Here is a 144,179-nt window from a genome sequence, read left to right as displayed (position 1 = left end):
CTATACTTGAAGTGGGTGTAGGGAGATGTCCTTCCCTTATTCATTCCACATACATAGAGTGTCTCTATCTCCTGGTGTGGAGTCTCTACTCCCATTTATTGCGGGGAGCTGAAGAAACATATCTGGTTTCTATCTGGTTTCTAGGCACAGTTAAATTTGCAGTACCACATCCAGTATTTTAGATTTAAGCACTGGGTGGTTGGAGTAATGTGCCCTAAACTTTAGACATCTTGAGGGTTTTTTCTGTTAGATATGAGAATCTAGTGGGTACCGGTCTTCAGCTGTATAGGTTTATCCCTTATCCTTGCAGAAAGGCAATATTACTGGGTATGGGGCACTCTTCTCTCATCACCCAGTGAGGTATGCCACTTCTGTTTAGCAAAATATTGGAACATCGTTTATATTACTTGAGCTCGTGGAGGTAGGAAGAGAATACAGTGCAGCTAAGAACGTAATTTTCTGTACATTTGAAGAAAGGCTCCTGCTTTTTCCACTACTACTACATAGAAAGTATGTGGTATACTTTCTGTATGCTAGTCCGTATTTGATCCCATTGCTTAGGGGACACTTTCCTCTCCCACCCAACTGCGCGTGAGGTTTGTTTGCCATGACCAGCTGAATATGCAAATATCTGCCTGTGGCTTGGTGGACATGCTAATGGTCTTTCCTCTTTTCAGGGTGAGGAATCTTCTGGCTTATATGGGCTCCACTTGCTAGCTGAATGCCAGGATATCTCTCTTTCTTCCCTCCTGTGGGAGGTTGACTTGATCTGTTGTGGGCTTATTAACGATTTAAGGCACAGTCCTATTGATTGTGCCCTCGATGACTGGAAACATACTCACCCCTCACACAAACTCAGAGGCTTCCAATTATCCAATGCAGGGCAAGAGGAGCAGTGGAAGCAATCTTCTCCGCGTCCTCCCACTTCCATTTTTCACTAGATGGGCTTTTTTGCCCATCTAGCAATGGTGCTTGGAAGTGGGAGGAAAGGAGGATGGAAGAACGTTAGGGTAGCTTATATTCTGACCTCTCCACCCCTCCCTGCCCACTGAAACTCTGCTTTTTCTCACTCTCTGTGGTCGTTTTTCCAACCTCGGTAGGCAGGCAGCACGGTTCTTTCTACACCGGCTGAAGAGGGGAGCAGAACTCTTGACTCCACCATCCAAGGTTCACGTGCTGTCTCCAACCTTGGAGGGGGAAATCCCCAGTGTCCTATGGCAGTGTTTTTGGTGAGAGCAAATTTTAATCTGAGATTAAGAAATCAGGTCGTTAGGCTGCTTTTCACTCTGTTACATCGCTGTTTCTTTTGGAAATGCAAAAGAAAGAGCCTCCCCTTTGCTAACAGTGAGAGATACCTTCTGTTGGTAAAGGCTTGTGCTTCCTTCAATATTGAAAAAAGCCAACTTTATTGAGGGTTCGTATAGAAGGCTCCTTGCCAATATTGGTATTGTCTCTCTTCATCCTTTATCCGGTGGAAGGTGACCATATCCGGTGGAAGCTGGACATCAGGAAAATCTTCCTGACTGGTAGAGCAGTACGACAATGGAATCAGTTGCCTGGTGAGGTTGTGAGCTCTCCCACACTAGAGGCCTTCAAGAGGCAGCTGGACAACCCTCTGTCAGGGATGGTTTAGGGTGGATTCCTGCATTGAGCAGGGGGGTGGACTCGATGGCCTTGTAGGCCCCTTCCAACTCTGCTATTCTGTGATTCTGTATTGAGATAGAATAGTCTCAGGATGCTATAAATGAATTTATTGCCGAAAAATGCATATAGGGAGCTATCTCTTCTGTTGAGGGCTCCTCTCTTAAGCGGTTGCATTAGAATGAGGTTCTTCTCCCTGTATTTAGCCAGGTATTTAGCCAGGTAATTCACTTCCTGACTTGAATGACATCCCTGTATTTAGCCAGGTAATTCACTTCCTGATGTGAATGACACCTCTAGGATGAAATGGCAAAGTGGGGAACCCTGACTCAAAAAGCTGTGTACCTTCCTGAATAAGAACATGCCATGCTGGATCAGACCGAACGTCCATCTAGTCCAGCACTCTGTTCACACAGTGGCCAACCAGCTGTCGACCAGGGACCAACAAAGCAGGATGTGGTGCAACGGCACCCTCCCACCCATCTTCCCCAGCAACTGGTGCACACAGGCTTACTGCCTCGGATACTGGATGTAGCACATAGCTATCAGGACTAGTAGCCATTCATAGACTTCTCCAGGAATTTATCCCAACCCCTTTTAAAGCCATCCAAATTGGTTGCCATCTTATGGTAGTGAGTTCCATCATTTAACTATGCACTTTGTGAAGAAGTACTTCCTTTTATTTGTCCTGAATCTCCTACCAATCAGCTTCATTGGATGACCCCTTTGGGTTCTAGGGAGAAAAATGTCTTCCTATCATAGAATCATAGAATAGCACAGTTGGAAGGGGCCTACAAGGCTATCGAGTCCAACCCCCCGCTCAATGCAGGAATCCACCCTAAAGCATCCCTGACAGATGGTTGTCCAGCTGCCTCTTGAAGGGCTCTAGTGTGCGAGAGCCCACCACCTCCCTAGGTAACTGATTCCATTGTCGTACTGCTCTAACAGTCAGGAAGTTTTTCCTGATGTTCACGTGGAATCTGGCTTCCTTTAACTTGAGCCCGTTATTCCGTGTCCTGCACTCTAGGAGGATCGAGAAGAGATCCTGGTCCTCCTCTGTGTGACAACCTTTTAAGTATTTGAAGAGTGCTATCATGTCTCCCCTTCATCTTCTGTTCTCCAGCCTAAACATGCCCAGTTCTTTCAGTCTCTCTTCATACACTTCATAGACACCATGCATAGGTTTGTACACCTCTATCATGTCTCCCTTTAGCCTCCTTTTTTCCTTATCAGGGCTGTCCATGTTTTGGTTTGGATTTGAACCTGGCCCTGACAGTCATCTTATTGAATACGCCTGAACAAGAAAAGCAGAGTGTTTGAATATGTTGATGTGCTTCTGTGATCCGTCCTGGAACTTTAAAGAGTCAGGAATTTTCAGTTTTACAAGCAGATTTAAATTTATTTTGATTATACAGGTGAATTTTCTGAAAGGGTGGTTGTTGTAAAAGTCTTTAAAGTATGAAACCAGCGTGGTGTTTTCTGAACTTTTTTCAGAGTGAGAGTGCACCTTTAACCTGTGCAGCTTAGCAAAGAAAAGCTGATTGCCTCTGGAATACTAGATGTTCAGCATCTTAAGTTATTTGTACAGAAGAGGTTTTTGCCCCGAGGAGTGCTTTCTATTTTTGGTGCTGATGGAAGTTAGCTTTCAAATTCTTGATTAGAATCATTAGTTGACACCAGAATGGATTTTTACAAAACCATCTTAGCTTTTAGCATTGTTCTATGTGGACCAAATTGTAGTGTATTTCATCCAGTATGTAACTGATTCCCAGGCTTATTAGCAGACAAGTTTTGTGCTGAACAAGCTTAAAAGCAAGGGATGGATGACATTTTTGCCTCTATTGGGGTGCGTTGAAATCCACCGAATGTAGCCAACCAGGTCTGGAAATGCTTCCGTTCCTACATTTTTAACTCCACCCACTTTTCCAGAAGACCTCAGGTGGAGATATATTGAAATATATGCAGTTGCTGCGGCTTTTCATTAAAATCTGAGTGCGGCTTTATTAAACTTATTGCCAATTAAAATGGCCCCTTTTGATGAAGTGTGGCACAGATATGGCCTAGTATAGGTCAGTATGTCTACTTATTAGCCTTTCATTGAGGCTGTGCTTTTCTTTTTAAAGAAAGCCTTCCTTCAATGTAAACATTTCCAAAGCAGATTACAAATTTGAAATAAAGTTATAAGAACGCAAGAATAAAACAGTGGGTAAAACGCAGCTCTAAATATATATAATATATAGAGAGAGTGTTAAAACAACCGGTGCCGAATTTAGCTTACGTGAGTTAGACGCCTGGAAGGAATTGCTAGGCGTCACTTCAAGCTTGTGCTTGACTCTCTCTAAACTCTGCCATCAAATCCAAAATTTTATGACTCTAATTCTGTGCTCGGTAATCATGCAGAGTAATCATGCGTAGATTCACTTATTCATGCTTTGTTCCAAGCATGAGCATGTCAGATCTGGTCTGGAGACGCAGCAGCACAGGGCTGGGGTAGCTGAGTGTAGAAGAAGCAGGTGAGGGGCAACAGATGTTGTAAAGGCACATGTAGCATATAGCACATGTAGCACTCTTGCTCAGCTTCGTCCATTTTCTATCACTGCCCCTTATGTCTGGAATTCTCTTCCAGAACGTTTGTGGACCACAAGTTCAATTGCAGTTTTTAAAGCTCAGCTGAAAACTTTTCTTTTTTCTAAAGCTTTTAGAACTTGATTTTGACCTTACTTTTATATTGTTAATTTTACTCTCCTCTGTGCCTGTTTGGTGCATTCCCTTCCCTTCCTTATTGTTTTATTACGATTTTATTAGATTGTAAGCCTATGCGGCAGGGTCTTGCTATTTACTGTGTATAATCTGTACAGCACCATGTACATTGATGGTGCTATATAAATAAAGAAGAAGAAGAAGAAGAAGAAGAAGAAAAAGAAGAAGTTGGCCAACACTTTTCAGAACTCCTTTCTGCAGCCATGTAGAGTCTTCATACGCAGAGACCAGGGCCAGTGTCAAGGGCACCTGCTGAAGGTTACACCCCTGTAGGGCACACGGGAGTCCACCACGGAGTTCCTCTTCACCTGCTTCTTATCCTGTGCCTTTGCTTTGGCCCAGGTAACGGTGAGGCGGAACAATGGAGGCCGCTGCGTATTTGGCAGCACTGGCTGAGATTCCCAGAAAAACTCAGCTCTGCAAGACGAGAGATTAGATTCCCTGTGGAATGCACATTCTTGGGCTTAGAGATTGGCTTCTGTTTGTGCCACTTCTATTTCCTTCCCCCTGTTCAACTGATGTTAGTTGTTCTTGCATTTAATTACAAAAATGGCATGCTGGGCTCTCAGCAAGCGTGCCCAAATTATTTGCCAGTGTAGATCATAAAGTGTGAAAAATAGGGTGAGTGAGAAGTGCCTTGTGGAGTTGAGTCAAGACAGTTTTCATCCCTCCTAGAGATGCTGTTCACACTATCTGGGAGGTAGGGAGATGACACAGCAATCGTCTTTGCATCTGCTTATTATAGTGCAAATTCAGTAAGCAGCTCTTGGAGCTGCAATGGTTAGACGTGCACCTTCTAAATAAAACTCACGGCTTGAGGGGTTTTATATTTAGTTGGGTTTCTCGCCTCTTCCGCTCCAAAGTGATACATTAAAACACAAAGCATGTCAAATCAGATATTTTAATATTTGCATACTGTTGTTGGAACTTTGTGTGGAAGAAAGTTAATATTCCATACTTGCGTAACCTTAAAGGAGGCTTATTTTAAAACAAGGATTTTGACTTTTAGTTGGTGGGTCAGGACCAAAAAGTGGATCATACTCAGACCTAAGGCGAGTCACAGATTAAACACTGTTTTTTTTTAAAAAAAGATAGAAATTGTAAGAGAAATAGACCAAATAATAGACCAAAATGTGCAAAAGAAGGCTGAGAATGTTTGCTGTTCATAGTTGTGAAGAAGAGGGGAACTTTGCAGTCCAGTTTCTCAGTCCTGTCTGATGTGCTACACTTAATTAAATGTCCCCTCTTGGACAATTTTTAAGGTTGTCCTCCTTTTAAGTCTAGTCACCCAAGTTCTTAAGAATATGGTGAAAAGTTAAATTTGGATCCTGTGTTGTAGATTGGTGGTAATGGCAGTTCCTTGCTCTGAAGGAGCTGCACACTATGGGTCTGATGGTATCGTCTCCCTTGGCACTTAAGCAAGATAACAGTTCTTGGACATGGTAGCTACTGGGAGGGGGTGTGGAATTGGTCTGAGGGGTGCTTAACTTCATAGTCGACCTGCCTGAAAATCAAAACTTATCAGCATGAAATTATAATAGGCTCTAAGGTGCCATTGAAAGCCAAAGTGCTCTTGACATTTGGTGTCTTGTCAAGAAAGAACACACATATTTGTTGGTCGAAGCGAATATTTGTACACCAAAAGTATAGAAATTGGCAGCTGTCCCGGATGTTACTCTTAGTTGTTTTTTTAAAAAGCATGGGACCTTGCAATAATGGGAGGAAAAATAAACAGTATTCAGATAAGAGAGGGAAAATTGTTTGGCTAAAAATATTATATCAGGTGACCATTTATTGATCTTAGGAAGCATTCTAGGCATGAATATGGGTTTGTAAATATAGCCTGTAAGTGGGGGAAGTGGTTTTGTTGGTATTTGACTTCCTAAAATATGTTGGATATTCTGAATATCTACACTTGGAAGATTTTTTTAAAAAGGTGTTATAAAAATGTAATCAATCAATCAATAAATTAAATTGCAAATTTAAAAAGACCTTAATTTCTAGCCTTTCTGGACCTTTGAGCTTGGAGCGGGTAACAAAATAAAATGCTCAACTAGCATAAGTTTAAGGATGACTACTCCTCTCCTACTACTGCTCCCAGCTGTTAAAAACCAGTCCAAGCAAGTATGCTTTGCAAGTGCTTCCAGTACATGGTTGAGCTTGAACTCTGATATTCTAGGTATCTGAGACATTTGGTTGGCTCCTGTTTGAACAGCTGGGTGGCTGGAGGCTTCTTCCCCACCTCAGTTTTAAGTCAAGGCAATGCCCTTAAGATGGGAAATGTTCCACTTTGAAGAGAAGTTTGGTGTTCCTTGAATCTCACCCTGGCTTGGTATTTCCATCTCAAGCATGATTCGATAACCTCACTGCCCCCACCCTACACCCTTATGGCAAGAAGGAAGCCAGGCTCTGGTAATGGGGGATCCCAAAGCTGGAGCTACAAGCAAAAGCAAACAAATACATCTCTGCCTCCCCCTCTTCGGCTCCAAGCTGAAGATGAGAGGTGGAGCTGTGTGGGTGTTCCTCTGAATCAGAGGAGCGTTCTGAACCCCCAAGTACCCTTGGGGGCATGGTGGCAGAGCAATTCTGAGTTGAGGTGGGGTGCCTCTGAGCCCTACAGGCGCTTGGAGCATGTGGCGGGTGCGGAGGCCCGGCAAGAGCCTGCTCCACCTTGTTTCCTTTCCTCTCCTCTCTCTCTCTCTCTCTCTCTCAAGAGAGAGAGATGACCCCTCTCTCAAAATACTAGAACCCAATGGGGTCATCCCATGAAACTGATTGATGGGAGATCCAGGACAAATAAAAGGAAGTACTTCTTCACACAGCACATAGTTAAATTATGGAACTCACTACCACAAGAAGTAGTGATGGCCACCAATCTGGATGGCTTTAAAAGGGGGTTGGATAAATTCCTGGAGGCGAAGGCTATCAATGGCTACTAGCCCTGATGGTTGTGTGCTATCTGTAAACCACCCAGAGAGCCCTGGCTATGGGAGCAGTATATAAGCGCAATAAATAAATAAAAATCTCCAGTATGCGAGGCAGTAAGCCTGGGTGCACCAGTTGCTGGGGAACATGGGTGGGAGGGTGCTGTTGCACCATGTCTTGCTTGTTCATCCTTGGCCGATGGCTGGTTGGCCACTGTGCAAACAGAGTGCTGGACTACGTGGACCCTTAGTCTGATCCAGCATAGCACTTCACATGTTCTCATGTCCTTCTCCGCTGCCACTCCCAAGTTCAGAGAGGATCAGGTTTTCCCCTGCACCCATGCTGCATTTGACCATGAGAGCAAGGACAATTCTCTGCCCCCTTTGGGCGGTGTGTGCCTTGGTGATGAATTATCGGATGGCCCGGAAGGCCAGTCAAATTTTGTTGACTGACTGCTGGTCTCAAATATGTAAAGCTCTACTATACAGCTCAAGACCCAGGTGTGTGAAGGACCACTTGCTCCCGCAAGAATTTGCCCGTTTGAGATCATTTTCATTCTTGCTCTCCAATAGGAGGAGAAAAGTGGTTGGGAAAAGGACCTTCTTGGTGGCAACACCCAGATCTTGAAATGTTCTTTTTCAGGGCTGCCCACCAATTGGGCCATTTCCTGGTCAATGACTTGGGGGCCCTGTCTTTATGCTGGTGCCTCTCCTTTGCACCGGTTGCTCCTGGTATCTGCTGGAAACACAGACTTGGTTGCTGTATTTCCTTATAATATCACCTCTGCGCACATGTGAATGAATGTGCCTTTCTATGAAGCATCAAAGCAGCGGAAAGATTTACAAGCAGTGGGAAAGAAGGACAGTAGAGCCCCAGCTTGAGTTATAGGAACTCAATGCATCTATTGTGGCCTACAGGCAACCTATTAAGCCAGGTAAGGGGACTGTTCGACCCTTCACAAGTTGTTGGACTACAAATCCCATCATCCCTCACCACTGGCTACTCTGCTTGGAGCTCATGGGAGTTGCAGTTCAACAACATGTTATCTACCCCTGTATTAAGCAGTGATGCCTTAGATCATACTTTGGAGCCATGTTCTAGAGTAGCCTTGCTGGCTGGGAATGATGGGCATTGCAGTCTGACACATCTGGAGGGCACTAGGTTGGGGAAAGTGGTTCTAGATACAGTGTGCAGATGTTGATTTGGCTTTACAGTCTGATTCTATGTGTGTTTATATGAAAGTAAGCCTTACTGTTCAGCAGGTTGATTGTAACCAAGAGGCCTTCAAGAGGCAGCTGGACAACCATCTGTCGGGGATGCTTTAGGGTGGATTCCTGCATTGAGCAGGGGGTTGGACTTGATGGCCTTGTAGGCCCCTTCCAACTCTGCTATTCTATGATCCTATAGGGCTGGGCTTTTGGCTGAATTAGGTTTTGTTTTGGACGGTTGTAATGCTGATTCCTTCCTCTTCTGGGGGTTTAGAGAAAGCATTCCCCATTACTTGAAGCGAATGTGGATTCATTTTGCCAATGAGTATCAACTGGATCATCTCCTGCCTCTTGGATTTCGGGATGAAAGTGTGAATTGAATCATTAATATTAGGTAACCATTCCCACCTTTTTATGTTGTGGAAGGGTCAAGTTTTCTTATGTAGGAAAACTGCCTATAAAGACGGGGTCACAGAAGATAGTAGTGGTTATAACGTTTATTGCGCTATAAAAAGTGGCCCAGGTGGGAGAAGGAATGTGATATCTGTGCTTGAGATGGGAGATGAGTTTAATTTTTGCATCTCGAAATTTTAGCCTCCCACTTTGCCACTTGCCTATGGTGAGAAATATTTCCTTCCTGCTAGTGATTACTTAATATGCGTCCTCGCAGCGGCCTTGTAAAATAGGGCAGTGTTGTCCCCCATGTTGTAGATGCAGGGCTGAGGGGGGGCGGGTGGTGGTGGTTATTTATATGTTGACCTTTAATTATTAGTTACTTTTATATCCTGCTTTTCCTACAAGAAACCTCCCCATCTCCATTTTATCCTCACAACAACCCTGTGGGGGAGGTTAGGCTGAGTGACTGACCTAAAGTCATTTGATGAACTTTATGTTAGGGTGGGGACTAGAACTCGGGCCTTCCCAGTCCCAATCCAAAAACTTTAACCACTACACCACACTGCCTTTCAGCATGGCCTTTAACAAAACAGGTTAAAAACCAGTTAAAGACAAATGCAATAATGAAAATCTAAGGTTGCCTAGTGAATTTATGACAGAGGCAAGATTTGAGTTGGAGATTAATCTCGAATCTGCTAATCTCTTAAACTCTACATCACGCCAGCTTTAGATAAGGTCAGTGCTTTGCAACTAGATGCCTCCAGGGTGGGGTGGGGGCAAGTTGTAGGAGGTAGTTCCATAGTCTAAGATGCAGTTCTGTCTTTGAACTGCAAAGTTCCCTCCTGAAGAAACATATTGAGCCTTGGGGCACAGATAAGCTGAGCAGAATGGGCTGTTTTTAAAGCATGCCATTAGTTGATTAGCTCTTTTTAGTTTCCATAAAACAACCTTCCCTTAACTGGGTGCTCTCCAAATGTGTTGGTCAAGAACTCCCATCTTCTACCAGCCAGGCTGCCCATCTGGATGGGGAGATAGAGGTTGTAATCCACATCTGCAAGGCACCCTGTTGACGCAACCATACGCATATGCAACCATAGTATTTATTTTATTTATTACATTTTTATACCGCCCAATAGCTGAAGCTCTCTGGGCGGTTCACAAAAATTAAAACCATGAAAAGCATAATAAAACAACCAACAGTCTAAAAACACAAATGCAAAATACAATATAAAAAGCACAACCAGGATAAAACCACACAGCAGAAATTGATATAGATTAAAATATGGAATTAAAACAGCAACGTTTTAATAAGTTTAGTAGGCATGGTGCAGTCATTTATAGCTCTTGCCAGTGTGTCTCGGAGCTTGGCTTGGGAGCCATTCTTCGGGAATCAAGTCAAGACTTTGCATCTTTCCTGCTTGCAGAGAATTCCCCACCTAACTGAGCTGCATAAAGATTTCCCAAGCCAGCACAAAGGTCTCTAGATGCTGCTGAGGAAGGGAACCTACCGTATTTCTTCAATTCTAAGACGCCATTGATTATAAGACGCACACTAATTTCAGTACCACCAACAGAAAAAAAAGCTTTGATTCTAAGAAATAATAAATGCACCCGCGATTCTAAGACGCACTCCGTTTTTAGAGATGTTTATATGGGGGGAAAAGTGCATCTTAGAATCGAAGAAGTACGGTATATCAGAGATGCCTCCCAGGGATCTTCTTCTGTCTCATCCTTTCGCTTGGGAGCACAGGCTTTCTGGATTCCAGGATCACATGTTCCTATGGACTTTCCAGTTACTCCACCACTCTGCTCCAACTCCTCTTTAGTCTGGGGCATCCAGTTTTTTGGTGTGTGTTTTTACAGTCTCCCACGAAACGCTCTCTGATGTTATGCCAGCAGTCTGACTTTGCTTCTGAGCTGGCTTCTTTCCACTGGCAAGGTAAATATGTGGGAAGGTAAAGAAGAGAGGTCTCCCAAGTCACACATCTTCAGTAAGTCTACACAAGTGATGCTTAACTTTGGAAGGGATTGTCAGATGTATGGGAATTGTTGAACACCCGTTAAAGGATTGAAAAAAAAAATCTAGCGGCTTGGTTGTCTTGAATGACTAAAACTTCAGTGCTAGTGACTAGGAATTCTAAGTATTTCTTTAGCCCTGGTTTACCTCTAGGGATATTGGCTCCCTAGAGTAGTGTTACAGGAATTAGAATTAAAGACTCAAGGAAGAAATTGCTGCCTTGCTGGGAAGTACAGGGAGTTGTTTTGTTAACCGAATGTTCCTGCCCAATAGAGTAACAGTCAAGCCCCTGATGCCGGTTACAAAGGTTGGCACAGTATTTGTTAGGTTTTTTTCTGAGTCCTGTCATGTGTTTAATTTTTCCAAGAACAGTGTTTGAAAACAGGCTATTTTGAAAATTATTTCAGCTCCTTTGCTACTTTGTGTATGCGTACATCCCTCCCTTCCTCACCAGTCAATTTCAAGATAGGGACCTGGTTCACAGGATCAAAACAAGCCAAATCTGTCATTTGTGGCTTAAATAAGTGATGGTGGCTTGTTTTATTCTTAGCACATGCCAGGCGCCATTTTCCTAGTTACCCACCCAGGCATGGCTTGTTGTGTTGTCTGAACCTGTGGGCGTGACATGGATTGTTTGAGGGAGAAACAACCCTCAAATAACCATACAACAGGCCATGGGTCATTTGGACGACCCGACACGCTGCACCCAGGTAATTAGGGGCATGGTGCCTGGCACACACTGGAGGTTAAAACAAGTCACCAGGTGTTATTTAATCCATTGTTGTGTCTTTAATCATGTGAACTGGTGTTTCAACTCCAATTAAATTACCTGATTCTCATGGCTCACTGTGGGTTATTTAACCTGTGACAAGCCGTGGCCATTTTGCTTATTCACATAACCCTCAGTTTGTTGAAGGTTATGCCAGGGTTGTTTAACACTCACATAACTACTGATAGATGGGTTTAGATGACACTGCATCCCCATTTGGGGTTGAATGTTCAAAATGGTGCCCAGCATGTGTAGTGGGCAGAAACAGCTTCCAAACGCCCTGATCTTCAGTTTTAAATTAGGCTTAACTGTCTGTGTGTGTGTGTGTGTGTATATGTGTGTGTGTGTATGTGTATGTATGAGGGTGAGGTTTCCAAAAAAAAAATGCTTCTGGACACACTGGACCACACAGTTCTGTCATATTTTCCACAAAGCTAGGCTTTCATATTCTGTATTTGAGGGAGCTCAAAGAATCTGATACCTTTCATTAAAGCAGTTTTAAGATGTGAGCATTAATCCTTTCCGTTCTGCAGTGCTGTGGAGTCTTCCCCCATTCAATAGGATGTGAAGCCTTTTATTTATAGGGGAAATTTTGCTAGGCACATAGGAAGCTGCCTTATACTGAGTCTTGTCAACACTGACTGGCAGTGACCAGGTGTTCCAGGTAGGAATTTTTTCTTGCCCTACCTGGAGAAGCCAGGGATTGAACCGGGGACCTACTGCATGCAAAGAATGTGCTCTGTCACCCCGAGCTACGGCCCCTCCATCCTGACTCACATGATTGCAAAACAGGAAAACTAGAAAATGTAAATCAGTCACAAACCATGTTATTGTGGTTCTCAAAGGCTGCCCACAGTGATGGCCGAAACATCCAGAGAATGTAAGTTTCCTGTAATCTTTCACAGTCACTCTATTTGTGAGTCTGGCATTGGTTTCCTAGACCTATAGAAAAATGCTGTGCATGTGGTAAGTAATAATGGAGCTACTTCACATCTCGTGTGCCGTTTATTAAGGAACTTGCCAAAGCTCCTGGTGAGACCATCCAGCCTACTATGTGACGTCTGCAGAACATTGGATCAACTAGCCACAGAGTGGAGAAGGTCACATAGGCCAGAGGTGGGCAAAAAGTATATCTGCAGATGTTTGGGGATGGCAAGGGCTTCTGGGAGTTGAAGTCCAAGACATCTGGAGATCTCACTTCTGCCAACCCCCTGGCATTGGCGATGGAAAAGGATGCTGAAGTGTTGAGGGAAACGCGGAAAGTACGAAGGTAGTTGCGAAAATAGAAACATATTCCAAGTTCTCAGCATTATATCTTTAAGTGGTTTTGAAGCCTGCATGAAATGAAACATTAAACTTCTTTAGGCCCCAGTATTATACTTCTAGGTGCCTAAGAAATGAGGTTGGCACCTCCCTCTTCATTGAATCATAGGATAGTAGAGTTGGAAGGGGCCTCTAAGGCCATCGAGTCCAACCCCCTGTTCAATGCAGGAGTCTACCCTAAAGCATACCTGACAGGTGGTTGTCCAGCTGCCTCTTGAAGGCCTCTAGTGTGGGAGAGCCCACAACTTCCCTAGGTAACTGATTCCATTGTACCGCTCTAACAGTCAGGAAGTTTTTCCTAATGTCCAGCCGGAATCCTGGGCTTCCTGTAATTTGAGCCCATTGTTCCGTGTCCCGCACTCTGGGAGGATTGTCACATGAGGGATAGGGATTTTTGACATCAGCCTTTTTGATTGGCAGGCAGTAAGAGATTCCTAAATTATTTATGGCTGGCCCAATATCAGGAGCCTGGCCTTTGTCTTGTGCAAGGACTTTGTGCTACAAAGGAGACAGGTTGGGCAGCCACCATGCAAGGAGTTTGAGCAGCATCCAGGAAACCGTGTGGATCTGTGCTGTTTTGTTGCTCGCACTGTGTTCACCTGAATGGTTATTTCTTGAAAGACAAATCAGGTGGTTGGAAGGGTGAGCTCTGGAGTTGGGACCGATATAAGATGCCTTTTACTAATGTGCTGCTTTTTAATGTATTAGCTTTATATGTTTTAATCAATTATGTGTATTTTATGGTGTTTTGCATTTGTGTTGTATCCCGCCTCGATAATTATTATTATTGTGATGATGTTTGTGATTTTTCCCATCTTCTCTGTAGCTTGTGTGCTACATGAAGCTTGTGGGGTAGTTCAACAGATCAATCATGACATTAAAAGAACCTCTAGAGTGCATTTGAGCTAGCGGGATGGTAAGAGTGTCCTTCTGCTTTCTCCGCAATCCACTTTGACAGCCACAGGATATGAGGGAGGGAAGGAAAAAAGCAGAGTCTGGATGAGAGGCTTTAAAGGAGAGAGAAGAGGGTTGGATAAATTCCTGGAGGCAAAGGTTGTGTGCTTTCTCCAGTATTCGAGGCAGTAAGCCTGTGTGCACCAGTTGCTGGGGAACATGGGTGGGAGGGTGCTGTTGCATCATGTCCTGCTTGTTCATCCCTGGCTGATGGCTGGTTGGCCACTGTGAACAGAGTGCTGGACTAGATGGACCCTTGGTCTGATCCAGCATCAGGGCACTTCTCATGTTCTTAAGTGTGGCCACCACTGCAGTGGTGGCTGGGCAAGGCGAGCAATGGTGGCACATCCTATGAGGAAAGGCTTAGAGCAGCCTTTCTCAACCTGGGGCGCTCCAGATGTGTTGGACTACAACTCCCAGAATGCCCCAGCCAGTGGCTGGGGCATTCTGGGAGATGCAGTCCAACACATCTGGAGTGCCCCAGGTTGAGAACCACTGGCTTAGAGAGAACTGGTTCTTACATGCTGGGCAGGGAAAGGGAGGGGACATTGACCCCCTAGAGACGTGCAAGAGGAGAGAATTATTCACTATGAACCCTTGCGAGAGTCCTGGTTTTATTTTGAAGGATCCGGTTTTGTGCTGCACCTCCACAGTAAAATGTTGAGTCCGTTTTAAGTAAATGGGAGAGACATATTAAACATATTAAACATCTTTAAACATATTAAATTGAGGTGACGGTTTAGCTCTCCCTGGTTTAGCTAGAGAAACTGCATTGTGAGAAGTCTGTGGGTGGAAGCCTGCTTTTTAGGAAGTGCTGGGATGACATTGGTAGGGTTACTAATACTGAGGAGCAGAACAGCTTCATTGAAAATGTTTTGTGTTCTTTGTTTTTGTGGAGTTACTGAGTTGTCCGTTGTGAGAACATATTCTCCCACCCCAACTACACACCCCATTGTGTTCTCATGGGCGTAGATATGCAAGTGCAAACTGAGGCAGGGCACACTTCTGGGTTCTACAAAGAAATAGACAGGATGACGTTGGGCTGAAGAACGCTGTAGAATCTCCTCCATAGGATTTAAAGCTTTTTGCCAATTTCAGTCCTGTTGTGCTGAATTTGAGGCAACAGTGTGATGTGCCTGCAAAAAAAGCAAATGCTATTTTGGGCTGCATTAATAGAAGTATAGTTCCCAAATCGCGCAAAGTACTGATTGCCCTCTATTCCGCACTGGTTAGGCCACATCTTGAGTATTGTGTCTAGTTCTGGGAACCACACTTCAAGAAGGACGCAGACAAGCTGGAGCGTGTTCAGAGGAGAGCAACCAGGATGATCAGGGGTCTGGAAACAAAGCCCTGTGAGGAGAGACTGAAAGAACTGGGCAGGTTTAGGCTGGAGAAGAGAAGATGGAGGGGAGACATGAGAGCACTTTTCAAGTTGTCACCCAGAGGAGGGCCAGGATCTCTTTTCGATCCTCCAAGAGTGCAGGACACGGAATAACGGGCTCAAGTTACAGGAAGCCAGATTCCAGCTGGACATCAGGAAAAACTTCCTGACTGTTAGAGCAGTATGACAATGGAACCAGTTACCTAGGGAGGTTGCGGGCTCTCCCACACTAGAGGCCTTCAAGAGGCAGCTGGACAACCATCTGTCAGGGATGCTTTAAGGTAGGTGTCTGCGATGAGCAGGGAGATGGACTCAATGGCCTTATAGGCCCCTTCCATCTCTGCTATTCTATGTTTCTTTGTTTTAGATATGGAATAGGAAAGGGGTCTTCCTCCCATTTCTTCAGTTCTTTGATTCTGCACCCTTGTAAGCTAGGAACAGGAGGCAGAGCGATTGGCCACAACAAACAGAATTCAACCCCCTATTTCCAGATTGCAGGCAGTATCAAAAGGAGACAGTGAGTCACTGTGCCAGTTCTGACTTTACAGGACTGGCAGCAGTGCTGTCGGGAAGCCACTTGACGTTTGGAAATAGCTAAGCCCCCAAGCACAGTTAGCTTTCTCCTTTGACTCAAAGGAGAAGAGGTCATTGCTCTTTGCGGAGAATGTGAAGATGCAGCTTAGACATGCCATTAGAACCATGGGAGAGAAGGCTTTCTTTCTCAGCGGGAATTCTGTGCAGGTTCACAGTCCAGCTGGGTGATGATGGCGCTTCTAGCGAACCAGGAACCGGGAGACTAAGGAGAGCAAAGGATGATGTCACTTTAACTGATCATGCATCAGAACTAAAATAAACGTTATCTGAGGGTTAATGTTGAGGATTTGGAGTTAAACCACTTGCAGGTTTTAACCATCTTTCCCCTCTCTCAGAATCATTCTATATTTATAGGAGCTGAGCATTTCCTTTGGAGTTGATTTGCAACTGGTTTCATTGATTGGGGGAATGAGGAAATCCGAGATTATCGAAATTGCTTCTCAACTTCTGAGTGTTCAGCAGTTTGGAGAGAGGCTGTGGAGTCCAAAAGTGCTGATGGAGATGGAATAGATTGGCCAGGATCTAGAAATGATTCAGCTGCCATCTTAACTTTACAGAATCCTGTATAGATGAGACAGTGGATGCTTAAGAAAAGGTGTGCAGAACCGTTTGTTTCTCGGTCATGGAAAATTTAAATTAGGATGGTTGCCTTCAGTTCCCGAGATTAGATGCATTGTGCCTTTTTTGTGTTTGTGTAGCATAAGGGCTTTTATGGGCTCAAAACTTGAAATAGATTAGTCTTTCAAGCGTTGCCTTGAATGAATCTTGCTCACAGGAAGATCTGTTCCTCTGCTTTGTTTTGACCAATCAGTGCCAGCATTTAACTGGGCATGTTTAGCCTGGAGAAGAGAAGATTGAGGGGAGACATGAGAGCACTCTTCAAATACTTAAAAGGTTGTCACACAGAGGAGGGCCAGGATCTCTTCTCGATCCTCCCAGAGTGCAGGACACGGAATAACGGGCTCAAGTTAAAGGAAGCCAGATTCCGGCTGGACATCAGGAAAAACTTCATGACTGTTAGAGCAGTATGACAATGGAATCAGTTACCTAGGGAGGCTGTGGGCTCTCCCACACTAGAGGCCTTCAAGAGGCAGCTGGACAACCATCTGTCAGGGATGCTTTCGGGTGGATTCCTGCATTGTGCAGGGAGTTGGACTTTATGGCCTTTTAGACCCCTTCCAACTCTACTATTATATGATTCTGCAGGCAGAATGGATTGGTTTAAGTAAATCAGTTTTAAGTCAAGCTTCTCATTTCTACTTTCAAATACTTCATAGGCAAAAGATATATTAATTGCTCAGTGTCGTTAAAACAGGCTTTTGCTACTGAGCCTTGTTATAAGATTTTTTAATAATACTTAGTTTTTGTTCAGCAGATTTTTTTTTGCCTGCCTTCTACTTTCACAAATTGCCTCAAGACATAATCAAAAATGAGTAACAAAACTCCCACCTAGTCTTTACTGAGGGAAAGTGGTCTGTAAGTTGGGGGAGGAAGTGAGCAGGCCCCCTGTGCTGTAGCTGCCTTTTTTGCTCCAGAGTAGGAAAGGTCAGTGGGTGTGTGTGTGTGTGTGTGTGTGTGTGTGTGTGTGTGTGTGTGTGTGTGTTCCAGTGCCAGTTTGGCCCTGTGTGTCCAAGGCAAAGAGCAGATGCCAGCTCATCTCTGGACTTCTTACTACCCTTAAAGGTTTCGGAAGCAAGATGTATGTGAAGGAAATTCTAGCCAGGTAGGCCTGAAGCTGTGTTGGCTGTACCCCACCCCGATAATATCACACTGGGGTTGCTGCAGATGTGCACTGCATCCCCCGTACCCTGACGTTACCTGGTGCCAGATTTCGCTTTGCAGTTATAGGATTAAAGCTGCATTAGTTGCCATTTCTGCCCTATTGCTACTACAGTCCAAACCAGAAGGAGAAAAATGTAACCCTCTTCATAATAGTGCTTCACATACATTACCTTGCCAATCCTTAAAATAACCCAGTAAGGTAGGTCAATGTTGGCATCATTGCAGATGGGAGAGATTGTAAGGCTTGCCTAGGTCAGCTTGGTGAATTTATGGCAGGTGAGATTAGAAACATAGACTTCCCGATTTTTAGCTCGTGACAAAACTGTCCGCTCAATACAGCAGTCATGGAAGGCAGGGAGATGAACTACCCCGCCCCAGCTGCTATTTGCCTCAGGAAGGAAGCTGCTATTGCATTTTAAAAAAGCGGTGGGGTGGGGAAGCAAATTCTCATTTAACATATTGTGTAGTTTTGCTCTTGATCCCATTACTGATTGTAGTAAAGTCTGTGCACGTAAGGAGAGATCACCCTCAAATCTAAAGAGGCAACGGTTCAGTGAGATCACGTAAGGTCAAACCTCACCGAATTACAAGTTGTCTCCATATGCCTATTTTAGGGGTAAATGTGCATTTTTATCCCCGCATGGGGTAGGTTTGCATGCCTTTGCTACGAGATACAAAGGAAAGAATGCTCTGCAAACATCTCTATTTGTGTACCATCTGTCTGCATTCAGCCACATGACGTGGGAGAGATTCCACTGTAGGCCTCTTGGTTCCTTTCAGTAGTATGAATCACCGACTTTCTTTTCACAGAACAAGATCGTCCCCTTTGTAGATAGACAAAATAGATGGAGCTTTAGAATTCTTCGCTGGTATTTAATTTTCCAAGTGTTGATAGCAGCAAGCAAATCAAGGTGTCTTTCCTCCCGCTCGGTCTTGGGTGTACCTGGGCTTTGGCATGTCTACGGATTTGCCTAAAATCGTAATCCCATCTGATGGTTCTGATTAATTGATTCCCTGCTAGAAAGGCTGACCAAGGAAGTGTGCTGCTCCTTACAGTGCTACAGCTGGTCTTCGGTGTCCAACCTGAGATGCTTTTAAAAGACCAGGCTTCTCAAATATACATCAGCCTTCCTTAACTTGGTGCCCTGCAGATGTGTTGGACTGCAAGTACCATTATCTCACAGCCTGCATGGGGATGGTCCAAGCATGGGAGGGAGTTAATGGGCATGTCTACGGATAGGGTCCGTAGTTTGGGGGTGCTCTCGGATCCAGAACTGTCACTTGAGGCACAAGTGAACTCAGTGGCAAAGAGCACCTTTTATCAGTTTAGGCTGATGTACCAACTACGCCCTTCTCTGGACAGAGATAGCCTAGCTGGATTACTGCAATGCGTTATACGTGGGGCTGCCTTTGAAAACGGTCCGGAAGCTTCAACTGGTACAAAACAGGGCAGCACGTTTACTAACAGGGACTGGCCAACGAGACCACATTACACCAGTCCTTTTACAACTTCATTGGCTTCCAGTCCAGGTCCGGGCCCGATTCAAAGTGCTGGTATTAACGTTTAAAGCCCTAAACGGCTTGAGGCCAGGCTATCTGAAGGAACGCCTCCTCCCATATGTCCCTGCCCAGCCCTTAAGATCATCCTCAGGGGTCCTTCTCCACGAGCCCCTGCCAAAGGAAGTGAGGCAGGTGGCTAACAGGAGGAGGGCCTTTTCTGCTGTGGCGCCCCGGCTGTGGAATGAGCTCCCTAAGGAGGTTCGCTTGGCACCTACATTATATGCTTTTAGACCATTATGTCTAAAATATGACATAATGGTCTATGTGAAGACCTTTTTTATTCTCCCGGTATTTTAACAGTCTATAAATTAATTTTAACTTGATGTTTCAAATTTGTATTTTTGCATTGCTGCTGTTTTTATCTCGGTTGTGCTTTTATATTGTATTTTATATTATGGTTTTATACTGTTGTTTTATACTTTGAATTGTCTTAATTTCGTAAACCGCCCAGAGAGCTTCGGCTATTGGGCGGTATAGAAATGCAATAAATAAATAATGTCTAGACCTGCCAATATCCCGGGGATCGCCCCTGTGCATCCACATGACGTGCAGGGGATCCCGGGAGCAAGGAGGGATGATCCCTCCCTTTCCCCGGGATATTGGCATACCGAGACCGCGGGACGTGTGGCCGGGCATCCCATTTTTGTCCCGCCTCCTCACGAGTAACCGTGAGGAGCAGGGAACCAGGTATGGGGCACAGAGCTCTTCAGGAGCTCCGTGCCCTTTGGGAGTGGGAGATTTTTTTAAAAAATAAAAAACTCACCCTTTTCATAGGAGCGCTCCTGTGCTCATTTCCGATAAAACAAAAACAAAATGGCGGCCGTGGCATCCTCTTCCTCCCGGGGCGTCGTGCGCCGTGTGTAGACTGAGGGGGAGGATCTCACAATCATATCGCAAGATCATCCCCCTCCAAATTAAGTTAATTTGGTAGCCAAATAAATTTATTTAGGAATTTATATGCTTCCTTTCAAAACCGAGTCTTCATAACGTAGTTTACAATGTCTAAAAACATTTAATTTAAAATAGCATTAACATAAGAGCCATGCTTTATCAGACCAAGAGTCCATCTCGTCCAGCATCCTGTTCACCCAATGCCCAACCAGTTTATTTTATTTATTTATGTATTGCATTTTTATACCGCCCAATAGCCGAAGCTCTCTGGGCGGTTCACAAAAATTAAAACCGTTAAGAACATAATAAAACATCCAACAATCTAAAAACCCAAACACAACCCACAAGTAGGACATGCGTGCAACAACACCGTCCCGCCCGTGCTCTGGTGTACATAAGCATACTGGTAGCCATTGATGTCCTCCTCCACCAGGAATTTCTGTAACCTGCTTTTAAAGCCTTCCAAATTGGTGGCCATCACTACATCTTCTGGTAGCAAATTCCGTAGTTTTAACTGTGCACTGTGCGAAGCAGGACTTCCTTTTCTCTGTCCTGAAACCACTTCTAGTCAGACCGATAAAACCACATTACAATTTTAAACAAAGAAAGTCCAGCTCATCATTTCAGTAAACAGGAGATTAAAATGAAAGTGTCTTTAAAGCCTGCTAAAAAGAGAAGTTGGCATTAGGAGATGGACGCAAGGTGATTTGCTCTAGTCACGGGCACTCTGGGTGCTGTAATGGCTCTGGCATTGATCTGACACTGAAAAAGACATTGCTCAAACTGGCGGATAAGGAAGTTGCTATTATCAGAAGGGTATTTGGACCGAACTCACACCTGGGCAAAGTGCTCTACAGCTATGAAATGTCCTCCTTTTCCTCCCCCCCTGCTGGTCTTATCTATTTCAGTAGGAAGAGCTGAGCTGGGCAGTCTAGATTAAGTGGCTTAACACGCTGACTCTTTTCTTTCTTTCTTCCTTTCTTTTTGTTTTAACAGTTGGGAAATTCAGAGTTCTGCACGAAGCCGACTCCTTTGGTTTGCACTGAGATTGGAAACGGCAAAAACGACAAATCCTTCACCTAGCTCGGCCTGCCAATTTGTCCGATATGTCGGGACCTGTGCCAAGCAGGGCCAGAGTTTACACAGACGTAAATACGCACAGACCACGAGAATACTGGGATTATGAGTCACATGTTGTTGAATGGGGGTAAGTGTCCAGCCTGGTTTACTGGCCATGTGCAGCCTATAATAGTTTGGGGGAAGGGGTGGGTGGGGCTCAGAGTGCCTACGACAATCGCAGAATGCAGTGATCCAGTGCACGCTGACGCTATTCATCGCACACTCTGCTGTGGAGGGCCTGGGGACTCTTTTTCAAAACATTTTATTTATTGCATTTTTATACCGCCCAATAGCCTTGTGAACTCTCTGGGCGGTTCACAAAAATTAAAACCATAATAAAACAACCAACAGGTTAAAAGCACAAATTCAAAATGCAGTATAAAAAGCACAACCAGGATAAAAACCATGCAGCAAAATTGATATAAGATTAAAATACAGAGTTAAAACAGTAAGATTTAAATTTAAGTTAAAATTAAATGTTAAAATACTGAGAAAATAAAAAGGTCTTCAGCTGGCGACGAAAGCAGTACAGTGTAGGCGCCAGGCGGACCTCTCTGGGGGGCTCATTCTAGAGCCGGGGTGCCACAGTGGAGAAAGCCCTCCTCCTAGTAGCCACCTGCCTCACTTCCTTTGGCAGGGGCTCACGGAGAAGGGCCCCTGTAGATGATCTTAAGGTCCGGGCAGGTACATATGGGAGGAGGCGTTCCTTCAAATAACCTGGCCCCAAACCGTTTAGGGCTTTAAATGTCAATACCAGCACTTTGAATCAGGCCCGGACCTGGATTGGCAGCCAATGAAGCTGTAAAAGGACTGGCGTGATGTGGTCTCATCGGCCAGTCCCTGTTAGTAACTGTGCTGCCCTGTTTTGTACCAGCTGAAATTTCCAGACCATTTTCAAAGGCAGCCCCACGTATAACGCATTGCAGTAATCCAAATGAGAGGAGATCAGAGCATGGATCACTGTAGCTAGGCTATGTCTGTCCAGATAAGGGCGTAGTTGGTATATCAACCTAAGCTGATAAAACATTCAGCAAGTCCCTAGGGCAGGAACCTTAGAAAACAGTTTGGGGAAGGACCCATAGCTCAGTGGTAAAACTCCTATTTTTCATGCAGTTGGCCTCGGTTTCGTTTCCTGGCGTCTCCATTAAAAGGATCTCTGTAGCAGTGCTAGAAAAGCTCTTGGCTTGAGATCTTGCAGAGCTACTGTCCATCAGAATAGCCAGCCCTGCTCTAGACTAGCCAGCGCTGTGACTCGGCTCCCAACTTGCCTTGTTGTTATTGGAACCTTTTATTAACTGGTTACTATCAGTGTACTTGGGACTGTATAGAATTGCATAAGCAGGGGAAAAAGTACAGATCCCAGCTCTGAGAAGCTTCCAATTTCTTATTTCAGCAGTTGGGGAGATGGCATAGGGAGTGCAGTGGTATTAAGGGATGAAAGGTCAAATAAGCAATCCTGTGCATGTTTAGGACTGGGGGGGAATCTTACAACTCCCATGGCTGACTGGGGAACACTGGGAGTTATAGGACTTTTTTCTGCCTAAACATCCATAGGATTGCGCCCTTAAATTGCCCTTTAAAATCCTGTGTGGCTGGAGAAACGGCTCCTTCACTGTAAGCCACCTTGTGTCCTCCAGATGTTTTGTACTGCAACCCCATAATCCCTTACCATTGGCCATGATGGCTAGGTTGGTGGGAGTTATAGATCAAAACATCTGGAGGGCACCAGGTTGCTTACCTCTGGTGTAAACGATACCAAACCTGTTCTTGAAGGAGAGGGACTTGAGTTCTTCAGGCGACATTCTTACGTACCTTTGCAGGAAACCCGTCGGCTGGTTGTGGGATAACTGTTCGGCCCCCAGAGACTGCTTTTCGAATGGTGCTGTCAGTTCTTTCCCACCGCCTAAATGCCTTGGATTGGCTTTGTTTTTACAGCAATCAAGACGACTACCAACTAGTCCGGAAATTGGGCCGGGGCAAATATAGTGAAGTCTTTGAAGCCATCAACATTACAAATAATGAAAAAGTAGTTGTGAAGATCCTGAAGGTAAGTGTCTAGTGCCCCTGGTGGCTAGCGCACAACGAGGGATTCTGGCATCACATGTCCAAGTCACTTCCGCCCCCTTCAGACTTGGCATTGTGCATGGAGAAGGGCAAGGATGAGATTGCTGGCCATGCCCCCTCCATCGCATGCTTGCTGCCCACCCCCACAGCCTTCCACCTGGGCTATTGCTACTCGTGTGCTACTCACCTGATTGCACATGGTTCTTTTTTTTTTTTTTTTTAACATTTTTATACCGCCCAATAGCCGAAGCTCTCTGGGCGGTTCACAAAAAACCATAATAAAACAACCAACAGGTTAAAAGCACAAATACAAAATACAATATAAAAAGCACAACCAGGATAAAACCACGCAGCACAATTGATATAAGGTTAAAATACAGAGTTAAAACAGTATAATTTAAATTTGAGTTAAAATTAAGTGTTAAAATACTGAGTGAATAAAAAGGTCTTCAGCTGGCGACGAAAGGAGTACAGTGTAGGAGCCAGGCGGACCTCTCTGGGGAGCTCATTCCACAACCGGGGTGCCACAGCGGAGAAAGCCCTCCTCCTCCTAGTAGGCACCTGCGTCACTTCCTTTGGCAGGGGCTCACGGAGAAGGGCCCCTGTAGATGATCTTAAGGTCCAGGCAGGTACATATGGGAGGAGGCGTTCCTTCAGATAGCCTGGCCCCAAACCGTTTAGGGCTTTGAATGTCAATACCAGCACTTTGAATCGGGCCCGGACCTGGACTGGCAGCCAATGAAGTTGTAAAAGGACTGGCGTAATGTGACCTCGCCAGCCAGTTCTTAATGGTGCAGAGAACCTATACAGGTAGAGAAGATGCCTTGCAGCAGAAGTTAGCTCTCCCACATGTAGGGAGAGGCAACAGGATTCTAAGAACACAAGGAGTGCCATGCTGGATCAAACCAAGGTCTGTCTAGTTTAGTATACTGTTCACACTGTGGCCAACCACTTCTCGACCTAGAACCCACAAGCAGGACACAAGTGCAACATCACCCCCTGGCCCATGTTCCCCAGCATGTGTACGTAGTCCTACTGCCTCTGATACTGGAGGAACCTTGAGGTTTTCGTTCCAGTTTGGGGCTCAATGACAGCAAGCGAGTAAGGAGAAGCGGACACCATTTGACACACCGTTCGCCTGTGTGTGCTGAGAATGAGACAAAAAGTGGTGGGCTGAAACCTCAAAGAAATAAGTTAAACTGTGGTGTAAGAACTGCGGGAGCAGTGGCGTGATGGAATAAGGGAGAGCATGGACTCTCCTTTGAGATCTTCCAAGTATAGATAGACCAAGCATGGCATAAAGTCTGAAGGCGTTATTTTGTTTATTTATTTGTAACATTTGTATACTGCTGATTATATTAGAATCTCTCAGTGGTTCACAACACTTCCAGTACCACTATTCATTGGTGGGAGGGGGGTTGTGCCAGAGTATAGGCAGCCTTGATGGGGGCAGCGCTATTATTATTACTATTATTATAATTATATTTATATCCCGCCTTTTGACCAATACTGGGCCTCAAAGCGGCCTTACAAAGTTTAAAACATACATTGTAAAACATAGGAAAAGAAATGTTAAAAAAATGTTTTAAAATACACAACAAAATTATAAGTAATTAACATAGATGGAGGACCAGATTATTTTCTAAAGGCCTGCTGGAACAAAAAGGTTTTAGCCTGCTTCTGAAAGCCTATCAAGGAGGGAGCCAGCCTAGCTTCCCTGGGAAGAGAGTTCCAGAGCACCGGAGCAGCCACCGAGAAGGCCCTCTCCCATGTTCCCACCAAGCGCGCCTGTGAAGATGGTGGGACTGAAAGAAGGGCTCCTCCAGAAGATCTCAAAGCACGGGCAGGCTCACAAGGGAGAATACGGTCTTTCAAATAACCTGAACCTCAGCTGTATAAGGCTTTAGAGGTCATAACCAGTTGCATATTATATTAGTTGCATACTTCAGAAGTGAAGGACTACACCATGACTATCTAAAGGAGGAAGTGGGGAGCTATAAGACTATTAAATGGCCAGGGTCTAAAATTACCTAGCTGCACCACTGGAACTTCTGGCTGATTTGTTCAAGCACATCTCAACATATGAAGTATGCAATATGGATTGCTGAAGCTTTGCATGGATTTGATTTGCAATGAAGATTTCCTGAAACTAGTTAAGTGACCACCTACCTGCTAGCCCTGATAGTTCTTTTTCTAGGACACATGTTGAAGGTTTGTGAGCCTGTGATGTATCAGGCGTGCCTGTGATGGTGGCGGGACTGAAAGAAGGGCTTCTCCAGAAGATCTCAGAGCACGGGCAGGCTCATAAGGGAGAAGACGTTCTTTCAAATAACCTGGACCCGAGCCATAGAGGGCTTTATAGGTCATAACCAGCACTTTGAATTGTGCCCGGAAACAGACTGGAAGCCAGTGGAGCTGTTTTAACGGGGGTTGTCTGCTCCCTGTAACCAGCCCCGGTCAACAATTATGTTGAAAAGTTGCCTAGCGTTTCCTTTTTTCTTTTCTTTTTAGGCTTGGGTTTTTCTCCAGGCTGAGGCAGATGGTGAAACAGGTGTCCTGGCTTAATTTCCCCCAGACATGACAGCAAGAAGCTTGACATGCACCCCTTGGCTGGCTGAACCTCTGCATCAGCCTTCCTTAGCCTGGAGGGTCCCCCCCCCCAGATGTGCTTGACTCCAACTCATTCCCATCCAGGAATAATCACTCCTACTGGAAAGGGTAGAGAAGTGTTAGAAATAGGCAGGCAAAACAACCTGGTGATGAACCAAGTTTTTATGAAGAGGCTATTTGGGCTCCCAGTTTTTTTAAAAAAAGAGCTTGCGTTTCATACGTCTCACAAATTGTTAATTATAGGGTGACCCTATGAAAAGGAGGACGGGGCTCCTGTATCGTTAACAGTTGTATTGAAAAGGGAATTTCAGCAGGTGTCATTTGTATGCATGCAGCACCTGGTGAAATTCCCTCTTCATCACAACAGTTAAAGCTGCAGGTGCCCTGCCCTCTTTTAAATCTGGTCACTCTAGTATAGCTCCTGCAGCTTTAACTGTTGTGATGAAGAGGGAATTTCACCAGGTGCTGCATGCATACAAGACACCTGCTGAAATTCCCTTTTCAATGCAACTGTTAAAGATAAAGGAGCCCTGTTCTCCTTTCCATAGGGTCACCCTAGAGTTGCTGCTGTATAGATCTGAGCGAAATAAAGAACACAGGCAGACATGTGCGCACCCCACATAGACATCTCTGCTTCATGGCTGAGCAGGGACTAGAACTAGGGTGACCATAGGAGGACAAGGCTCCTGTTATCTTTAACAGTTGTATTGAAAAGGGAATTTCAGCAGGTGTCATTTGTATATATGGAGAACCTGGTGAAATTTCCTCTTCATCACAACAGTTAAAGCTGCAGGAGCCCTGCCTTCTTTTAAATCTGTTCACTTTAGTATAGCTCCTGCAGCTTTATCTGTTGCGGTGAAGAGGGAATTTCACCAGGTTCTCCATATATACAAATGACACCTGCTGAAATTCCCTTTTCTATGCAATTGTTAAAGATACAGGAGCCCCGTCCTCCTTTCCATAGGACCACCCTAGTTAATTATGAGTGATAGGATAATTAATGGCCAAGTTCTAAATAGCCCCTGTAGATGCTCCCAAGGCAGCCTTCCTCAACCTAGGGCGCTCCAGATGTGTTGGACTGCATCTCCCAGAATGCCCCAGCCAGGCTGGGGCATTCTGGGAGTTGTAGTCCAACACATCTGGAGCGCCCCAGGTTGAGGAAGGCTGTCCCAAGGGCTCAGACATGCCCAGTAGGTTTTGCCTTGTTTTTCTCTCAAATTGCAGACGATGCCATATTGAAAAATATTATTGAGTTTAGAAGTGTGTCGCCATGTGGTGTTGGTGGGGAAACAACTGTTGTTTTTTTATGAGAAGCAAACCCAAAGCTCCCTAGGGCCAAGAAAATAGTTGCACCATTCTTTGTAGCCCGGCCAGTGGAATGGTTAGAAAGCAGGAGAAAGGGACAAGACGGCATTTCTTCACCCACTGTATAACACTATCCACAGGATGTTGCAATGGCTGCTAGGCCATTTAGAAAGGGCTTGGTAAATTCCTAGAGGGTAGTCTTATTATTGACTATTAGGGACTATTTGTGAACCGCCCAGAGAGCTTCGGCTGTTGGGCGGTATAAAAATGCAATAAATAATAAATAGCCAGAACTACTAAAAGTGCGTCCTCCAAAGAGGATAATCTAAAAGCTGAATGCTTGTACTAAATGAGATGGCTGTCTTGTTCTACCTGTGAGCTTTCGGAGTTGTGTCAGTCATCCATCACACTGGACCCAGTGTGGTGTAGTGGCTAAAGTGTTGGACTGAGGCTCGGGAGATCCGGGTTCTAATCCCCGCTCGGCCATGGAAATCCACTGGGTGACTTTGGGCCAGTCACAGACCCTCAGCCCAACCCTACCTCACAGGGTTGTTTTTGTGAGGATAAAAATGGGGAGGAGGAGGATTATGTACACCGCCTTGGGTTCCTTGGAGGAAAAAAGGCGGGATATAAATGCAACAAATAAATAAATAAATCCCTCTTGCGGTTGAGGTGCTTAAATGACAGCACTGAGAGTTGTGCAAAATGTCGAACTAGAGTTTTTAATAACGTTCAGCCAATAAAAAGAGTCCGTGAGAAGAAACAGTGTGCAGCTGCAGTATTATTATTATTTTTCTGTTGGCTTTGCTTGGACTTGAAATGTTGCCTTTGGTGAACTGGCAATTTCCCTTTCTATCAGCCTGTGAAAAAGAAGAAAATCAAGCGTGAAATCAAAATCTTGGAGAACTTGCGAGGTGGCCCCAACATCATCACTCTTGCAGATATAGTGAAAGACCCTGTGGTGAGTAGTTCTAGGGTTCTGGTACAGCTCCACCATTATGGGGGTGGGAGAGAAACCTGTCCTACTTAGCTTGCAGTTCGGTTGGGCAAATTCATGGAAAAGAGAGCTGTCAGTGTCCGAGTTCTGGTAGCGAAGTGGAACCTGCTTGTACAAAGAGAGTCTACCTTTGAGTAGCAGATGCTGGAGGCAAACAAGTGATGATTGCATCAGCTTCCCAGAGACAACCTGAGAATGCTAGACGAGGCTAGTCCAGCAACACACCTGTCTTCCGTTCTTATGGAATGCCGGGCGAGAGGTATGGCAGGTACAAAATAGGCAGGAGCTCCTTGGGCACCTTCACACATGCCATTGGCCTGGTTCAGACGACACTCTGGGCTTTGTGGTTAGCTTAACCATGTTCAGCTGTGGTTAACGCTAACCACAGGCAGAATGCTGGCAGACAACACTTTTAACCCTTTCGTGGTGAAGTTTTCCTTAACCACACGCTAACCACAAAGTGGTTAGTGGAGCACCTGATTCCTCCAACTGATCCACCCTGGATGATGATGGTCATGATCATGATCATGATGAATATTTTTATCCTGTACCTCAGCCAGAAAGGCTCCCGGAGTGGCTTACAATTGATCAGTAAAGAAGACAGTCCCTGCCCCCAGGCTTACATTCTAAAAAAGACATGGCACACAAGGAAAAGGGGATGGGGAGGGCAGAGGGAGAAAATAAAAAGAAATTAAGGAGACTGTTTAGGCTGGTGGGAAGGCCCTGCTCCGTCCTCTCATCTCCCAATGGAGGGGCAGATCAACAGCTCCTCCTTCTTCCTCACAGGGTCAAGATGACAGTTAGCCCTGTGGGGGGGTGGAGGTGTCCTACTGAAGCAGGCTCTGATGGTCTCTGCCTGCTCCTGTCTCCCTTGCTTCTTCTTCCACACAGGGTCAAGATGACAGTTAGTCCTGTGGGGGGTGGGGGGTGGGGGGGGGGGTCCAACTGAAGCATGTATCCCAGCAGCCCTGGTGCTAGGAGCCCTGGCAGTTACGGCCGACATTTTAGTGCAGGCGCCATTGAAATCAGCAATTACATGCCTGCATCGCCCCGTTTAGTGAGTGGCTCCTTTGCTTTCTGCATGGCCATGCCTGCTAGACCTCTGCAGTCATCACAGGGGAGGCGGAAGCCTTCCAGGATGGGTGCACTAGCTGCGTCATCAGGCAGCGCCGCCGCAGTCATCAGAACCTGTGGGGCGTAATGGCGCTTCAACGAGGTAGGAGAAACGGATGCTTCGTATGGGGAAATTGCAAGCGGGGATTTAAAAAACTCTACTGTAAGAACGCTCTGTTAAGAAGAGCAAAAACCGCTCCAAAAAACTAATGCGAAACTCAAAATGGCGGCCACAGCAAGCTTATCAATCGGCGGTCCAGAGCAGCCATAGAGCCTGCTGGCTAGAGCGGCCCCGCCTAGTTAGTCCACTCTGTACCGGAAGCTCTATGCCTTAAACCCTTAACCAGGCCCCCTTAACTACAGACGACACTTTTAGCTATGGTTAGTGCCGCTAACCATGTTGCACAACATGGTTAGTGACCCCAACCTCAATGTGATTAACAGGGCAGATGGTTAGGGAAAACGTGTGTCAGACGACACCGTTAACCATGGTTAAGCATTCCGTTAACTATTTTGTGGTTAAGCAGCATGGTTTAGTGTGTCGTCTGAACGGGGCCTCTGTTACAGAAGGTGCTTGGTGCTTGGCACCAAGAATACAAATAAACATTTGAACTGCATACCACGCTATTTCCAGTAACGTGGGCTGTTTTGATAACGCACTCCAGAATGAAGAATCTGCAGCTTAGGTTCCTCGCTCAGGATGTTGTCTCTAAAGTGCCTGAGCTACATGTGACTCTGCTCTTAGGGGTCAAAAATCTGCAGGCGTGGGCAGACTTGTGAATTGCCAAGAACTTCCCATCTGACTGAATGGAGGAGTAGCAAATTCTCAGCTGTAGGAGGGGGAGAAGGCACAGAGTTTACACATACAAGCTGCCTTTGTTTCAAATGACATAACGAGAGAACTTCTAGCGCTTTAAATAAATAAGACACGTTGGCATTTTGGGCATCTGTTGATCACGGGATGCGGCAATAATGCCACGCAGTCTCACTCCCAAATTTCCCTTCTTTTTTTTTTTAATCCTCTTTTTGTATTGCTTAATCAGATCAGGGCTTTCAGTCAGGTTAGCCGCTCTTGGAGGAATCGCCTCCTGCTCCTACTTGCAACTTCTTCTAGATTTTGTAGAAATGTGTGCTAATCCATTCAGTAAAGCTACTGTTAGTTAAATACTGTGAAAGCATCCAGGAGAGGTTTGGGAGTGGTGAAAACGGATCTAGGTCGGCTATTAGTCTGTAAGGAGCAGAGAGAGAGAGAGAGAATCATAGAATAGTAGAGTTGGAAGCGGCCTATAAGACCATCGAGTCCAACTCCCTGCTCAATGCAGGAATCCATTTTAAAGCATATCTGACAGATGGTTGTCTAGTTGTCTCTTGAAGGCCTCTAGTGTGGGAGAGCCCACAACCTCCCTAGGTCACTGATTCCATTGTCGTACTGCTCTAACAGTCAGGAATTTTTTCCTGATGTCCAGCCGGAATCTGGCTTCCTTTAACTTGAGCCCGTTATTCCGTGTCCTGCACTCTGGGAGGATCGAGAAGAGATCCTGGCCCTCCTCTGTGACAATCTTTTAAGGATTTGAAGCGTGCTATCATGTCTCCCCTCAGTCTTCTCTTCTCCAAGCTAAACATGCCCAGTTCTTTCAGTCTCTCTTCATAGGGCTTTGTTTCCAAACCCCTGATCATCCTAGTTGCCCTCCTCTGAACACGCTCCAGCTTGTCTGCGTCCTTCTTGAATTGTGGAGCCCAGAACTGGACGCAGTACTCTAGATGAGGCCTAACCAGGGCCGAATAGAGAGGAACCAGTACCTCATGTGATTTGGAAGCTATAGTTCTATTAATGCAGTCCAAAATAGCATTTGCCTTTCTTGCAGCCATATCGCACTGTTGACTCATATTCAGCTTGTGATCTCCAACAATTCCAAGATCCTTCTCGTTTGTAGTATTGCTGAGCCAAGTATCCCCCATCTTGTAACTGTGCAGTTGGTTTCTTTTTCTTAGGTGTAGAACTTATATATATATGTGTGTGTGTGTGTGTGTTTGTGTATATATATATATATATGTATATATATATATATATATATATATATATATATATGAGAGAGAGAGAGAGAGAGAGAGAGAGAGAGAACAATGCAGTGAAGGACCCAGCATGACTGACATACTTGTTTTCTCATTCTAGTCTCGGACGCCAGCCTTGGTATTTGAACATGTAAACAACACAGACTTTAAGGTAAAGTTTGTTGCCCTTTGGAGATTGCCACGCTTTTAATTACGTGCAAGCCCACTCATGTGTCTGGGTAGGGAGGAAGAGATCAGGAAATGACAATGCAGTGGTCAGATCACTGCAGTTTAAACAAGCCACATGCATGCTGGTGCCATTTCCCTAATTACCTGTGTGGGTGTGACTAGTCATGCCGTCAAAATGCGGGCGGCATGGCTTGTTGAAGGGGGAAACAACCCTCAAATCACCCAACAACAGCCCATGGGTTAAGCTGCGGTGCGCATAATCATGGAGGGAAAATAAGGCACTCCCCATGCGTGCTGGTTGCCAGCCACCTAATTAACATAATTACCTTTGCGGGATGTGGGTTGTCATGACATCCGGACCAGGCAAGGGAGGTGTTGGCTGGGATGGCTTACAAGCCACCCAGAAACGGATGCCTCATTCTAGGCTTGTTGGCTGGTTCATAAGCTAGCCCAGCCAGCCACCGTTGCCATATTCGGATGTCACAACAACTTAGAATCATAGAATACCAGAGTTGGAAGGGGTCTACAAGGCCATCAAGTTCAACCCCCTGCTCAATGCAGGAATCCACCCTAAAGCATCCCTGACAGTTGGTTGTCCACCTGCCTCTTGAAGGCCTCTAGTGTGGGAGAGCCCACAGCCTCCCTAGGTAACTGATTCCATTGCCGTACTGCTCTAACAGTCAGGACGTTTTTCCTGCTGTCCAGCTGGAATCTGGCTTCCTTTAACTTGAGCCCGTTATTCCGTGTCCTGCACTCTGGGAGGATCGAGAAGAGATCCTGGCCCTCCTCTGTGTGACAACCTTTCAAGTACTTGAAGAGTGCTATCATGTCTCCCCTCAATCTTCTCTTCTCCAGGCTAAACATGCCCAGTTCTTTCAGTTACCTGATGATGGTAACTATTTTAACTAGGCCACTCGTAACTGGCACTGGGAGGGAAAATAAGCCACTGTGGTTTAATTTGTTTTTAACTGTGCATATTTATTTATTTATTTTATTACATTTTTATACCGCCCAATAACCGAAGGTCTCAGGGCGGTTCACAATCATATTTATTGTTTTATACTTTATGCTTTTATCTGTACACCGCTCTGAGATCTTAATGATATAGGGTGGGATATAAATGTTTTAAATAAATAAATGAAATAAATTTCACTCTGGGATTGTGTGAACTTGCCCTGAGGGAATAAACCCATTAGATGTACCAGTGCTGCTTGAAATAAAATTGTTTTCCGTTTAGGACATCAAGATGGATTGTGAAATATATTTAGAAAAACAGGACTATTCCAAATTTAAACTTTTTGGGGTACTGTATGTTTAAGTTAATGCTGCCCAGTTACTGATTTGGTTCACATGTAACGACAGCCCATAGTTTAAACCCCTGGGTTTTCATGCAAGAGTGGCGGAGAACAGGCACGGTGCCCTCCCCTGCCCTTCCACTTTTACTCAACAACCTACAATTATCTCGTTCGTAGGTTGTTGAGTATGATGTGACTCGGAACGATGGGTTGTTTCGTGGTTAATCCACGATTTGTATTTGGGTAACTGCTGGGTTGTTTAGCTGCTGAACATCCCAGCACTCAGGGTTCACATCACGCTCAACATCCTATGAATAATGCTTCCTTCTGTCTAAACTTGTAGAGCGTTGTGCCCTAAATCAACAACCTACAACTCCCAGGTATCCCTAGAAATGCTAGAAATTTTAGGGTTTTTTTTCTGAACCTAAAAAAGGAAGCAAAACTGTGAGCACTGCGTCTCTTCTCTTCCAGTTGTCCCCAACAGCTCATAGTTTGTTTAACTTATTGGCTGTCATTACATGCAAGCTGCCCTATTGGATGAAATGGTGTTTGTTCCAATGGGTGACAATAACACCAACTTGTCAAGTCTGTAGTGGCCCCAATGAAAAAGAAGAGATAGTCTCTAGTGTTGGAAAACAGAAAAAGGGTTTTATTTTTTTGTTACATATACCTTCAATCTTTAAAAATCGTATTGTTGTAAAAGGACTAATTGTATAAAAAGCTCGACGTTTCGGATCTCCCGATCCTTCTTCTAGAGCTACAAATAAATGAAAAAATTTTTTTATCAACACATGCAATACTTACATTGAATTTTATCATAAATTGTATATACATTAACAACATTAAAATATGCAAAAAGCAAATGAAAAAGGAGGATAGGCGGACAAGAGAAAAAGAGAGAGAAAAGAAAAAAACCCAAAGGAACAACATTGCTTTTACTTCCGTTTGTGGCAACCTCCCTCTTCCCTTGAATTACACTTGCCAACTTCATTTTGACAAGTCTGTAGTGGGCCACTTCATAGCTTGCATTTTATGTTATTGTGTTTATCTCCTCGCCTTTCCTCCCAGACAGTGCAGGGTAGCTCACGTGGCTGAGCAGGGAATTGCTTGCATCTCCTTAGACCTTGACTAGACAACTATGCCACCTTGGCTGTCTCTGTATTTCAGATTATACACTTCAGACATCTTAGATGTGCACCTGAAACCAAGCTGCCATATCTAAGAAGTTTGAGGTGGGGGTTGATGACTTCATCCCACCCTTTTTCTCTTCGTACTGGGAAAGGCACGGGGTTCCATGCCTCTTTCCAGCACTCTGAGAAGCTACTCGGCCCACTTCGGGAAGGGCGGGTTGAGTCCATTGCGTAAAATGGATTAGGAACCCAGCAAGTTGGTTTAGGACTGTGGTCCAGAGGTTCAGCAGCTCTGACCTAACGCAAAAAAGATGGTAATGAATGAATGCACCCCACTGATGTTTTTTATGTGCATGTGTGCACACGCACACTTAAATACAAGTTCCCTCAGCTGGGAGTCATGATGGCTGCAGTGTTGTGTTGAGTGTACTTTCCGTGGCAAACCTGGCCTGGTTTCTCCATTAAGGTGTGAAACCTCTCAAAGAACGCCCCCCCCCCCCAAATGCAGAATAGCACTAACACCCACATTCCCTAGTGCAGCCTTCCTCAACCTGGGGTGCTCCAGATGTGTTGGACTGCATCTCCCAGAATGCCCCAGCCAGTAGTCCAACACATCTGGAGCGCCCCACGTTGAGGAAGGCTGCCCTAGTGGATGGAAAGAAAGAAAGAAAAAATCTCCCTAAATTGATTTGGGAATGGGAGGGCTGCAATGACATTAATCCTGGTTATGTCTTCGTTTCCCACAGCAATTATACCAAACGTTAACAGACTACGATATTCGGTTCTACATGTATGAAATCTTGAAGGTGAGTTTGTGTTTGCCCTTCGCCTTGTTGGTTAGTTGAGATGGTGTGTAGTATAAGGGCGGCTGAGAAGTGGCTGGCAGTGTTCCTGGGGAGCTGGAGAATTTACTGCCCTGATGGTTTTTCTGGGGAGCCCGGGTGGATATCGGTGACGGGCAATGGTAGGCCTTAAGACCTAGCTCGCTTGCAACCATCACCTTCCTCATCAAACCATTATCCTGGCTGCCTATTCGCTACCGGGCCAGGTTTAAGGTTCTTGTACTTGTGTACAAAGCCCTAAACAACTTGGGACCAGGATACCTGAGAGAGCGCCTTCTCCCTTACCAACCTGCCCGGTCACTGAGGTCATCCGAGGGCCTGCTCCTGGTGGTTCCACCTAGATCCATCCTCCGATTGGAATCCACCAGGGGGAGAGCCTTCAGCGTGGTGGCCCCCCTCCTGTGGAATTCCCTGCCTCTGGAAGTCAGGCAGGCGCCAGCTTTATGTTCCTTTCAGCGCCTTCTGAAAACATCTTTATTCCAAGAAGCCTTTCTTTAACATGCAGCCTTGGATTTCTGTTTTTGCTTCTTTTTAAATTTTGTTTTAACTGTTTTTATTCTGTTTTTATTTTCATTTTACCTTGTACACCGCTCCGAAATTTTTCAGTGGGGAGCGGTATATAAATATTCTAAATAAATAAATAATCCTGACTCGTGTTAGCGTAAGCATAAGGATTTCAGCATTATTACTGGTTTAGTGATCATTGTCTCTTCTCCAGGCGCTAGATTATTGTCACAGTATGGGGATCATGCATCGAGACGTCAAACCCCACAATGTCATGATTGACCACGAACACAGGAAGGTAAGCACTGATGGGCTGGAGAATCTCCCCCGCCCCCACCTCCGTTTCCGGCTGCCATTGTATTGTGGCACTGACAAAAGTCCTTTGATAGGCTGCTGCTTTTTGCCTTGTACGTCAGGCCTATCTTATTTCAGGTTGCTAGCTTTCAAACTTCCTGCCTTGATTCAGCATTTCACATATCAGTTCACCTGCTGAAGAGCCTTGGCGGCATGTGCCCAGAAGCCCTGCATGTTGCAAGGTTTCTGGAGCGTGTTCCAGAGTGCGCACAAGATACTGGTCAAGCCTGTTGGTTGGGATTCACTCTGTGTCAATGGCGAGTGAACCGTAAAATACATCTCCTGTGGTTGCGTGTTGCAGGAGGAGATTGGTGGGAGTTAAGCTGTCTTTCGGAGATGTTAATCCCTCTTACTCAGTTCGTTATATAGAAGCATAGAATAGCAGAGTTGGAAGGGGCCTACAAGGCCATCAAGTCCAACCCTCTGCTCAATGCAGGAATCCACCCTAAAGCATCCCTGACAGATGGTTGTCCAGCTGCCTCTTGAAGGCCTCTAGTGTGGGAGAGCCCACAACCTCACCAGGTAGCTGATTCTATTGTCGCACTGCTCTAACAGTCAGGAAGTTGTGGCTTTTCAGCTTAGATTAGCTGCCAAAAGCGCTTAGAGCAAGTACGCTTTATCGCAAATATAAACATAAAATGTGTGTTAGGCATCCAGTGAAGTGGGGGGAAGGTGTGTGTGTGTGTGTGTGTGTGTGTGTGTTTGGGGGCGGGGATGTTTGCAGGTCACTGTTTTAGATTCAGGATTGGTGGTTTTTAGTTCCTTGCATTTTGTGTTGCTCTTGCCATGGCCTGCTTGGGCTAGTTTATCCTTTTGTGAAATTTGAGTCAAAGCTATTAATAGCTTTTAATTATTGATCTTTCATCTGAGGAACACTGCATTTGGTGGTTTGGCTACTCATTAGGCCAGGATTCATTCATTCATTCTCTCTCTCTCTCTCTCTCTCTCTCTCTGTCAGTCCCTCTCAGTTGCACTTTCAATCAGTGACCATTCTACGTGCCAGCTACTATCAGTTACGTTCAGTATTTCTCAGATCTTGTACCGTTCCGTTTATTTCTGGATACTGTTCTTTGCCGTGGCATGCGGCAATCTGCAGAGGCACCGGCAGGTGCGAACCAAGGAGAACTCGTCCCCACCCCCATTAAATCTCTCCTTATGTTTTTAGCTGCGGCTAATAGATTGGGGTTTGGCTGAATTCTATCATCCTGGCCAAGAATACAACGTCCGAGTGGCTTCCAGATACTTCAAAGGCCCGGAGCTCCTCGTAGATTATCAGGTAACTGTGGCACAGCTGCAAAAAGGCTCAGCGTTGAGGGAGAACAGGACAGCGGAGAACTAGCCGTCTTGGTGGAGCTCTTAGTTGAGCGCTAAGGAGACACCTCAGGCCTGAGAGAGAAGGAAGTTTGATCTCCTGTGTGCTGGAGAGTCTGTGGCACATTGCGCATTGCCTGGCCTTTGGAAACAAAGGAGAAAGGCGGGGCTTGGGTTTTGGTTTTGAGTATGTCAAGGCCAACAGGTTCTCATTTGCATTCTTTCAAAGAATCCCAGCTGCTGGGTTTTTTTTTTTTTTTGCAGAGCACCCTGTCACTTTGGGGGCATCTGATTCCCATGGTCAGCATCTAGAAAACATCTTTACCAGTTTGGGTTGGCTTTGGGTTTATGTTCCCCCTGAACAACAGCACCTCCCCACACACCACATGCAAACATTGTGATTAATAACATCAGAAGAGCCCTGATGCTGGATCAGACCAAGGGTCCATCTAGTCCAGCACTCTGTTCACACAGGGGCCAAGCAGCCATCGGCCAGGGACCATCAAGCAGGACATGGTGCAACAGCACCCTCCCACCCATGTTCCCCAGCAACTGGTGCACACAGGCTCACTGCCTCGAATACTGGAGAAAGCACCCAACCATCAGGGCTAGTAGCCTTTGATAGCCTTCTCCTCCAGGAATTGATCCAAGCCCCTTTTAAAGCCATCCAAATGGGAGGCCATCTTGTAGCAGTGAGTTCAGCCTTGTGTAGCTGCTGTTGGAGGACAATGATCAAAGCTCCCACTACCTACGCCTCCCGTTACTTTTTGGCATTTCCCCTTTTTATTTTATTTGTCTTCCCTATCAAATATGTGAAGGAAACAGTTCCACCGCCCTTGATATTCCTCTAAACCAGCCTTCCTCAACCTGGGGCACTCCAGATGTGTTGGACTACAACTCCCAGAATGCCCCAGCTGGGGCATTCTGGGAGATGCAGTCCAACACATCTGGAGCGCCCCAGGTTGAGGAAGGCTGCTCTAAACCAAGTACCTCTGGGTCCATGTGCCAATCTGCCTCAAATACGTGGCCATTCAACCACCACCTCAGAAAATCCAAAGACTATTCAGATTCTCTTTCCCCTCTAGTTACAATCCCATTTCCAGTTACCTTCCTTTGTTGCTTTAGAATTCTCTTATATGCGATCTATATTTGCTGTCTAGCTTTTAAGTGTGGGCACGGAACTGAGGAATAAACCAAGCGTTGGATGTTTGTACACCAAGGTATAAATCGTGTATGGAGTGTTTATGCTTGTAACATGGTTACGGTTACCACAGCCTTGTCTCAGCAGATGCAGGAAGCAGCTCCCTTCCATGGGGTTTTGTTCCTTAGAAGGGCCGTTGAAATCCTCCTGATAAAACACTCGGAAATATTTGTTGCCCCATCCCATGGGAGCGGCGGCCTTATGAAAACTGATTATCAAGTTGCCATGAGAAGATGTTTTTTCTCAACAGCAGTGAACTGATGGTTGAGGCCAGTCCTGGGGGTTGGGGGTTCTTGCACGTCTGAAAGTGAGCCAGTCTAATGGGCCTCCTTTGCTTCCCTGCAGATGTACGACTACAGCCTGGACATGTGGAGCTTGGGCTGCATGCTAGCTAGCATGATCTTCCGAAAGGAGCCCTTTTTCCACGGTCACGATAACTATGATCAGGTGAGATTACGGCAGGCACGGCACCGTCTCTCTGCTGTGGCCTGTATGTTCAGCCTGTTTTAAGACTGCGCAAAGGATGGAAGGCCAGAAGTCAAAAGTTCATACTCAGGGCTGATTTACCCACGTGTCCCCCCACCCCACCCGATTATCACAGCATCAAGTGAGAACTTTCCCGTGTGAATAGAACCACCGAGGACGGGATTTTCATTTCACCTTCCACTGGTTAAAGCTTTCCAGTGGGTTCGGTGACCATTCCAGCGGCAGGCCATGCAAGTGATGAGAAATAATATACATGCTATATGTGAAACCTCGCTCAGTAAGCTGCTCCTTTTGCCAAAGGACAACTTGACTTGCTCTGCAAATAACTCTGGGGAAAAATATACAGCAGTTGTCGGGGATTATTTAGTCTCTGCCAGTATTGATCGAAGTCCTGTTCTCTGATATTTCAAACTGCCCTGAAAAGCTAGGTCATAACTAGAGCATTGTTGAGGATTTACAACTCTCATGTACCTGTGATGCAGACTTTTTTTTTTAACATAAGAGCTGTGCTAGGGTCTTGCTATTTACTGTTTTACTCTGTACGGCACCATGTACATTGATGGTGCTATATAAATAATAATAATAATAATAATAATAAGGGTCCATTTGTTCACACATTCTGTTCACACAGTGGTCAACCAGCTGTCAACAGAAAAACCACAAGCAGGACATGAGTGCTGCAGCAACCTCCTTCCCCATGTTCCCCAACAACCAATGTGCATAGCCACACTGCCTCTGACACTGGAGGTTGCACTCAGCCATCAGGACAAATAGCCATGTAGCCCTCTCCTCCATAATTTTGTCCAATCCCCTTTTAAAGCCAAACAAATTGCTGACCATCACTACCACCTAAAATCATAGAATAGCAGAGTTGGAAGGGGCCTACAAGGCCATCTAGTCCAACCCCCTGCTCAATGCAGGAATCCACCCTAAAGCATCCCTGACAGAGGGTTGTCCAGCTGCCTCTTGAAGGCCTCTAGTGTGGGAGAGCCCACAACCTCCCTAGGTCACTGGTTCCATTATCGTATATCATAGAATCTTAGAACAGCAGAGTTGGAAGGGGCCTACAAGGCCATCGAGTCCAACCCCCTGCTCAATGCAGGAATCCACCCTAAAGCATCCCTGACAGAGGGTTGTCCAGCTGCCTCTTGAAGGCCTCTAGTGTGGGAGAGCCCACAACCTCCCTAGGTCACTGGTTCCATTATCGTATATCATAGAATCTTAGAACAGCAGAGTTGGAAGGGGCCTACAAGGCCATCGAGTCCAACCCCCTGCTCAATGCAGGAATCCACCCTAAAGCATCCCTGACAGAGGGTTGTCCAGCTGCCTCTTGAATGCCTCTAGTGTGGGAGAGCCCACAACCTCCCTAGGTAACTGGTTCCATTGTTGTACCGCTCTAACAGTCAGGAAGTTTTTCCGGTGGTAGCGAATTCCATACTTTAACTAAGTGCTCTATACCTCCTCTTTTCTTTGGTCCTGGATCCCGCACCAAACAGCATCTTGGCATTGGTCTTTTGTGCCCTGGGAGCCTCTCTGATAAGGAAGACCTCTCATGTGTGAATTATTAATAATAATAATAATAATAATAATAATAATAATAATAATATAAATAATATAAACATCTGTGTAGCTCTTTTAAGCGTGCAGAGTCGCTTGCGTGGATTATGTAGTTGTCATCCTCACAACAGCCCCAGAAGGCAAGGACCAAAGTACATGTGATATTAAATGTGTTGCTGGCAGTGAAATAGGGGTCCCTTTTAAAATTAAAGCCAAACCTGGTTGGGAAGCGTGTTCCGGATTAGGACCACGGTGTGAGGGAAACGTAAGAACATAAGTGCCCTGCTGGATCAGACCAAGGGTCCATCTAGTCCAGCACTCTGTTCACACAGTGGCCAACTAGCCATCGGCCAGGGATGAACAAGCAGGACCTGGTGCAACAGCACCCTCCCACCCATGTTCCCCAGCAACTGGTGCACACAGGCTCACTGCCTCGAATACTGGAGATAGTATTACACAACCACCAGGGCTAGTAGTTATTGATAGCCTTCGCCTCTAGGAATGTATCCAGCCCCCTTTTATAGCCATCTGGATTGGTGGCCATCACTACATCTTGATGCATTGGGGTGGGTGGGTGGGTGGGTGGATTTCTGCACCTTTCAGACTGAGGTTTTTCGTCTTTCTTAACTGACTGTTTTATTTTTCTTAAATAATCTCGGCGCGTGCGTGCATGCATACGCTCAACCCGGCGGTGGATTTTTACTACTGCAATTTGTCAAATTTGTATAGGTTTCCCCAGGTTGCGGGATACAGCCCCCCCCCCTCAATTTTTGGAACTGCAACCTGGATTGAGCATGTGGGGGGGGGACGTAGTCTCCTCCTCAGTCCTCCCACCTGCTCCCAGGCTCAAGCCTGCTCTGCAGTACAGGAGTCTACCTCCCCACACCCTCACATTCCGGGGTGGGTGGGTTTGCCAGCAGAGGGCTTGTTTCCCTCATCTCAGTCTTTGCAGCTCCAGTCCCAGGCCTGTACATAAGAACATCAGCAGTGCCCTGCTGGATCAGACCAAGGGTCCATCTAGTCCAGCCATTGGCCGGGGATGAACAAGCAGGACATGGTGCAACAGCACTCACCAACCCATGTTCCCCAGCAACTGGTGCACACAGGCTTACTGCCTCGAATGCTGGAGATAGCGCACAACCATCAGGGCTAGTAGCCATTGATGGCCTTCGCCTCCAGGAATTTATCCAACCCCCTTTTGAAGCCATCCAGATTGGTGGCCGTCACCACATCTTGTGGTAGTGAGTTCCATAGTTTAACTATGCGCTGTGTGAAGAAGTCCTTCCTTTTATTTGTCCTGGATCTCCCACCAATCAGTTTCATGGGATGACCCCATTGGGTTCTAGTATTTTGAGAGAGGGAGGTTTAACTTTTCTTTCACCATTGCATTTCTGAAAAGAATAAAAGCTGCTATTGGTGTCCATGAGAGCTTTTTTTACTATCTCTGTACTGTAGGAAGGCACAGGTGTTTTTTTTCAGGATTGCAATGAGGGACGGACGGGTGAAATCACCCCTCCCTGAATACTGTGAGACTGATCCAGATTGCCCTGCATGCGCTTAGATTTAATAAATGAATAAATAAATAAAATGATATTGCTGCAAGTGATGCATTTAGTACCGCGTGTAGTTAGGCCTTAAGTCAATAGTATTATTCCCCATATTGCAGATGGGACGTCTGAGGCTGAGAGAGAGTGGCTTGCCTAAGGCTGCCCTACTGAGTTCATAGGCAGAGTCGAGATTTGAATTGGGGACTTCCTGATTCATAGCTCAGTCTCTCGGGCGATACACATCCACATGCTGGCTTGCACTGTCTGTTCACAGTTGGTGAGAATAGCCAAGGTGTTGGGGACAGAAGATTTGTACGACTATATTGACAAGTACAACATAGAGCTTGACCCCCGTTTCAACGACATCTTGGGCAGGTAAGATGAGATGGCTTTGAAGTTACGCAGGTAGACGTCTTTGCAGATGAAGCCTTAGGGGGGTGGCATGGACAAAAAAGTGCAGCTTCCGGTTTGGCTGATTAATTAAGGTACTTGCAAATTGTCCTTCCTGGGCAGTGAGCAATAGATATATATAATAAAAGAGCGTGTGTGTCTGGCTGCCCATCCATCAGTGCTAGAGCCCAAAGACAGTGAAACCTACGACACCTGAAATTTGGCATGCATATTAAGGAAACCCTAGGAACGGGATATCTTTAAAATACATTAAGAACATCAGAAGAGCCCTGATGCGGGATCAGACCAAGGGTCCATCTAGTCCAGCACTCCGTTCACGCAGTGACCAACAAGGCAGGACATGGTGCAACAGCACCCACCAACCCATGTTCCCCAGCAGCTGGTGCACACAGGCTTGCTGCCTCGAATACTGGAGATATCACACAACGATCAGGGATAGTAGCCAGTGATAGCCTTTGCCTCCAGGAATTTATCCAACCCCATTTTAAAGCCATCCGAGTTGGTGGCCATCACTACATCCTGTGGCAGTGAGTTCCATAATTTAATTATGCATTGTGTGAGGAAGTCCTTCCTTTTATTTGTCCTGGATCTCCCACCAGTCAGCTTCATGGGATGACCCCTGGGTTCTAGTATTTTGAGAGAGGGAGAAAAATGTCTCCCATTCCACATTCTCTATACCATGCATAATTTTGTACACCTCTATCATGTCTCTAGTATGATGCATTCTGACACCGTAGAATCACGGAATAGCAGAGTTGGAAGGGGCCTATAAGGCCATTGAGTCCAACCCCCTGCTCAATGCAGGAATCCACATTAAAGCATCCCTGACAGATGTGTGGAAAGCTTTGCTTGTTCAGACTAAGGGCCATTCCAAGCTGTATGAAGCTGGGTCCGTTTGCTTCAAAAAAACAGTAACGTACAATCATAAAACAAAAGGCCGTTAAAAAAAACACCCCATAACAGGTTAAAATTCCTCGGCAAACGAAAACTTGACCTGGCGCCGAAACTATAGAAAGGTCAGTGGGAGTGGCATCTGCACAAGGAGGGTGTTTTGCACAGGTTGCCACAACAGAGAAGGCTCTCAGGTTGCCAGATGGCTAGTAAAAGGCACCTTGGGAAGAGCCTGCCCTGCAGATCTGAAGAGAATCCAGTGTAGGGAAAGGTGTTCTCTTCAGCATTTGGTTCCTGAAGCTTTTGGCAAATGCTCTTTCATAGAATCATAGAATAGCAGAGTTTGAAGGGGCCTACAGGCCATCAAGTCCAACCCCCTGCTCAATGCAGGAATCCACCCTAAAGCATCCCTGACAGAGGGTTGTCCAGCTGCCTCTTGAAGGCCTCTAGTGTGGGAGAGCCCACCACCTCCCTAGGTCACTGGTTCCATTGTTGTACTGCTCTAACAGTCAGGAAGTTTTTCCTGATGTCCAGCTGAAATCTGGCTTTAACTTGAGCCTGTTATTCCGTGTCCTGCACTCTGGGAGGATCGAAAAGAGATCCTGGCCCTCCTCTGTGTGACAACCTTTTAAGTATTTGAAGAGTGCTGTCATGTCCCCCCTCAATCTTCTCTTCTCTAGGCTTTCTTTCAGGCTTTCTCAGCATGAATTGTCTTTAGTGATCTGTCAGAAGGCAGATCCTTCTTTCTTACAGCTATTTGCACCTCAAAAACAACCCTGTGCAGAACGTACTTTCGAAGGCCCCTTGCATCGCACAAGTGCTGTAGTAACAATAGGGAAACTTTGCTTTCCGTTTTTAAGGCACGTAGGCCACTAGCAGAAATATTCGTATGACCAGTAAGACGAGAAGAGGCCACTCACTCGGTGTTCTGTGTTCGTCCTTCCTCGCAGGCACTCCCGGAAGCGATGGGAACGCTTCGTTCATAGCGAGAATCAGCACCTGGTCAGCCCTGAGGCCCTGGACTTCCTGGACAAGTTGCTGCGATACGATCACCAGTCCCGTCTCACCGCAAGAGAAGCCATGGAACACCCTTACTTCTGTGAGTCTGATCCTCCGTGGGTCCAGCTGCGTCTAGACGTGTCTCTTTTCAAAGAAATGACAGCTGAGGCGCTCGTCCGATTGATAGACACGGAACAAAGGGAGCGGCTTTTGTAGTTACCCCAGTGCGTCCAGCCCATCTCTAACCCAGGGACGTCCTCTGTGTGTTTGTGTTTGCAGATCCCATAGTGAAAGACCAGGCTCGGATGAGTTCGACCAGCATGCCAGGTAGTAGCACTCCAGTCAGCAGCGCCAGTATGTTGTCAGGTGAGTCTGGCTCGCTGCAGTTGTGGCTTCAGGTGCTCTCGGGCTCTTGCCATCCCTGACCTGCACTCTGAAGTGAGACAGTCCAGGAGGGCTTCCATGCAGTTGCCCTTAAACGTGTCCTGAAAAGCCCAAAACAAGGTACAATCACTCCCAAGTGGTACTTGCCTGGAGATGGAACGCCTGTAGTCCCAGTCCAGCATCCTAACCGCTGCACCACGCTGTTCAATTGAATCATCAAGTGGTGATGTATATGAGAGAGAGAGAGAGAGAGATCACAGAAGAAATGCTTTAAGTGGCCTCCATATGTTTTAGAGCAGTTGGACCACATCCTTAGTTGTAAATCATCAAGTTATTCCATACAGGTTTAAAGATGCTGAGTGTCATGTCTAGCCTGCTCCCCCTGGGTTGGAAGAAGGTGTTTCAGGTCATCAATCAGAATCAGACTCTGATGTAGAGGAGTCTGCGCCAGACACAGGCCAGCCTGTACCAGTGGGGGGTGGGAGAGAAAGCTCTCATGGGCTCTTCACCAGCTGGTGGTGAACTTATCTTGTCAAGGGCAAATAATACACAGTCAGTGGGAAGCCAACATCCTTCCGAAGGAGAGAGCACGCACAGGTTAGCCTATCCTAGAGTACGCCGCAGACTAAAACGGGCGGAGCGAAAAGAAGGCGAGAGAAAGTCAGCCCGGTTGGCGTCCCGTCAGAAGCTGCCTCAGAACTAATCTCTCTGAAGTTGACGCTTCTTGGGAAAGGGCTTTCCATTCTTCTTAAAAGGACAATTGTCTCGCTTAGTTTGCATAGTTTTGCCTAGGGGAAAGTTCCTAGAGGTTAGACCCTCTTCAGGTGGGAAGAGATGTTTATTGCTTGAATAAAGCTTAGCAGGCCTCGTTACTGTCTCCCAAGAAGGCGGGAGGTTTTGAGAAACAGGACACTGAGTCCTGGTGGCCCTGTGCTCGTGGGTAAAGCAGGCCCCGCCTGGCCTCTAACCACCCTCTTCTCCTTCCCCTGCAGGGATTTCTTCAGTGCCAACGTCTTCGCCCCTTGGACCTCTAGCAGGCTCACCTGTGATTGCTGCTGCCAACACCTTAGGTATGCCAGTGCCAGCTGCCGCGGGAGCCCAGCAGTAGAGGACGGCCTCCCATCTCCTAGATGCCTGACCGGAGCCAAGCTGGGGCCGAGGCCCCTCTTCCGCCCCCTCCCCAGGACAACAGCAGCCATGTCGTGGCCGGCATTGTGGGAAGGGAGGGGATGGATGCTTTGGAGGAGCGATGTCTGAACAATTGCTTGTGGATTTATAGTAGTTCAGTCATAAAAAAAAAAAAAATAGGCCAGTCCCCTTCCCCCCCCTTTTTTTTTTACTTGAACTTTTCGTAACTCAGAGACAAAACCCACAGATGGAGTCTTTCATGGATACATTCCCCACCGTGTCCACCGCCTCCCATTTTATCACTTAAGACCTGAAGTGAGGATCCTCTGACTCCTTTGCCCTTGATTTCTTGCCGGTGAGCGCTTCTCCTTCCCTCCCTTCTGCTGGCTGATGCCATGTTGGGATGAAAATCAAGGGGGACTTTTCACAGTCCTTCACAGGCAGCAGAGAGGGACAAGGGCCTTTAAGCAATGGTTGTGTCGACACCGCCGTGTTGCGTGTCTTACCTGAATGATGGTGTGGGAGGAGTTCATATTCACCAAGTAACCCATCTCAGCTGCTGTCGAGGCCTGCAAGACGGTAGCTTTCCTGTAGGAATTGGATCTTCTCCTGTGAGCCACCTGGATCACCAACTCTCTTTCCTCCCTTGCATGTGCCCTTAGAAATCTCCAGGTCCTGTCAATCCGAAGGAAGCCCACTTGCTACCTCGGTGGTTCTAGCACTGTGCAAACCCTAGACGTTGCTTCTCCCCTCCATCAAGACCCACGGACTGCTCCTTGGTTTGGGATTCTGGAAATGGATTTGTCCCTGGGTGTGTCTTCTGGCTGGTTGCTTCTTCCTCAACTAGGCCATGGAGACTGGAGTGGGGCACTCACTCACTCACTCACTCACTCTTCCTCCCACGTGCCATGTGGTGAGACATGCTGTTGTCTGTTGGTTTGTTATTTTGGTTTTTTTTTTACCTAGCTCACACTCTTGTAAATAGAAGAGGGCGGGGGGGAGAGCAAGCAACCTGTGACTTTAAAAAGCGAAACAGCGAAATGGTAGACCTGTAAGAAATCTTAACTGTGGCGGGCATCTGCCTATGTGTGCGTGTGTGCGTGTGTGTGTCCTTCCTTTGCTGAAATATCTAGTGTTGGAATTCCTTGCTGTAAATAAACCATTGATTTTATTTTAATTTTTTAATTTATCAAAGGGTTTAGGTTTAAGTTGCCTGTGCAGAGGTTCTCGCTAGGCCAGTGTCACACTTTTTTAAATATATATATATATATATATACAGTTGCGGCCTCTAAACCACGAAGCCGGGCTTGGGGGCTCAGGCTGCGTTTCCCTTCACATGTCTGTACCTTGCACGGATTCGGTTGTGGTTCGCAGTCAGTGCTAAGAAGCCTTACAGGAAGCATCTCACAAGCCAAAGCTTCGCCTGGAACAAAAACGGATCCTCGGCGTACTTCTTCCTTCCACATTGTGGCAGCGCTGGGGTTTTAAGACGGAGGAGGTGGGTGGCTACCTCTGTGTGCTGCGGCGGCGGCGGCTGTTCGCCGAATTCAAACCACTGATGGGAAGAGAGACTGAAAAAGCCCATCAGCCCCTTCAAGATTACCTCCTCATTCAACAGCCACTACAAGGGGGCGTATTGCCTTCGGGAAGCCTCACCAGCTTGTCTTGGGAGCATCAATCACTTGAGTTTAATAATATATGCAACTTTTTGGATTGGGGTTAGGTAACCATGTATTTCCTTCCTGTTTTGTTCAAATTTCCTTTCGGTTTTTTTTGCTTGGCGTGGTCACGGAGGGGCTGGCTATGGTTTGAGTAGGAACCAGTCTCAGAAAGAGCTGTTTTCTCTCCATTCCTTGGAAAGTCTCATTGCAAAGAGGGAAACAACTCATGGGTTCGTGCAGTCGTAGCTTTATTCCTGGTCCGCTGCTGGAAACTCTTGTTGGCAGGTGAGTCGGGGCACGTCCACGAAAGCGGCCCCCGTCTCGGCTGGCCTCCTCAAATGACTCTCAGCAGTGCAGCATGCGGCGAAGTTGTGTCTATGTTTGCACTAGCATGGAACCTTTGCGGGACTTTGAAGCGGGCGATGAATTTCCCCCTCGTGTCTCGTTATTTTCTGTTTCCATGCGGACGCGTGGGGCAAAAGATCGCCGGTTAGAAGCTGGCGAGGGATCCGGAAGGTGGAATCCCAGTAACCATCAAACCTTAAAACAACAAGATGAGGGTGGAAGGTTTTCTGGTTCGGGGGAGCAATAGATGCAACTGCTCTGGACTTATGCCAGTTTCACTGCCCAAGCAGGCAACACCTTTGAGGGGTGGGGTGAGGTTGGGGGCACAAGGAAATGGCAGATTGTAACAACATCTGTGTTGTAAATTACCTCATCTGTATACCTTGTATCAGAACACTTCTCTTTTTTTAAAAAAAAATAATTCTCAGCACTTCCTGGTTTTTTCCTGCATTGTGTTAGATGGCGGGAAAATAAAATGCCAATATAATAGTCCATTGGCAACTTTAAAGAGGGTTGTTGTTTTTTTAAAAAAAAGGTTTAAAAAAATCTAGTTTGAAGTGATCCTTTTTTTATTATTATTTGCTGAAATTTAGACTTTTGGTTGTTTTCTTTCTTGAATTTATTGGTTGTAATTCTATTGTAATTGTTAAAACTAACCCTTAACTGTGCTGAGAAGAAGTTGTGCCATGGAGGTCTTTAATTTTTTAAAATAAAATCATTGAAACAAAACTACATCACACCTATTAGTCAGCTAATACTTTGAAAATTAGTGATTGGGGGACGGGCGGACAGTTTTTACTTCCTGCGCAAGAGAAAAGCCATGGCCTCTCTTTCAAATACTTTCACCTGAAGCCGTCTGGGCTGTTTCTGGTCTTTACCTGTCTAGCTGCTGTGACGGATTTGTCTAGTATTTGCAACCAGGTGGGCAAGGACTTCTTCGCAGGATCCCGTATTTTCTGGTGCCTCCTTGCCAAAGGGAGAGTCTCCATTGCCAATCACACCGCTGATGTAGAATTTTTCCCGGTGTTGCTGAAAGCGTGGCTGATAAAGCCGTTACATGGGTTTAGGTTACGGTTAAGCCATTGTTGCCCGAGACGCTCTGTATGCAGGGGAGAATGGCGTGAGGGCAGCGCTCCTTTGGCTTCCTCCTGTGGCCAGATTTAGGGGGAAAGAGAAGTGTTGCATTGGAGCCTTGCCTCCTGTGTGAATTCGGAATGGCCAGACTGAGTGAAAGAGGAAGCGGAAGCAATTCTGTCTTCACTGAAGCTGGCAGGAGGACACTTAAAATGATAATTGGGAAGAGGGAGCAGTTCATAGATCTTATTCTCAGCATTTCTGTGTCGCCACATGGACTAGAACGTCAACGGAAGCTGACTCTTCCCGGGTTGTGGAATTCTGTGCTGGGTATGCGTTTACACAGCCCCCCGCGTATGGAAGGGCACGCTAGTTGTAGAGAACAACACCGATCCACCTTGAGTGCAGATGCTACAAAACCAGGAAACCGCTCTTTTAAAGCAGTAATAGTTTGAGATCCTTGCTGGAGTCTTGCGTTCACTTAGGCTGCTGGGCTGTCGGCACATTGGCTGCCCTTGGCCAAATTGTTTTTAAATTGTTGGTGGTTTTATTATGCTCTTCATGGTTTTAATTTTTGTGAACCGCCCAGAGAGCTTCAGCTATTGGGTGGTATAGAAATGAAATAAATAAATTGATATTTGTCAGCATAAGCTAGCTCAATAGTTGTGGTTAGAAAAAGATTAGGGTAAAAATTGTAAAGCCGTTTCATAGAATCATAGAATAGCAGAGTTGGAAGGGGCCTACAAGGCCATCGAGTCCAACCCCCTGCGCAATGCAGGAATCCACCCTAAAGCATCCCTGACAGATGGTTGTCCAGCTTGCTCTTGAAGGCCTCTAGTGTAGGAGAGCCCACAACCTCCCTAGGTAACTGATTCCATTGTCGTACTGCTCTAACAGTCAGGAAGTTTTTCCTGATGTCCAGCTGGAATCTGGCTTCCTTTAACTTGAGCCCGTTACTCCGTGTCCTGCACTCTGGGAGGATCGAGAAGACATCCCGGCCCTCCTCTGTGTGACAACCTTTTAAGTATTTGAAGAGTGCTATTATGTCTCCCCTCAATCTTCTCTTCTCCAGGCTCAACATGCCCAGTTCTTTCAGTCTCTCTTCATAGGGCTTTGTTTCCAGACCCCTGATCATCCTGGTTGCCCTCCTCTGAACCCGCTCCAGCTTGTCTGCGTCCTTCTTGAATTGTGGAGCCCAGAACTGGACACAATACTCTAGATGAGGCCTAACCAGGGCCGAATAGAGAGGAACCAGTACCTCACGTGATTTGGAAGCTATACTTCTATTAATGCAGCCCAAAATAGCATTTCCCTTTCTTGCAGCCATATCGCACTATTGGCTCATATTCAGCTTGTGATCTACAACAATTCCAAGATCCTTCTCATTTGTAGTATTGCTGAGCCAAGTATCTCCCATCTTGTAACTGTGCATTTGGTTTCTATTTCCTAAATGTAAAACTTGGTCTTTATCCCTATTCAATTTCATTCTGTTGTTTTCAGCCCAGCACTCCAGCCTATCAAGATCACTTTGAAGTTTGTTTCTGTCTTCCAGGGTATTAGCTATCCCACCCAATTTTGTGTCATCTGCAAATTTGATCAGCGTTCCCTGTACCTCGTCCAAATCATTAATAAAAATGTTGAAGAGCACTGGGCCCAGGACTGAGCCCTGTGGTACCCCACTCATTGCCTCTCCCCAGTTTGAGAAGGTTCCATTGATAAGTACTCTGCATCCGATTCTGTAGCCAACTGTGAATCCACCTAATAGTTGTTCCATCTAGTCCACTTTTAGCTAGTTTGTTAATCAGAATGTCATGCGGTACTTTGTCAAAAGCTTTGCTGAAGTCAAGATATATGACGTCCACAGCATTCCCACAGTCTACAAGGGAGGTTACCCGATCAAAAAATGAGATCAAATTAGTCTGACAGGATTTGTTCCTGACAAATCCATGTTGGCTTCTAGTGATCACCGCATTGATTTCAAGGTGTTTACAGATTGACTTCTTTATAATCTGCTCCAGAATTTTCCCAGGGATGGATGTCAGGCTGACTGGTCTGTAGTTCCCAGGTTCCTCCTTTTTGCCCTTTTTGAAGATAGGGACAACGTTAGCCCTCCTCCAGTCGTCCGGCACCTCACCCGTCTTCCATGATTTTGCTAAGATAATAGACAAAGGTTCTGAGAGTTCTTACGCTAGCTCCTTCATTACTTTGAAAAGGAACGAAGTTTCATATACGTTGAAAAGCAGAGGCTGAATATCTCCTTAGCTAGCTGCTGGTGCTAAGGCCATGTGGCTTCTGCCTCAGTCTTTTCCAACTTAGTGCCCTGCAGATATGTTGACTACAATCCCATCATCCCCCGGCCAGTCTCTCCAGTCTGGTGCTCTCCAGATGTGTTGGACTGCAACTTCCAGAAGCCCCCAACCAGCATAGATGCAGCATAACTGCATCTATTGCTTTTAAATTATATATTGTTTTAACTTGGATTATGGTTTAATTTGTTTTTAACTGTGTATATTTATTGTTTTATACTGTATGTTTTTATCTGTACGCTGCCCTGAGATCTTAGTGATATAGGGCGGGATAAAAATATTTTAAATAAATAAATAAATAGTGCAGTAGGGGATTTGCTGCAACAACTGCATGGTGTGGAGAAAGTGGGTAGGGAGGCATTTTTCTCCCTCTCTCCCATAATACTAGAACCCAATGCAGTCATCATCCCATGATGCCAATTGGTGGGAGATTCAGGACAGATCGAAGGAAGGACTTCTTCACACAGCACAGAGTTGAACAACGTGTAGCGATGGCCACCAATTTGGATGGTTTTATTTACTAAAAACATTTTAGAAATAACATTGGGATGTCAGGGTGGCATACAAATAGAATTAAACAGTATAAAACAATAATGTACTCCGCTAAAAATATTAAACCATTAAGTTAAAACCAATAGAAAATTTAAAGTCAATAAAATATCAAAACTATGTGCAGCTTTAGCCCTCAAAGATTTTTAAAAGGGTGGAGAAATTCCTGGAGGAGACGGCAATCAATGGCTCATAATCCTGATGGCCATGTGTTACCTCCAGTATCAAAGGCAGTCAGCCTATATGCACCAGTTGCTATATACACCACTGCTTTGCTGGTCCCTGGCCGACAGCTGGTTGGCCACTGCGTGAACAGAGTGCTGGACTAGACGGACCCCTGTTCTGATCCAGCATGGCGCTTCTTACGTTCTTATGACAAAAGGAACCTTGTGCCTGCTGCTTCTTGGTTTGTGCTAGTCTGGCCAGCAGAGGGCACTGAAAGGATGTCTGTTTTGTTTCTTTTCTTTTGATGCTGCAGTTGATCTGCGCGGAGCTGGCAATGCGTCATGACCTATTTATTTATTTATTTATTACATTTTTATCCCGCCCAATAGCCGAAGGTCTCTGGGCGGTTCACAAAAACCAAAACCATAATAAAACAACCAACAGGTTAAAAGCACCAATACAAAATACTGTATAAAAAGCACAACCTATCAGGACAAAAAAAGCACAACCTATCAGGACAAAACGTAACCTATCAGCACAACTAAAAAGCACGACCTATCAGCCGTGTAGGACGTATTGCATCCTAAATGGCTGGTGTGATCCAACCTGATTTTTTAAAACTTCAGTCTGCAGTAGACTGGTCTTGAGTTTTGTCTTAACCTTTGCAACCAGGCCACTGGAGTGAAGCAAGCTCAGGCATTTTTGTGTGATAAGACTCTGATCTCAGGGGTGGGGTGGGGTGGTAGGTAATTGAGCTCAGCCCAAATGCTACCCCTGCTCTCCCAATCATTAGTGTGCACCTGTGGCTGGTGGGTCTTGGGCCTTTTAGTAAATAAAAAAGTCCACACAAGCCAGAGATTTTTCTAGCTCTACTCTTGCGCGGGTGACAAATAGTGCACCACCCGCAATAGACGCTTGAATGTAGAGGTGTGCTGCGTAAATATTGCACCTTTAATTTTGTCATCTTTCACTGCTCACCCTTCCAGAATCAGCTGAGGTGAACATCAGCGACGTAAACAAATGAATTCATGAGCCAGAGCTGACTTTGCTCTGTGCAGGAAATTCTATGGGGCTATTTATTTATTTATTTATTTATTGCATTTTTATACCTCCCAATACCTGAAGCTCCCTGGACGGTTCACAAAAATGAAGACCATTTCAAAGTATAAAACAGTATAAAAACATGATATACAGTACAATATAAAAGCACAACCAGGATACAATCGGCAGCAGTGCAGAAATACAAATTGAAAACGGCCACGTTAAAATTAAGTTGATAGGCTTTTAAAATGCTGAGAGAATGAAAAGGTCTTCACCTGGTGTCGAAAAGAATATAGTGTAGATAACAGGCGAACCTCCTTAGGGAGCTCATTCCGCGGCCGGGGTGCCACAGCGGAGAAGGCCCTCCTCCTGGTAGCCACCTGCCTCACTTCCTTTGGCTAGAGGTTCCCCTAGATCTGATAGGAGACAAATCTGTTGGGAGTGTGAAGCCTTCTTAGATGATCAGGCTGCATAGACACTGTGTGTATGTAAATACAGCTTATGCCATAAATCTCCAGTGAACTCCCAAGGCAGGGATGGGAACGTCCAGCCTGCCCCATGGCAGGCTTGAGTGAGGGCCTTCCTCAATCCCTGAATCCTCCATGAAGGGAAAGGGAGTAGGAGACCAGCTGTACCACAGCCTTGAGGAGAGCTGCCCAGTCAGAATGTGAGGGTGTGTGTGAAGAAGAGATGGTGCACTCAGCCAGGGCCAGGAGAAGCAGCTCTGGAGTCAATCAATCAATCAATCAGTGTACCTTTATTGGCATAAAACAACCACAAACCATACAAAAACATCTTGACATCCTCCAGACAAACTAGTACTCTTATATTGTGCAATTCAGCCTGCTAGTATAGTAGACAGTCCTAATCTCATAGAATCATAGAATAGCAGAGTTGGAAGGGGCCTACAAGGCCATCGAGTCCAACCCTCTGCTCAATGCAGGAATCCACCTTAAAGCATCCCTGACAGATGGTTGTCCAGCTGCCTCTTGAAGGCCTCTAGTGTGGGAGAGCCCACAACCTCCCTAGGTAACTGATTCCACCGTCGCACTGCTCTAACAGTCAGGAAGTGTTTCCTGATGTCCAGCCGGAATCTGGCTTCCTTTAACTTGAGCCCGTTATTCCGTGTCCTGCACTCTGGGAGGATCGAGAAGAGATCCTGGCCCTCCTCTGTGTGACAACCTTTTAAGTATTTGAAGAGTGCTATCATGTCTCCTCTCAATCTTCTCTTCTCCAGGCTAAACATGCCCAGTTCTCCCTGCTGACTATTCCACCATGCCTCTGGGTGTAGCTCCTAGTCTTTGATAGGTCATTACATAATGGGCAAATAATGCAACATTTTCAAGCATTCCCCACCCCACCCCCCGCAGATAATAGGGTCCGTAGAGTGTCAGGCCCCGCGGATCCTTGACAATTTAATAGGATCTTTTCCAGATATCTCTGCCGTTGGGATACGTGGAGAGGGCAGTGTAAAAATATATGTTCCTGGGTCTCAATACAACCCCCACTACATAAACATAACCTGGCTGAATATGGTATACCTCTGAACCGCCCCGTTAGTAATGCAGAGGGAAGGGCATTGCACCTAGCTAACATAAATGCTCTCTCAATTGTAGATTGTACAGCAGCTGTAAGTAAGGTGCCATTTTACCAGGCTTAACAGGCAGATGGAAATGTAGTGGGGAGCACGAGGTATTTGCTACACTGTTGAGTTCCTGATACTCGACATCTAAAGTTCTTTCTCTAATGACCCTGAAAGCTTCAGTTTGGTTTAACGTTGTTGTTTATTCGTTCGGTCGTTTCCGACTCTTCGTGACTTCATGGACCAGCCCACGCCAGAGCTTTCTGTCGGCCGTTGCCACCCCCAGCTCCCCCAAGGTCAAGTCTGTCACCTCCAGAATATCATCCCTCCATCTTGCCCTTGGTCGGCCCCTCTTCCTTTTGCCTTCCGCTTTCCCTAGCATCAGCCTCTTCTCCAGGGTGTCCTGTCTTCTCATTATGTGGCCAAAGTACTTCAGTTTTGCCTTTAGTATCATTCCCTCAAGTGAGCATTCTGGCTTGATTTCCTGGAGTATGGACTCGTTTGATCTTCTTGCAGTCCAAGGCACTCTCAGAATTTTCCTCCAACACCACAGTTCAAAAGCATCTATCTTCCTTCGCTCAGCTTTCCTTATGGTCCAGCTCTCGCAGCCGTAGGTTACTACGGGGAATACCATTGCTTTAACTATGCGGATCTTTGTTGTCAGTGTGGTGGTCCAGACCAAGCAAGTTTAATTTGGCATAGAAGTCTAACATCCCTGAACACGTAACTGAATCGGAGAGGAGTTGAAAAATCAGGCTACCACTATCCGCTTTATAGAGGATGCCAATCCAATATTTCACAATCCTCAACCAAGCCTGTGTGTTTAGCCTTACAAGTCCAGTTTCAAGGCACAGAGCAGCATACGGAACACAGCACGGCATGCCTAGGATCTTCCGTAGAAAGACCGATTGAACACGTTCCAAGGCTGGGCCCAATGCCTTGGCCCATACTGGAATACCATACAGGGCTTGAGTAACCACCTTAGCTTTATAGACCATAATGGCTGCTGGTACATAGCGGTTACCCTGGGAGTAATAAAACCTTGAAATTGCCGATGCTGAGAGTTTAGCCACACTCTCCACTGCACGGCGGTGGCAGGACCATGCCTGATTATAATGAAACATAATTCCCAGATATTTAAACCACCGCACTTGCTCGATCTCGTTACCCTTACAGGTCCACTTATGAGGGGACCACCTATTAGCAAAGACCATAATTTTGGTCTTGTTGTAGTTTATCTCCAGCTTATTGGTTATTAAATATTCAATAGTTCTGTTTAGCAGCCTCTGGAGGCCAATTCGGGTACGTGAAATAAGGACCATATCGTCCGCATATAAGAGAAGAGGCACCCAGCTATTCCCAAGCTTAGGGCAGTGGCTATTAACATTCTCCAAAGTCGGTGGTAGGTCATTCAGAAAGAGATTAAAAAGTAAAGGAGCCAAAACACAGCCCTGCTTAACCCCTCGATTAATAGAGCATTTTTGAGATAATACCCCTGATCCAAGACAGCGTACCCTACATGATGTATTAGAGCAGCCTTCCTCAACCTGGGGCGCTCCAGATGTGTTGGACTGCATCTCCCAGAATGCCCCAGCCTGGCTGGGGTATTCTGGGAGTTGTAGTCCAACACATCTGGAGCGCCCCAGGTTGAGGAAGGCTGTATTAGAGTAAAGGGATTTTATCAGTAGGAGAAGTCTCCTGTCAATTCCTTGTTGGGTAAGTTTATCCCACAACAGTTCTCTATTAACTGAATCAAAAGCCCCTTTTAAATCAATGAAGGCAACATACAGTCTAGCCTTGGCTATCTTCACCTGTTTATGAATGAGATGGGAGAGGATCAGGCAGTTTTCAGTTGTAGATGTCCCTTTCCGGAAACTCATCTGTTCAGGACCAAGAATGGATTGGGAATTTGTCCAGGTCTCCAACTTATCATTTAGATATCTTGCATAGATTTTGCCAATAACTGACAGTAAACTAATCGGGCGATAGTTAACCGGAAGATCAGGATCGCCCTTTTTTAAATATAGGCACAATTATTGCAGAAATCCAATCTTTAGGGAGATATCCAGAGTTATTAACCTTTGTGAAGAGAGGTGCCAGAAGCTGAGCCCACCAGTCCTGATTACACTTAAGAAGCTCAGCAGGTATTCCATCAGGCCCAGGAGCCTTCCCAGGTTTTAATAAACCAATTAACTGGCAAATCTCCCCTGGGTCGACTACTATCCAAAAAAGTCCTCTCAAAATACTCTACCCAAACACTGGGCGCAATTTTTGCCGAATCTCCTCCCGGTAACCTTAATGATCCTGTAACTATTTTCCAAAATAACCTGCTGGTTTTTGTTAATACTGCTTGTAATAATTTCTCCCATTGATCTTGATAGAACCTTTGTTGCTTGGCTATCATTAGCTTGCCTAGATCTTTCCCAGAACTGCATCAGAACATAGGAAGTGCCATGCTGGATCAGAACATTTGGGAAGTGCAAAAAATAGCAGGTATCCATCAATCCTTTATTTACAGTCAATAGACAAAAAAAAAAGAAAGGTACAGTTATTCCAAGCAAAAGGTCAATAAGATAACCTAAGCATATAAAACATATCATTGATAATACATTTTAATACATAAAAATCAAGGGTAAAATGGAGGAAGATCAGAGCAAGGATGGGACATGTGTTAACATTAGATCTTGAACAGAACATAGGAGGAAAATTCAAGCGATCATATGTGGTCTGATGAGAATGGCCAGATTCAGAAACTTGGCAACCTGTATAGCGATTGATTTATTTTGGCCCTGGAGGAGGCTAACCATTGGGGAGCGGCCATTTGCCTCCTCCGATAGAGCTTCCAAAATCTTTCAAGCTAAGGAGGCATTTAACAGATATCGCATGAAGATACAAATGGCAGGGAAATCCCATTCCGATCTGCAGATTGGGTTTAGAGGTGCAGATTGAAGCAGCTAAAATCAGAATTTAAAGATTGCATTCTTCAAGTAACCCAAAGTATCTCCTTTGTCCAGCAAACACCAGGAGCACTGGGGGGGGGGCACACAGGTAATGAACTTTGTTGGGTAGGTAGGCAGTTTTAAGTAGAGAATGAAGGTCACAATATTCTCTTGTTGATGAAAGGGTGTTGTTTGTTTAATTCTGTAAGAAAAAGTGACACACACCCCTCTCCGTCCTGGTGCCCTCCAGGGAAGGGGTGGACTACATCTCCCATCACCTCCAACCAGGATGCTGGGCATTGTAGTCGAATGCATCCCCTTGGGGAAGGCCTGCATTAGGGTTTCTGTGCCATACAGAGCAGATGAAAAACAGGACCAAAAAAAAAAAAGTCAGCCAGGCATTATTACAGAAGCCTGAGACATTAAAAAAAAAAAAATGTTACAAAAATGCATTCAAAGTCAGCTGACAATCCATCCGAGTCATAATCAGACATTACAATATCTCATTAATATAAAAACGACGACAGAAAGTCTCAGATGAAGTAGCAGCAACAGTCTCATTATGCTTTAAAAATAAATAAATATCAAATATATAAATATCAAAAAACGCCCTACACTTGGCTACGCCCAACGTGGTGCCCTCCAGATGTGTTGGAGTGGAGACGCTGAGAGATGTAGTCCAACACATTTGGAGGTCAACGGGATAGAGACGGCTGCTCTGCCTGGATTCTCCTCTCATTCCCTGTTGGACCACGTTGGCGGCCGCTGCAGCAAGAGGCCAACGGCGCGTCCCGGGCCACTTTGCCAGCCGCGGCTTTTCTCTGGAGAAAGTACAGGAGGAAGACCGCAACTACAACCTTGCTCAGGAAAAGGCCGAGGCAGAGGTGGGACAGGAGGCATTGATCTGAAAGGGAGGAAAGCACCAGGAGGTTAGTTCATTTGCAGGATGAGGCCAAAACGAAGACGAACCTATGAGGTTGAAATCCTTCAATGGGCCTCCACTTAATGCTCTGCGTGGCCTCTCCCACACTGGAAGCCACTGGACAGCCATCGGTCAGGGAGGCTTTAAGGTGGATTCCTGCACCGAGCAGGGGGTTGGACTCGATGGCCTTAGAGGCCCCTTTCAACTCTGCTATTCTATGATTTTATGAAATCATAGAATATGAGGAGAGGCTGAAAGAACTGGGCAAGTTTAGCCTGGAGAAGACTGAGAGAAGACATGATAGCACTCTTCAAATTCTTAAAAGGTTGTCACACAGAGGAGGGCTAGGATCTCTTCTCGATCCTCCCAGGGTGCAGGACACGGAATCATGGGCTCAAGTTACAGGAAGCCAGATTCCGGCTAGATATCAGGAAAAACGTCCTGACTGTTAGAGCAGTACGACAATGGAATCAGTTACCTAGGGAGGTTGTGGGCTTTCCCACTCTAGATGCCTTCAAGAGGTAGCTGCTAGACAGCCATCTGTCAGGGATGCTTTAGGGTGGATTCCTGTATTATATAGGCCCCTTCGCTTAGAGCCCCCTTCCAACTCTACTATTCTGTGATTCCTTTAAAAATGGCAGCAATAATAGCAATATCCTAAGGCAGGGATGGGGACCATGCAGCCTTCCAGATCTTGGACCGCAACTCCCCTTACCATTGGCTATGTTGGCTAGGGGTGATGGGGCCTCAGTCCGAGGCAGAGCACGGCCCTACTGCATACGCAGCAGCCAGGCATGGGGCAGCCCACAACAATTTTGATTGGCTCAAGTGAGCCAAGTGATTATTTTACCGGGCGCACTCACTGACGCCCCGTTCCTGCTCCTCCACAGGGAAGGATGGTGTCCAGGTGATGTTTGCCCTGTCCTGGACAGGGTTGCACTCCCCCTAAGGGATCGGGTCCGTAGTTTGGAGGTGCTCTTGGATCCAGAACTGTTACTTGAGGCACAGGTGAACTCAGTGGCAAAGAGCACCTTTTTTCAGCTTAGGCTGATATACCAACTGCGCCCTTATCTGGACAGAGATAGCCTAGCTACAGTGATCCATGCTCTGATAACCTCTCGCTTGGAGTACTGCAATGCGTTATACGTGGGGCTGCCCTTGAAAACGGTCCGGAAGCTTCAGCTGGTACAAAACAGGGCAGCCCGTTTACTAACAGGGACTGGCCGGCGAGATCACATTACGCCAGTCCTTTTCCAGCTTCATTGGCTGCCAGTCCAGGTTTGGGCCCGATTCAAAGTGCTGGTATTGACATTTAAAGCCCTAAATGGTTTGGGGCCAGGTTATTTGAAGGAACGCCTCCTCCTATATGTCCCTGCCCGGACCTTAAGATCATCCTCAGGGGTCCTTCTCTGCGAGCCCCTGCCAAAGGAAGTGAGGCAGGTGGCTACTAGGAGGAGGGCCTTCTCTGCTGTGGCCCCTGGGCTGTGGAATGAGCTCCCTAAGGAGGTTCGCTTGGCACCTACATTATATGCTTTTAGACACCAGGTGAAGACCTTTTTATTCTCCCAGCATTTTAACAATCTATAAATACATTTTAACTTGGTGTTTTAAATTTGTAATTTTGCATTGCTGCTGTTTTGATCTGGTTGAGCTTTTATATTGTATTTTATATGATGGTTTTATACTGTTGTTTTATACTTTGAATGTTTTTAATTTTTTGTGAACCGCCCGGAGAGCTTCAGCTATTGGGCGGTATAGAAATGAAATAAATAAATAAATAAATAAATAAATAAATAAATAAATATTTGATCGGCTGGAGCCAATTGGGTCTTGGGCTGTGTGAGATTTTGCGGGGGGCGGGGCGGGGGAACACTGTTGCTGCTGCTGCTCATAGGGGCTCTTCCCACGTGATGGCCACCAGTGTGATGGTGCCACAGAACCAAATCAGATTCAGAAAGGAGGTTCTAGAGAGTGACAATGGGATGGACAGGGGTCTTTGCATTTGTTTTTCATGGGAGAGGGGACGCTCCCTCCCTGCACTTTGATGAAAACGGCCCTTCCTTGCTGTGCATGGCTTGGCTTAGCAGAGTCACCTGTTTCTGAGAGTCTGAAACAGGGAGCATCCAACTTTAGCATCAACCTGCACTCCCGGTAAAGACCCTGGTCCTTACCTGACGTTTTTCTAATTTCCAGAATCATCGTTGCATTAACTGAATCCTGGGCATTATACACAGCTTCGCAGGTGAACGCCGACCGGTCCCGCTGTTTGGTTGCCACTACAGTCAGGGAACGTTTGAGGGGGAACCTCCTGTTTGAATTATGGGTCCCTGAGTCATCCAGTTCTGAATGGATCTCCATGCCATTCTCCAGCCAGACCAGCTGGATGGTATTGGGATAAAAACTTTCCACGATGCAGGTGATGGTCACCAAATCATTCAACTGCACCGGAGATGGTGGGTCAGCTTCCAATCGCACGGTCGGGATACCTTAGCAAACACAACCATACAAATCAGGAAGAGGAGGAGGAGGAGAAGGAGAAGAAGAAGAAGAAGGACGACGACGACGACACTATTATGGGCAATTGTTGCTGAACTTTACTGCAAGTTTGGGCTCTGTCACTGCTGGGAGTTGCAGTCCAACACATCTGGATGGAACCAGATTGGGAAATGCTGCATGATGCTTATTTTATGCAAACCACCTTGTGAGGGTTTGCCCTACAAGGTGGCCAAGAAACCCTTACAGATTCACATAAACAAACCACCTCCAGTTGTGTCTATTGGCTAGCAGAACAAAAGTAAGATCGTCACATTCTCTTGAGGGCTTGTATTCTTTTACATGCTGCCTGCATCTCAGCTTCCCTTCGCAGAGCTGAAGGTGGCATATCTGCCTGTCTTCCCACGTAGCCATGTTGTCCCCACAGCTGCCCATGCTGGTTGGGGAGGATGGGAGTTGTAATCCCAATGCATCCGAAGGACCGTCTCAGCCACTTCTCCAGGCTGGCTCCAGCTGTGCCCACGCTGCCTGCCTCCCATTCCAGCATGGTCACCACAAGCAGAACTTGCTCTGAGCTTTGCCTCTGTCCACACCGGAGCTTTGTCCTGCATCTCATGTGGAAACATTTGAGATCCCAGCATTTGGGGTGGGTGGGTTTGCAGATAGACTGCTCCTGAAACTAGAAGTTCCTATTGAGCCAGAGATAGACCAATCCTCCTTGTGCGTCTTTTAAAGCAAGGGTGGGGAATGTGTGAGTCTCCAGGCGTTGTTGGGCTGCAACTCCCATCAATCCTAGACAGCGCAGCAAATGGTGAGGATGATGGGAGTTGCAGTCCAACATCCCAAAGCTAAAGCCACCTGCATGGCCCCCACTGCATCCTGGGACAATTTGTGGTCTTCCAGATGTTTGGGCCTACTTACACCACTGGCTATGGGAGCTGTAGGTCAAAACATTGGGAGGGGTCACAAGTTGCTGACCCCCGCCTTAAGACATCCGTAGCTTTCAAGAGAAGAACCCGGGAAGCTGTCTTCTACTGAGCCGGACCTTTGGTCCACCCAGTGCAGGACTGTCCACACAGACCGGCAGCAGGGTTTCAGGCAGGAGTTTTGCCAGCCCCACCTAGAGATGCCAGGGATTGAACCTGAGACCTTCTGCATGCCGGGCAGGTCCTCTCCCCACTGAGCTAGTCGTGTCTCCACAAGGCCCTCGGGTGACTGCCTTGCTTAGTAGGGAAATTAGCGAAAGGAGATGTCACAGTATGGGGGAAAACCAACTGCTAGTGACATGGTAAGTATAGTAATTAGGGTGACCATATGAAAAGGAGGACTGGGCTCCTGTATCTTTAACAGCAACGTAGAAAAGGGAATTTCAGCAGGTGTCAATTGAAGAGGGTGAAATTCCCTCTTCATCACAACAGTTAAAGCTGCAGAAGCCCTGCCCTCTTTTGTATCTGGCCACTCTATAATTAGGAGCAGCTGGAATGGTTTGCTGATTCACAAAGAGTGTGGCAAAGCTGATGTAATAATACCACATGGTAAGAATGCCACTAACTGGTTGGCTCAAGTGACTATAAAGAAGAATCTGGACTATGGATAGTGTGGAGAAGAAGGTTTAGGTTTAGAGTGAAAAGTCATTGTGCATAATTGCTGCTGCTACACTGCCACAATGTATGATACTGCACAGTAAAGAATTTAAGTGAGCACCACTGATCTTTGTCTGTGTGGTCTTTCATCTTGAGATCAGCTTCTTTGTCTTGAAGCTGGACTTCCTGAAAAACTCTGCTAGTGTGAGTTGCATTCTGCACTAGCTCTAAAAAGTGCATTACTATTAGGGTGACCCTATGAAAAGGAGGACAGGGCTCCTGTATTTTTAACAGTAATGTAGGAAAGGGAATTTCAGCAGGTGTCCATTAAAGAGGGTGAAATTCCCTCTTCATCACAACAGTTGAAGTTGCAGAAGCCCTGCCCACTTTTGTATCTGGCCACTCTACTAAAGCTAGTGTATCTTTAACTGTTGTGATGAAAAGGGAATTTCACCAGATTCTCCATATATACAAATGACACCTGCTGAAATCCCCCCTTTCAATACAACTCTTAAAGATACAGGAGCCCTGTCCTCCTTTTCATAGGGTCACCCTACTAATTAGTCACCTAGGTGCAATCATCACTTTGGCCTTGAAAATGCCACCAGCTAATCTGGATTTCTCCTTGTGTGTCATAATGGCAGAAAAACCTCTAGTCACTTTTTTGGATCACTCACCCAGTAACCTGACAGCTAGATCAGTCTTCCCCAGTCTTGCACCCTTCAGAAGTTTTGGGCGCTCTCCTCCCTGCCCCCTGTAATCAGCCCCAGCCAGCATGGCCAAGAGTCAGGAATGCTGGGAATTGTAGTCCAAAACATTTGTTGGGCACCAGGTTGGAGATGACTGTGTGTCATGCACTTTCTGCAGGGCAACGCCCCCCCCCTTCCTTCCCCTGACTAAGGAAGAGGGGGGACAGGGCTTGGAGAAGCATGGGGCGACCTTGACTGACATGATACTAAAGTGTTATTTTAGAAAAAGGAAAGGAAAGGAACCTCTTGTGCAAGCACTGAGTCACTACTGACTCTTGGAGGGACGCCAGCTATCGCTGATGTTTTCTTGGCAGGCTTTATAGCGGGGTGGTTTGCCATTGCCTTCCCCATCGTTATTACCTTTCTCCCAGCTAACTGGGTACTCCTTTTACCGACCTCGGGAGGATGGAAGGCTGAGTCGACCCGAGCCAGCTGCCTGAAAGCAGCTTCCGCTGGGATTGAACGCAGGCCGTGGGGAGAATTTCGGCTGCAGAAACTGCTGCTTTACCACTCTGCACCACACGAGGCTCAAAAATACACAGGAAAAGAGCATCCTGCATCAGGATCGCTGGAGAAGGCAAGGAGAAAATGCTGACAGTTTAGAAATTAGGTGGTGGCGGCAAGGGTGGTGGTGGATGATGTAAGACCTGCTACAAGCAAACCCCACAGCTTTGAAGAAGACTAGAGGCAGGAAGATGCTGGAGTGGAACGGGTGGGAGACTCACAGGGCACTTCTTGGCCTAGCCTCTTCTTTCCAATATAGATCTATGAGCTTCAACACACCAGCGTTGTACTGTGCAATCACTGCGAATCGCGTGCAAAGGACTCCGAAGTTTTCCAGCTTATAATTTATTTATTTATTTATTTAATTACATTTATATACCGCCCCACAGCCGAAGCTCTCTGGGCGGTTTACAACATTTAAAAATAGTAAACATTAAAAGTATACAATTTAAAAACACACACACACACACACACACACACATAAAAACAGTATAAAAACAACAGTATCCATTTAAAAACAACAATTGTGGGGTCCATTAAAAACAAACTTAACGTTGTTAAATGCTGTTAAAAATAATCTGCTTTCATTGTGAAGTGCTCCCGTGCATCTTGCTTTTATTGTGCTATAAAGGCAAAAGCCTCGCCGTATTTTGCTACTAGTGTTCGAGCGTATCATCCTAGCGGCCCCTGGGGCGCAGGAGCAGGATTTGAAGAAAAAAATTAAACAAATGCTTACATCTGCACAAGCTTTAAAGACAAAGACATCAAAATTGGCACCAAATTTGAATCGGATTGGGTCATCCGTTGATTTTTTAATGATTTTTTTTTACATTTCCCCCCCTTAAACCTATTTCCTGGTATGCAAAGGATCTAGCCGCCCGGTAGCAAGATCAACAATGGTGACAACTTAGTGCTACGGGGATAATTCAAGGGAAACAGGTACGTGGAATGAAGCAATGTATCTATATCTATATCTACATTTGGGGAACGTCCCCACACACTGGGAAGACCCCTTTCTCTTCCACGAAATCCATCACCCACCCACCTCTCCAGCATCTTTCCTTTATAGCATGCTCCTGGGACTCACCTGCTTCCCTGAATTCGGTCGGAACTGGCCTGCTGTCTTTGCCTCCATTGTCTTTAAACAAGCATTGCCAAGAGATGATGTTTTCTGCAAGAGAGATTGGGACGAAGGGTCAACACTAGCCAAAAGCACGCCCAGCCCAGCCCTTGGTATCTGCAAATGGGGGCTTGGGCCTAGGGCGACCCTATGGAAAGGAGGACAGGGCTTCTGTATCTTTAACCATTGCATAGAAAAGGGATTTTCAGCAGGTGTCACTTGTGTTCCTGGGAAAAGAGAAAAGCCCTGCCCTCTTTTGAATCTGGTTATGCTAGGCAGGGCTCCTGCAACTTTAACTGCTGTGATGAAGAGGGAATTTCACCAGGTGCCGCATGCCTACAAAGGACACCTGCTGAAATTCTCTTTTCTCTACAACTGTTAAAGATACAGGAGAGCGGTCCTCCTTTTCCATAGGGTCACCCTAGTTGGGCGATGGCCAATGTAGGTTATCAACCCAGGTTGGTGTCTCCCAGATGAGTGGGGCTGCAACCCCCAGGCAGAGTGGCCATTGCATGGAAGTCACTGGGGGTCTTTGACTCAGTCCTTCGTAAGGCTTTGCTCTTCTCCATTGCCCATTGCAATGTATCGAATAATTGCAAGCCATCTCAATAGTGCCAGTGAGTGGGTAGAAAACCCTTCCCACAGACTACAACTGTGCACACCTCTTCCCTTAGAAAAGGAGTGAGCAAACATGGTGTGTTTAGGGGACACGTTGGCCCCTGGGGAATCCATCAAGAACCACACTCACACACTCCTCCTCTATTAAGAGATATGCTTTAATTTACATGTTGTGCATGTTACATACATGTAAACCAAACATATACATGAGGTTATCTTTTGGCACTGAGCTCTGGGCATTTCGGAATGCCTGGTGCTCCCAAGACTGAGAGGGACAGAGACTCCAGTGAGGTCCTTAAAAGCAATTCTTTGTCTTAATAAAGGATTTTTATTGTCTCTTCTGCCAAGATGCTTGTTCATGCACTGGTTATTTCTCGGTTGGACTACTGCAACCTTCTTCTCTCTGGCCTTCCTTCTTCTCACATCAGTCCTTTGGTTTCTGTCCACCACTCTGCCGCTAAGATCATCTTCTTGGCTCGCCGCTCTGACCATGTTACTCCGCTTCTGAAATCTCTTCACTGGCTTCCAATTCACTTCAGAATCCAATATAAACTTCTCCTGTTGACCTTCAAAGCTTTTCACGGTCTAGCTCCTTCCTATCTCTCCTCTCTCATCTCACACTATTGCCCCGCTCGTGCTCTTCGCTCCTCTGATGCCATGTTTCTCGCCTGCCCAAGGGCCTCTACTTCCCTTGCTCGGCTTCGTCCATTTTCTTCTGCTGCCCCTTACGCCTGGAACGCTCTTCCAGAACATTTGAGAACTACAAGTTCAATCGCAGCTTTTAAAGCTCAGCTAAAAACTTTTCTTTTTTCTAAAGCTTTTAAAACTTGATTTTGTTCTGACTTTATACTGTTAGTTTTACCCTACCCAGTGCCTGTTTACCCTACCCTGTGCCTGTTTGCATTCTCTTCCCCTCCTTATTGTTTTATTATGGTTTTATTAGAATGTAAGCCTATGCGGCAGGGTCTTGCTATTTACTGTTTTACTCTGTACAGCACCATGTACATAGATGGTGCTATATAAATAAATAAATAAATAAATAAATAAATAATAATAATAAAATTGAGTTACATCAAGGGAATCCAAACCATACAAAAGCACTGAGAAGGTTAATGAGAACAAGCATTTAAAAACCAGTAGAAAAACTAGGTACATTGGGATGCATAGAAAATCAGGTGTGGGGGTGGGGGTGTTCAAAACAGTTTTAATTTCTAGGAAAGTGTGTGTGTGTGTGTGTGTGTGTGTATGTGTATGTCAGAGAGAGAGAGAGATATCTTGAGAAGGGGAAGAGATGGGGTGGGGATAAGAAAAGTTTCAGCCTAGGACAATTCTGAAAGGGGGAGAAACAGACTGTGGGGGTGTCTAAATGCTCAGAAAGAACATAAGGACACCAGAAGTGTTGTGATGCTGGATCAGACCAAGGGTCCATCTAGTCCAGCACTCTGTTCACACAGTGGCCAACCAGCCATCAGCCAGGGATGAACGAGCAGGACATGGGAGTAACAGCACCCTCCCACCCATGTTCCCCAGCAACTGGGGCACCCAGGCTTACTGCCTCGAATACTGGAGATAGCACACAACCATCAGGGCTAGTAGCCATGCTTCCAGGAATTTATCCAACCCCCTTTTAAATAGGGTGACCATATGAAAAGGAGGACAGGGCTGCTGTATCTTTAACAGCTGTATTGAAAAGGGAATTTCAGCAGGTGTCATTTGTATATAAGGAGAACCTGGTGAAATTCCCTCTTCATCACAACAGTTAAAGCTGCAGGTGCCCTGCCCTCTGTTAAATCTGGTCACTCTAGTATAGCTCCTGTTGTGATGAAGAGGGAATTTCACCAGGTTCTCCATATATACAAATGACTAGGGCTGTGCTCCACTTCTCCTCGGACCGGAGAAGCAGGAGCGGATCAGGGTCCTTCGCCTCCCCTTAAGGTGGAGGCGAAGAGGATCGGGGGGGTGCAGCGGAGCGGATCGAGGTGAAGGCGGATCCTTCGCCTTGATCCGGAGCGCCGCAAAAAAGTAAAGGGGGTTTACTTGGCCCTGCCGCTGCCACTGCTGCCCATGTGGCGATGGCGGCAGAGCCAAGTAAGGGGGCAGGGGGGAGGGGGTCTTACCTGGTCCGTCGCGGCCCGTCACCGGCTTCACTAAAGCCTGTGGCTCAACCTGGAAGTGTAGGCTGCAAGCGGGGCCTACAGTTCCTGGTTGAGTTCTAGTGAAGCTGGCAACGGGCCGGGACGGATGCAGGTAAGGGGGAGGAGGCAGGGGGGCCTTACCTGGCGACGCCCCCTGCTGCTGCGGAGCTCCGGTTCGGAGCTGGAGCTCCGCAGCAGAGCGGACCCTAGGCGGATCGAGGCGGGACAGAGGGGGCCCGATCCGCAATTTGCGAATCTGGAAGAGAAGCGGATCGGGGTTTCCATGCACAGCCCTACAAATGACACCTGCTGAAATTCCCTTTTCTGCTCAACTGTTAAAGACACAGGAGCCCTGTCCCCCTTTTCATATGGTCACCCTACTTTTAAAGCCATCCAATTGGTGGCCATCACTACATCCTGTGGTAGTGAGTTCCATAATTTAACTCTGTGCTGTGTGAAGAAGCACTTCCTTTAATTTGTCCGGGGTGGGTGCGCAGTGGCACAGCGTCAATTATAAGATGCAGCAGCAATCACCCACACGACCCAGGGCTTTCTGCCGGAGCTGAGGAGAAAAAAAGTCAGGGACTTACCCCAACTTTTTTCACGGGAGTGAGGCGAGGATAGCACATCTGCCCTCTAATCCTTGCTCCAGTCGCAGCGGAGGTGTGGCCGGGCGGATGGTGACCCCTGATTGGTCGCCATCCGCCGAGACAGAGGACAGGGGACTTGACCGTCAAGATTAGTGGATGTCCAAGGTTTGGATCATTGCGGCTGCAGCCCGTTTTGGGCATCCTGAGAACGTTTTTGAGCGCGTGGAGCAAATGTTGGGGTTTTGGAAGAAAGTAAAAGGGGAGGCTTAACAGAGGAAAAGGAGTTCCAGAGCCCAGTGTTTTTGAAGTTTGGGATGGGGAAGAATATTGGGAAAAGGCGAGAGTAATTGGGAATATGGACCCATTAGAATAAGCATAGAAGCAATGCAAAAGATTTACCTTCCCACCATAGCTGCATTTCGAAGTAATGGGAAACTGTGTCAACCTCGTTTTCTGGAAAAGAAAGAGCGGAAGGATTTTTAGGTGTCAGATTTATATGACAGGGAACAAAGAGGACAACCAGCTCCCTTTTCCTTCCTGATGTGAGGAAAGGATGAAAGCTGACGGGTAGAACTTTTGCAGAAGTATCTCAGGCTGTTACAGGTGAGTAAGAGAGCCTTTGTCTTTAGCAAAGTTGACAGAAGAGTCACGTGGGCATGTGCTCTAGACAAGCAACTTCGTCTCGCTCCATCCATCTTGCTTGTTTCGCAAACTTGAATGGGTTTACCTTAGGCTAGACCAGCGGTTCCCAAACTTTTTCGGGTCACCGCCCCCTTGGTTCCACAAACTCATGCCCAGCGCCCCCCTACCCTACACTATAAAAATCATCATTCAGAATAGTGGTTTTCAATGACCCACTAAGGAAGATAATAACAACAAAATTCAAAAGAATAACAATTAATTGAATATTTATTCAAAATCCAATTACATGTGTTTAGTTTATTCAATTAAACTTGATCCAGTGGTATCATCTTTTCAAAGTCTGATAGTCATTTAGCAAGAATATTAGATATCACATTTAGTAACTAGGGTAGAGTACCTCACTATTCTGTAAATTCTTAATGTGATGGATGGGCTTGATGAAGGGATAACCAGTTTCCCAATGTCTGGTTTAAAGTCACTTCACAGGAGTCTTAAATCACCACGTTTACTAATCTGGAGTCGATTTCTTTGCTTAGAGAGAAGTTGGCAGACCACACTAAAACCACGTTCCACCAAATATGCAACCAGGACCTTCTGAACCACTCTCCATAGTGCAGGATAGCGGGGCACACCAAGCAGGGTATGTCTCTTCATTAGCGTTTTGGTGGTTTTGAAATATTCCAATTCACTGTTAAAAGGACTCTTCTTAAACGGTATTAATACATGTGTGGATTCTTCCCCTATATGGCTTGGGACCAAACTATCTTCTCCCATAAAAATGTCCCTAGGTTTAAGACCTTCTGGAGAGGCACTTCTCAGAAGAGACCACCTCGAGCGCCCCCTTGCCTCTTAGCGCCCCCTGCCGCCCCATTGCCTCTTAACACCCCCCTATGCAATCCCACCGCCCCCAAGGGGGCAGTACCGCCCACTTTGGGAACCACTGGGCTAGATCCTCACTGCTGCTTTATAGCAGTTTTGAAGTGCACTGAGAACCGCTGGGGCACAACCCACATTCCATATACCGCTTTCATAGTGTTATTTCCCGCTTTTTATTCCACATTTGTAATGACTTGACACAAGGGGTACTAGATAGTTTCCTTACTGTCACTCTGCTTCCTGCTTCTCTTCTGCACTTGAAACGAGCTGAATTACACGGGAGGAGAGCAGCGACCACGAGGCCGGTAATGTGAAACCTCCCAGCTCGTATAGCTGAATGGGAACAGCGCCCTCTAGTGAGTGTTTTATAGCGCAACTTCCAGAAGAATCGAGTTTTCCTAGGTTTATTTTTAAATGGTGTAACTGGGAAAAGCGGGGAGAGAGATGCAGGAGGCTCACAATGTCAAAATCACGGGAGAAGGAGCAGCTACTCATGACAGCGCTGGCCAGGTCCCCGACCTCCCAGCTTGTCCCCGGGGGGACAATGCGCAAACAGAGTCAGACAGTGCTGGGAAGAGGACCGCTCCCCACCCCTCCCTATATCACAGATCAGAGGTCACAACGGGGACCCTCCAAGGGGGCGGAGCTTGGAGACCAAACCCAGCCCTCTGGAAGAAGCAACGGTGACATCACCACCTAGAGCTTGTAGGAGGATCCCATTTTGTGAACCGCCCAGAGAGCTCCGGCTATTGGGCGGTATAGAAATGTAATAAATAAATAAATAAATAAATAAATAAATAAATTGGGCAGTGCGCACCAGCACCCTGCTTGATAAGCCGGGGTTCTCCAGGACCCGGGCTTACCATGATGTCTGAACTGGTCCAACACCTCAGCCATACTGCATGGTGGTATTGCACGCCTCATGGCTGAGCCGTTCAACCAGTCCAAGGATGTTCCTGTAAGCTATGGTCTGACTTAGAATAATAAAATAGCAGAGTTGGAAGGGGCCTACAAGGCCATCGAGTCCAACCCCCTGCTCAATGCAGGAATCCACCCTAAAGCATCCCTGACAGATGCTTGCCCAGCTGCCTCTTGAAGGCCTCTAGTGTGGGAGAGCCCACATCCTCCCTAGGTCACTGGTTCCATTGTAATTTAACTATGCACTGTGTGAATCATAGAATAGCAGAGTTGAAAGGGGCCTACAAGGCCATCGAGTCCAACCCCCTGCTCAATGCAGGAATCCACCCTAAAGCATCCCTGACAGAGGGTTGTCCAGCTGCCTCTTGAAGGCCTCTAGTGTGGGAGAGCCCACCCCCTCCCTAGGTCACTGGTTCCATTGTCGTACTGCTCTAACAGTCAGGAAGTTTTTCCTGATGTCCAGCTGGAATCTGGCTTCCTGTAACTTGAGCCCGTTATTCCGTGTCTTGATATAAGGCAGCTTTCTATCCCTACGTTCAAGTGGGACACTGTCCTAATAATGAGAAACATGGAACCCACATAGCAAGATATTATATTTCATTTAGTTCAAGTTTTGGTCCCAAAGAAGGGAGGATTGAGAAGAAGAGTGCAGACTCACTCCAAGATGCCATCTGGCCACTCACTACCTACTATCTAAGCTGCACCCCTTGGTCCCCTCCACCCCATTATGGATCCACTCCTGACCCAGATTCGTATTTCAGCTTCTTGAATTACCGTATTTCTTCGATTGTAAGATGCCATCGATTGTAAGACACACACTAATTTCTGTACCACCAACCGTGGAAAAAAGCTTTGATTCTAAGAAATAATAAACTAGAGCGACCAACTGTCAGGATTTCCCCAGATTTGTCCTGGTTTTTGTTCTTTCCATGGTGTCAGGGGGGATTTTCTATAATTTTCAATAATGTCCTGGAATGATACACCTTCCTCTTTAAGGCTGCCATTAGCATGGCAGGAGTGAATGACATGCTTTCTTGAGGCACATCATTCCCCCACCCCGAGCTCCAATTGAGGTCTTAAAGGGGAAAGTGGGTCATTCGTGGACATGATAGAAAAGGCCCCAATTGGAGTGGATGGTGGTGGTACAGAATGAAATCCTTTCCCCTCCTCCACTCCAATCGGGTTCTTTAAGGTGGCGGGGGAATGACGTACTTTCTGCAGGACTCAGAAAGCTGCTTCCCCACACACACACTAGGTGTCCTCTTTTTTGGTTTCCCAAATATGGTCACGCTAAATAAACACACCCGCAATTCTAAGACACACCCCGTTTTTAGAGATGTTTATGGGGTGGGGGGGAGAGGGAAAAGCGCGTCTTAGAATCGAAGAAATACGGTAACGTGGAATATTTCTCTTCTTGGCTACAAACGGTGTGAATGATACTTACTCATGTCATTCAATGAAAACATTCTGATTGCTTCTCTTGGGTGTCTTGTCCTGCACTCTGCCTCATAAAACCATAGATAAGCCTTGGGCCCTGGGCTGTAGATGGAGGAGCAGATGTATTCTGCTGCACTTGGATAAAACAAGGATTGCTGGTTGTAGCAAAGCTCCTTCAACGTGGATTTCAGATGGGGGGTCCGTTCTATGAAGGAGATGATGTGTTCCTGCCATGCCTCCTGCCCCTGGACCTGGACCTCTGCAACAAGATGAAAGCTCACTGTCCACTGTTCTCATTTTCATGGCCTCTCTTTTGCCCTCTCATAGTTGGCTTTGTTTTGCCTCCAACTATTAGCATTGCCCAGCCAAAAACTGGCTGGCCATGTAGCATAGGGAGGTAGTACCATTTACTAAGTCATCCCAGCGAATATGGCCCTCACTCTGAAATGAATTTATCTGGCCTCCACGGATGTCGTCACGTAGCCCAGATCTGATTGTCTGACTATGAGGATGGCATCACAATGATGTCACCCACAGTTACATGTTTCTTTGGGAACCCTGCCTCTGAAAGCGTTGCTCTGAAGCCAAAAAGCAGAACATTGAGCAGCCCAGCCAAACTAAAGATCTTGTAGAGGGGATTCCATGAGGGTGGGTTTAATCATAGGATGTGGGGCTGAGTCAGCCCTCTTCCTTACTTCACGTCACTGAGAGGTCTTGCTGGGAAGGAACTCTTGGAGCCCTTTTTCATTTCCCCTCCATGATGCCATCACATAAATTATTTGTTGTTGTTGTTGTTGTTATTATTATTATTATTATTTATTACATTTTTATACCACCCAATAGCCGAAGCTCTCTGGGCAGTTCACAAAAATTAAAACCATAATAAAACAACCAACAGTATAAAAAGCACAACACCTCCCCAGTTACTATCTGACCTCCAATTAGCTAGGATCCCCAATTGGCTAGGATCCCCAATTGGCTAGGATCTCCAATTGGCTAGGATCCCCAATTGGCTAGGATCAAGAATGTAGCTGATCCATGAAACATGGCCCTCCCTTCCAACTGACTACCTTCAGTGATGTCACCACTTAGCCAAATCTCTTTGGCTACCAGTCGCTACCTTGCAATAGGTCAACAAAGTGAGGGTGACCATATGGAAAGAAGGACAGGGCTCCTGTATCTTTAACAGTTGTATTGAAAAGGGAATTTCAGCAGGTGTCATTGGTATATATGGGGAACCTGGTGAAATTCCCTCTTCATCACCACAGTTAAAGCTGCAGGAGCCCTGCCCTCTTTTGTTTCTGGTCACTCTAGTATAGCTCCTGGAGCTTTAACTGCTGTGATGAAGAGGGAATTTCACCAGGTTCTCCATATATACAAATGACACCTGCTGAAATTCCCTTTTCTATCCAACAGTTAAAGATACAGGAGCCCAGTCCTTCTTTCCACATTCACAAAGTTGGGGTGTGTGTGTTTCCAGGCAAGTTTTCTACAACCGTGAAACCACTTTTGCAAGTCACTCAAAAGAGGAGTATATTCAGCCAGGCTGCAGCTGCCTTCATTCTTATCATAGAATCATAGAATAGCAGAGTTGGAAGGGGCCTACAAGGCCATCGAGTCCAACCCCCTGCTCAATGCAGGAATCCACCCTAAAGCATCCCCGACAGATGCTTGTCCAGCTGCCTCTTGAAGGCCTCTAGGGTGGGAGAGGCCACCACCTCCCTAGGTAACTGATTCCATTGTCGTACTGCTCTAACAGTCAGGAAGTTTTTCCTGATGTCCAGCTGGAATCTGGCTTCCTTTAACTTGAGCCCGTTATTCTGTGTCCTGCACTCTGGGAGGATCAAGAAGAGATCCTGGCCCTCCTCTGTGTGACAACCTTTTAAGTCTTTGAAGAGTGCTCTGGCCCTTCCTGAACTCTGTTTGCCTCTGGACTCCGAACCCTGCTTGCCTCTGGCCCATGCCTTTTGCGTCCGGCCTTGCCTGGACTCTGTTTGCCGGTTCCACCGCCGTCAATCCCGACCCCGGTGTTCCTGCGCTGAGTGAGGCCTTGCCGACCATGCCCCGGACCCTGACAGCAGAGCTCTTCCAGAGCAGGGATTTAATCCGGGGCTCTCTGGATGCAATTCTACCGCGGAGCGACAGCACCTCTTCAAAATCCCAGCAAACCCCTTTCCCAAGATCCATCTTGCAGTGGACAGTCTTCACCATGGCTGGGCACCCAAACCAGAGCCAAGCTGTCAAAGTCAAAGGACAACTCACCAGGAATGTATAGGGTGAGGAGCAGCAAGAGCAGATGAGGCAATACAGAAGAAGGTCTAGAAGTGGCCATTCAGATGATGGACAGGAAGCTCCTGGCTGCTGTTTCATGTGTCCTCTCTCTCCCCCCGCCCACCCCAGATCTCTTATATAGCAGGAGGCAATGACTTCTTTTTAGCCAGTCACTTCCTCCTTCAGTTCACAAGCTTAAACTGCCATACTAGAGAACTACGCCCCGCTCATGTCCTCAGCTTTCCTAGAGAACGTTGTGTCATGCTTCCACCAACCCTCGTGAAAATCAAGTTACACAAGATTTATTTTCCACCCTGCAGCAGAGCTTCTACGGTCATTTGCAAGACACAAGATGCAATATGTTAACTAAAATACAGGAAATAACGCCAAAAAAGTACATTGAAATACATGAAAAAGCTCCGGACAGTAAATAATAATAATAATAATAATAATAATAATAATAATAATAATAATAATAATAATAATAATAATGCCTTCGCTTTGGTACCAAAAGGAAAACATTGGATCTGGTTACAATCTCACATATGTCTTATTTTGTTGGTACCTGTTATATGAGCTGTCATTTGATAAGGAGAGCTATCTTATAATTTGTATTTTAAAACTGTATTTCTTAGGGCTGTGCACAACCCCCCCCCTCCCGATCCGCTCTGGTGTCCGATCCACAACTTCTGGATCGGGTCCGCTGCAGTCCGGCGGAGGCTTCAACTGAGGCCGAGGACTCAAACCGGAAGACCAGGCCGCAGTGCAGCCTGGTCTTCCGGTTTGAGTCCTCGGCCTCAGTTGAAGCTGCCGCTGGACCACGATGGAGCCAGGTAAGCCACCCTCCCCCCTTCCCCTTCCCTGGCTCTGCCACCGTCGCCGCACGGATTGCTGCAGCGCCAGGTAAGCCCCCACTTACCGTTTTTTCGGACCTCCAGATCGAGGCGAAGGATCCGTTTGGTCTCGATCTGCTTCATCTCAATGCACAGATCCCCCGACCCGATCCGTCTCCGCCTTTGTCGGAAGTGAATCAGGCCACCTCGCTATCGCTTCTCCGATCCTAAGCGAAGCGGAGCACAGCCCTAGTATTTCTGCACTGCTGCTGATTTTATCCCGGTCGTGTTTTTATATTGTATATCATGTTTTTATATCGTTAGTTTTATATTTTGAATGGTTTTAAGTTGCATGAACCACCCAGAGCGCTTCGGCTATAAATAATTAACTTCCACTGTGCCCCCTCCCTCTAAGAAAACCATTCACACCATTATGCCTTTAATGTATGCCTTCTGCTTTTTGGAGGGGAGATTTGATAATACTCCATTCCGGACCAAGGGTTCACCTAGGCCGGCATTCTGTTCACACCGTGGCCCACCAGTAGCCTGTGGAAAACCTAGAAGCAGAACAGCACTCTCCAGCCCATATTCCCCAGCAACTCTGCCGTTCTGAAGTGGTACAGGCCATTCATAATTGTACTGTTTCGTCTGTGGTTTGTGAGAACTAGGCCTCATGAGTGGACCAGCCACGCAAAGGGTGAATTCATTGTTAGGAATTATTTCAAAAGGAACAGGCTTTTTCTGTCTAAACATGCCTAGGATTGCAGCCCAAACTGACCAGCTTCCCTAGGAGGAATGGCTAAAGCAGCTTTCTGCAACCTGGTACAATCCAGATCGATTACAACTCCCAGCATAGGTGGCTGGGCGATGCTGGGAGTTTATTTATTTATTTATTTATTTATTTATTTATTTTATTTGTTACCTTTATATACCGCCCCATAGCCAAAGCTCTCTGGGCGATTTACAAAAGTTAAAACAGTAAACGTTAAAAGTTGTAGTCCAACACTAGGTTGGGAAAAGCTGAGCTAACGCATTTAGGCCATTTTCATGGGATGAGAGGGGGAGAGATGATTAATGAAGGAAATAATAATAATAATAATAATAATAATAATAATAATAATAATAATAATAATAATAAGAAAACCAGTGTGGTGTAGTGGCTAGAGTGTTGGACTGGGTGTCAGGAGATCCGGGTTCTAGTCCCCACATGGTCATGAAAACCCACTGGGTGACTTTGGGCCAGTCACAGACTCTCAGCCCAGCCTCCTTCGCAGGGTTGTTGTTGTGAGGATCAAATGGAGAGGAGGAGGATTATGTACGCAGCCTTGGGTTCCTTAAGGAGGGGGGAAAAAGTGGGATATAAATGTAATGAAGAAATAATAGAAGTTTACAAGATTATGAAGGGAGCCAACATCCAGTAAACTTGACATGCAATTTTGCTGTCTGTTGAGACTGGCAAATAGAAGTCTTACTTGACACAGTGCTGTGATTATGCTAATCAGGTGTTTTATTTATTAATTTATTTAACCAGTTGATTATTGTTCGTCACTAGTTACATTTGTTCAGCTATTGGGCGGTATAGAAATGTAATGGATAAATAGATAATAAATAAATAAATACATCCTGCCTTGACTTCTAAGGAGACCAACATAGTACATAATCCTCTAACTCTCCATTTTATCCTCACAACAACAACTCTGCGAGGTAGGTTAGACTGAGAGTCCGTGGCCCTTTCCACACCTCAGGGTTATCCCAGGAAAATGGAGGGATCGTCCTTGTCTGCTCCCGGGATCCCCTGTGTGGCATTTGGATGCACAGGGACAATTCCAGGATGATCCCGGGATATAGGGCTAGTGTAGACATGCCCAGTGAACTTCATGGCCGAGTGGGGACTAGAACCTTGATCTCCTGAGTCTTAGTCCAACACTCTTACTCTACACCACACTGGCTCTCATCTAGATTCAGATGATCACCCGGGGGGGGGGGGGGGAGGCAAGAAGCTCTTCCTCCCGCACTTATGGTACAATTACCCACTCAGCAGCGTGGGTTGTGCATTGTCTGAACCCAGTGCACGGTGAAGCAGGGGGTGACATCACACCAACCTAGAGCCCATGATGCATAGGGTGGGTATGAAGTTACCCCATCATGCTGCTGTGTGAGCAATCATGTAACGACGGGGGCAGGTGTGGGGGCAGGGGGAGAAGCCACAATGACTTGTTCCCCCCCCCCACACACACACAGAGTCCTCCGAACAGACTCATAGCCTTAGAGCAGGCCCTCCAGATGGACGGCATGGCTGACTGGACGATTACGGGAGTTGTTCTCAAGAGGCAGCTGGACAACCATCTGTCAGGGCTGCTTTAGGGTGGATTCCTGCATTGAGCAGGGGGTTGGCCTTGATGGCCTTGTAGGCCCCTTCCAACTCTGCTATTCTATGATTCTAACCCATTTGGAGGAGAAGTAGGGAGACCAGGTTGGGGGAGGCAGCTTCAGGGGTTCACCCATCATATCCCTGGAGGAAAGCTAGAGGACAGCCAACAGCCCCAATTCTGCACAGAAATGCTACGGCTTTTCTTTCCCTCCCCCCAGATCCCCATGTGCGAAATGGGTCAAAAGGAAGATAACCACATAAGGACAAGAACCCGAGTTTCTCATGAGTCACCCAATGGCTCCTTTTCTGTGCTGTCCCTTCTTGCGTCGCTTCCCCCCACCCACCCCACTCCCAGTATGGTGAGAATCTGGTTCCTCCTTTGCTAGATCCCTTTTGCTTCCAAAGGAAATGATTGAAAAAACACCACTTCCTCCTATGATGGCAGGCAGATCAGGGGAAGGACGGCCTTGCACGAAGCACATGGTTTGTAATCTAGGGATCCACCACCAGCGTTTCTTCAGCCTCAGCTGCTGGCACCCTCTGGAGCTTTCTGGTTGCTCCTTGAGGTAGCAAGTAAAAGCTATATAAGCCTAAACAAGCCTGCCCCAACCTGCTGCTCTCTAGATCTATTAGACTGAAACCGCCATCTTTCCCAGCCAGTAAGGCTAACAGATATTTCGCACCAGAGCACTCGGGGCAAAGGAAGTAATATATAGGGAAAAGACCGCCCTGACAAGCGCCCGAGTATTGCGGTAACAGACTCAATGGCTAACAGCTGAGAGACCTCTGCTCCATGAATTTATTTAGTCCCACTTTAAGGCCATCAAGGCTGTCATCACCATGTCTTGCGGCAACAAGCTATTGATTATGGAACCCTGGCTTCCATTAGTGACTAATTGCTTAGACAGTGGCTCTCTGGTGTCCCCTGTGTTTCTAGGTCAGGAGGTTTAATGACTGCTCTGCAGATATCAGAAGAACATACCCATAGGCATGCATAAGGAGTGTGCTGGGTGCTCCCAGGCACACCCTAATGTCTCAAGCAGTAGCTAAAGTAAAGGGGGGATTTTTATTTATTTATTGCACTTATATACCGCTCCCATAGCCGGAGCTCTCTGGGCGGTTTACAGAAATTCTAAAATTAAGATAAAAACGAGTATATAAAATTTAAAATTCTAAAACACAGAACATACACACATAAAGCATTAAAAACCGTTAAAAACTAAACATGTGGGTGATTAAGATGTGCCGCCATATGCCTGGGCAAAGAGGAAAGTCTTAACCTGGCGCCGGAAAGATAGCAGCGTTGGCGCCAGGCGAGCCTCGTCAGGGAGATCGTTCCACAGTCTGGGGGCCACCACTGAAAAGGCCCTGTCCCTCATTGCCACACTCCGAGCCTCTCTCGGAGAGGTTGAACGTAGTGACCGGGTATATTCACGTCGGGAGAGGCGTTCCATCAGGTATTGTGGTCCCAAGCCGTGTAAGGCTTTTTAGGTCAAAACCAGCATCTTGAATTGGGCTCGGAAACATACAGGCAGCCAGTGCAAGCGGACCAGAGCAGGTGTTATATGGTCGAACCTCCTGGTTCCCGAAATCAATCTGGCCGCTGCATTTTGCACGAGCTGCAGCTTCCGAACCATCTTCAAAGGCAGCCCTACGTAGAGCGCATTGCAGTAATCTAACTTGGAGGTTACCAGAGCATGGACAACTGAAGCCAGGTTATCCCTGTCTAGATAGACTGGGATTAAGTAGGGATCGAAATTACAGCGGGAATGACCCTCCGGCTGCTCCACCACTGCACTGAAGAAACTGCCTCCAGAAGAGCAAAAAAAGCCAAAGAAGGCAGCAGTTGGACAGAAACAAAACAAAACAATGCTAGAGAGCACACAACTGTAAGAAACACGCTATAGTACAAGTCAGGTTGTTTTGTACAAGTCAGATTGCAGGCATCCGGTTTTTTGTCCTGTTTCGTCATATGTTTTGACTTTGTCAGAAAAACAGTTCCGTTATCGCCATGAACGAGCAATACCGTGGCAGTATTGAAGTTTGCAAACTTTAAATAGTCCTTCTGTCCTGTGTTTGTTTTGTTTTTTTAGTTAAAGCCCTCAAAAGGAGTTTTTTCTCAATCCCTGGCAGGTAATCCAAAATACTTCAACGGCGGCAAGTACTGCGAACAGGAATAGTGTTGCCGGTAGCTGTCCTTCAAAGAGGCCAGGAAGAGGGCCTTGAAGGCTAATATCGCCTTAGAACATCAGAAGTGCCCTGAGGCTGGATCAGACCAAGGGTCCGTCTACTCCAGCACTCCGTTCACACAGTGGCCAACCAGCCATCGGTCAGGGGTGAACAAGCAGGACCTGGTGTAACAGCACCCTCCCGCCCATGTTCCCCAGCAACTGGGGCACCCAGGCTTGTAAGCCCATCCTCTGGCCAGTGTCACCTCACAGCCCCACAATCCTGGGGCTTGCATCTCCTCATCTGTGCCCTGCACTGCAATATGCCTCCATACCTGCCACATTTCCCTTGATCTTTCAGTCCCAATCATCTCCCTCTGGTGAGGAAATTCCGCCCACCCTTCTCCCACGTTCAATTTTGTGCAGCTATCCATTGGGGTGGGTGGGTGGATTTCTGCACCTTTCAGGCTGAGGTTTTTCATCTTTCTTAACTGTTTTATTTTTCTTAAATATTCTCGGCGTGTGCGTGCGTGCGTGCATACGCTCACACGGCGGTGGATTTTTACTACTGCAATTTGTCAAATTTGTGTAGGTTTCCCCAGGTTGCGGGAAACAGCCCCCCCCCCAATTTTTGGAACTGCAACCTGGATTGACCGGGGGGGGGCGTATTCTCCTCAGTGCTCCCGTCTGCTCCCAGGCTCAAGCCTGCTCTGCAGTACAGGAGTCTACCTCCCCACACCCCCACATTTGGGGGGGGGTTGCCAGCAGAGGGCTTGTTTCCCTCATCTCAGTCTTTGCAGCTCCAGTCCCAGGCCTGTACATAAGAACATCAGCAGTGCCCTGCTGGATCAGACCAAGGGTCCATCTAGTCCAACACTCTGTTCACACAGTGGCCAACCAGCCATTGGCCAGGGATGAACAAGCAGGACATGGTGCAACAGCACCCTCCCACCCATGTTCCCCGGCAACTAGTGCACATGGGCTTACTGCCTCGAATACTGGAGATAGCACACAACCATCAGGGCTAGTAGCCATGGGTAGCCTTTGCCTCCAGGAATTTATCCAACCCCCTTTTGAAGCCATCCAGATTGGTGGCCATCACTACTCCTTGTGGCAGTGAGTTCCATAATTTAACTATGCGCTGTGTGAAGAAGTCCTTCCTTTTATTTGTCCTGGATCTCCCACCAATCAGCTTCATGGCATGACCCCATTGGGTTCTAGTATTTCGAGAGAGGGAGAAAAATGTCTCCCTGTCCACATTCTCCATACCATGCATAATTTTGTACACCTCTATCAGGTCTCCCCTTAGCCTCCTTTTTTTCCAAGCTAAACAATCCCGGTTGATGTAACCTTTCCTCATAGGAGAGATGCTCCAGCCCCTTCATCATTTTAGTTGCCCTTTTCTGCACTTTCCCCAGCTCTGTCCACATTGTGGCAATTCTGTGGCTGCTCCCCCACCGATAAATATGTCTCCTTTCTCCTCCCCCCACCCCAAAAACATACATCCCACAGTACAGTGTTTGCTTTTTGCATTGTTTTGCTTTACTTTTTATTACATTTCTTTCCTGCCTCTCGACCCCTTTCAAGGATCCCAAGGCAGCTTAAATGGTACTCCACACCCTGACAACAACCCTGGGAGGTAGATCAAGCCAGGGGCTGAGGAACAGTCCAGTGTGGGGCTGTTATGCATGCAAATACCTGGCCATACCTGGTAGGGATGTGGCCAGGGATTTGCATTAGAAATGCCCGGCATCTTTTTCTATGGGGCATGTTGCTTGATGCTGAGGGGGACCAATCCAAAACATGTCAGCAGGATCTACACTACTGCTTTATAACGGTTTTGACAACTGTTTGGGCCCTGGAAACGTATTTACCATTTTGAAAGTGTTATTATATCTTGCTTGGTGTAGATCTGGCCGTGGAGTGCGGTGTAGCTGTGGAAGTCTGTGCTAAAGCAGCAAAGCGAATGACTTACACCATGAATGCAGGTATTCGTTTCCCCCACCACCACCACCAAGTGTTCCTCAAAGTTCCTTTTCTTCAGAAAGGAAAACAAAAAGTCACAAGTTTTCCACCTTTCCGACTGCTTGGTTCGGCAGCGGGGGGAAATGAACTTGTTAAAGGGTTCGTGGTGATGACAATGATGACTTGGCTGAGAGGCTTCCTTACTATAAACAGTTGCTACAATTCTGGAAGGCCACCGTCAGCTGGATTGCCAAGTTCAGAAGCGTCCCACACCCAACCTCAGAGGAGATCCCTCCGTCTGACTTAACACTTCGCAGGATAACAATGTTCCCCAACTGTTGGTCTCCTAGGTATGAGGTTGGATCCAACTTTGGGAAATCCGGCACTAGAGCTGGGTCGAAAATCCGCCAGGGGCCTGCTAGACGCCCTACACTCGGTCCTCTTAGGACCCATGGAATGCACCTGGCAAGTTCCATGGGGGCCAAGCTCCTTGCTCCTTTGCAGCACTGGTCCTGTGGGGTGCAGGAAAAAATATGCATCCTGTCCTCCCCCCCCGTCTTAAAGCCCCCCTCTGCATCCATCGGGGCTTGAAAGGGCCTCTTAATGCAAGCGTTAAGAAGCTCTTTAAGGTCCCGATTGGTGTGGCGAGGTGGTCGTGGTGGAGGCGGAAGCACAGACTTAACCGTGTATCTGCTAAATATTATAGATTTGATCGGTCTGATTTTATTAAGGGCAGACATATGGTTTTAAATATACCGAGACTAGAATCATAGAATAGCAGAGTTGGAAGGGGTCTACAAGGCCATCGAGTCCAACCCCCTGCTCAATGCAGGAATCCACCCTAAAGCATCCCTGACAGAGGGTTGTCCAGCTGCCTCTTGAATGCCTCTAGTGTGGGAGAGCCCACAACCTCCCTAGGTAGCTGATTCCATTGTCGCACTGCTCTAACAGTCAGGAAGTTTTTCCTGATGTCCAGCCGGAATCTGGCTTCCTTTAACTTGAGCCCGTTATTCCGTGTCCTGCACTCTGGGAGGATCGAGAAGAGATCCTGGCCCTCCTCTGTGTGACAACCTTTTAAGTATTTGAAGAGTGCTATCATGTCTCCCCTCAATCTTCTCTTCTCCAGGCTAAACATGCCCAGTTCTTTCAGTCTCTCTTCATAGGGCTTTGTTTCCAGACCCCTGATCATCCTGGTTGCCCTCCTCTGAACCCGCTCCAGCTTGTCTGCGTCCTTCTTGAATTGTGGAGCCCAGAACTGGACACAATACTCTAGATGAGGCCTAACCAGGGCCGAATAGAGAGGAACCAGTACCTCACGTGATTTGGAAGCTATACTTCTATTAATGCAGCCCAAAATAGCATTTGCCTTTCTTGCAGCCATATCGCACTGTTGGCTCATATTCAGCTTGTGATCTACAACAATTCCAAGATCTTTCTCGTTTGTAGTATTGCTGAGCCAAGTGTCCCCCATCTTGTAACTGTGCATTTGGTTTCTATTCCCTAAATGTAGAACTTGGCATTTATCCCTATTAAATTTCATTCTGTTGTTTTCAGCCCAGCACTCCAGCCTATCAAGATCACTTTGAAGTTTGTTTCTGTCTTCCAGGGTATTAGCTATCCCACCCAATTTGGTGTCATCTGCAAATTTGATCAGCGTTCCCTGCACCTCCTCGTCCAAATCATTAATAAAAATGTTGAAGAGCACTGGGCCCAGGACTGAGCCCTGCGGCACCCCACTCGTTGCCTCTCCCCAGTTTGAGAAGGTTCCATTGATAAGTACTCTTTGAGTCCGATTCTGTAGCCAACTGTGGATCCACCTAATCGTTGTTCCATCTAGCCCACTTTTAGCTAGTTTGTTAATCAGAATGTCATGTGGTACTTTGTCAAAAGCTTTGCTGAAGTCAAGATATATGACGTCCACAGCATTCCCACAGTCCACAAGGGAGGTTATCCTATCAAAAAATGAGATCAAATTAGTCTGACAGGATTTGTTCCTGACAAATCCATGTTGGCTTCTAGTAATCACTGCATTGATTTCAAGGTGTTTACAGATTGACTTCTTTATAATCTGCTCCAGAATTTTCCCAGGGATGGATGTCAGACTGACTGGTCTGTAGTTCCCAGGTTCCTCCTTTTTGCCCTTTTTGAAGATAGGAACAACGTTAGCCCTCCTCCAGTCATCCGGCACCTCACCCGTCTTCCATGATTTTGCAAAGATAATAGACAAAGGTTCTGAGAGTTCTTCCGCTAGCTCCTTCATTACTCTTGGATGCAGTTCATCGGGCCCTGGAGATTTGAACTCATTCAAGGAAATTAGGTGTTCTTTGACCATTTGTTTATCAATCTCAAACTGCAATCCTGCCCCCTCAACTTCTGCTTCACTTTTTCCAGGGGGGTCATAGACCCGCTTTTGGGAGAAGACCGAGGCAAAGTAGGAATTGAGCACTTCAGCCTTTTCTTTGTCATCTGTTATCAATTTGCCATCCTCATTAAGCAGTTGAACCACCATTTCTTTCCTCTGTCTTTTACTACTCACGTATCTGAAGAAAGCCTTTTTATTGCTTTTAGCATCCCTCGCTAATCTCAGCTCATTCACAGCTTTAGCCTTCCTGACGCCATTTCGGCACTTCTGCGCCACTTGTCTGTACTCTTCTTTTGTAGCCTGGCCTTCCTTCCACTTCCTATATGTATCCCTTTTTGTTTTCAGTTCATCAATAAGCTTTTTGTGGAGCCACATTGGTTTCCTCTGTTGTCTTCTATCTTTTCTCCTTGTTGGAATTGTTTGTAACTGTGCCTTTAAAATTTCATTTTTTAGATACTCCCACCCATCCTGCACTCCTTTTCTCTTTAGGCTCCCTTGCCACAGGACCTTACTTATTATAGTTCTGAGTTTATTAAAATCAGCTTTCCTAAAATCCAGAGTACGTGTATGGCTACGCTCGACTTTTGTCTCCTTCATAATCAAGAATTCAAGTATGACGTGGTCACTTTCCCCCAGAGTTCCCGTAACTGCCACTTTATCCACTAAGTCATCCCTATTGGTCAATAACAAGTCAAGGATTGCCGATCCTCTAGTTCCTTCCACCACTTTCTGTAGGAGAAAGTTATCACCCATACATGTCAGGAATTTCTTGGAAGGGCTGCTTTTGGCAGTCTGATCGGTCTGATTTTATTAAGGGCAGACATATGGTTTTAAATATACCGAGACTAGAATCATAGAATAGCAGAGTTGGAAGGGGCCTACAAGGCCATCGAGTCCAACCCCCTGCTCAATGCAGGAATCCACCCTAAAGCATCCCTGACAGAGGGTTGTCCAGCTGCCTCTTGAAGGCCTCTAGTGTGGGAGAGGCCACAACCTCACCAGGCAACTGATTCCATTGTCGTACTGCTCTAACAGTCAGGAAGTTTTTCCTGATGTCCAGCTGGAATCTGGCTTCCTTTAACTTGAGCCCGTTATTCCGTGTCCTGCACTCTGGGAGGATCGAGATGAGATCCTGGCCCTCCTCTGTGTGACAACCTTTTAAGTATTTGAAGAGTGCTATCCTTTCTCCCCTCAATCTTCTCTTCTCCAGGCTAAACATACCCAGACTAATAAAATACATTGCAAAATGTTTCTCCAGGTATTTCGCAGGATGAAGGAAGGAAAGGAAAGGAACCTCTCATGCAAGCACTGAGTCATTACTGACTCTTGGAGGGACGCCAGCTTTCGCTGATGTTTTCTTGGCAGGCCTTATAGTGGGGTGGTTTGCCGTTGCCTTCCCAGGCCGTTATTCCCTTTCCCCCAGCTAACTGGGTACTCATTTTACCGACCTCGGGAGGATGGAAGGCTGAGTCGACCCGAGCTGGCTGCCTGAAACCAACTTCTGCTGGGATCGAACTCAGGCCGTGGGGAAAGTTTCAGCTGCAGAAACTGCTGCTTTACCGCTCTGCGCCACAGGACTTCACCCAATACTGGATCTTAGGGAATTAACATTATTAATCCCAAAATTCCCCCCCCCCCCAAAAAAATTCTGGGGAAAAATGGGGGTGGGGGAAAACTGGGTTCTCTTTCCATGGCTTCAAAAATTCTGGAATTTTTACATATCTAGTGAGCAATGCATGGCTAGCTCATTTCCCCTTTGCAGTACTAGTGGAAGAATTAGGCAAAATAAGCAAAAACGTGTAAATCTTGACATGCATAAATTGGAACCGCCTCTTTTGGGAGCCATAGCGCCTTCACTCATTTTCCGGTGAGCAAGACTTTGCTTTACGTCTAGTCTATTCTCCAAAACAAACTATTTGCTCACCAACCAGCAATAAAATGTAGTCTTGATAAGTGAGGCTGATAATAAACTTCCATTAACAGGCACATATTCCCAAGATTACTGTATTCCACAACTTTATTTTTCCTCCTTTAAGTGAGTAACCAGAGGACAAAGCAACATGGAATTGTACACACTTTGTATCCAGGACTTTGTAATGCTTCTTTAGAGGGACAACACAGCTTTAGAATAAGTCAGATGCCCGTTACGGAGCGTCACCAATATTCTGGACACCACGTAGTACACAAGAATAAAAGACAACCCCAGCTCTACAGAGCTCACATACTGAGAAAGAGAGAGAGGGAGAGAAAACCAGGTGCATCAGAAATCCAGAGGTGGGAATGAAATTTTGTTAAGCTGCAGATATCTTACAGCATGAAGACATTGCGTAGACCACACGTGGACAGAACAAGCACTTCTGTAGATTTGTGGAAAGCAGAATGGGAAGGAAGAGCAGAAAACGTGACTCCTGACGAACATCCAGGGCGAGGAAGATGCTTCTGTATAAAAAAATATCCTCATTTACATACGTTTAAAAACGGGGAGAGAGGACAAGGCATTCAGCGAAAACGAATGTTCTGAAAACAAAAACAAACCCACGTACTCAAAGAACAGCACCCTAAAATAAACGTTATTTGAAAATAAAAGATATTATTTATCCAAAACAATACCACAGATACAAGGAAGGGAGTTTCTGTGGAAAGGTATCCAATGCACAGTTTAACCAGTGCATGCTACTATATATATAGCCCACGTTATCACCTTTGAGGAAGGCAGTCCTAGCACAGCTGCAAAGATCACGACGTTCTAGTAAAAGTGGACAGGGCAGGATACATTTGCATTTTCTCGGGTTCATGGAAGCACACTTTGGCATCTGTTTAACTTGGCCTCCAGCCCTCTGATCTTCCAATGTGCCGCAGAAGATGCTGACGAGGCCCAGGATACTTCCTCAGGGATAGGTTTGTCAGTGTCTTATTGGGGCCCTCTCAGCCAGAGGACACAGCCCTGCCTTGAGTTACCAGCAGAACTTCCGTCTCTTCAGCCTTGCAGAAGTCTTAGGCTGCGGAATCAGGAGAAGGCCCTTTAACAATCCAGTCAACTCTTCCAGGGGGGGCAGAGTTGACCACACTAAAGGTATGTCAGCCTACAGAAGGCTTTCGCTTCCTGCTGAGACAACATCCTCCTATTGCCTTAGTAGGAGAGAGTTCTAGGCAGTAGGACCCACTGGGAGCTATCCAGGGTCCTACTTTCCTGCCTTGAATTTACTACAAGTTTCCTCTGCGACCCTCGAGGAATCCTGGCATGGGATAAAGACCAGCACCAACAGATTTACTGTTACGGGAGCTTTTTGAAACTGAGACATTTCTATATTACATGCAGGGAAATGAACCCCCTTGAACTTATTCTATTGGTTGTCCTCAAAGAGCGTTAACAGCCGGATAAGGAATGCTCTCTTGTCTGATGTAACAGGAAAGATTGTTAAGCTCCTCTAGAAAAGTCCAAAATGGAGCTCTGCCACCACCCTGTCTCCAGGTCTAGAGGGCCCCTTCAACATCTTCACCCTCAGCCTGGGGAAAAGAGAATTCCCTCTGAAGGTGGTCACCCTGCCCGCTGGCCCTCGTTCTTTTCCCTGGTATGTAGTCGCTGCCATGATTGATAACTGACTGGTGATCTTGAATCTCAGGCTAAAGGGACATTTTGCAAGGCCATAGACCCAGCACAGGGGATTTTCAGGATTCACGATAACAAAATGTTTAATCAAATATGTATAACTATTTCTGTATGAGACCGGCCTCAAGTTCCTCATTCCTTATTCTGAAAGAAAAGCCAAGCTATTAAGGACTGTCTGTGCACAGAATGCACAACGCACCCTATTAACCTGTTGGTTGTCCTATTATGGTTTTAATTTTTGTGAACCGCCCAGAGAGCTTTGGCTATTGGGCGGTATAAAAATGTAATAAATAAATAAATAAATAAAATTAACCCCCTCCCTAAACCCCCCTCCCTTATTGAAAATCTTGGTGTGTGTCAACGCGTTTTGAATTTACGGAAACAAAGTTCATTTGAAAAGTAGAGCTGTTACAATAATAATAAAAATGCAACGGAGATGAAAACCAAGGAAAGTTGGTAAAAGATTAGAAATCTATTGCTTCATAGCAAAGAGAGAGAGAGAGAGGGAGAAAGAGGAGAAGAAAAACATCACAGCAGTTAGGCACAATCACAGTTTCAAGGTTTTCATTACAACCCATTAAGGTATTTCAAGGCTTTGCTTGTGGTCCTGGATCTACCTACAATTTGCAGGTAGGTCCAGGATGGCCAACAGCTTTCACAGTGGTCTAAAGGGTCCTGAACTCCACTTCATCACTCTGAGGGCACGGCATCTTTCCCTCCCCCTCTCTACCCCAAGGGTGCAGTGTAGCTATCCACGCATTGCCATATTTCTTATAATTGTGTATGTCTCCTTTTGTATTGTGAATTTTTCTACTTAGTTTAAAAAGGAGCAGATGCCCTGGTGAACCAGAGCGGTCATCACCATTAAGACTGCTGGATAAAAGATCCACAATGCAAGCTCTGCTTAAGTGTTACAATGTATTGGTCATGCATAAATCCCTACAGGATCCTGGCAGGCATTTCAACATGTATAGTTGATGTGGGGTCAAGTTGCTAATCAACTAATTGTTAAATGGACGGTAGCACAGTTTCAATTCGGCAGGAAGTTCTGCATCACACGCTGCGAAGTTCGGCAGCCATATCGAATCAGTGGTCGTCTACTTTGGCTCTTTTGGCTTTCAGGGAAAGATGCTGCAATGGAAGAGAAAGAACCGTTTTTGATTTTACAATTTCACAAACGTTTCATTGGATCAGTTCTTGTATCCCCAACTAAACCAGTCTCTCTGTATTTTATTTATTTATTAATTACATTTATATCCCTCCTTTTTTTCCTCCAAGGAACCCAAGGCGGCATACATAACCCTCCTCCTCTCCATTTTATCCTCACAACAACAACCCTGTGAGGTAGGTTGGGCTGAGAAGTCTGTGACTGGCCCAAAGTCACCCAGTGAGTTTCCATGGCCGAGTGGGGACTAGAACATGGATCTCCCGACTCCCAGTCCAACACTTTTAAAAAAACTCTACATCAAGCTGGAGCGTGTTCAGTGGAAGGCAGCGAGGATGATCAGGGGTCTGGAAACAAAGCCCTATGAGGAGAGACTGAAAGAACTGGGCAGGTTTAGCCTGGAGAAGAGAAGGCTGAGGGAGACATGATAGCACTCTTCAAACACTTGAAAGATTGTCACATAGAGGAGGGCCAGGATCTCGTCTCGATCATCCCAGAGTGCAGGACACGGAATCATGGGCTCAAGTTACAGGAAGCCAGATTCCGGCTGGACATCAGGAAAACCTTCCTGACTGTTAGAGCAGTATGACAATGGAACCAGTTACCTAGGGAGGTCACTGGACAACCATCTACCAGGGATGCTTTGAGGTGGATTCCTGCACTGAGCAGGGGGTTGGACTCGATGGCCTTATAGGCCCCTTCCAACTCTGCTATTCTATGATTCAACTAAATTTCATTTGGCAATATTCCAGAAAGCCCAATGAGCCCACAAGCATTTCCCAATACAAGAATTGATGCCATTTAAAAAGCCGTAAGCAAATTTGTCACCTGGCACTTTAAAGAAAAAAACATATTTTTTAAAAAATGTCTGCAATGCTTGTTGCAAGAGTTTGGAAGTGACTTTTGCTGCAGCATTTTGCTCAGTAACGCCAGCTACGCTGTAAACACTACCTTGAATGAACACTGTCCAGGGAAGGTTTGAACTATTAAGTGGATTGAAAGAATGTCATGTAAAACTTTCATAAATGATTTATTCGACTGCAAACATGCATAGGCTGCCTTAAACATGGCTTCTCCTGGACTGAAAGCCAAAGTAGCTGTGTTTCTCACAGCCAAGCAACATCAGACAGAGTTCTTTAAAGCTCAGTGTTAATTCAATAGATATCCACACAATGGGGCGAAACGAACAAACCTCAACCTTTAAATTATATTACGGTTGCCATAAACGACACTGAAGTACACATTCCGACTTATTTATTTATTTATTTATTTAAAACATTTGTATCCCGCCCTATATCATTAAGATCTCAGGGCGGTGTACTTAAATTAACGGGGCTTTCATTTTGGAAGGAAGGTGTCAAGGCTTAAATGAGCTTGATCTGCTCATTAGATCCACGGATCTAATAGAGGACACCACACACATGGTCTCGTACATTTCTGTCTTCATATCTCCACCAGCTGCAGATGTGGGTTCCAGGCAGTTGCAGATGAAACATGATCATAGAATCATAGAACAGCAGAGTTGGAAGGGGCCTACAAGGCCATCGAGTCCAACCCTCTGCTCAATGCAAGAATCCACCATAAAGCATCCCTGACAGAGGGTTGTCCAGCTGCCTCTTGAAGGCCTCTAGTGTGGGAGAGCCCACCACCTCCCTAGGTAACTGGTTCCATTGTCGTACTGCTCTAACAGTCAGGAAGCTTTTCCTGATGTCCAGCTGGAATCTGGCTTCCTTTAACTTGAGCCCGTTATTCTGTGTCCTGCACTCTGGGAGGATCGAGAAGAGATCCTGGCCCTCCTCTGTGTGACAGCCTTTTAAGTATTTGAAGAGTGCTCTCATGTCTCCCCTCAGCCTTCTCTTCTCCGGGCTAAACATGCCCAGTTCCTTCAGTCTCTCTTCATAGGGCTGTTTCCAGACCCCTGATCATCCTGGTTGCCCTCCTCTGAACACGCTCCAGCTTGTCTGCATCCTTCTTGAATTGTGGAGCCCATATATTTATCCCACAGTCTGGGATAAATATATGATGACTTTATAATGAGCATTATAAGCGAGCGTTATCACTTCTCGCTGAAGAGAAGTTTTTCGCTTTTCTTTTTCCTAAAGCTTTTAACACTTGATGTTGTACAGACTTCTACTGTTACTTTCTACTGTTAGTTTTACCCTACCCTGTGCCTGCTTACCCTACCCTGTACCTGTTTGCATTCCCTTCCCCTCTTTATTGTTTTACTATGATTTTATTAGATTGTAAGCCTATGCGGCAGGGTCTTGCTATTTACTGTTTTACTCTGTACAGCACCATGTACATTTTTGGTGCTATATAAATAAATAATAATAATAATAATAATAATAGACTGGCTTTGTGCTAACTTATGCAAATGTCCCGAAACGTTTAGCCCTCGGCCTGCCCGTTTTAATACTTAACGTAATTCATTCATGTTACGTCAGGGCAAAGCCCGTGCAGCAAAGCGCATGGAAGCGCAGCAGAACAAGAGGCGCCAATACGGCCATGGTACCGTTTGGAGTCCACGCCACGCCCGTACCGTTCCTTGCTGGTAAAAGTGAGGGGCCAGCTCCAGTAGCCAAGCGGATTCAATCGCTGTTACATCCCGCATGTAATACCTGGAGGTCTGTATGACTTCATTGTAGACGACCCTAAAAACATAGCAAGTAAAGGCACAAGCTGCGTTATAAAGGGCATCTGTGCGAAGAGAGCGTTTCAATAATATCCCACTCGTCGTTTCAGAAGAAAGGTTCCACGACTGAGACGCTAAGCCTGAATTACAGAATCGCTGGGCCAATTTTCACGACACAGCGGCTTATCGTGGGTGAAGTAACCCAAGATTATCCCCAGCGCACGGGGGCAGCCATTTGGAATATGCAACCTCCGATCGGGAGGGTTGCAACAGGTTGTGTATACCTAGCCATCGTGGGTCAATCAAGGGTTAAACAACCTACACTTAACACTACTACTAATCAAAGGTTTGATTAGATGAGGAAGAAGATGCGAGGGAGATTGGAGCAGGCAGGCACCATCAGAGCCTGCTTCAGTTGGAACACCACCACCGCCCCCGGCCAGGGCTAACATCTTCACCTTGTGGGGAAGAAGGAGCTGTTGGTTTGCCCATCCATTGGGAGATGAGAGGACGGAGCAGGGCCTTCCCAACAGCCTAAGCAGTCTCCTTAATTTCTTTTTATTTTCTCCCTCTTCCCTCCCCATCCACTTTTCCTTGTGTGCCATGTCTTTTTTAGAATGTAAGCCTGAGGGTAGGGACTGTCTTCTATATTGATACATTGTAAGCCGCTCCGAGAGCCTTTTGGCTGAGGTGCAGGATAAAAATACTCCAAATAAATAAATAAATAAAGGTTAAGTGTTGGTTGTTTAACCCTCGTTTATCCCATGATGGCCAGGTACACACAACAACATGCCACACCTCCTCCCCCCGATCAAAGCTTGTTGTTATTATTATTTATTACATTTATATACTGCCCCACAGCTGAAGCTCTCTGGGCGGTTTACAAATTCAATGGTTGCATATTCAGTGGGCATGCTCACATGACATGCTGCAACCTCCAATCAGAAGTTGTATATTCAAAACTGTGGCTGCATGTGACCCACACACACTGCAGCTAACAGTGGGTGAACCAGATCACGGTCTACCTGGCTAGAGGTCACGGTCTCCATGGTGTGAAGGGGAGTAGAGCATTCCAAAGGTCACACATGGTACCTTCTCATCCCTACACAGAAGGAAGGGGTCAAGAAGAGTGAGGGTCTGAAGAAAATCCGACATGCCTCATGCAGAAGGTTATCTCCTTGAGTCGGGTTGCTAGCATTTGCTTGCCGGTTTGGAGTTTAATGCCCAATGGGTGGTAGACAGTCTGGGATAAATATATGGTGTTCAAATGCATCTACTACAAAGACAACTTCTCTGATCATCCACTAGAAAAATAAAGATGTTCAAAATTTGAAAAGCAACCACCAAAAGACTACGATCAAAAAGCAGATGCAGTAACTTCCAAATTGGATTACTGCAATGCACTCTACGTAGGGCTGCCTTTGAAGACGGTTCGGAAGCTGCAGCTTGTGCAAAATGCAGCGGCCAGACTGATAACCAGAACCAGAAGGTTTGAGCATATAAGACCGACTCTGGTCCGCTTGCATTGGCTGCCTGTACGTTTCCAAGCCCGATTCAAGGTGCTGGTTTTAACCTATAAAGCCTTACACAGCTTGGGACCACAACGCCTCTCCCGACGTGAACCTCCCCGTACACTGCACTCAACATCTAAGGTCCTCCTCTGAGTGCCTACTCCGAGGGAAGCTCAGACGATGGCAGCAAGGGAGAGGGCCTTCTCAGTGGTGGCCCCCCAATTATGGAATGATCTCCCCAAAGAGGCTTGCCTGGCCTGGCGCCAACATTGTTATCTTTTCGGTGCCAGATCAAGACTTTTCTCTTCTCCCAGGTATTTAACAGCATTCAACAACATATGCGAAGTTTGTTTGTTTTTTAATGGACCCCAGAACTGTTGTTTAAATGGATATTGTTGTTTTATACTGTTGTTTTTATATTTTTGATGGTTTAAAATTTTCTATACTTTTTTAACGTTCACAGTTTTTAATGTTTGTAAACTGCCCAGAGAGCTTCAGCTATGGGGCAGTATATAAATGTTAATACCAGCCCCATTCAAAGTGCTGGTATTAACATTTAAAGCCCTTAATGGCTTGGGGCCAGGCTTTCTGAAGGGACGCCTCCTCCCATATGTACCTGCCCAGACCCTAAGGTCATCCTCAGGGGTCCTTCTCCGTGAGCCCCTGCCAAAGGAAGTGAGGCAGGTGGCTACCAGGAGCAGGGCCTTCTCTGCTGTGGCACCCGGGCTGTGGAATGAGCTCCCTAAGGAGGTTCGCTTGGCACCTACAGTATATGCCTTTAGACGCCAGGTGAAGACCTTTTTATTCTCCCAGCATTTTAATAGTCTATAAATAAATTTTAACTTGGTGTTTTAAAGTTGTAATTTTGCATTGCTGCTGTTTTTATCTGGGTGAGCTTTTATATTGTATTTTACAGTATGGTTTTATACTGTTGTTTTATACTTTGAGTGGTTTTAATTTTTGTGAACCGCCCAGAGAGCTCCGGCTGTTGGGCGGTATAGAAATGTAATAAATAAATAAATAAAAAATACTATGGGCTCGTTGACATTGGATCATTCAAAAATGGAGGGTCTGGATGGCCAGTTCTAAATTTCACCTGCGTGGGAAGATTCCAAAAGCACTCCTATGGGGACGAGTGTTACACTGAAGAGCCTCTTTCGCCACAAACACTTGGATTCCAGTGTTTAGGGCAGAAAACACTAGCTAGGTTCCCTGTCATGCAACAAATCCCACAACTCCTGGTTCCTGCAGGTAGTGTTCCATCTACCTTGATGCCTTTTTTTTTGACCTGGGTTTGAAGTGGAATGGGGCACAGTGCACATTCTGAAGCCACAATCGTCCAGATGCACAGCGAAAGACGTGACTGTAAATGATATCGTGTCAAATGCAAGCAGTTCACACATGAAAATTCTTCCAACGTACCAACGAGGAGGTTTCTCTGCGTATAGCACTGAGGTTGGGTGGATATGAAGTTCATGGTCATCACGAATAGTCCTTGAAAGAACAGCATCATTTCAGGTTATCATGTTTATGTACTTGTAACTACTACACACGCCAAGCCAAGCCAGCATGGGGCTGATATATGTCTGTGTCAAAACAACACCTGTTCCTTGGTGATTAGGATGCTCCAGACAAGAACGTTTCCCAAAGGCATTAAGCAGCTCCTGAAACTTTCCCCAGCTTTCATTTCTGTCTTGGGACATCCTCCATTCCTCCATATTCACCTTGACAGTTCTTCAGATGGAGGAAGGGGGTTTCCCTAGGAAGTTGGTGGACTGCTGCATGTTCTTCCCTGTCTCTTCTCAGTCTACTTGGTGTAGCTTGATTGATCAAAGAGCCAGAATGCCTATTTGCCTCAACGAAATATGGACACCCTGTGGCTGAATTGATAGTACGGACATCAATCAGTCCGGAGTCAAAGCAGCTATTCTCGTGGCTATCTCGCGTATGGTAGTATAACTTTGACCCATATGGTCTTATTCTATGACTTTTCCATTCTAATTTAGTAAGCCTAGCTGAGGAATGGTTTGATGGATGTGGCCGAAACCTTTGCCAAATAGGTTTAAACTCCTTTTTTTCGTTCTGTCTCAACTCGTAACTCACATTACCGGGCAACAGTCAGCTGATTTTTAAAGTCTCTCTTTTTCTGATGTTAAAACAAACAAATTCACAAACTTGCTCAATCAAACCCCTACACTCTGGCTGTCTGATTTATTGCTCACTAATTAATCACACTGATAAGCTGATGGCAGGGAATGTGGTTATTTCCACTCTCCCTCTCCCTCTGCTCTCCGGCAAGCAGTTTCTGCGCCACGCTGTTAAATCACATGTACAGCTTTAAACGGCACCAATCTTTACCGGCCGATGGCAGAGAGAATCATACACAAGTTCATTATAAAATCTTGCCCGCTTGTTTGAGATGAAAAAGTTTATTGGCTTCCTATTCAGGAGCCTAAAAGAAGACCTACCGATCCATGGTCCGTCAGGCTCCACCCCCCCCCCATGACTTTTCCAGTCTTCCCTTGTCTGATACATGATCATAACTATCTCCTCTACCATCATTCTTGAGCCTGGGCTATAGCGATCATCACTAGGCTGAACAAAAACAGTGGTGATTTTGTTGATTTTTGTGGGTTTATCATGACGAACATTTTGCTTACCTGTAGGCTCCAGTCGAGTGAAATCGGGCTGCGTTAGCAAAGAATCCACAAACGATGCACCTTAGAACAGGGTCTGGGTCACCTAAAATGAAGAGATGGACTGGTCATTTCACAAAGCTCTTTGTTAGTCGACAAAGGCAAATTATTCGGGGGAGAAGAAGAATGTTAAATCCCACATTATTCCCCACGTGAACAACCCATAAAGAGAACCCATGGGTTGTTGTGGAAACATGAATTATTGTGTATCTGGACCCAGCTTGTGCTAACAAACTATGGTTTGTTAACTACAAACAATTCACAATCCATAATCCAATAACAAACCATGGGTTCTCTTCTTGGGTTGTTTGTGATTAACAACCCATAATTTATCTATAGCGTCGGGTGCACACATAGAATCATAGAATAGCAGAGTTGGAAGGGGCCTACAAGGCCATCGAGTCCAACCCCCTGCTCAATGCAGGAATCCACCCTAAAGCATCCCTGACAGATGGTTGTCCAGCTGCCTCTTGAAGGCCTCTAGTGTGGGAGAGCCCACAACCTCCCTAGGTAACTGGTTCCATTGTCGTACTGCTCTAACAGTCAGGAAGTTTTTCCTGATGTCCAGCTGGAATCTGGCTTCCTTTAACTTGAGCCCGTTATTCCGTGTCCTGCACTCTAGGAGGATCGAGAAGAGATCCTGGCCCTCCTCTGTATGACAACCTTTTAAGTATTTGAAGAGTGCTATCATGTCACGATAACCATGATTCAATTCATGGTATTTGTGAGCCAGTTAGAGAGAGAGAGAGAGAATGAGAATGAGAATGCTCTTCTGTTTGGCTGTTAAGCAATGCGTAGCTGTTTTATCATCTTTCAAGTTCAGTAAATGATTGAGCAGCATTATGTCCAGGTAAAATAGGTGGAATTGATCAGTGATCACTTCACCTTGCTACCTTTAATCTGTTTACAGGTTATTGTGTTTTATTTATTTATTTACAACATTTATATACCATTCCACCTCTGAACAGATTTCAGAGCAGTAAACAATAAAAAAATAAAAGGAATAAAACACCGTATTAAGAGTGTTTAAAAACAGAATACAAATAAAAATGTGGCCGGTCATTTGGGGAAGGCTTGTTGAAATAAAGATGTCTTCAGCAGGCACGAAAAACAACACAATGCTGGTGCCTGCCTGACTTCCAGAGGTAGGGCGTTCCACAGAAAGGGAGCCACCACGCCAAAGGCTCTACTCCAAGTAGACTCGAACTGGGCCATAGATATATGCAGAACCATGAAGAGCTGCCCATCTGATGACCACAGTGACCACGTAGGTTGATCAGGGAGAACATGGTTGTATTGTATTATAATTTGCACTCTTTTTATCGCAAGCCGTGATAACTCAACTGAAAAACAGGGTATAAGTCTTAATGATAAATAAACACATGTAGCCAAATGGAAATGTTCAGCCATGATCTATGGCATCTGGAATCAAAGTATGCACAAGTTTAATTCCGACTAGGGATGCTTTTTATTATTGTACTTTTTAAAATAAGCACTTCCTTGCAAAGATAGACAAGCGGTTGACAGTTTGGGTATGTTCACCTCTTTTTTTTAAGAGATACCTCACTGCCATTTGGATTTTCTTCATACAACATGTAATCTAGTCAAACATGAAGATACTTTACAGGTAAGAGGGAAGTCCCAGACATACCAGATGAGGGTGTTCAAAACTAGGGGTGTGCACGGACCCCCCACTCCGCTTCACTTTCAGATCCGCCATTTTCGGATCGGGCCGCTCCGCCCCGCCCCCACTCCGCCTGTGCCCACTCCGCTCCGCTCGGAGCTCCGGAGAGGAGGGCGGGGGGACAGCGGCAGGGCCCGGTAAACCCCACTTACCTTTCCGGCGGAACTCCGGATCGAGGCGAAGGATCCGCCTTCACCTCGATCCTCTTCGCCACGCTCCGCCGGCCCCCCAATCCTCTTCGCCTCTGCCTTAAGGGCAGGCGAAGCCCCCCGCTCCGCTCCTGCTTCTACGGTCCGATTAGAAGCGGAGCACATCCCTATTCAAAACTAACAAAGGGCATTCCAGACTTCCAGAACCCCAGGTATAAATAAATATTACCAGCTTGTTTCAGTAAGACTAAGAGTAAGGCAACATGAAATAAGAGCTTTAAGTATACTTGGTACTGTAGAAAATTTCCATCAGGTTTTATACAACACATCATTGAAACAATTTAAAATAATGGATGATGCTTAACAGTAAGTAATGGAACCAGTTCTACAAATGTTGTGAAGGGGAAATGTCAACTGAAGCTGGTAATTGTGTTCTCTATATTAAATAGGAAATAGTCAATAGAAAAGAGATTACCAAGTACTCTTTTCTTTTGCTCATACCTTCACTAGACTTTTTGGGTACTTTGAACTTGACGAGGAGTTTTTTCAGCTGCTCTCTCACAGTGGTGGCTCTGACGAGGCCTTTGTAATTCAGGAAGTGGTCCTGACACCACTGAGAACTCTTGTTGTGCTGCAAAGAAACGGGTACAGCTAAAACACACTGAAAAGCTTCTTCCGGAAAAGTGTTTGTTCTCGCTCCACTTCCATGTTTTTCTTTCCCTAGTATGGGAGTTGGGGGAACACAAGCCAAAAACTGTCTACAGTCTAAAACTCGATGGCAAGCAAAGTAACGATTAAGTACATAAAAAGTGCCATGCTGGATCAGACCAAGGGTCCACCTAGTCCAGCACTCTGTTCGCACAGTGGCCAACCAGCCATTGACCAGGGATGAACAGGCAGGACATGCTGCAACAGCGCCCTCCCACCCATGTTCCCCAGCAACTGATGCACACAGGCTTACTGCCTCTAATACTGGAGGTAGCACATAATTATCTGGGCCAGTAGCCATTGATAGCCTTTGCCTCCAGGAATTTATCCAACTCCCTTTTAAAGCCATCCAGATTGGTGGCCATCACTACATCTTGTGCTAGTGAGTTCCACAATTTAACTATGCGCTGTGTGAGGAAGTCCTTCCTTTTATTTGTCCTGGATCTCCCACCAATCCCACCATGTCTTAAGGCTGGAATTTGCAAAGGAGACCCTGGTACCCAATCGTGTCAGTCGTTCAAAGCCATAAATTGGCCCTTAGGAAAATCTCATGATATGTAAAGATGTTGGTCACTGTCGAATTTCTCTGCATTCTGAATCTAAATTTCACTTGACAAAGCTATTATAGATGATGGGATTTTGCAGTCAAGGCATTAATAAAATAATGCATACACGCCAAATGTAAGCAAGCGTATCTAAAAGCAAGCACTCTTATAAACCCACAGGATTGCTGAGGACGTGAGGAGCATGTTAACCTTGACAGCCCCAGCGTTCATTTTGAATGTTATAACACACCTAGACCTTATTACAAAGAGGATCAACTTCAAAAGGTATTGCCATGCTGTTAAATGTTTGAAGTCACAAAAGGGCTGAATAGGGCTTTCAGTGATCTGGGTAGAGCTTTATTCTTCCGTACAACTTCTTGTGTCCCTCGAAATCAGAAAGGGCTTTGTTTAGCTTTCAACACACATCCTCTCCTGTTACGTTAGATGCTTCCAATCTTCTAAGACAGACATCAGCCGGATTCAAGACTAGTAAAACCCACACTTCTCATGTCTAGCCTGCTGCTTACTTTTATAAAAGCTTCATAGACATTAAGCATAGTGAGATGGTCCCCCTCCTCAACGGCAAATTTTCTGTGCTCTCTGATCTGAAAAGGAGAAAAAAAATGAATGCAAATAAAACAGGCTGAACCTCTGTGACTGGATAAGCAGTCCAAATTACCAGGAACACTTCAATCTGGTCAGGATTAAGATTCAAATTGTATTTCAATATCTACAATCCCATTCCGAGAAGCTAACGTATGTTATTTTACCTTGCCTGAATATTTAAATATTCGTACCAAGCTTCTCAACCGTAGTTACGGAGGTGACTCACAGCACGAATTAACGTAGGATATCCCACACTATGCCTCGAACGCAAAAGTGCTGGTAAGGAATGTTGTTGAGTATAGAAAAGCACTTACAGCTTGAGACTTTTGGTTTGGAGGAATTGTGAAAATGTTCTGGATCTGCATCATGGCTGCAATGCTCAGAATCTCCTGGGAGCAACCAAAATTCCCTGCAAAGTGATTAAAGGAAAGGGGGGGGGAAGAACTTTACTTTCATACTACCATATGAAGAAAATAATTCCCTGCAAAGTGATTAAAGGAAGGGGGGGGAAGGAACTTCACTTTCATACTACCTACGATATGAAGAAAATTCACTCCTCACCCTGGCCTGATTATTTAATTTAATTTCTTGCATTTCTATACCGCCCAATAGCCGAAGCTCTCTCTCTGATTAAAACAGCCAGAGTAGCAGATGACACTGTCATGCCAAACAATGCTAAATATGAAATGCATGAATATGGAAGTTATTAAAGCAGAAAACAGGATAATGTTTATAATTTTGCTGTAAAGGGTTTACTCTATTTTCCTTCATGAATGTGTGCTCATTCTGTGCCACCAACAGACTACCACCATGCTATGGTGACTAGAGATGTAAAATTTCTGGGAATTTTGAAGCCATGGGGGGGGGGGGGGAATCCGGTTTTTTTCGGGGGGAAACAAAAAATTTCAGAAAAAATGAAATAATGCAATATTAGCACTTTTTACAGATTGAAAGTCGCTTTGTTACTTTAGGAACATAAAATGTAATTACGTCCAAGTTGGTCTGGCATAAAATTATTACATTTGGTATATTAAAAGTACAGTGTATTCAAACAATGATTATAAACTAAATTTACTTTAATTTTTTCTTTTCTTTTTGGTAACAAATGGAGCTACAAGCTCCTGAACTGTTAGGAACACCTGAACTGTAAGGAACCACTTTGGTTTTGCCAGTATATGAGGAGCAGGCAAAAAATAGTTTAAAACAACAACAGAGGAAACCATCAACATTAGAAACAAAGAAAATTATTTATGTCTCCGCTAGTCCTCCACAGTGTCAAGCAGACATAAAGCCCCCATTCCCATAAAAAGAACTGGGAAAAAGGGGAAACCAAGATTCAATGAATATACATGAAATTTAATCAGACTCATTTCCTGAGCTGTAGCCATCACTATCAGTTTCAGTCTCTGCTTCAGTGGCAGTGCTGCCCCCTAGAGGCAGAACTGCATCTTGCTCTTGCATTTGAGAGTTGTAGTCCCAGTTTGCAACCTAGAACTTGCTTGTCCTCGGCACACAGAAATTGTAATAATCTGATACTGTACATAGTTTTTAGAAATCATTTGGAGAAGTAAACATTTGAACACCTTGTCTTAAACATTTTATTCATCATGCTAAAATAAAACATCCCGTAATCCGTTTTTTCTTCATTTTTTTTTTTCAATTTTTCAGAAAAAAAACAAGAAGGGATTCGGGGGAAAAGCCAGTTTTTCCCCAGTTTTCCCCCCAGGCCTTCACATCTCTAATGGTGACAGAAAATGCCGATATTCTCCTTTGCTTTGCACCAGATAACAGAAATGCTAAGAGTTCCAAAAAGCTGAATTACAGCTTACATGCAGGCTAAATTACAGAAGAGTGACTTTGGTATTACCTGATTCTAGGAGCATCTTTGCAAACATGGGATTCAAAGGGAACTCTGCTATCCTAATCCCAAGGGGTTCAGTGAGACGGCAATATTTATCAAGTCCTGCAAGGGGAAAAAGCAGCAATACAGAAGAATGCAAGTTCAGATGACTCAATACTGGGTTATGAAATATTCTGAAACAAATTAATTATGCTGGCGTAAGAAACACGACTCTCTGCACAGAAACAGACTTGTGATACGGGATGTAACGTTCTGCAGAACGAAAAATTCTAATAAAAATGTCTTCCTGGTATCTGTTTATTACATGGATTGCTACATCCTGAACTAAAAGTACAAAATAAACAGGAACTGCAAACTTCCCAGAGATTGAGAGACAAGCCGATTTGCAACACACAACACAGGCTTCGTGGGCATTCCAAGGCCTTATGGACAAGCTGATATTTATTATGAAATAGAGAATTAAAATTCTGGCTCTTAATAATAATCCAGCCATAATTTGATCCTAAAACCAGAAAGTAGCATTACACAGCACTACCGCAGGTCATGTTTACATCCATGAAGATAAGCAGATGCACTTTTGTGTTGTGGACATACTTCAAACAAAACACATACTGTATATAACACTCTTGCTTCTTTTACTGCAGGATTTAACAATGTGCAATTTATAAATAGAATTGATAGCAGCACCAGATTATATTTGGCCACATAAGGCATTCTACTTGTTATATTTTATGGTTTTTAACTGCCCAGAAAGCTTCGGCTGGTGGGCAATATAAAAAAATGTAATAAATGAATAAATGATCAGAGGCAGAAGAGGTCTTCTGGAGTGTTATGCTAAAGCTGCTAACATATGAGAATCTATCACTATGAATATTGGGGGCTGCCTACACCTGATGAAAGCCTCAGGGTGGGTGCACAGTGTTGATTATATTATTATTATTACTACATTTATATACCGCCCCATAGCCAAAGCTCTCTGGGCGGTTTACAAAAGTTAAAAACAGTGAACATTAAAAACAAATATACAAAGTTTAAAACCATAAAAAGCATATATATGACCCAGAAGCCACCACACAGGCATCCCGGGGCTTTCTGACCCCCCCCCCCAAGTTCCGAAGCAAAAAAGTTGGGGATTTACACCAACGTTTTTGTCTGGAGTGTGGCGAGGATGGTGCATCACTGTCTGTTGTCGCTGCTCCAGGGTTACGTCAGAAGCATGGCAGGGCGGATGGCGACCCGATTGGTCACCGTCCGCCCAAGCAGTGGGGAGGGGGGCGAATCCGTGAGGAGAAGAGTCTCCCTTTGGATGGAGGGAAGGTCCCCGGGAAAAAGCCAGGGAGGGACAGCAGTGAAGGCGGTGGCAAACTTTTAGCCCTTCGACAGCATCTGAGGGGCCATAGGAAATTTCAGATTCCCAGCTCTGTGGTCAGAGATAATGCTCCAATGTCGGAGTTGGAAACTGGAGCAATGACACCCCTCCCCTGCCCTCTCGCAACTGGTGCAGAAAGAACTGCTCTGAGATCAGAAACTCGGCCTCAGAGGATAGGAAAAGGGAGTGTTTTAGTGAGCTGGGAGGTGAGAAGACTGGAGAGGCCAGGATACGAACTCTCCTGGGGTCTCTCCAGCCTCTTTCCCTCCCCCCTCTGAAGTGCCCCAGCTAGATGGGCGAAAAAGCCCATCTAGTGAAATGCAGAACAGGAGGAGCGGGGAGGCGAAAATCACCTCCGCCACTCCACCCGCTCTGCATTGGATAACCGTAAGCCTCTGGGTTCAGAGATTGCAGCCTTAATGTTCTAATTAAATCTAACTCTAAAAATCTAACTCTATAGAATCTACTATTGCATTTTAGTTTTATTTAAAGGCGCAGGGCATTTGCAGAACTTAAACGCATTGCTAGCAACAGTCCATCATTCAACTGGAAAATTCGACAGCAATCAGTAGAGAGGACCCTTCCTTTCCTTAGTTCTTGTTCAAGAGCACAAGATGGGGTTTTTTTTTGGGGGGGGGGATTCCAAGAGCTCACTGAGGATTTTATCAGCCTTTCCATTTGCTCTAAGCTATTTCTGAGCATATCTGCAGTACATTTAGCCTTCCTAAAAACACACATCTCCATTTCAAACAAGCTGCAATAAATGGAGAACCTACAAGGATTCCTCTCTTACTACCAGGATGATCAGGGGTCTGGAAACAAAGCCCTATGAAGAGAGACTGAAAGAACTGGGCATGTTTAGCCTGGAGAAGAGAAGATTGAGGGGAGACATGATAGCACTCTTCAAAGACTTAAAAGGTTGTCACACAGAGGAGGGCCAGGATCTCTTCTCGATCCTCCCAGAGTGCAGGACACGGAATAACGGGCTCAAGTTATAGGAAGCCAGATTCCGTCCAGACATCAGGAAAAACTTCCTGACGGTTAGAGCAGTACGACAATGGAACCAATGACCTAGGGAGGTCGTGGGTTCTCCCACACTAGAGGCCTTCAAGAGGCAGCTGGACAACCATCTGTCAGGGATGCTTTAGGGTGGATTCCTGCACGGAGCAGGGGGTTGGACTTGATGGCCTTATAGGCCCCTTCCAACTCTGCTATTCTATGATTCTACTATATCTCACAGCACAATATTCACACCCTGGCACAAAACCATAAAGCATAGAAGGCATAAAGATCAATATTAGAATGACAGACTATGCTGGTGAGTTAAGCTACCGTCAGAGAAGACTTTTTAACTGAAAGCATTTCCAACACTGAAAACATGCTACCTAGATATAATTATTTAGATCCTGGTCTATATTTCTATTTTTAGGCATCTTTTAGCCCAAGAAACACTGCAATAGGGTTACACTATGCAGCAACCCTCGATGTTATTTCCTGACCACGAGCATGTTAGCATTGGCGTGGGTTTTAAACCTGTCAACAGAAATGCTTATAGATCTGCCAGAGATCATGTGTGCATTTGGGGCACACCCAGAACAGGAAGCAATGGCAGCACACCGCACCAAAGATGGAAGTGTTTTCATTCATATAATACTGGGACTTTTAAGAAATAGGATATTCCTACTTCGGTTAATGATTTGATGATCTGCTCCTCCAATTACGTATAGCAATGCCACCAATTAACACTTCACCTACACAATCATTTGGGGCAATGTGCTTTGTAAAGGTGGCAATTGAATGTTATCTTGCATTCTTACTAGAGTAACAAAAACAAACCCTCTTACCTCCTAACGCATAGAGTAGCTCCAAAGCTTGCACCATTGACTGAGCAGGCGGAGGCTGGAAAAAGGAAACGTTGACACCATTTACTCTCTTCCTACTGTAGAGATATTTATTCCATTTAATGGTCCACCCTTTCTTTTATTGAACTTAAGAAGGTATAGATGAGAAGAATTCCCAGGCAATTTCCCACCAGATCCTACTTAGCCTCAGCAAGACTACTGCATCACGTGCCTTCGGTCATTTCATGGTCAAAACATTGTCACCATGGATGATGATGATGATGATGATAATAATAATAATATATTTCTTACCCGCCTCTCCATTTGGATGGAGGCAGGGAACAACCATAAGTATAAAATACATAAAACTGATTAAAACCATAGTATACGTTATTAAAACATCCTAAAATTCTACTGGATAGGCCTGCCGGAATAGATCAGTCTTTATAGCTTTCTTAAATGCTAAAAGACTGTAAAGTTGATGAGTCTCCTCCGGCAGGCCATTTTGCAGTCTGGGAGCAGAAGAAGAGAAGGTCCTCTGGGTAATACTTGGCAGAATGAAGTAGATTCTTCCCAGAGAACCTGAGTGTGCGGGGCGGATTGTACGGGAGAAGGCGATCCCACAGGTAGCCTGAACCCAAACCATGTAGGGCTTTAAAGGTAATAACCAACACTTTATACTTCGCCCGGAAACTAATTGGCAGCCAGTGAAGAGATTTTAAAACCGATGTAATGTCAACATCCTGGAGCATGCAGAATACAAACTCATCTGGGGCCAGGTTATCTGAAGGAACGCCTCCTCCCATATGTACCTACCCGGACCTTAAGATCATCTACAGGGGCCCTTCTCCGTGAGCCCCTGCCAAAGGAAGTGAGGCAGGTGGCTACTAGGAGGAGGGCCTTCTCCGCTGTGGCACCCCGGCTGTGGAATGAGCTCCCCAGAGAGGTCCAACTGGCGCCTACACTGTACTCCTTTCGTCGCCAGCTGAAGACCTTTTTATTCACTCAGTATTTTAACACTTAATTTTAACTTAAATTTAATTTTTACTGTTTTAACTCTGTATTTTAATCTTATATCAACTTTGCTGTGTGGTTTTATCCTGGTTGCGCTTTTTATACTGTATTTCGTAATTGTGTTTTAACCTGTTGGGTGTTTTACTGTGGTTTTAATTTTTGTGAACCGCCCAGAGAGCTTCGGCTATTGGGCGGTATAAAAATGTAATAAATAAATAAATAAATAAATAAATAAAATAGCATCTGATGGGAGCAGTCCGAACACCGTCAGAGGCCACATGCTCAGAGCACTCGGTCTTGACCTGGGCTTGAACTGATCAGGAACTATTGCAATTGCACTGAGCGGATCAAAACATTCCCAAGTGAGTTAAAACCTAGTTGATAGATCCATAAATCATCTTGAGATATACTACTTTTCAAGTAGACAACCTTCCAAAGCAGTTTACAATTAAAAAGACACAACCGTATAGCGTCAATAAAAAAATCAATACGACAGATACATTGATTTATCTTTTCCTGAACCTTGAATGCAAGAGACAAAATGTCTTATCAAAATGGATCCTTTATTTTCTTCTGGAGACGATCCTGCGGAGCACTGCATAGCGCGGTGAGAATCTGACCATGGTGTTAGGTCCATCCTACCTTGCTTCATTGATGGCAGTGCAGTAGTTACTAAGTTACTAGATTATGAACCCTTAACTTCTGTTGTTCTGTTGAGTACCTCCTAGGGCATGTCTACATCGGGCGATATCCCGGGTTATCGTCCCTGTGCATCCATATGACACACAGGGGATCCTGGGAGCAGGGAGGGATATCGCCATGCCCTTTTTTCTTGGTTTTTCCCATGGTCCCGGGACAATCCTGAGGACCGTGGGTGGTATGGCTGTCTGTCCTGGCTTCTTCCCTCTTCCCCGTGAGTAGCAGGGGTCATCTGAGAGAAGGAGCTGGGACGGGAGGAGTCCAGGGCCATCGGGGGGTGGGCGGGGAGTGGGCCTTTTTATTTTTTTTTACTTACTTTTGCGCTGGAGCCCAGGTGCGCTCCAGCTCCTAGCTTTAAAAAAAATGGCGACCTGGACGACCTCCTTCCTCCCTGGACGTCGCACGCCATGTGTGAACGCAGGGGGAGGATCTTGCGATCAGCATATTGCGAGATACTCCCCCCTCCCTCCCGGATCGACGGGAGGTGTAGACATGCCCCCAGTAAACAGAGTAAGGAGACAGCAGGCCTCGACTTCCTTTGTTATAATGTGGCCCAAACCATTGCCAAGCTCTTAAAAATAAAACATTAAATGACCACCTCTTACTTACAGAGAGGAAGGGAAACCGAAGCACGTTGTCAATTCCTAAAGCCTTGAGCTGCAAGATGACAGGTGCCAAGTTACTACGCTGCATCTCGGGGATGGTGGACTGCGGCAACTTCTCAAAGTCTTCCTCTGTGGGGAGAGCAAAGCTCTTCTAGATCAGGTTTTAAAACCCCAATCCGTTAAGCCAACTCTACTATACCGTTTCAGAACTCAAGCGTAAAACAGCTCACACACAAATCCAAGGCATTCCAAGTGGTAACAAATCAGCTGAGTAGGGAATCGCATTATACAAGACAACTGATCTAGCCTAGACTGCAGTAGCAAAGGGTGCATTTCGGAGCAAGGGCATGTAAAATCAGGGAAGAAACTCTGCACTGAGTTGAACAGGCCCATCAGCTGGACATCAGGAAAAACTTACTGACGGTTAAAGCAGTACGACAATGGAACCAGTGACCTAGGGAGGTTGTGGGCTCTCCCACACTAGAGGCCTTCAAGAGGCAGCTGGACAAGCATCTGTCAGGGATGCTTTAGGGTGGATTCCTGCATTGAGCAGGGGGTTGGACTCGATGGCCTTGTAGGCCCCTTCCAACTCTGCTATTCTTTGATTCTATGATAAACCTTAGTCCAGATATAATCTCACTACCAATGACCTAGAGGGGCTGTGGGCTCTCCCACACTAGAGGCAGCTGGACAACCCTCTGTCAGGGATGCTTTAGGGTGGATTCCTGCACTGAGCAGGGGGTTGGACTCGATGGCCTTGTAGGCCCCTTCCAACTCTGCTATTCTTTGATTCTATGATAAACCTTAGTCCAGATATAATCTCACTACCAATGACCTAGAGGGGCTGTGGGCTCTCCCACACTAGAGGCCTTCAAGAGGCAGCTGGACAACCATCTGTCAGGGATGCTTTAGGGTGGATTCCTGCATTGAGCAGGGGGTTGGACTCAATGGCCTTAAAGGCCCCTTCCAACTCTACTGTTCTATGATGCTACACTTTGGATCCAGAGAACTGAAAACAGCATAGAAGGGGGCGCAAAACATAAGAAGCCACTTTTGGGAGGGCACGATGGGCTACAGCAGGGAAAAGGGATGGGAGAGTCCCATTGTGCAAATGGAATTCATCTCTACCCATGAAGCTGAAAGTATGTGTGTGGGATGTTTGTCCGGAAATGTGTACCCACTTCCAGATGGGTTAGAAACTTGAAATTTGGCACGCTGATAGGTCTGGCTGTACAATGTCCCAGAAAAATCTAAAAACATATTTTGGGTTTTAAGTATTTTTTAAAAAGAATTTAATAAAAAACCTAAGCTTACACCTACAACTCCCAGCATGCCTTGGGTGGGAGGCCAAACTTACCGGCCTTTAGCGGCCATTGAGAGTGCGCGGGTGTGTGGCTGCTGCGTGCCTTTCACAACCCAGACTCCTAAGGTCAGTCTGGAGCAGTCAACCCAATTCCACATAAAAGTGAGAGTTGTAGTGGGAGTGAGAGAGGTAAAGAAGATACGGATTTAATTTGTTTAGAAGTTAACTCACAGGCCTACTACTTTAAGATGATTACCTCACAGACATATATCTTAAGGGGCCCGAGCAACGTCGGTATATGAGCTAGTCTGATCATAAGCAACACTGTTCTGCTGCAAAAGCAAAGGTGATTAAATAGCACAGGTGCAGCCCAGTCAAATAATGAACAGCTAGCCAGGTGTGTGTTTTTAATGCTATTAATAAAATGTTATTATAGATTTTAAATCTTAGTTATATCGAAGATGCTGATGAGACTTGTAAGCATAACAGGACCAACAAAAGAACAAAGATTCCATTGTTTATTTATTAAATTTATTTATTTATTAAATTTATATACTGCCCCCATAGCCGAAGCTACGTGTATATACCTGTGTAAAGTCTGTAGCATTTCCCTGAGCGGTTCCGACCTGCACGGCCTGCCCTCTGATTAGCTGAGGCCTTCGATACCGGGACAACCACAAGGCATTCAATAGCTGTTTTCGGATTATAGGCACGGAGCTTCACAAAGCCACAGTCAATCACAAATGAAATGCCATTGATGGTAATAGACGTTTCTGCAATGTTAGTGGCCACTATAACCTGAAACACCAAAGAAAACTAGTTTGCTTCTACCTCATTGTGGTCATTTGATGACTGGCTACGTAAACTTGAGAAACCAGCACAATGCTTGCTTGTAGAGCTGCATTGAAGAAAACAAGAACTAAACTCCCCTCCCTGCCCCCCCCCCGCAAAAAAGGTCTTGAGTGGCTGCAACAAACAGTTGTTGAAAATTCCCAGGCAGAATTCGGAAAATCAAGCATGCACGTAAGTATGTCTTGAAGGCAAGCAGGAAATAGCTACCACAAACAATATTAAAATCCTTTCACTAAGGCAGTCTTCTCCCATCAGGGTTTTTTGATATGACTGTGCAAGCCTCAGGCCTCAATTTCGGATATCTGAATCACGGAGGCCATTTCATGGCGCATGCGCCATTTTTTGATGGAGCCGCCATTTTCTTGCACAGCCCTAGCCCCCCGCCCCCCAATACGGCCTGCAACTCCCAGTATCCAGTGCCTGGGAAGGCTGTATTTACCAGGGCCCAGGAGCAGAGGGGATAAAGGAAGTAGGTGCTGCGATTGTAGGCCGTATGGGGGTCTAGGACTGTGCAAGAAAATGGCGGATCCGCCACCGTGATTCGGATTTCCGAATCCGAGGCCCGAGGCTTGCACAGTCCTAGTTTTGGACTATAGCTCCCAGCATGCTTGGGCACTGGCAATGTTGTCTGGGGCTGATGAGAGTTGAAGTCCAACGCATCTGGAGGGTACCAGGTTGGGGATGGTGTGGCGTTACACCCCACAAGTCAATTCCAAATGTATGTCTGCGGTTTGTAAGTCTGTGGTTTTTAGAATGTGGGCCTGAGTGGGCGGAGTTAGAATGTCTTGGGAGGGGGGAGGAGTGATATATAAGGGAAGGACGGAGGGGATTGTGAGTTCTTGTTCTTTTCAGAGGTTCTTTTGGAGAGAACCTTTCCAGGGAGACTTGTTAGGTACTCTTAGAGCAGTGGTTCTCAACCTGGGGCACTCCAGATGTGTTGGACTGCATCTCCCAGAATGCCCCAGCCGGCTGGGGCATTCTGGGAGTTGTAGTCCAACACATCTGGAGCGCCCCAGGTTGAGAAAGGCTGTCTTAGAGTCTGTAGTGCTCTCTGTGTTTATGGTACTTAAATTCTGGGAAATTTGAGAGTCAGTGTAGTGAGTGGTGCCTTCAGAGTGTGGTGTGCACGTAGTGGAAGTATATTATTCAATACTGATAACAAAGAAAGTTCAAGAGTGATTGTGTGAGAAAAAGGAAAACGCGAATGTGAATGAGTGACAGGATTGTATGAAAGGTTTCAAAAAGGTTTTTAAATGTTGTTATTTGAAACAAAGCTTGTGAACTTTTAAAAATAAATTTTGATTGTTTGTTTTTAAACTACCACAAAAATCCCATGTGTCTGTTTGGCATTTATCATCTTAAGTTTACACATTCAGCACCCACTCTGACAATCATTCACCTAAGCAGATATAACTCACAGCGCATTATTATATATATTAAAAATCCTTCTCTATTTTAAACCCCTTTCTCCACATAGTTTGGAGGAAGGTGGGTTTTATCCCTGGCCTCAGGCGTATCAAGCGGTGGTGCTTGGCTTGAGCAGGGAGTAGCTGCGGCCGGGTCTGGTGTTCAGAGCCTGTGTCACCCCAGATGGCTCCTCTGCAGCATAGACTACCAGATGAAATGCGGAAAGATGGTTGCTAGGCTGTATAAACATGACTCTGCATCAAAAGCACGGTGTCCTACTAAGCTACCCTTACGTCAACAATAAGTAAAGCAGCTCACCTTTCTAACATTGTGAGATACCCTCTCAAACACTTTCATCTGCTCAGAAGCAGGCAGCCCAGCATACATAGGAAGAACACGGAGGTGTTTCTTCATCCCTGTGCGAGCAAGGACCCGAGCCTGTTCTATCAACATGGAAACAACTGTTTCCACTTCCTCCTAGGAAAAAAGAGAGAAAATGGCAGATAAAAATGCATTTAGCTTCCAAATCATATCATGGGCACTAAAGCATGCTTATAGACAACATTTAGTAGCCTCTTTTGCTGGGTTTTCTTCTTGCTTAATGTCAGAGAAAATGCCAGCAGATAGTATTAAAGAGAGGATTTTGACAGAGTACTGACCCTTTTCCAAAATCTGTGTTATGTTTCCATTCCAGCACTGACTACGGGAATGAGATGGCTACGTAACAACCCGCGTTGAATCCTCACTTATCAAACGTCTGCTTCATATATAACAAATTGATGGCAAAAGACGAAGCAGCAGTGATTCGTGTTTTTCTTTTTTCTTTTTGGGGGCTGGACTAAGACCTCCTTGCAAGTTTCATGACCCATGTGGAACTCATGGCTTTCCAAGAAACCACTATCCAATATTACAGTAAAAGCAGGGAGAAAAGATGTGTGAGTTGCAAAGGCTTCCTTTTCACTTCTTCTTTACATGGTATAAAGCAGCACGCAATCTTCCAACTAACAAAAATAACTGTTTTTCCTATGGGTTGTAGCCACTGTAGTCCTAATGAAAGCAGACCCATTGAAACAAATGGTTCTGAAGTTAAGACTGACGTTCGATACAACCCAATGCCTATACCTCTAAAAGAAGCATCACGCCTATAATTTTTCAGGCTGTTATGCCAAACATTCGGGGAAGTCACACAAGCTGTTTCCGTTAATTATGAAGCACTATAATCCCTTCTCTTTCTCTTTGATTGTGCAATAAAGTAGTTCACAACGGTAACGCAAGTGTTAGACTTCAGAATCAACATGTTTTAATAACATCTTCCCGGGCACATTAAAGGCTTCTGAGCATCTGGAAAACACAAGCTGAATTGCCCATCCAATTTACATTGTAGTATGTATTTCAAAAACTTTTAACGCTTATGACTTGTCCCTCGGCAACTGGACTTGCACACTTAACTGAAGTAGAACAGCTGTTGTGTGGCAACCAGGGCATAATTCTCAAATATTTATCTGAAGATAAAACTTGCTGAAGGGCTGGGTAATTTCAGGAACATCACAAATGAGGTTTACTACTCAAAGACAAGCCCAACAGCGCCAGGAAAAATCCCCCCTTCTTTATGAAAGGAAGGAAGGAAAAAGGAAAGGAACCTCTCATGCAAGCACTGAGTCATTACTGACTCTTGGAGGGATGCCGGCTTTCGCTGACGTTTTCTTGGCAGGCCTTATAGTGGGGTGGTTTGCCGTTGCCTTCCCCGGCCGTTATTACCTTCCCCCCAGCTAACTGGGTACTCATTTTACCGACCTTGGGAGGATGGAAGGCTGAGTCGACCCGAGCCGGCTGCCTGAAACCAGCTTCCGCTGGGATCGAACTCAAGCCGTGGGGAGAGTTTCGGCTGCAGAAACTGCTGCTTTACAACTCTGCGCCATACGAGGCAAAGAAAAGGAACTCCAAATATTCTGCAGCATGACAGAAGACAGTACTTATGTATGCTATGACCTGGTTCGTGCATAATGACAACCCATTGAGCACTGGTTGGACTCGATGGCCTTATAGGCCCCTTCCGACTCTACTATTCTATGATTCTATGAACAGCCCGCCTGTTCTACTTTTGCTCAGCAACCCACAATCCAAAGACAGTCCACTGGGCAGATTAGGGGCTAAACAACTCAGTGGTTAACCGTAGGTTTGTTGTTGGGTTAACTGTTGGATGATTTAGCCCTTAAACATTCCAGGGGGCTGGGTTTGGACGTCACACTCAGTAGCAGCCAATTGTGGGTTGTTGAGTAAAAGAGGCAGGCAGGCCGCAAGAGTGCACCAGCTCGCTCCCGCTCATCCCCGACAAGTCCCCAGTTTTTAAACCGATGGGGTGTCATTATGTGCAAAACAACCCAATCATTCAGGAAAGAAGAGTGATCCACTGAGCTTCTAAGAAGGTTATAAAATGTACTGTGCCAAGAGTAGGTCCTCTGAGGCCCAGAGCTCACTTCTAAAGCGTCCACATCAGATCTCCGCCACATGTCAAATCATTTAAGGCAAAGGAGTTCTAATTTTCAGCATCCAACCCCAGCAACAAAATGTTTGTTGTGACACTGTGCAAAGCGCTGAAACTGCAGGGCAAGCTGTTTCCTGGATCGCTTGCTACAGTGTGAAGCAGCCTTGCTGCATTATTGGCAGTCTGCACAACTCTTTGTATGTGTGAATTGGGCCTACAGTATTAATGTTTACACCTACGCCCCTTTTAATTCCTAAGGGTGACGAGTCCATTCCAATTCATCTCCAACCAGCATAATCTACACTGTACTCCGTGGTACAATTTCGTCATTCTATACTGCACATGGTGCCAAAACAGTTGACGGATTTTATCGAGTATCAAGCATACTGCTACTGCAGGCATCAGCTGTGCCTTCACCATCCCTACATTCTCACGTTGCTCTTTTGATCATTTAAAGGTGAAGTACAGAGGCACCAGTTCAGACATGCCCACTTCTGGAAAAGCAGTAAGGAATACAGTGATGGCCAAAATTGTGGACACTTTTTGAAATTTTCATGTTTTGCAATTTTGTACGCTTATAGAAAATGTTCTGTTTCACGAAATTCAAATGTTTATATATCAACTGAAAGACCTGATTCACATCCTGCTTCTTTTCCTGTGTGTCCGATCAACTCTTTTCTTTGCTGCCATTGCTCTATTTATGATGTACGCACTTTTAATTTGAGAAATACTTCAAATATTCACACAATCTCCAATTGCGCTTCGGTTACAGAACAAACAGCAAAACTGACTTTCCCCAACTTGAAACAGGATGTGTCGCAGCTACTGCTATGTGATTGGTCCCCAGAACAAGGACTGTGATTGGCCAGTAGGGTTTGAGATTCCAATCCGCTTCTTCACTCAATCACACCGGTGTTTGTTTTTAGACTAAAGTAAGCATAACTTTTTTTGTACTGCAGATATTTGCATTCTGGTTTTTGTATTGAATTCAACATTAAATTCTCTTTCAATTGATATATAAACATTTGAATTGCGTGAAACAGAACATTTTCTATAAGCATGCAAAGTTGCAAAACATTAACATTTCAAAAAGTGTCCACAATTTTGGCCACCCCTGTACATCTGCAGGTATTAACAGAAAGGAATGATGAACGTGCATGTTATTTGCATGTTATTATTGTTACTCCTGTACAATAGGAACAGCACTGTAGCACGTGGGAAGCCCCAGCTAAACTGAAATTCAACTGATCAAGCTGGCTGTTGCAACCCAAAACGTACTGGCTGGTGAAAACTGTTCATGGATAACCCTCTGGAAACTTAGTAACTTCCTAAATCAGATTAAAACCAGAAGTGTATGCATCACCCTTAAAACAAAATACCTAAATACTACCGTATTTCTTCGATTCTAAGACGCACTTTTTTCCCTAAATAAACAGCTCTAAAAATGGAGTGCGTCTTAGAATCGACGGCGTCTTAGAATCGAAGCAATACGGTAAGAGGAAAAGAGGAAGCTCCTGCAGCAGCCTCGAGCCATGCGAGCGAGGAGGAGCTGGGAGGGTAAGCGCCTGGTTTTTTGTTAGTCAAATTTATTCGTAAGTCCCATCGATTTCCATGGGACTTACTCGCGTGTCGTCGTCCCCTGGTGCACAGACAAGTAAAGAGCGGGACTGGAGAGTTAAGCGTTTTAGCTCCTTAATTGCGTCTTCTCCTCTCTCTCCCCGCCCGAAAACATTGTTTACTCTTTGTTTCAACGCCCCCCCTTCTTCCCGCGCAAACGGCGGTTTCTTCTCTCACAGAGGGAAAAAAGAAAATGACACAACCATTAGAAGAAAGCGCGGAGGGGAGGGGAGGAGGTTGGCTGGGCGGTGAGGGAAGCATTTCTTCGATTCTAAGATGCCCTTTTTCCCCAAATAAACATCTCTAAAAATGGGGTGCGTCTTAGAATCGATGGCGTCTTAGAATCGAAGAAATACATTCGGATATGGTGTGTGTTCTCTCTCTCTCTCTCTCTCTCTCTCATTCACACACAAACAGTATGTAAGCAATGTTTTTAAGTTAGACCCAATCAGAGTTCTTGCATGGAATCAAGTGAACATAATATCTTACATCAAAGTAACAATTTGAACAGGACAAACGTTTCTTTTGTGTCTACCTGGCCTGTTAAAAATGCCAGTATATCCCCATCGCCTTCCGTCTGATGAATTTTCATGACCGTTTCCGCAGTTGATTTCACATAATCTGGAACAGGACTGTTGGGAAAGAAACATATACATAATTAAGTACAGGAAAGCAGTACTTCCTCTTATCACCAAGAGAAAAAAAAAGAGAATATATAATTAGCTGTTCATAGATAATACCAATAGAGTACATCCTTATAACATGCTTGATATGTAACCCTATCGTTAAATGGTCCTTCCTAAATTCTTCACAAGTCATTTACAGGTATTCCATTTGTTTCTTTGATATTACCACAAATTCTAAATATGTTTCCTTATATATGTCATATTACACACGCACACACATAGATACACACACACATTTATTTCACAATAATGGGACACACGTGCTTAATTTCTTCAGCATATATTGATAAGTCAGGTTTTTAAACAATTCAGTCGTACTAATGTTTGCCTATAACAGATTAAGCACTATGCAAATACAAATTCAAGTGCTTCTTATTACCATGATATCCTATGTCAGAATTATGGAAATCTGATTCTAATTACCTAATTAGCGTTAGCCAATCTTATAAGGGTTCTCTAACATGCACCTAGGCATTAAATCTGCCATTGTCTATATAGGGCATATTAACACAAACAACGCCTTGTCTTTAGAAACTGAAATCAAATCATGGCTGGATCACGCATGGACGTTTAGCAACCACTGATGGCATAATCAAGTGGCCATTACGGTTGCAACAGCACAAACAGAACTTTCATACCACCTTAAACAAAATGCTTCCCAGTTGACTCAAGTCAGCTGCCAGACACCACACAGGGTTCAGGTGATGTGCATACATGAATGAACCAGCCCTATGTGCACCAGTTAGAAGCCTATTTTTTAAACTGTTAGTTTTACTCTACCCTGTGCCTGTTTGGTGCATTCTCTTCCCCTTCTTGTTGTTTTATTATGATTCTATTAGAATGTAAGCCTACGCAGCAGGGTTTTGCTATTTTATTGTTTTACTCTGTACAGCACCATGTACACTGATGGTGCTATATAAATAAATAAATAATAATATTTCTAAAATGCAATCCAATTAAAATCAACCAGCTGCCCTTGCTTTTCTATCAAAGGTTTTCTCAGGAGTTAAGAGATTATTAAGGAAAGACTATACAAATATTAACATAGAACAAAAACAGGGCAGGTGGAAACCCCAAACCTCTAATGCATCCAAATATTTAGTCTTCCCCAAATGACATTTAAGGTACGAAAAATAAACAGCGGATCATGCAGTAAATGAAATCAGCACTAACCTACAAAGGCTCATAATAAAACGTTCGCTTCGAAGAGGCCACGGGACTATTTGTTGGTTCAGTTATTACAGACTTAACGTGGCTACTCTTCCAGAACAATCACAGTTATTTGAGCATTTCTCAGTTATGTCTGATGCACGAGTAGTGAGGCCGCAAGAACATAAAGGGACATGATTTGCAAGCATACGATTTATCCGCCTAGGACACCCACATTTCCTTGCTCAGCACAAGTGCCAAAGCAAGCACTGTGTGTGCCGGGGTAAAAAAACGAGCCCACTTCTGCCACCGGACCTGTCCATCTCCTTCTGTGGAGGAGGAGGAGAGAGGGCATGTAGGTGCTGCCAGGTTTGCCCATATCCCTTCTGTGGAGGGGGAAGGGGAGGACTGAGATTCCAGGGGAGGAAAAGCATGAAGATTCCACCGAGTCCCCGTAGCACTCGTCTGAGGTCGGCTCCAGCTGGCCGGTGCAGAAGGGGACGGGGGAAGGTCCCCGAAGCCCTCCTCCACTGAAGTCCGCGCCTGTTGCTCACAAAATAGGAGAAAGACACATTCAATTGGGAAACAGGTTTCAGGTTTACATCCTCAACGTGTTGGTACTGAAGCCCCATGTAAGACAAGAAGAATTCCTAAAGGTCTGTTTAAAGGTCCCCTTCCCGCCCAAGACGTCTGGTCGACATTTAGGTATCAAAGACGCATGCTGCTCTAGCCACCACTTACGAGTATTAAACAGGAACAGACCTCTGAATGTAGAAGACATCCACCGGAAATGTTCGCCCTTCCACAGTAAGGATCATGCTGGTATCTTTGCTTGGGTCACTGGTCTCGTTTTGGTTAAAGAAATCCCTAAATTTCTAGAGTAAAGATAGCAAGCTATTACTACCGTCATCACTAAAATGCAGCAAAGACCTACAGAATCCTGGGAGCCAAAGTAGGACATAGCTACTTATATCTTAACGTTAGCGGGATATTTTCAAAGTGACATAGAATCATAGAATAGCAGAGTTGGAAGGGGCCTACAAGGCCATCAAGTCCAACCCCCTGCTCAATGCAGGAATCCACCCTAAAGCATCCCTGACAGATGGTTGTCCAGCTGCCTCTTGAAGGCCTCTAGTGTGGGAGAGCCCACAACCTTCCTAGATAACTGATTCCATTGTCGTACTGCTCTAACAGTCAGGAAGTTTTTCCTGATGTCCAGCTGGAATCTGGCTTCCTGTCACTTGAACCCGTTATTCCGTGTCCTGCACTCTGGGAGGATCGAGAAGAGATCCTGGCCCTCCTCTGTGTGACAACCTTTTAAGTATTTGAAGAGTGCATATTTAGTACACATATGTATGGGAATTAATATATACATGCCTTAGGATCATCTTCATAATTCCTAATAATTTGATTTTGATTTAATAAGGTGTGCCCATTATTAAACAAAGTAGGACATCTATGCAATATTTTTGGTGAACTGAAGGTGATAACTGGCTCATAAGAGATACTAACAGGTAATGAATACAGTCAGCAATGTTTTCAGTTAGAAAGAAATATTTAACAGGCATATCTGTTGTGAACCGCCCAGAGAGCTTCGGCTGTTGGGCAGTATAAAAATGTAATAAATAAATAAATAAATATCAATACAAATATTTAATCTGAACCCATACTAGTCTTCATTAAATATGTTGCCAAAGTAATATCTAGAATGCAATCCCAGTTTTTGCAAACATTTGATACCATATTTCTTCAATTCTAAGACGCACTTTTCCCCCCCCATATAAAAATCTCTAAAAACGGGGTGCGTCTTAGAATCACAGGTGTGTCTTAGTTTTTTTTTTTCCTGTTGGTGGTACTGAAATTAGTGTGCGTCTTACAATCGATGGCATCTTACAATCGAAGAAATACGGTATATAGCTGTTTTATATATTGCAGAACACACCTCAGCATATATAGGATGCAAAGTATATAATGCAAAGTATTTTCCCATGCTTAATGCTGAAATACTTTTCAAATTAGCAAGTAGTCTAGATATTCCTTGTTTTCGATTTCCTTCCTAAGATACTCATTCTAGTGATTATCAGCCATTTTGGAGACACTCAATACAGTTAACAGCAGAGGATTATTTACGTTGCTAATGAGCAATTATTTTTCACAACTTATCATTGCCAATATAGAACGGTATCTTTTTAATTTTAATGAGCAGGAAAATTAGATTGAATTGAAAGAATGTAAAAAAACCTGCCATTTATGCAAGAACTAACTCACAACTCATTAAAAAAATAGTTTCTATTAAAATAAACTGACAAGCTATTTCATAGGTTTTCTAAGACGCTCCTACAAAATTCTGGCAAGTGGGAAGAACCATAACCTTAATTACAGAAATTAATCCTATCTTTGCTAATGGAGCCACTTTTTAAAAAACTGGCTTTATTCCTGAGTCTTTCATGACAGCTTGACGTGCAGCAGTAAGCCTAGCTGGAGAGAGGAAGGTAGGGAAAAGATCCCTTGCTTCTGCTAAAGGTGTAGGAGCAGCCCGGTAAAGTGAGGAGTCCGGTAAAGTGAGGAGTCGGGCTTCAGGCCTGGTTTTGGAACAGAAACTGCCTTGGTCGCCCTGTGGGATGACCTCTGTCGGGAGAGAGACAGGGGGAGTGCGACCCTGTTGGTTCTCCTGGACCTCTCAGCGGCCTTCGATACCATCGACCATGGTATCCTTCTGGATAGGTTGTCTGAGCTGGGAGTTGGAGGTACTGCGTTGCAGTGGTTCCGCTCCTACTTGGATGGCCGATTCCAGAAGGTGGTGCTGGGGGATTATTGCTCTGTGCCGTGGCACCTAAGCCATGGGGTTCCACAGGGCTCTATCTTATCCCCTATGCTGTTTAACATATACATGAAGCCGCTGGGGGAGGTTATCCGGAGATGTGGACTGAGGTGTCATCAATATGCGGATGATACCCAGCTCTACCTTTCCTTTTCATCAAACCCAGGTGAGGCAGTGGCTGTTCTGAACCAGTGCCTGGGCACGGTAATGGACTGGATGAGGGCTAATAAACTGAAACTCAATCCAGACAAGACGGAGGTACTGTTAGCGGGTGGTTCTTCTGTCCGGCGAGGTGATGTTTGCCCTGTCCTGGACGGGGTTGCACTCCCCCTAAAGGATCGGGTCCGTAGTTTGGGAGTGCTCTTCGATCCAGAACTGTCACTTGAGGCACAGGTGAACTCAGTGGCAAAGAGCACCTTTTATCAGCTCAGGCTGATATACCAGCTGCGCCCTTATCTGGACAGAGATAGCTTAGCTACAGTTATCCATGCTCTGATAACCTCTCGTTTGGATTACTGCAATGCGTTATACGTGGGGCTGCCTTTGAAAACGGTCCGGAAACTTCAACTGGTGCAAAACAGGGCAGCAAGGTTATTAACAGGGACTGGCCGGCGAGATCACATTACGCCAGTCCTTTTACAACTTCATTGGCTGCCAGTCCAGGTCCGGGCCCAATTCAAAGTGCTGGTATTGACATTTAAAGCCCTAAACGGTTTGGGGCCAGGTTATCTGAAGGAACGCCTCCTCCCATATGTACCTACCCGGACCTTAAGATCATCTACAGGGGGCCTTCTCCGTGAGCCCCTGCCAAAGGAAGTGAGGCAGGTGGCTACTAGGAGGAGGGCTTTCTCCGCTGTGGCACCCCGGTTGTGGAACGAGCTCCCCAGAGAGGTCCGCTTGGCGCCTACACTGTACTGCTTTCGTCGCCAGCTGAAGACCTTTTTATTCACTCAGTATTTTAACACTTAATTTTAACTTAAATTTAAATTTTATTGTTTTAACTCTGTATTTTAATCTTATATCAACTTTGCTGTGTGGTTTTATCCTGGTTGCGCTTTTTATACTGTATTTCGTAATTGTGTTTTAAACTGTTGGGTGTTTTACTGTGGTTTTAATTTTTGTGAACCGCCCAGAGAGCTTCGGCTATTGGGCGGTATAAAAATGTAATAAATAAATAAATAAATAAATAAATAAGGAGTCAGCTCTAAGGATTGGCTCAAAGCAAAAGCCAACTGATAACATTTTGAATATCAGATGCTCTGCATCATCAGGCCCAGGGGAACAGTAGTTAAAGGGCAGAATAAACCTGAGCTATGTGCCATAGTCCGCCGCAGCCCAGAGATGGAGCAGGCATGTTCCACAGACATCTCAAGCCATCTTTTGCAGCCTTCTGATTGTCTCACTTATTTCAAGCACTGCACATGTGTCACCTGCGTCCAACAGTAGGGCCGGATATTTTAGCTCAATGCCATACAGACTGCATGTGTGGATTAATTTCTGTGAACCGCCCAGAGAGGTTCGGCTATTGGGCGGTATAAAAATGTAATACATAAATAAATAATGTTGAGCATTATCAACCGTTCTAGCACCCCTTCCATCTCAGAGACAGGGTTCAGATGCCATGACCCAGCCCATCCTGGGTTATTCAGCTCATAAGCTGTGGCACCCATGGGCACCTGGTTGCATTTACAAAACCTGTTCAGGAGTTCCCATGTTGTGTGAACTCAGCGAGCATGGGGTTAAACAATCCTTGCATAATTCTAAAACAGAACATGGGTTATGCAAGGGTTGTTTAATATACCTCGCATAACTCACACTTGCTGGGTTTTGTACAACCCAACAACCCACCCACCCAAACTGGGGATTACATATTCAAAATGGCAGCCGCACATGCCATGACCTCACCATGGGTTAAATAAGCAGCATACTAGGCAATGGACTGTCATGAGAACAGTCTAATGTCTAGTGTGGTGCTATGGCAGCACACCAGGCACAAGGACCGCTGGGAAATGTAGTTTTCACAGTGCTGGTTTTCCCAACAGCGTTGGCAAAACCATATTTCCTGGTGCGCCAGACGTCAAAAGAGAGTAGGGAGCAGAGAGAGGTCAACGGGGTTGGAAGGGATCAAACCTTGTTGCTCTCCTAATGACATTATTGATGATGCACAACAGAGATCAAATTAGACTTGAAAAGTTTGGAATACATTTTCCAAGTATAGAAAACAGTTCAATTGTTTCCAAGCCTGAATACAGGAGTTCTCCGTGTCAATAAATCAGGAGATTGTCCTGCAAAAGACCAATGGAAGAATTGAGTGTTGAACAAAATCACCGTTGGGGGTTTAAGTAACTGATATTAATTCCGGTGGGGTTTGGTCTGGCCAAGGTATATTCTCAGCAGACTGTGCTGCTGTGCCTGAATGTGCTGATTAAGCTACTGTGCTCCATATTCAACAGGCCTGTTTACAAGACAAGAATGATAACTGCGTCATTTTTCTATCAGAAATAAATCACTGCAGCAGCATTATTTAAACCAAATCTATTAGCTCTACCTCTGCATCTAGCGTAGCTGATGCTACAATCAGACGAAGATCTCCTCGTTTCTTTTGAACCTATGAGACACAGTAGGGGGAAATATAAACATTGTTTACCTATGATCAAACACGGTTGGCCATTGTGTGAGCAGAGTGCTTGGCTGGATGGACCCTTAGTCCTATGTTTTTATCACAAAATCCCAGAACTGATTTGTGAAAAAAGCTGGCCTAATATGCATACAAGGCAATTGTAAAAGCAGGCTTTGTTCTCAGTTTCTCAGAGAATGAGCCGGTCATTCACACAAAGTTGAGAGGAGGCAAGTGCTTTCATGCATTATAAACCAGCCCAGTTTCCCCTAGATTGGATAGTCATTTAGGTATGTGAACTTACCCATGTAAGAAGGGTGGCATCCCTAAAATAACCATTGTTGCCTAGAAGTACTAAGCAAATGTTAGGATAACTCAGAAAAATGCTTTCTTAAATGATACCAGTGAGCTATCAACCAGTGAAAGAGGATACACTATACCAGTGGTTCCCAATTGAGGGTCCACGTAACCCACCCAGGGGGTCCGTGGCACCATTCACATATTCACCATTCATTTCTGGAGTCCACTGACAACGAATTCCTACCAGAAGTAAAATATAACATCACTGAGCACCTGTGACTAGCTTCAGAGATTACTTCCCTGCACCTAATCCTGAAAACTCATGGATAAGGAATCCTTTTGAATGTGATGTACAACTAATAACTCTCTCTGCAGAAGAGCGAGATGCACTTGCTGACGTGACTTGTGATGGTTCATTGAAATCATTTTTCAAAGAATATAGACTGGACCAATTCTGGGTGAAGGTTTTTCCTGATTATAAGAAGTTAGGTGAAAAAGCTTTGAAACATCTAGTTCCCTTTTGTTCCACATATCTTTGTGAACAAACATTTTCGACATTTTGTTATATGAAGAACAAGCATAGAAATCGGCTCAATGTTGATCCAGATTTGAGATTAAAAGTAGGAAATACTGAACTGGATGTGGAAGGGATTGTTCGGGACAAAAAGAGGCATGATTTCTCCCATCACATTTAGGTTTAGTAGCTGCTAGACATGTCATAACTTTTTCAATTGTAAGCAAGACATTAGTAAAATTAAATTCATCTTTATATTCCTAACTAAATCATTGTCATTTTTGCATGACAATATCACAAATTTTATGGTCTGTTTTTTAGTATACCTAAAATCCTTTGCTTATTAGGGGCTACCCCTTATTTTCTCCAAAAAATTGCTTCGCACAGGTAACTACCATAGAGATAACAATTTTTTTCAAAAGCAGGGGGTCCATGGCTTGGCATTTGAAAAACAAGGGGTCCGCAGTACTTAGCTAATTGGGAACCACTGCACTATGCTATTTCCATCAAAGACCATTCATTCTAGAATAGTGTCCATTTTGAAAATGAATTCAAAATTAGTGCCACCCACCATCTCTTAGAGAAGCAAAACGTTGAGCATTGGGCAGTCTCAACTGGTGGGAGAGGACCTTTGTTGGAAAATGGCAGATTCCAAGGCCAGAGTAATGGGTTCACAATTGCTGAACAGAGGCTTTGAGAAGGATTTCTGGATTACAGCTACAGGACCATTACAAATCTTTGCTCTTTTGCTAATGGCACAATTCAAAGTTTAGATGGAGGGAAACCTACAGAGTATAGTTAAAGAGTTCTAACCTTTTTTAACAAGCCAATGGCAATGTCTGTATATAAGGTCCTTTCGTGGGCTTCATCCAACATGATGACACTGAATCAAAGCAAAAAGAACAAGGTTCCAATCACGAGATGTTAATTAAGGCTAGAATTCAGGGCACCTGAAAACATTCAATTAGCACAGCCTTCCTCAACCTGGGGCGCTCCAGATGTGTTGGACTGCATCTCCCAGAATGCCCCAGCCAGCTGGCTGGGGCATTCTGGGAGTTGTAGTCCAACACATCTGGAGCGCCTCAGGTTGAGGAAGGCTGAATTAGCAAGTGTAACCCATGACGTAATAGCTACTGTTCAGATAATCACTGAAATGACATGCAAACCGATCTTGGAAGTCATACATTTGTAATTCACAGAATGTCAGACTCCAGAGCTGCAACAGCTATTAACAAAGCTGTGAAAAAAACCCTTCAGTTACTGCTCAGGACAGATGAGTAATGGAAGTCCAGGAATAGCTTTGCTTAGTCAATGCCCTTTACAGCAAATTGTCAAGATCCCAGACCTGAAGAGGTTGTATGTGTCCATTAACACTATCAAACATGATATTCCTCCAGGTCAGCAGTCTGGAACCAGGGACAGTGTGGTTCAATGACTGATTCTACAAGATGTTGCCGGGGGGGGGGGGGGCGGGCATTGCCTTTTCCACTCTCCAGAAGTTTTGGACTACAATGCCCAGCATTCCTGACCATACACCATGCTGGCTGGGGCTGATGAAAATTGAAGTCTGATCTGGTGCTCAGGCTTTGAAATTAAACCGATGAGGGCCAATAAACTGAAGCTCAATTCTCACAGGACAGAAGTGCTGTTTATAGGTTGTCTGTCTGTCTGTCTTGGGAGACGGTAGAAGTCCTGTTTTTTTTATTTTATTTATTTAAGTATTTTTATGCCGCCATTCAGCCAAAAAAGGCTCTCATGGCGGCTTACAAAAGTATTTCTTGACAGTCCCTGCCCACAGGCTTACAATCTAAAAGACATGACACAAAAGGAAAGGGGATTGGGAGGGAGGAGGAGGTACTGGAAAGGGTGGCACTCCTTGGAAAGATCAGGTCTGCAATCTGGGGATACTGTTAGATTCAGCCCTACCTCTAGAAACCCAAGCAGCCTAGATGGCACAAAACACCAAAGGCTGATGTTTTAGCTGCAACATCTTGAAGACAGAGGCTCAGTTCAGACAACACATTTCTCAACAGTGGTTTCAGAACTGCACAGTGGAGCTTTTACACCACCGTTGAGAAATGTGTTCTCTGGAGGGAAAACACTCCATGCAGAATATCCACGCTGTGTAGAAGACAGTTGCTGCACAACTGTGGTGTTGTGTGGAGGGCTCCGTGGAGTTTCCCGCTGTGTCGCGTGGACTTTTCCCACTGGCTACAGAGTCCTCTGGCAAGAGTGGTCAAATGACCGAATGCTGCTCTAGAAGAGCTGCCGGGATTGTGGGGTTTTTTTCAGCAATGGCTGATGGGATACCATCAGGAGGACCGGGGAAGAAGAGAGGGCGAGGGAACTGTCAATCAAACATCACAATGGGTTTTACTCAACTCCACGGTAGCCCACAGTCACACAACGGTGGAGTTAGAACATGTTTTGTGGGGAATATCCCCTAAAAACTCAACCGCTGAGTGGAGTTTTCCTACTGCATACAGAAATGTGTTGTCTGAACTGAGTCAGAGGCAAGCTGGCCATAGTTATTCATACTCTGGCAACACCCCATCTAGTTTAATGCAATCCATTACTCATGGGACTGCCCTTGAAGATAGTTCAGAAACTACAGTTAGTAAAAATAAATAAATAAATAGGGCAGTTAGGCTACCAAACATATAAAACGTATCTTGCCACTTTTAAAACAATTGCACCAGTTTCTAGTTTCTTTCCAGACCCAATTAAAAGTAGTAACTTTAACCTTAAAAGCCACAAATGGCTAGGACCCAGGCTACCTGAAGGATTGTACCACCTCCTACGACCTTGACTCAATCAAAGGCCCTTCTGTGAGTCTACCTATTACCTAAGTTGTGGCAGAGAGCGGCCTGTGAAAGAGCCCTCTTCAACTGTAGCATCCCAACTCCTTAATGCCCTCCCCATGGAGGAACAGCTGATATCCTTTCAGTGTCACATGAAGGCTTTTAAAAAATTTCTCCAGGTCTTTTTGTTCCACCGTGTATTTTATATGGCTTTTCATTTTCTCTATTGCTCTTTGCTGCTTTTGAAACTTAATATGGCAAAGACTGAATTGCTTGTTTTTCCTCCTAAACCTTCTCCTCACCTCTCATTCTTTCTTACTGTCAACGATGTCACGCTTACTCCGGTCAAGGAAGCTCGTAGTCTTGGCTTTATATTTGATTCCTCGCTCTCCTTTATTCCTCATATCGAGGCAGTAGCTAAATCCTGTCGTTTCTTCCTGTATAATATTGCCAGGATTCGACCATTTTTGTCTGTCTCTTCTGCCAAGACTCTCGTTCACGCACTGGTTATCTCTCGGTTGGACTACTGCAACCTTCTTCTCTCTGGCCTTCCTTCGTCTCACATCAGTCCGCTGGTCTCTGTTCACCACTCTGCCGCTAAGATCATCTTCTTGGCCCGCCGCTCTGACCATGTCACTCCACTTTTGAAATCTCTTCATTGGCTTCCAATTCACTCCAGAATCCAATATAAACTTCTCCTGCTGACCTTCAAAGCTTTTCACGGTCTAGCTCCTGTCTATCTCTCCTCTCTCATCTCACACTATTGCCCCGCTCGGGCTCTCCGCTCCTCTGATGCCATGCTTCTCGCCTGCCCAAGGACCTCCACTTCCCTTACTCGGCTTCATCCTTTTTCTTCTGCTGCCCCTTACGCCTGGAACGCTCTTCCAGAACACTTGAGAACTACAAACTCAATCACAGCTTTTAAAACTCAGCTAAAAACTTTTCTGTTCCCTATAGCTTTTAAATATTGAGTTTGTTATGACTCTATACTGTTTAGCTTCACCCTACCCAGTGCCTGTTTACACTTCCCTGTGCCTGTTTGCATTCTCTTTCCCTCCTTATTGTTTACTACAACTTTATTAGATTGTAAGCCTATGCGGCAGGGTCTTGCTATTTACTGTGTAATCTGTACAGCACCATGTACATTGATGGTGCTATATAAATAAATAATAATAATAATAATAATTGCACTTTATAATTTTACGTAAACTGCCTTTAGGAGGCCTTTGGCCTAAAACGTGATTTAGAAATAAGTAAATATACATGGTAGAGACTTCAAAACCAAACCCTAAGATAGACTATTGAGTTGAGGTGTGAGAATGGGGAAAAATAATCTGGCTGTAAAATTTCATGTGTTTCATTCCAATAATCTCTTACATTATCTATGCAGTACAGTTATTGTACACGGCCTATTACAGACTAATAAGCAAGAGAAAGATGCAGACAATATCTGCCCCCAAAAGCCTACAGTTTAAAATCCAATGAAGGGGAAAGAGTAACTAGGGATGAATGTGAGCAAAACAGGGTCACATCAGCATTAAAATAATCAGCCCGTTTACCTGTATCTTGTTAATAACGGATCAGCCATCATTTCCCTCACCAGCATCCCATCAGTCAGGAACTAAAACACAGAGACAATAACAATCTATGACTTGTTCTGAACAAGGCCAGTAACAGAAAACTCCAGAAAACTTAAATAACTCCTTCTGTTTCTGAAGTTCAGAGTAAAGTCTGGATCCTTATGTATCCATCAGATACTCCCAAAAGAAAGTATGACTGGGGACTGTAGAAGCAGAAAAAAGCGGTATACTGAGTGGTATAAAAATGAAATAAATAAAAATAAATAAAATAAAAATGATTGGGAAAAAACCTAAGGTGGGGAGATTCCAAGAACAGCCCAATGAGGAATGAGCTTCCTCAATGCCCAAAAAATATTTATAGCAAGCACTTTGTACACGCTATTAGGGTTATTATAAGGTAGTCTTTCCATAGACACAGACTAGGTTCAGATGATATGCTGCAGCTCATCATGGCTTATTTAACCCATGATGAGGCATGGTGCCTGCAGGTACCAGGTTGCATATCCAAACCTGGCTGGGGGTTGCCGTGCTGTGTGAACCTGGCAAGTGTGGGTTATGCAATGGTTAAACAACCCTCACATAACCCTAGAACAGATCATGGGTTATGCAAAGGTTGTTTAACCCTCACATAACCCACGCTTGCTGGGTTCACACATGACAACTGCCAAGCTGGGGCTGCATATTCAAAATGGCAGCCACACACACCCAGCAGCCTCAACATGGATTAAATAACCCATGGTGGGCTGTTGGATCATGCAAACCACCCCACTGAATCAGATCTGAAGCTTCCTTCCGCTATTTTTTTAAAACAATCTTTGAAAACACAGAACAAGCCCATTCCTGTACCACCCCAATTATATCTATTTTATCTATTTATCCTATTAGTCTCAACACATATTTATCTAGCCTGCATGTGATGCTTTTACTGGAGAAACATTTACAGTCTGGATTCTGTTGGCCCCACATCCTTCTTCTAGGTCATACCCTCTGGACTGCCAAACTCCATCCCTGGACCCATCTACGTACAGGTGCACAGGAATGGTCCTATTTTCATCCCTACACAACCACCGGATCAGTATGGATCTCACGTGTATGGGAAGCCACCCCACTGCTTTCCACAAATAACGTGAGCTTCCACTTGCACTACTTTATTCTCCTCACCATGAAAACTGATGAAAACATTAGCAAATTATAAGGTTCAGGCACGTTGTTCATATATATTACCTTAATCCTTGTAGCCTGTGGGTCAGTACAATCATCAAATCGTATGCAGTATCCAACTTCATGACCCAGCAAGGCACCCCTCTCCTCAGCTACCCGGCCGGCAATCTAGGAAAAAGATAATGTTAGATACAACAGAGATAAAGAAATGTAAATCTGTTTGACTATTTTGTACTATTAGATAAAAACTAACTGAGTTTACAACTACAAGTTGAGTTAAGCTAATTTGGCTGAACTGAACTAACCCTGCCGGACAATTACATAGTTTCTACAGAAGCATAACCATCCCATCTGGAGTTTTCCAGAGAATGTGTTGACTGAACGGAGCCATTGTCAAATGATGAACAGCTTTGTGCCTCCAGCACCACATTTTACTAGATGTAGAAAGTCTCTGAACTCAGAGCTTATAATCAAACAGGTTTTTTTTTAAAACCAGTGTGTTTCAACACTAATAAATAATAAAGAAACTATACTTCTTGCAAAGGAAAACTACGCAAGACATGAATAAGATCTGGGGTGGGGGGGAATAAGCATTTTGTGTGTCCTATTTCAAACTGTTGTGATAGAAGGCACTTAGATTCCAAAGCAACAATTTATTGTTCGTACATTCTTTGAATCCCAGCCACGGTTGCTGTCCTTTTTTTACTTCTTAGTTTTAAATTCATGCATTTAAATTGCTGCATACTGTAGAGTTCTCAAACCAAAATCTTTTGCTTGATTAGCCTATTTCTTAAGCAAAAGACTTTTCTCAAGAGATCCACAGTGTGCAGAATGTTAAATCAATCAGCTCAGAATTTGGAAGAAGGAAAAGGGATCCCTAGAAAGAAGCTTTCACCACAATCCAAAGCACTGTGTCCGCTAGTTCTGCATGCCAGCACGAAGGGGGGTTTCAGCCTGCCCTTGCAAGCAGCCCCAAGCCACATGACAAACCATGGTTGAAACTGGAGAGTTTCCATATCTGTTTGTGAATTGGTTTGTGGGTTAAATACCATCAAAAATCCCACCAGGTCTTATTTATTTATTTCATTTATATACCGCCCCACAGCCGAAGCTCTCTGGGTGGTTTACAACAATTAAAAATAGTAAACATTAAAAGTATACAAAATTTTTAAAAAAACATAAAAAACAGTGTAAAAACAACAGTATCCATTTAAAAACAACAATTCTGGGGTCCATTAAAAACAAACTTAACGTTGTTAAATGCTGTTAAAATGCCTGGGAGAAGAGAAAAGTCTTGACCTGGCGCCGAAAAGATAACAATGTTGGCGCCAGGCGAGCCTCGTCGGGGAGATCATTCCACAGTCGGGGGGGCACCACCGAAAAGGCCCTCTCCCTTGTTGCCATCCTCCGAGCTTCCCTCGGAGTAGGCACTCGGAGGAGGACCTTAGATGTTGAGCGCAGTGTACGGGGAGGTTCATGTCGGGAGAGGCGTTCTGTCAGGTATTGTGGTCCCAAGTCATGCTTATAAAGTGCTTAAAACATTAATCGTATTCTCCATACACACACACACACGTAAATAAATTCCATTAAGTATGAATCAGGGGCACTTACTGAAACACAAGCAACCCTACGAGGCTGTGTGATTCCCACCACTCGCGCTTCCGCAGTCCAGCCAGCTTCTGTGAGATACTATAATGGGAGGGGGGAGGAGGAACGTATAATGAGAGACGGTATAAAAAATGCTACATCAATCCCTTCTTAGCTACTTTCATTCGTCCCTTTTTCTACTCTACTTCTACTTATCCACCTTGAGAAACATTTAACCAAGTAGCAAAATTAAGGCAAGAAAACTTGTTATTGGCCCCGTTCAGAAGACGCATTAAACCATGGCTTTGGCCAGAAAGCCGAGCTGTGCTCAGAAGACACCTTAAACCACGGCTTTAACCATGGTGAATAAAGCAAAAGGCCTTATTCACCGTGGTTAAAGCTGTGGTTTAAGGTGTCTTATGAACAGGACCTTTGTTTCGACCGTCAAACGAAATAGGTCAAAATACATTTGACATTATTAACACGAACGTGGTTTTAAAAACACCAAAAAGGAAACAAAATAAAACTGACTTTAAAGTGGGGGAAGAGTTATACATTTTTTCCCATTACTTTACAATTTAACTTAGCACTAAGGCAGTAAACCATCTTCAGTCCAATCTATCTCACAGGCTCTTGGACAAAACCTTGCCTTCCACAAACGGAAGCCCCCGTTCCATTGCTTTTGATGTTTAGGGTTGTGGTCTAGAGGAGGATTTCCGCTAGCAAAACAGGAGATTTTTGCCAATTTCCCTCCCCCTCGCCGTCAGCCTTCTGAAAAATCTGCTTTGAAAGGAACAAATAGGGCAATTGAGTTGGAAGGGGATATGGAAACAACGAGTGTTGAGAAACATGTCCGTGAGGATAAAAGAAAACTATTATAAGCTCATCTGGAGGTGGTACCTAACCCCAGTGAAACTAAATATGATAAACAAGACGAATTCGGCATTATGTTGGAGAGGTTGTCAAGAGAAAGGATCGTATTTACACATGTGGTGGGAATGTATATTTGTACAAAAATTATGGAAAATGGTGTTTGCCACAACACAGGCTCTGAACACCAAGCCTGGCCGTGGCTACTCCCTGCTCAAGCCAAGCACCACCGCTTGATACGCCTGAGACAAGGGACAAAAAAACCCACCTTCCTCCAAACTATGTGGAGAAAGGGGTTAAATGGAGAAGGATTTCAATATATAAAACAAAACACTGTGTGTTATATGTGCTGAGGTGAATTATTGTCAGAGTGGGTGCTAAATGTGTAAACTTCAGATGATAAATGCCAAACAGACACGTGGGATTTTTTTGTGGTAGTTAAAAACAAAACAATAAAAATTTATTTTCAAAAGTTCACAAGCTTTGTTTCAAATAAAGCATTTAAAAACCGTTTTTGAAACCTTTCATCCAATCCTTCCACTCATTCACATACGCGCTTTCCTTTCGCTCACACAATCAATCTTGAACTTTCTTTATTATCTGTATTGATTAATGTACATCAACTACGTGCACACCACACTCCAAAGACACCACTCTCTACCCTGACCCTCAAATTTTCCAGAACTTAAGTACTCTAAACACAGAGAGCACTAAAGACTCTAAGACAGCCTTCCTCAACCTGGGGCACTCCAGATGTGTTGGACTGCATCTCCCAGAATGCCCCAGCCAGCTGGCTGGGGCATTCTGGGAGTTGTAGTCCAACACATCTGGAGCGCCCCAGGTTGAGGAAGGCTGCTCTAAGAGGACCTAACAAGTCCCCCCCAATCCCCTCCGTCCTTCCCTTATATATCACTCCTCCCATTCCCCAGACATTCTAACTCTGCCCACTCAGGCCCACATTCTAAACTCACCACAGACTTACAAACTGCAGACATACATTTGGGAACTGACTTGTGGGGTGTAACACCACAGTGTTCAATGAGATAAAAGAAATTATAGGAATGGAGATAGAGGAGACACCAATCATGGCATTGTTCTCAGTGTATGGTGAATTGAAATGTAATCAAGAGATAAAATAATTGATAACGAATTTGTTAACAGCTGCAAGTTTAATGATATCCAGGAACTGGAAGGTTCAAGGGGATGATCATATAGAAGATTGGTATAAAGAGATTTGGGATATTGCTATTAATGATAAATTAACATGTAATATAAAAGTGGGACGAGGAATAACAAAAATGAATGATTTTGAGGGAATATGGAAACAGTTTTTGGACTTAGTATTATTAAGGGGGAGAGGGAAAACACCTCCAGAAGAATCAATGAGATTTTGGAAATCAGAATAAGATCCCTGGGTTGGGGGTGCATCTAATCAATGATTAGATCAAAGCAGAATTAAGGGAAGAGAATGTATGTTTATTAATTTGTTTAAGTATGTATTATTATGTATTATGGAGTTATTATTATATATTGTTTTGTTTGTATTGTTTAGAAGTATGGTTATTATGTAGTTATAGAAAATAAATAAAAAAATTATTAAAAAATAAATTAAATAATAATAAAAAAGAACAAAGTGGGTTTAGGATCTCCTCCCCACATCTCCCACTGTCCAAAGCTTCCTGAGAGGAATTCCACTCAGAGACGGCTTAAACTCTGGATTCAACCTACATTTTTGTGAGGATAATTTTGATGGGGTGGGTGGATGTACACTGCCAAATATGTGTGCGTGTGTGTGGGGCGGGGAATAACCCAAACAAATAAAAGAAAACCATTTCCACTAAAACAAAAAGTTATTGAAGTCTAACTGTCAATATTCTGTGAATGGCCTGCCGGAGATTTGTCAACTTGACAGTCTTTTAGAATTTAAAAAAGCAATAAAGAACGTATTCTCCCTTATGAGCCTGCCCATGCTTTGAGATCTTCTGGAGAAGCCCTTCTTTCAGTCCCACCATCTTCACAGGTGCGCTTGGTGGGAACATAGGAGAGGGCCTTCTTGGTGGCTGCTTTGGTGCTCTGGAACTCTCTTCCCGGGGAAGCTAGGCTGGCTCCCTCCCCGATGGGCTTTTGGAAGCAGGCTAAAACTTTTTTGTTCCTGCAGGCCTTTGGAGAATAATCTGGCCCTCCATCTATGTTAATGTCTTATAATTTTGTTGTGTATTTTAAACGTTTATGGTTTTGTTCCCCCCCCCCCCCCCCCGTGTATGTTTTAAACTTTGTAAGGCCGCCTTGAGGCCCAGCATTGGGCAAAAGGCGGGATACAAATAAATATAATAATAATAATAATAATGACTGATCTATTCCGGCAGGCTTATCCAGTGAAGTTTTAAGAATGTTTTTAGGATGTTTTAATCATGTATGGTATGTTTTTAATCAGTTTTTAATGTGTATTTTATATCATGTTTTTATACTGTTTGTTTTATACTTTGAATGGTTTTAGTTTTTGTGAATTGCTGTTGGGTGATATAAAAATGCAATAAATAAATAAAAAATAAATAAAATAAAATAAATATTCTATACCCTGAGAGAGGGTGAATGCCTAACTGACTCAACCCATTAGTTTGCACGTTCACCACAGCCTACTGCGTATTATTTAAACCATTCTGGCAGCCATTTTGAATATTCAACCCTGGTAGGGTTCTTTGAGGGTTGTTTAAGCATAAAACAACCCCTGCCACCCAGGTTCAGACAACACGACAAATCATGGCAACCCCCCTGCTGGGAGGTGAATATCCAAAATCACCGTCAGCATGTTTAAATAATCTACGGAGGGCTGCAGTCATCATGCAAACCCTGTCAGCGTAACTATTTGCAAACATTATTAAAACTTGAATGGGAGGCAGAGAGAAACTGTATTTTTGAGAATTCAGCTTTGCCACAGATGCCTCCAATATAATGGATTAGATCCAGACTTAGTTTGGCTGAAACCATTGGGACAAATTAGTAATGACTAAATTAAGCCTCACTTATTTGAAATGAAAAGTGTGACTCTAAAAATGACTATGTATGGATATTTATTTATTTATTACATTTCTATACCGCCCAATAGCCGAAGCTCTCTAGGCGGGTCAAAAAAATTAAAACCATTCAAAGTATAAAACAACAGTATAAAACCATAATATAAAATACAATATAAAAGCTCAACCAGATAAAAACAACAGCAATGCAAAATTACAAATTTAAAAAAGCCAAGTTAAAATTTATTTATAGACTGTTAATACGCTGGGAGAATAAAAAGGTCTTCACCTGGCGTCAAAAAACATATAAAGTAGGGCGACCATATGAAAAGGAGGACAGGGCTCCTGTATCTTTAACAGTTGTATTGAAAAGGGAATTTCAGCAGGTGTCATTTGTATATATGGAGAACCTGGGGAAATTCCCTCTTCATCACAGCAGTTAAAGTTGCAGGTGCCCTGCCCTCTTTTAAATCTGGTCACAGGATAGCTGCAGTATAGCACCTGCAGCTTTAACTGTTGTGATGAAGAGGGCATTTCACCAGGTTCTCCATATATACAAATGACAGCTGCTGAAATTCCCTTTTCTATGCAACTGTTAAAGATACAGGAGCCCTGTCCTCCTTTCCATATGGTCACCCTAATATAAAGTAGGTGCCATGCGAACCTATTCCACAGCCGGGGTGCCACCGCAGAGAAGGCCCTGCTCCTGGTAGCCACCTGCCTCACTTCCTTTGGCAGGGGCTCGCGGAGAAGGACCCCTGAGGATGACCTTAGGGTCTAGCATAATGAATGCCATCCCACATTCAAAGTTACTGAGGGAAGCTCACCAGCACCTCCTGAAGGCCTTTTTATTTTCTCAGGCCTTTAAATTTGATTTGATTTGTTTCAGGTTCGCTGGTGGGTTTTGTTTTTATGCTGCTCTTCTCGATTCTGTGATTTGTACTGTATTTTTGTTTGATTTAGCTTAGCTCAAGCTAAATTAGGGTGACCCTATGAAAAGGAGGACAGGGCTCCTGTATCTTTAACAGTTGCATAGAAAAGGGAGTTTCAGCAGGTGTCATTTGTATATATGGAGAACCTGGGGAAATTCCCACTTCATCACAGCAGTTAAAGCTGCAGGAGCTATGCTAGAGTGACCAGATTTAACAGAGGGCAGGGCTCCTGCAACTTTAACTGATGTGATGAAGAGGAAATTTCCCCAGGTTCTCCATATATACAAATGAGATCTGCAGAAATTCCCTTTTCAATAGAACTGTTAAAGATACAGGAGCCCTGTCCTCCTTTTCATAGGGTCACCCTAATTTAGCTTGATTTATAATGTCTTGAAATCCTGCAAGCCGCTCTGGGAATTTGACTGAAGAGCAGGATATAAATCCCTATAACAGATAAATACATAAAAATAAGCCATTTCATACTCACCTGAGGAATCTGAGTGCTTTTCCCACATCCTGTTTCTCCAACAATCACCAGTGTCTGATAGTTCTCTACCAGATAAAGGATGTGATTTCTAAGCTAAAAGAAAAAAAGTCAGCCTTCAAATATGATTTACAGCAGTATACAAAAGAAGTTTTAATACAGAAATTAGAAGAGAGAATAGTCAGTGAAAACAGTATTGGAATATTATTTACTGGAGCTAATTTATTTATGTATTTATTTCTTAAAACACCTGATAAAAAGGATTTCCAGTTTAAAATATAATACTAATACAATAATAAAACACATCATAACAAAACAATAAAATGCAACAGAACATAAAACCAAATAAACATACAATCTCCACCAAATAGGCTACAAACTAGCACAGAGACCTGAAAACCCACTGAATTAAACATATGCCTAAAGCTATAGAACAGCCTTCCTCAACCTGGGGCGCTCCAGATGTGTTGGACTACAACTCCCAGAATGCCCCAGCCAGCTGCTGGGGCATTCTGGGAGATGCAGTCCAACACATCTGGAGCGCCCCAGGTTGAGGAAGGCTGTTCTATAGAAGGTTATGGCGTATATGGATTCGCTTAAAACTAAGTCCACTCAAAATTAATAACATGCTTTCAACTCCTAGCATTCCCCAGCCAGTCAGGACTTTTTTCCTGACTAAAAATGCAAAGGGTTGTGCCCTGAGTCACCATAAACAGAACGTCCTGAAACTGTTTTTATCAGAAGCTAATAAAAAAAAATGTACAAACTCTTCTCTTTTCTACAGATTATCATTTTGCAAATTTAAAAGGTGAAGTGGTAAAATATATAAAAGACAGATCATCTTCTCAATAATCAAAACTGAAGTATCAAAAGAAATGTATACCTTGAAAACTGGTAGCTTTTGTCTCTGTTGTTCGATGGAAAGGGAGACATAGGGATTATAGATGACTGAAACACTAGAACTTTCACCAGCACTCTGCCGCTCCTCAGAGAGGCTGACACCAGGCCCTTCAGTCCCTACATGAGCAAATAAGGAAATAAATAACTATTAATAGGATGTTGACTTTTAGACAAACACAAAGAAGGTAGGGAAATAATATTATTTGAACCAACCTCTTTAAGTTGAATTTTTCAACTTAAGTTGAAAATTTTTAATAACTTGAAAGACTATCTTTGAGGCAGAATTAGAAAAAACTGGTTTACAAAATTTGTAAAAAGATGCTTTATCTTTTCAAAAACTCACTTGCAACTGAAAATAAGCTATAAATAAGAATTTTGTCCAAACAATATGTATAATTAATCCATTGTGGACTGCTGCAGGTTACTAGCGCTACTAACAGCTGTAAGTGCTGAATCATACAATTGATGCTACAAGGATAAAAAACAAAGCCTCGTTATGGATATGCATAATTTGCAGTTTCCCGTAAGCAAGTTCATTGAGACATCCTTCAGTTTGTAGGAGGCATGCCATTAGTTACTGGCAACAAGAAAACAAATAGAGACCTCTACTCATTCCACGTTGACCGTGGGCTCATCTACACCAAGCAGGATATTGCAGAATGAAAGTGGTATGAAAGCGGTATTTAAAAGGCAGGAGCCTCACGGCTGCTTTATAGTGGTATTGAAGTGCACTGACAACTGTTGGTGCCCAGGACACAGACCATATACCGCTTTCATAGTGTTATATCCTGTGTGTAATAGGCCCCAACAGTTGTCTGTGCACTTCAATACCACTATAAAGCAGTAGTGTGGCTCCTGCTTTTTATATACAGCTTTCATTCTGGAATATCCTGCTTGTTGATGAGCTTGGTATTCATTATACATTTTTTAAACAGAATGAGCAATAATCACACAGCACAGCACAATAATCACACAGCACACAGCCTGCACGCATTTTATCTATTTATGCATTTATTTAAAGCATTTCTATACTGCCTGCCATGTAAAACATATCCAGGTGTTGTACAAGATTAAAGCCATCAGGTCAAGATGCGTCAAGAAGGACGCAGACAAGCTGGAGCGTGTCAGAGGAGGGCAACCAGGATGATCAGGGGTCTGGAAACAAAGGCCTATGAAGAAAGACTGAAAGAACTGGGCATGTTTAGCCTGGAGAAGAGAAGATGGAGGGGAGACATGATAGCACTCTTCAAATACTTAAAAGGTTGTCACACAGAGGAGGGCCAGGATCTCTTCTCGATTCTCCCAGAATGCAGGACACGGAATAACGGGCTCCAGTTAAAGGAAGCCAGATTCTAGCTGGACATCAGGAAAAACTTCCTGACTGTTAGAGCAGTATAACAATGGAATCAGTTACCTAGGGAGGTTGTGGGCTCTCCCACACTAGAGTCATTCAAGAGGCAGCTGGACAACCATTTGTCAGGGATGCTTTAGGGTGGATTCCTGCATTGAGCAGGGGGTTGGACTCAATGGCCTTGTAGGCCCCTTCCAACTCTGCTATTCTATTATTCTAGGTATGTGTGTACACACACACAAATCTGGTTCACAGCTTAGGAGCATTGCAGCTGAATTCCCAGGTCCTGTGTCAAAGCCATGGCACAGAATGATGTTTTACCTGAAGTGACAGCTACATCCACTGCTAGAAGATGACGACCTGGTACTGTCATCTGGTTGATATCTAGACTAAACTACTAAAATGCATTCTAACTGGGGCTGCCTTTGAAAAAGGTATGAAAATTCCAGGTAGCATAAAATGCTGCAACCTGGTGCTGGCACATACAGTTTGATGAGGAAACATTAGTACAGAGGTGGGGCAATAAGTAGCCCTGCAGCTGTTGCTGGACTCCAACTCCCAACAGCCTCAGCCAGTAATGGCCAGGGATAATGGAAGTTGTAATCCAAAATCCTCTGGTGGGTCAAACGGTCCCAACCTGTGTTAGCTCAAAAACAGAAAAATTGCCACAATAATGCCACATCTTTATTGTGCCAAAGATACCAGCACTCCACACACCAAATAGGTCTTAGCTGGTGGCAGAGCAGATATAACTGACAGGTCTGCTTCGTTTGGGACAATGCACAGATCATTTTCAGCTGACATTCCTCATCAGCTATACACATCTGATGCCCTATTCTACAGGGGAAAGATGATTTTAGGCTCTCATGAAGTAATTGGCCATATCCAAAATTACTCCTGCATAGGCAATAACAGCCTATTCTTTCGTCGCTTGTTCTCAGCAGTGTGCTCATTAAGAATACCTAAGAGCTACTCAAGTACAATCATCATGATAGCTTGACTCAAGCTGACAATCAGTGGCACCAAGCCAAAGTCCAAAGATGTTAAATCAAAGTAGAAGTACCTGTGGTTATGATCTCCTGACATGCAACGTTCCTGTCAGGAATGAACAGAGCATTGGTGGAAGCTAAAATCCACTCAAATTATGATTTCTATACGAATCAATTAGGGATGTGCTCTGCTTCTAATCGGACCGGAGAAGCAGGAGCGGAGCGGGGGGCTTCGCCTGCCCTTAAGGCGGAGGCGAAGAGGATTGGGGGGCCGGCGGAGCGTGGTGGAGAGGATCGAGGTGAAGGCGGATCCTTCGCCTCGATCCGGAGCTCCGCTGGAAAGGTAAGTGGGGTTTATCGGGCCCTGCCGCTGTCGCCCATGCGACGACAGCGGCAGGGGCCAGTACCCCCCCCGCCCTCCTTTCCCTTACCTGCCTCCGTCCGCGGTCCGTCGCCGTCTTCAATTGAGCCCACGGTTCCACCAGGAAGTCTGGGCCGCAAGCGGCCCAGACTTCCTGATGGAACCGCGGGCTCAATTGAAGACGGCGACGGACCGCGGACGGAGGCAGGTAAGGTCCCCCTCTCCCTTGGTCCCTTACCGGGCTCTGCCGCCGTCGCCGCATGGGCGGCGATGGCGGCAGGGCCCGGTAACCCCCCCCCGTGGGGGGGGGGGAACGGAGCTCCGATCTGGATCCGGAGCTCCGAGCGGAGCGGGCACAGGCGGAGTGGGGGCGGGGCAGAGCGGCCCGATCCAAAAATGGCGGATCTGAAAGTGAAGCGGAGTGGGGGGTCCGTGCACACCCCTATAATCAATGTCATGTGTGTATGTCAAGTTTTCATTCACAAAAATGCCTTCTCTGCTGTGGCACCCCGGCTGTGGAATGAGCTCCCTAAGGAGGTTCACCTGGCACCTACACTATATTCTTTCCGACGCCAGGTGAAGACATTTTTATTCTCTCAGCATTTTAACAGTCTATCAACTTAATTTTAACTTTGCTGTTGTAAATTTGTATTTCTGCACTGCTGCTGATTTTACTCTGGTTGTGCTTTTATACTGTTTGTTTTGTACTTTGAATGGTTTTAATTTTTGTGACCCGCCCAGAGAGCTTCGGCTATTGGGTGGTACAAAAATGCAACAAATAAATAAATACAGTGTAATACTGTGAAAAAAATAATTTCAAATGACATTTCCCACCTACGGACTTAGTGTGTCAAAAGAAGTCCTGAATGAAAACTCAGTATAACTCTCTCAACAGCAGTCAATGTGAGAAGACAATGCAAATATTGTGTAGTTGACAAAAGATATTAAAATATCGGTACTGAAACTTGTACTGCACAATACTACTAGGCTGGGGGCAAATCCTATAAATGCTAACAGCATTTATCACAACAAAGCTTTACTGACGAAATCAAATGCTACTCCACAATTTACAGGATGGGATACTCCTCATTCACCACTCCCAGATTCCACAGATAAAAGGTACTAAAATCTATGGTCTGAACTAGGTTCAGAGCCTGTTTTACAGTTTAATCCTATGTATGTCTAATCAGAAGTTAATTCCATTCAGTTCAGTGAGGTTTACTCTTAGGTAAATTGCCGCAGTCTTTGACGATCTTCTTTTAGCGATGGACAAAGGTCATCTGTCCATCCTGCTGTTATTGGACCTTTCAGCGGCCTTCGACACAGTGGATCATGAATTGTTGATTAGACGGTTGAAGACCCAGGTGGGCCTGGCTCTTGCCTGGTTCCAGTCCTACTTGGATGGAAGGGCTCAGGTGGTTACCATGGGCACCTGTACATCTACCCCCACAGCCCTCCCCTGTGGAGTTCCACAGGGTTCCATCCTCTCACCTTTCATGTTCAATGTATATGTGAGGCCACTGGCAGAGTTAATTAGAGTCCATGGGCTGAGGTACCATATGTATGCTGATGATACCCAGCTTTACATCTCGGTGGGGTCTGACCTCGGCGAGGCAGTTGCTACTCTGTCTTGGTGCCTGGCTGAGATCTGTAACTGGATGTCTAGGAGTAAACTAAAGCTTAACCCGGAGAAGACTGAGCTGATGGTGATTGGCCTAGGTCAGTGGCTGGCAGATTTCAGGCAGGAGCTCATAGATTTGCCTATTTCAGGAATTCGACCAAGGATTGTGACTGAGGCGCGGGACCTGGGTGTTATTCTTGACCAGTCCCTAACTATGTCATCACAGGTGGGGGCCGTGGTTCGGAGTTGCTTTTATCAACTCCATGTGCTCCGCCAAGTTCGCCCCTTTCTGTCAGAGGCTGACCTTACCACCGCAGTCCAGGCCCTGGTTCTTTCCAGACTGGACTATTGCAACCTGTTGTATACAGGGCTTCCCTTGAAGCAAATCCAACGCCTACAGGCTGTACAAAATGCAGCAGCCAGGTTGGTCAAGGGCCCCCCAAAGTGGTCTTCTATCACTTTGGTGCTTCAAGAGCTCCATTGGCTGCCGGTGGCTGCTAAGGTGAGCTACAAGGTTTTGTTGACCATGTATAAAGCCCTGCATTGCTTGGGTCCTGGATACCTGAGCACTCGCCTTTCTCCTGTGTCTCACCATTGGCAGACTCGCTCTCAGGAGCAGGGCGCCCTGATGGTCCCCCGCTACAAATTGGAATGTGCCGGGGCCAGGGCTTTTTCAGTGGCTGGCCCCCGGTTATGGAACAATGTGCCCCTGGAGATTAGACAGGCTCCCACTTTCAATTGCTTCAAACGCCTTTGTAAGGCGTTTTTATTTTCACAAGAGTCTGGGGAGGGGGTGGTTTAAATTGGGGTTGAGGGCTTTTAATGGTTTGAGGGTGAGGGTTTTAATGGAATTGTTTTAATGTGGGTTGAGGGTTTTAATGGAATTATTTTATATGTTATTGTAAAGCGCCTCGATGCCAGAAATGGTGAGGCGGCGCTATAAAAATGCTTTAAATAAATAAATAAATAATAAATGGGGTTAGGATTACCATGAGTTGATTCCAAAAACAATTTAACTAACACAGTGGGCTGGTTCTCATGATCACTGCAGCCTACCATGGGTTATTTAAGCCTTGGAGGTTGTGGCATGTGCCAGTTGCTATTTTGGATATTCAACCCCTGATGAAGGATTGCCATGTCGTCTGAACCCAGGCAGCAGGGTTTGTTGGAGGGCAAACCCATGGTGGGCTACAGTGACCATGCAAACCCAGTCAGTGGTAACAAACAAACAACTACACAATATGAAACGATTTTGGTTTTTTTTAGAGTTCGTTGCATCAGTGAATACAACTCAGATATTTATATCCTTTTGCAATCTGCAAACAGATGCCAGCAACAACTTGAGACTATGCTCAAATAAATATATAGTGACGGAAACAACAGCTGCAAACAATTGTTCTTGAGCTGTTATTGAGGTTACTTTTAGACCTAGAAATGAGCAATGATTTAATTTAAATAAATATTAATAGGCCTATAAAATTTCATCCCCACAGAGAAAAACTATACTAATTGTCCTTCATGCTAGGACGATCACCTCAAACACACCATGCAAATATCAAAGAGGTAATATGCAAATTGCTTAGCACTGCAGAAACACTGCTACCTCAATGTTAAGTATACTGTTTCACAAGCAGTGAGCTAACAAGAACAGGATCTAATTTCACTGCAGACTTTTTTTTGACCATGTTGCTTTTTTGCTCAAATGCAAGCTTGCCTTTATAGTTTCCAGATGACCCTAGTTTCCGGACTAGGTACAAAGGTAGCCCTATGTACAGCGCATTGCAGAAGTCGAGCCTCAAAGTTACCAGCGCGTGCACTACCATCTTTAAGTCTACCATTAGAAGTATATCAAAACAAAGAATATAATCATTTTTCATTTCATATTCTGCTGATGAAAAAGATGCAAGCTCAGCCCTCACTACATTAACTGAAATAAATTCCACTGATTTCAACATGACTTACTTCCAAGGGTGGTTCACTTACTTTGTGAACTGCCCAGAGAGCTTCGGCTATTGGGTGGTATAAAAATGTACGTAATAAATAAATAAATAAAGAAGGTAGAAGAGTTAGAAGTATGAGAGTTAAACACAAGTATGCTTAGAACTGCCACCCAACAATATAACAAAGCTTTTGATGGTTAAACTCACTGCACATTGTTTTAACTATCTATTGCTTTTAAATTATATATTGTTTTAACTTGGATCATGGTTTAATTTTTTTAAACTGTGTATATTTATTGTTTTATACTGTATGTTTTTATCCGTACGCCACCATGAGATCTTAGTGATATTAGTGCTTATCTTAGTGGATTCCTGCATTGAGCAGGGGGTTGGACTCGATGGCCTTGTAGGCCCCTTCCAACTCTGCTATTCTATGATTCTTTCTAACAGAATCCAAAAATCCAAAAACTCCAGGTATCTATTCCTGCTTTGATGGAATTGATTAACACCTTCGGTGATCTTTCTGGCTACTCAATTAATTATTATTATTGTTATTATTATTATTATTATTTATATAGCACCATCAGCGTACATGGTGCTGTACAGAGTCAAACAATAAAATAGCAAAACCTTGCCGCATAGGCTTACATTCTAATAGAATCATAATAAAACAATTAGAAGGGGAAGAGAACGCACCAAAACAGGCACAGGGTAGAGTAAAACTAACAGTATAAAAGTAAGATCAAAATCAAGTTTTAAAAGCTTTAGAAAAAAGAAAAGTTTTTAGCTGAGCTTTAAAAACTGCGATTGAACTTGTAGTTCTCAAATGTTCTGGAAGAGCGTTCCAGGCATAAGGGGCAGCGGAAGAGAATGGACGAAGCCGAGCAAGGGAAGTAGAGACCCTTGGGCAGGTGAGAAACATGGCATCAGAGGAGCGAAGAGCATGAGCGGGGCAATAGTGAGAGATGAGAGAGGAAAGATAGGAAGGAGCTAGACTGTAAATATGTTAAATAAATAAACAAACAAACAAACACAAGCTCAGAATCTCACTAAATTAAACAAACTGAGCATACTCAGGACTGAAATTTTAGCATCCAGGATAACCAAAACCCCTAAGTTAAACGTGCTGAGTTTTTGCAACTAAGACTGTACTGCCTGAATTTGCTTTCCTTTCCCCCCTCCCAATCCCCTTTCCTTTTGTGTCAAGTCTTTTAGATTGTAAGCCTGTGGGCAGGGACTGTCAAGAAATACTTTTGTAAGCTGCGTGAGAGCCTTTTTCGGCTGAATGGCGGCATAAAAATGCTTAAATAAATAAATAAATAAATAAATAAATAAAAAGTGTCTTTCAACAGTTTCTCAACCGGAAGGCAGCTCCAGTGCAGAACCCCTCACTGCACATGAAGAGCCCTCAGGGTTTGCAAATATCGAGACGTGCTCGTCTTGGCTTACACCTTCGCGCACTCAAGGACGATAAAGGTGAGCGAGTTCTGGAGCATGTGAGGAGTGTTTTCCCCTCCCCCCTCCTCTCTCTCTTCCACGCCGTTAAGGTGGGCGGCTGCCAACTCGCGTCCAGGCTGCCTTGAACTCCCCACACGCTTTAATTATTTGTTTAATGAACACCGGGGAGGTGCGCCTTGGTGATGGGGGGCTGAGGGAAGCAGCAGGTCCGGCTCTCCTCGGGCAGAGGCTCTTCCTATCCCGGACCCCGTCCCGCCCCCGCAGTCCTTCGGCGGCGTGGGCCCGACCAGAGGGAAAAAACAAGCCCTCTCACCACTGCTCCTTACTCCCGCCGCCTCCCCGGGCGCTTTTCTCCCCGCCCCAACCCAAAAGGTTCGGTCCTTACCTGGTTTCCAAAACTTCAACGGACCGACGGGCGCCGCCATCTTGGGGTGAGAGGTCAAAAGGAAGGGAAGGCGCCCTCTCCGCAGCGCGGCCGGAGGGGGCCACGTGACGGAGGGGGGCTTTCCTGATTGGCCGGCGGTTGCCATGGTTGCTTCACCCCGCCCTCCCTGCCTCCCTCAGGGTTGCCCTGTAAACTGCCCGCTTGGCGCCAAGGACGGAGCCGAGGCAGGTTCCCGCCTGATAAGAAAGCGCATGTGCGAAACGTAGAACAGGCGCCATGTTGGGTGAGATGTTAGTGGGTCCTCATACAGGTGTATTATTATTACCGTATTTCTTCGATTGTAAGGCGCACGCTAATTTCAGTACCACCAACAGGAAAAAGGCTTTGATT

At 45.1% G+C, this 144,179-nt stretch overlaps 2 protein-coding genes across 4 annotated transcripts in view; one reads left to right on the top strand and one right to left on the bottom strand.

Moving 5' to 3' along the window:
- The window catches only part of CSNK2A1 (casein kinase 2 alpha 1), a 50,048-nt gene extending 1,948 nt beyond the window's left edge, over positions 1-48,100 (top strand). Inside the window, exons 2-14 of one of the 2 annotated variants that reach the window (XR_010026461.1) lie at positions 21,198-21,408; positions 23,256-23,367; positions 28,159-28,260; positions 31,583-31,633; positions 34,822-34,881; positions 35,636-35,719; positions 36,941-37,051; positions 38,633-38,734; positions 42,152-42,252; positions 44,130-44,278; positions 44,458-44,544; positions 45,555-46,045; positions 46,353-48,100. Coding sequence is in view for 1 of the 2 variants with exons in the window: in XM_063147416.1 (XP_063003486.1) it covers positions 21,308-21,408; positions 23,256-23,367; positions 28,159-28,260; positions 31,583-31,633; positions 34,822-34,881; positions 35,636-35,719; positions 36,941-37,051; positions 38,633-38,734; positions 42,152-42,252; positions 44,130-44,278; positions 44,458-44,544; positions 45,555-45,670 (1,176 nt within the window). In the remaining variant the exon portion in view is untranslated. Of the gene's footprint in view, positions 1-21,197; positions 21,409-23,255; positions 23,368-28,158; positions 28,261-31,582; positions 31,634-34,821; positions 34,882-35,635; positions 35,720-36,940; positions 37,052-38,632; positions 38,735-42,151; positions 42,253-44,129; positions 44,279-44,457; positions 44,545-45,554 lie in introns of both variants that reach the window. The other variant, XM_063147416.1, reaches the window with a different exon arrangement.
- A 39,758-nt stretch (positions 48,101-87,858) lies between these two features.
- DHX35 (DEAH-box helicase 35) lies at positions 87,859-143,867 on the bottom strand. 2 transcript variants are annotated; one of them, XM_063147343.1, is made up of 23 exons: positions 143,790-143,867; positions 135,668-135,801; positions 134,788-134,880; positions 129,509-129,586; positions 127,961-128,065; positions 126,716-126,777; positions 123,169-123,238; positions 121,473-121,532; positions 116,866-116,978; positions 116,419-116,646; positions 114,804-114,900; positions 110,485-110,643; positions 108,495-108,705; positions 106,609-106,733; positions 104,290-104,344; positions 101,083-101,178; positions 99,530-99,624; positions 99,137-99,214; positions 97,858-97,987; positions 95,488-95,569; positions 94,250-94,321; positions 91,224-91,335; positions 87,859-88,650 (listed from the first exon to the last, which is right to left on the bottom strand). In XM_063147343.1, the coding sequence occupies exons 1-23, from the start codon at positions 143,827-143,829 to the stop codon at positions 88,606-88,608; spliced, it is 2,340 nt and encodes a 779-aa protein (XP_063003413.1). In that variant the 5' UTR covers positions 143,830-143,867; the 3' UTR covers positions 87,859-88,605. The 2 variants fall into 2 exon arrangements, with proteins under 2 accessions (XP_063003413.1, XP_063003405.1); XM_063147335.1 differs by lacking the exon at positions 116,419-116,646 and having other exon boundaries at positions 143,790-143,841.
- Between the last annotated feature and the right edge of the window lie 312 nt (positions 143,868-144,179).

The sequence above is a fragment of the Elgaria multicarinata genome, chromosome 1 (assembly GCF_023053635.1).
Source record: "Elgaria multicarinata webbii isolate HBS135686 ecotype San Diego chromosome 1, rElgMul1.1.pri, whole genome shotgun sequence".
NCBI classification, from domain to species: Eukaryota; Metazoa; Chordata; class Lepidosauria; order Squamata; family Anguidae; genus Elgaria; species Elgaria multicarinata.
The sequence above is the reverse complement of the archived record's forward strand: the minus strand, read 5'-3'. Positions and strand labels throughout refer to the sequence as shown.

Bases quoted from the DNA above. Each gene is read 5' to 3' on its own strand.
- DHX35 (XM_063147343.1), bottom strand. From the start codon at position 143,829: ATGGCGGCGCCCGTCGGTCCGTTGAAGTTTTGGAAACCAG. The intron at 128,066-129,508 runs GTAAGTGCCCCT...TCTTTTTCCTAG, and splicing joins GTAGGGTTGCTTGTGTTTCA to ATTGCCGGCCGGGTAGCTGA. The intron at 91,336-94,249 runs GTACGTTGGAAG...CTATGTTTTTAG, and splicing joins GCAGAGAAACCTCCTCGTTG to GGTCGTCTACAATGAAGTCA.